Source organism: Haliotis rubra, unplaced genomic scaffold (genome assembly GCF_003918875.1).
Source record: "Haliotis rubra isolate DU_JTF1 unplaced genomic scaffold, ASM391887v1 Scf54, whole genome shotgun sequence".
NCBI classification, from domain to species: Eukaryota; Metazoa; Mollusca; class Gastropoda; order Lepetellida; family Haliotidae; genus Haliotis; species Haliotis rubra.
This window is the reverse complement of record NW_025767235.1, coordinates 1,386,875-1,531,053: the sequence shown is the minus strand read 5'-3', so window position 1 is coordinate 1,531,053 and position 144,179 is coordinate 1,386,875. Positions and strand designations below refer to the sequence as shown.

General features: G+C 39.6%; 7 protein-coding genes and 2 long non-coding RNA genes across 15 annotated transcripts; 4 read left to right on the top strand and 5 right to left on the bottom strand.

Annotated features, from left to right (window-relative positions):
• Positions 1-10,605: 10,605 nt before the first annotated feature.
• Positions 10,606-13,621, top strand: LOC124253372. The gene is made up of 3 exons (XM_046687121.1): positions 10,606-10,954; positions 11,958-12,145; positions 13,235-13,621. Exons 1-3 carry the CDS (start codon positions 10,744-10,746, stop codon positions 13,571-13,573), a joined length of 738 nt encoding a protein of 245 aa, XP_046543077.1. The 5' UTR covers positions 10,606-10,743; the 3' UTR covers positions 13,574-13,621.
• Positions 13,622-26,434: 12,813 nt separating this feature from the next.
• LOC124253364 lies at positions 26,435-35,422 on the top strand. Its single transcript, XR_006892189.1, has 3 exons — positions 26,435-26,547; positions 30,071-30,075; positions 35,412-35,422. It is a non-coding gene; the product is annotated as an uncharacterized LOC124253364 (long non-coding RNA).
• LOC124253362 (methyl-CpG-binding domain protein 2-like) lies at positions 28,412-40,716 on the bottom strand. Its single transcript, XM_046687112.1, has 6 exons — positions 40,556-40,716; positions 37,165-37,322; positions 35,191-35,333; positions 31,580-31,673; positions 29,367-29,613; positions 28,412-28,950 (listed from the first exon to the last, which is right to left on the bottom strand). The coding sequence occupies exons 1-6, from the start codon at positions 40,669-40,671 to the stop codon at positions 28,947-28,949; spliced, it is 762 nt and encodes a 253-aa protein (XP_046543068.1). The 5' UTR covers positions 40,672-40,716; the 3' UTR covers positions 28,412-28,946.
• A 171-nt stretch (positions 40,717-40,887) lies between these two features.
• Positions 40,888-48,884, top strand: LOC124253363 (telomere repeats-binding bouquet formation protein 2-like). 3 transcript variants are annotated; one of them, XM_046687115.1, is made up of 11 exons: positions 40,888-40,981; positions 41,147-41,260; positions 41,977-42,058; positions 42,615-42,754; positions 42,944-42,999; positions 43,189-43,240; positions 43,351-43,403; positions 46,514-46,574; positions 46,824-46,861; positions 47,703-47,793; positions 48,509-48,884. In XM_046687115.1, the coding sequence occupies exons 2-11, from the start codon at positions 41,197-41,199 to the stop codon at positions 48,601-48,603; spliced, it is 732 nt and encodes a 243-aa protein (XP_046543071.1). In that variant the 5' UTR covers positions 40,888-40,981; positions 41,147-41,196; the 3' UTR covers positions 48,604-48,884. The 3 variants fall into 3 exon arrangements, with proteins under 3 accessions (XP_046543071.1, XP_046543069.1, XP_046543070.1); XM_046687113.1 differs by having other exon boundaries at positions 40,911-41,022; XM_046687114.1 differs by having other exon boundaries at positions 40,921-40,935.
• An 11,540-nt stretch (positions 48,885-60,424) lies between these two features.
• LOC124253417 lies at positions 60,425-84,791 on the bottom strand. The gene is made up of 3 exons (XM_046687180.1): positions 84,428-84,791; positions 66,285-66,448; positions 60,425-65,242 (listed from the first exon to the last, which is right to left on the bottom strand). The coding sequence occupies exons 1-3, from the start codon at positions 84,474-84,476 to the stop codon at positions 61,964-61,966; spliced, it is 3,492 nt and encodes a 1,163-aa protein (XP_046543136.1). The 5' UTR covers positions 84,477-84,791; the 3' UTR covers positions 60,425-61,963.
• Positions 84,792-87,736: 2,945 nt separating this feature from the next.
• LOC124253415 lies at positions 87,737-96,189 on the top strand. 5 transcript variants are annotated; one of them, XM_046687176.1, is made up of 4 exons: positions 87,737-87,832; positions 93,051-93,147; positions 94,229-94,520; positions 95,800-96,189. In XM_046687176.1, exons 2-4 carry the CDS (start codon positions 93,075-93,077, stop codon positions 96,038-96,040), a joined length of 606 nt encoding a protein of 201 aa, XP_046543132.1. In that variant the 5' UTR covers positions 87,737-87,832; positions 93,051-93,074; the 3' UTR covers positions 96,041-96,189. The 5 variants fall into 5 exon arrangements, with proteins under 5 accessions (XP_046543132.1, XP_046543128.1, XP_046543133.1 ...); XM_046687172.1 differs by lacking the exon at positions 87,737-87,832 and adding an exon at positions 88,714-88,856; XM_046687177.1 differs by lacking the exon at positions 87,737-87,832 and adding an exon at positions 89,872-89,986.
• A 1,277-nt stretch (positions 96,190-97,466) lies between these two features.
• LOC124253360 lies at positions 97,467-99,321 on the bottom strand. The gene is made up of 2 exons (XR_006892188.1): positions 97,882-99,321; positions 97,467-97,771 (listed from the first exon to the last, which is right to left on the bottom strand). It is a non-coding gene; the product is annotated as an uncharacterized LOC124253360 (long non-coding RNA).
• Positions 99,322-100,037: 716 nt separating this feature from the next.
• Positions 100,038-127,520, bottom strand: LOC124253350 (tyrosine-protein kinase JAK2-like). The gene is made up of 15 exons (XM_046687101.1): positions 127,253-127,520; positions 124,512-124,652; positions 121,648-121,800; positions 120,043-120,293; positions 116,986-117,150; positions 116,813-116,856; positions 116,600-116,629; positions 113,958-114,108; positions 113,249-113,432; positions 109,567-109,683; positions 108,266-108,342; positions 105,963-106,170; positions 104,317-104,438; positions 102,365-102,534; positions 100,038-101,107 (listed from the first exon to the last, which is right to left on the bottom strand). Exons 1-15 carry the CDS (start codon positions 127,518-127,520, stop codon positions 100,777-100,779), a joined length of 2,412 nt encoding a protein of 803 aa, XP_046543057.1. The 3' UTR covers positions 100,038-100,776.
• LOC124253359 lies at positions 127,393-133,578 on the bottom strand. Its single transcript, XM_046687108.1, has 5 exons — positions 133,303-133,578; positions 129,440-130,332; positions 129,053-129,160; positions 128,120-128,284; positions 127,393-127,542 (listed from the first exon to the last, which is right to left on the bottom strand). Exons 2-5 carry the CDS (start codon positions 130,328-130,330, stop codon positions 127,528-127,530), a joined length of 1,179 nt encoding a protein of 392 aa, XP_046543064.1. The 5' UTR covers positions 130,331-130,332; positions 133,303-133,578; the 3' UTR covers positions 127,393-127,527.
• Positions 133,579-144,179: the final 10,601 nt, after the last annotated feature.

Below are 144,179 nucleotides of genomic sequence, written 5' to 3'. Positions count from 1 at the left end.
CATGAGTGTTTAAGTCTATATTTACGCATACGTTTATGTAGCTGTGTAAGTCAAAGCAGCTATACAGTTAAGTAGCCGTGCAAGCAGAATTAGTTATGTAAGTTTAAGAAGCCGTGGGTTTAAGTAGCAACAGCCATTGAACTGTTTCGCTAGTTACAGTAGCCATGTAAGTTTAAGAAGCCATATACTTTCAAATAGCCGTCAAAGTCTATTAGCTATGAAGGTCTCAGTAGCCATATTAGTTTGAGCAGCCTTAGTTCATGGAGCCGTAAGCGTAAGTATCAACGTAGCCGTGTAACGTTAAATAGCCATGTAATTTCAAGTAGCCTTAGTGTGTGCAGATTTCGCTGGCCAATTTGTAGTGGAGACTTTCGTGGGTTTTGTGTCTCGGAGCACGCGGCTGTGGTATTAATTCGTGCTATAGTCACATAATGAAACCCAGAGGCCTACTGTATAAAGTAACAAAACAAACCCATGCAACGTAAGATAATTATGTGCAGACAGGATTTACAAAACACATCTGATTCAGGATTTGTGTGATTAACTTTTCCTTTTAACCAAATAATATCTCTTGAGTGGATAGAATCACAGAGTAATTGTTTGGTATACACATTGTCCGCACATTTCTGACACGGGCCTTTAGAAGTCAGTAAATCATGGCGACAGAAATGAGTTTACAGCTGTTTTAAGGGGGCATCTGAGAGCGTTGAGCGTTGTTGCTAGGCTACGGTAAGGCATATTTGACCCGACACCAGGTCTGTGTGGGCTATATGTCAACACGGGGGATACACGTTACAACTGTAACAGAGGTACTTGAGGCTCATTAAAGATAACCAAGAGCGTGGTGTAAATAAAGTATTTATTTGAGGAAGCGTTCAGGGTAGGATATGGCGATGCCTGCAGTGGAGTTCTGCCTTGAAACAAAACGAAATAATGTCATTGTAATGCAAGAACACAAAAAACCGATACTCGCATCAACAGGGTTTATTGTATGTTGACTTAGATTTTACAGTTCATAGAACATGGCTGTGACTGGGGACTTGACAGATGAATATTGGTTGCGTTGAGTTGAGGAGTAGAGTTGTTACGTTGATGGGGTTCAGAAAACTACAATAAACAATAGCTGTCTATGAAATTCAGAAAATGTACAAGTTTCATAGTACATAACATATTCATTATTTCATTCAAATGATATATGAATACACTTCAAATGCTCACTCTGGTGTCATGGCAACCTGGTATCAGGAGTGCGGCTCCGAGACACAATAGAGTTATACAGCCATGTTGCCTGTGTGGATGCAATGTATGGGGAAAGCTATCTCATAAAGAATATCGTTTTTTTATAGTTTTTTTATTTTGTTGCATTTTTCAACATTTTATACAAACAAATAACAGTGATATTCCAGTATACATGATGAACAATCAAATAGTTTTAGCAGAATAAATCATGGCATGACGACCAGAACGTGTAGAAAGCATTGATATTACAACTAATTATTGACGAACACTTTGTTAACATATAATATTCAAACAGTTTATGTTGAAAAACTTGAAAAGATGGCATAATGTTGTTAAACTTATTTCGAAAAATTAGTTCCTTGAAGAGAATTAAGATGATATTTATTGGATCATTGTTTTTATTTGGGTAACCAAGCATTACATATTTCTTTTCAATTTTGAGTTTTATTTGTGCTTTAGCATGTAGCCAGTTCTCAAGTTTTTTCCATATATGGTTTACCTTGCTGCAAGACCAGAATAAGTGGATAGTTGTTTCTATATCTTCGGAGCAAAAACTACAATTACTAGTGTCTTTATATCCTATCTTTTCTAAAAAAATGTTTGTTGGCAAGATATGGTGTAAAAGTCTGTATTGGAACCATTGTAATCTAGTATCTTTCGTACATCTAAAGGGAATAGTATTGTAAAGTGGCCAGTCATTAGATATAATGTCGTCGAATAAAATGTTTAGTTCCCATTTCGATGCATGTTGGTTTTTTAAACCTAGACCTGAAATTAGAGTTTTGTACAAGTATTGCGTCCCTTTTACATTCTTACAGAGATGTTGCATATATCGGGGTAGAACAGGGTTTGGTTTGCGTGTTATTGTTTTTAAATCTGTATTGATCTTTTGAAGATATTGTTTAACGGAGCAAATAAGACCATGATATTTCAGAAAATTTGTTTTTATGTCAAATTGTTTTAGAAACGTTTCAAATTGAAAGAAATTACCATTATTATCAAGTCATTAATCCAGCGAACCCCGAGCTCATACCATTCTTTCTAGTAAACCGTTTTACATTCTACCATAATATTTTTATTATACCATATACTTTCAGTAAGGATTTCATTATCACTATCCTTTTCAGAGTTTAATTCAAGTTGAGATGTAAAGTCCCACCAAGCTGAAACGACATCTTTGTAGTAATTATTTCTTATAAAAGGAAGTATTTTATCTCTCAAATGTTGACAACTATACTCAAATATATTACCATAACCTATCTTTGGGAGATTCGAAATAAAAAGATTTCACCATTTAGCACAGTGTGAAAGAAAACGTCTTAGCATGGACAATTTTTGCGATTGTATTATACCTTTTAGGTTGGGCATATTAAATCCTCCATCTTTTTTACCACTAATTATCTGTTTTCTTTTTATCTTATCAGGTTTACTGTTCCAAATAAATCTGTAACATTTTCGTTGAAATGCGTTTATAACATCATCTCTTGGATTAGGAAAAGAGCCAAAGAGGTGATTTAGTTTTGGAATGATTAGTGATTTTAGAACTACATTTCTACCGAGCGGAGTAAGGTTACGGGCGGACCAGATATACATTAGTGTTTCACATGCTCTAAATTTTTCTTTGTAATTCTCTTCGAATATATCGTCAGTATCTAGCGTAAATGTTATACCAAGTAGGTTAAAGGACGTTTGGTCCCAGTTTAGATTCTTTTGAGGACAAAGTTTCATTCTCGAGCGCATTTTTGATCCTATCCATATAAGCCTTGTTTTTTTCGATATTAATTTTTAGTCCTGAGAATCTTGCAAAGATATCCAATACATTTAAAACTGCAAAAAGGCAATGTTCAGAACCATCTAAGGTACAGGTTGTGTCATCAGCAAACTGATGAAGTAAATATTCTATATTGCCAATATTTATACCTTTAATATTTTTATTATTTCTTATCAATATGGCAAGTATTTCCGCACATAGAATAAATATATATGGCGAGAGAGGGTCGCCTTGGCAACATCCTCTAGATATAGTAAACATAGCAGAACCATATCCATTGACTAAAACATTTGATTCGATTCCTCCATACAAAGTTTTAAACCATTTTCTAATAGAAGTTCCAAAATTGAAAAATGACAACGTTTTATCTATAAATGCCCAATCCACAGTGTCAAATGCTTTTTCGAAATCTATAAGTAAAAGTATACCAGGTATTTGATGCGTTTCTGTATATTCCATAAGGTCATATATCATTCTAGTAATTTCCCCAATATACCTACCAGACATAAAACCTTTCTGGTCTTCATTGATCAGTATATTAAGAACTGTTTTTATCCGTCTGGAAATTGTGAGAGACGCAACTTTATAGAAAATTGATAACAAAGAAATTGGTCGCCAATGCTTTAAATATATTTTTGAATTATTGCTTTTGGGAATGCATTTGATGAGTCCCCTTTAACAAGATATAGAAAGTTCTCCCTTTTTATAAGATAAGTTCAACGATTTGATTGAATATTTGCCCAAATCAATCCAAAAGAATTTCAAGAACTCTGCGGTAAAACCATCTGGTCCTGGACTTTTATCATTTTTCAAACATTTTAAAGCCGAAGGTACTTCTTCGTACTCCAATTCACCTTCTAGTGCTGATGATGTAGTTGCACTTAATTTGGGGATATCAAAGTGTCTGAGTAGATTGTCGAGATTAACATCGCTAATATCCTGTTTTCTATATAATTTGCAGTAGAAGTTTTTTACTTCATCTTCTATTTCATGTCGGCTGGATAAAACATCTCCTTTATCATTTTCTAAACGAGTAATTGACTTATTGAGGAAGTTTCGTGATTCCAATCCAAGAAAATATTTAGAAGTTTTTCCCCTGTTCAGACCATATCGCTTTAGATCTTATCATAATACCAGACGTTTTTATCGTATTTATTTCTTCCAACCTATGACTTAAAGTATCAAGTTCTTTCATTAATTCAGTTTTAATTTCATGATCGCTTGTTTGGTCCATTTTACTTGTAATTTCTTCTAATTGTTTCGTCACACTATTTTCCTCTTTCTGTCTTTCTCTTTTCTTATATGGTGAGTATTTAATTGTTTCTCCTCGTATCAATAGCAATAATGTTTCAAAGAACAACTGATCGTCAATAGTATATTCATTTTCATTCGTATCTGTGTTTTCATATTGTGAACACGTTTCTGAGATTATACGTTTAACCATTGTGACATATTTTTGATCTCTCAAAAGGGAGTTATTAAATTTCCAAAATCCTTTTCCACGGTCTATTTCATTTAGAGTAAAGGTAATTGATACAGGAGAGTGATCCGATTTAAAACTAGCCTCTATTGACGTATCTGTTATGGAGGGAATCATGTTGTGAGAAACCAAGAAATAGTCAAGCCTAGCCTGTTTCAGTGGAGTTGGTTGCCGCCATGTATATCATTTTTCATGAGGAAATCTTTCTCTCCATGGATCTACAAGATCAATTTCGTCTTTTAATTTTAGTATTCTCTCTCTCGACTTTGGATTATTATTATGTTTGTAGTTATATGTATCAATGGAATAATCTTGAACTACATTCCAGTCTCCACATACAATTACATGATCACTTTTCAGTGAATGTATCATTGTGTCAAGTTTATCGAAGAAGTTTGGACTGTCAACATTTGGACCATATATATTGATTATAGTTAGTTCGTATTTATCTATTGTAATCTCTATGGCAACAATGTTGCCTTCATTATCTTTCTTCACATTATCAATTTTATAGTCTAGTCGTTTTGAAAATTAAATAGCTACGCCTCTAGAATTACCTTTATGAGAACTAAAATAACAATTCTGACACCCCCAATCTTCTGTGACCTGTTTCTCCATGTCTTCAGTGAAATGTACATCCTGCAAACAGTAGATTGAAGAACGTTTCTTTTTTAAAAATCTGAACATTTCCTTACGTTTAACGATGTAACTGACAGATGAAGTTGAGTTGAGGAGTAGAGTTGTTACGTTGATGAGGTTCAGAAAACTACAATAAACAATAGCTGTCTATGAAATTCAGAAAATGTACAAGTTTCATAGTACATAACATATTCATTATTTCATTCAAATGATATATGAATACACTTCAAATGCTCACTCAGGTGTCATGGCAACCTGGTATCAGGAGTGCGGCTCCGAGACACAATAGAGTTATACAGCCATGTTGCCTGTGTGGATGCAATGTATTGGGAAAGCTATCTCATAAAGAATATGATATGTTAGAAACCACACAACGTCATTTTTGTAAAGTAATACAGGGTTTTGATAGGCGTATGCCTGATGAAGTTGTTGTGGATAGCCTTGGTATTTTATCATTACAAGCTTATATAGATCAACGTTCTATGTTGCTACTTGGTAGATTATGCAACAGCAGTATTAGTTTTTTTACATAGAATTTGGCAATATGACAATGAACTTATGATTGGCAGAAAGCATAAACCAGATATGAAATCTCCTATATTTCATATGATGGAATTATTAGCTAAATATGATATCCAGGAAGAAATCAGACAATATGTTGTGTTCTAAATGTTTATGTAAAAGGAAATGGGCAAGAATGGTACAGGAAAAGGTGTTAGAATATGATAGAAAAGCAGCAGAGTATGCCATTCATTCAAGGCTATCATTGATCCGGTATCACTCAATAAGATCGGACGATGTAAATCGACTATGGAAACTGGCGCTTGACAGACCACGATACTATAAAAGTATTGGTTTTCTTATTTAACTGAGTTCTGTCCCCATTCAGTCGAAGGAATGTGAGTGTGGCACTATACCGCATGATATTTTAAAACATAAAAATATCATTAACTGTTGTATCTCACCCCACCCTGTATAAATTACTTCATGTACATTTCTGTTGTATCGTGTACCATTAATATGTGTATAAAATACACATTTGTAATCTTCAAACTTTGGAGGAAATAGAGAATATCTATCTATCTATCTATCTATCTATCTATCTTTTCTATTTCTACATATAATACCTCAGCATGGATGTTATATATGACAATAAATGTGAATTTATAATGCACCTTTTCCATGTACAAGGTACATGCTCAAAGCGCTAACACAGTGGATGGATAATAAAGATATAAACATATCAATAGATACATAAAAACAGAATGCCCTTATAAATGCTGACAAAACTGAAGTGATGGTTTTATATATATATATAATATAATGAGGAAGTCAGTAGATATATATAATGAGGAAATTGTGGCTAGTCATAATGCAATGAAACAGATGAGTCTTGAGCAAGCGTATGAAGAAATTAAAGTCAACTGCTGATTTAATGGTGATAGGGAGAGAGTTCCAGAGTAGAGGAACAGAACAATCAAAGGATTTCCTCCAAAAGTTTTCTGTTTGAAACAAGGCACAGAGTGTCTGTTCAGATTCTAAGAATCTTTCTGGAGTGTAAGGGGTAAGGAGTTCTTGTAATTATTCCGGACTTGTGCACAAAACACAATGATTTAAGGTCGATTCTTGATTTAACAGGAAGCCAGTGCAGGCTTTTCATGATAGGTGTTATGAGGAGGCTTAGAGTTCTGTTTATGATTCGGGCTGCTGTCTTTGGGACATTTTGTAATTTTGAAAGCAGCTTCTGAGAAATACCAAAAGAAGGTTATTGCAATAATCAAGTCTTGATGTAACAAGTCTCTGAAGAAGACTGTGTGCTGCATCACGACTGATAGGATGACGTATTCTGCCAATAGCTCTCAGATGAAAGAAGCATATTCTGAAAAGCTGATTAACATGGATGTCCATCGCCATCGCCGAGGTCTTTAACAGAGTCCACTGTTTGTATCTCTGCGTCTGCTACTAAAACTGTACTGTTTTTGCATTTGCCTGGATCACATAACCATCACTTCAGTTTTGTCAGCATTTAACTTTAGCATGTTGTTTGTCATCCATGACTTCATATCCTTAGTGCAGTATGTGATGTTATGAAGATCAGTGTGGAAGTCCTTGGGAGTTGTGTTGTTCTGAAGTTGGGTGTCATCTGCAAACGAATGATGGAAAATGCCATCTTTGTCAATTACATCCACGAGATCGGTCGTGTATGCTATGAAAAGAGGCGGACCAAGTACAGATCCCACAGTGGACCAAGGAGATTCGTGATTGTCATGGTTGTCAAGAGGATCGCAATTTGCTGTGCAGAGTTGATGAATGCGAGTAGTGAGTGTAGGAAGTTTCCCTATAAGGACAATTCCCCATTAGTAGGACCATTCCCAACAGGACATTTCCCCATCTTGACATGTCCCTACACCTGTTTTGTAACCAGTAGGACAATTCTCCACTCATCATAAAATTGTATTACAGTTGCGATGGAATTAACTAATCATTATGTGTATTCACTTGCAACACGAGATCATCAAGCTCAGTTGATAAACCTGTGTCTAGTCTACAATGACAATCGAAGGACATCAGAGCAGCTCCTGTTGTCACTGGCGAAAAGGATTCGCCATTCCATTCAAGTTAATCAATCTGACAATGAACTCATTAAACTGAGTTAATTGATTATATAATTTGATATACATAACTTCTTAGCTATATTAATACAATATATATATATATACAATCTCAGCTTGTGTTTGTTCATTATTTGTGATGGGTGTGGGGAACTGCCCTACTAGTTACAAAACAGGTGTGGGGAAATGTCATGTGGGGAATTGTCCTGATGGGGAATTGTCCGTACACCGATGAATGCGGCGTAAAACCTAACTCACTCAGTTATGTATTATATTATGTTCAAATGTGTACACATCGGTGCTATCAAAGAAGTATGCGACGCAATGATAAATGTGTTTTCCTCCGTATAGGAAATATTCAGGTAATATTCATCAAATACCAGATGGAAGATATACGTATTTTAGAAGTTCAGAACTACTAGTAGTGGCTCTTCGTGCGATAATAACCATTTCCTCTCTAAATGGTCTTTACATATTTAGTATGATGAACACGAGAGAGACATTGATGAGTGTAAATTCATAGAATGTCGCCCTATACAACAGCGCCATTAAGGAGCACTGAGTGCCAGCCTCCGTGTGAGAGTCACTTAAACAAGTGATTGTAGTTTCAAATTGCATTTTTATGCACTTTAATATCTACGTTTGATTCTAGAGGACTTCTGCCTATCTCAAACACACAAGTTTCCTGAAGTTTGTGATGCATTTATTGCAGATTCTGCGTGTGTGTGTGTGTGTGTGTAGCAAAATAAAACATAAATACAGCTGCATTTGTATAATTTTCTAGGTGAGGCCGACAACTTTTGTGACGCACCTCGTAAGTCGATGTTGACGGGTTAATTAACGACATGCTCTGACATGAACATTAATTAATAGCAGAGCATCAGGTGTTTACTTTCTTTTGTCATTATTCATGTAATTGATTAAAGCCCCATATACCTTTGACAGTACGATATAGATACTGCCACGGATGGGACACCACACGCACCTGTGGACGTCAGATGTATCAGCTGTAATATGGAGTCTGGCCACGACCCAGATGTACATGGTATCACTCAAGGCGTTACCATGGACACACAGTCGGTAAAAGGCCATGGTTCCATTACGTATTGGAAAATACATGGCATTTGTTTTCAGATTATCCTTTGGGTAATTTTACGGTTGTCCGAATTAAAAAAAAGTATTTCTTTAAATATGCTGGTAGAATACCCATGATTCTGGTGATTAAACCATCACCTTTGTTTGTATAAAAAAATAGTTGCCTGCTTAGTACACAGATAGTCTGTGAATAAAACGACAGGACTATGCTTACATTGGAGTTTCCTCTTGTTGCCTCCAAGTAAATAAACCTGTACATGTTAGGCGTCTGTATCAAAAAGCGGATGGCGTATAGAAGAATTGACAAATGTGATGCTCTTTATCGACGTTTTAGCGCTAGTTTTAGTCCCTGAACCAAAAGCCAAGAAGAAATTCTTTTAAGATCTGACAGTTAGCAATATATATTATCCTTGAAGTTAAATTGGCGTGGTCACTTGAACTGTGGAATCTGTAATCAGGAGGACTGGATTGAAAGTACCCTGGTAACCTGCCATTCTGTGACGCAAGATGCCAAGTTTCTATCACTACAACAGCGAGACGGGGGAAACAAAGACACTGCAGTAACGTGTCATGGAACAGAACGTTTAGAACTATACTACCCACGATCACTCCATTTATCTTTCTTTTAGGGGCAGTGGGGTAGCCTAGTGGTTAAAGCGTTCGCTCGTCACGCCGAAAGCCCGGGTTCGATTCCCCACATGGGTACAATGTGTGAAGCCCATTTCTGGTGTCCCTCGTCGTGATATTGCTGGAATATTGCGGCGTAAAATCCAACTCACTCACTCACCATTTATCTTTCAGTATCGAATGGTCCTAAAAGCATTTCTAGTAGTACATGTAAACAGTTCGAAATTCATGCTTCCAATGGACCGTTCCCGGGTGTACTTGCGACTTTACCTATACAGTTTTAGAGTGTCCCACATGCTTGTCAGAATACAGTTTGTGGAACCATCACTTGCAGTGTATCCCGATGTCGACAATATCGACAGAGATGAGAATGTTGGTCGTTGTACTTTGATATTGTGGATTACTTCAGCAGGGTATATCTCATGGAGTTTTCAGCGATTAAGAAAACGCTTTTTGGTTTTATTGGAATAAGACTTTTCCAAACGGGCAAAGTTTCGTAAGTTAAACATTTTCCGTAATTGTACAACACAACATCTTTTTACAGTTAAGAAGAGTAGAAACAGGTTGATAAAACTAGGGAAGTTTAAGCATCAGTCAGTCCAGTTTATAGAGCTACAGATGCATTCGGGTGTTGATGTAGAGATTTACAAATACGCTGAACAGTTAATGCACACAGCATTTTCACCAAAGGTGAGGTTAGGAAAAAACTTGTGGAACTACCAGTTTTCTCAAGACGTGAAGGCGGAAATCATGACCCAACATGTGTGGGGCTTTTTTTCCACTTAAATCGGTAGTCATAGAACTCCAGAATGAACCAAAGCCAGGTATATCCCAGGAGACGATGGTATTCCCGCAGTCTTTTTAAGCCAGTATCTCCAGTTCCACATCTAATCATTAAAAGTTCCCAGTATACGATCTGGGTGCCGTTCCACTAACCGATCTTAGCCCTACGCCAATCGTAAACCCCTGAAATCCCAATCTTAGCGTGACGTTACGATCGGCATACCGTTCCACTAACCAATCTTACCTAAGTCAATCGTAAAGTTAAGATTCAAAGTCTAAAGGTGCGTTCACACGTTGCAACTAGTTGTATAAAACTTGTGGCATGCAACAAATTTCACAGTGTGAACAGGGGTGTTGGACAGATTTTTGTTGCATGCAACAAGTTGCAAGCGAGTTGCAAGGAATAGAACTTGCTCTATTTCCATGCGACAAGTTGTACGGTTCTGGCCAATCAGATCGCGTTTCGTAGTCACGTGATATTTACGCAGACATCAAACATGGCGATACCACAACAACGGACGACACAACAACGCCGGAAAAATGTTAAAGAAAGAATTGACCTCAGCAACCATGACATTGAAAGGTTTATTTCGTACTACCATTCCCACGAGTGTCTTTGGAATGTGTCTAGTTCGTTTTATTCAAAACGGGAACACAGACAGGCCGCCTACGTTTCCATTTCCGAACTGATGAACGGTGTTATGACAGGTGAGTGACAGAAATATATTCGACGTGCTTCTATTTGATAAAGTAATCTTACTCCTTTGCTTAACAAATTTAGTATGACTTTACCTAAATTTGGTCATGAAGTATCGCCCACATTATCATCGATGGCGAACCAGAGTCACGATCCATAATCTCGATCATTCATCGGAAGTTCGGATAGACGAGGTCTGACTGTACAACCAAAACACAAACATTGAACCACAGCCTGCTATCAGTACAAATTTAGGCAATTTAGAAGCATTGTTGATGGTTTTTTTGGTAAATAAAACATATGTACAATATGAAAAGATCCATTTATAAAGGTTTCATTTTATTATAATAACGCAACATTTTACCGAAAACATTGACCGAGTATCTGTCAGTTTACGTGGTTCTCGCAGAATGACCTATATTTGGTGAGGCTTTCAACCGGGGATAATTAGTTGGTCTTGAATATTTACATTAAATGTTTATTCTAAATTTATTTCTTGTTCATGTTTAATCATGTTAAGTAAATTGGTTTTAAATATGAACATAAGATAACTGGACATTCTTCTGACTGTTTTTCAACCAATGATGACGTTTAGGCCTATAAATTTTCTATAAAAGACGTTTTCCTATTAAACTTAACTATTTTTGAGTATTAACATGATGTATAGCTCCAAACCCCCACACCCCCCACCCCCAAAAAAAGTGAGACAAATCTGAATTTTAATCAACGATAAAAGTGCCTCACTCTTTTGGGCAAAAACTATACATGTATTATTTTAAAGTTTAACATTTTAGTGATATTTTTTATCAGTAGTAGTTGAGCATTACAGCAATATTCATTGGAACATCTACAGTATTTTATATTATCATGATTATTGGAGATCTGTCAGCATGGTCAGGGTAAAAAGTGAAAATAGGCATATTTTTTAGGTTACACAAATGTTTGCATTAAAGTATACATTTATCATGATTATATGTCAAATGAAAATATTTTAATTTCATTTTTTCATTATAGCGGATCAGGTCCCAGTTAAGATTTCTGCTCTGCGGACCTACTATTGCAAGGAACTAAGGAAGGAAACCCTCTCCCGGAAAAGTGGGGCTGGTCGAGATGATATCTATGAGTCTACCTGGGAATGGTTTAAGCTGTTGGATCCTTTTCTTAGAAGCCAGGTTCATCAAAAAACAACTATAAGTAACTTGGTTAGTATTGTGAGAATGTAAACTTTTAATAAACCTTGTACATCCATTGGTATGGATAGATATATATTGCAAAATTTTATTAATTACATAAAACAACTTACGGTCGGCATTGACATAAGCTGAACATGAATAATTCAATAATAAGTGCCATTTTACTGTATTGGAATTGGAAAATAGCTGCAGGTATGGCTGAAAATAGCGTGTTCCATATGAACACTTCATTTGACTTCATACATAGAATCAGACAATGTGATCCCACTGCCAATCAACTTGGCCATTAGAACAGAAATAATCTGCAAATTCTTCCCTAATCTGCCTTGCATTATCGGCACTCCTGTTGCCACCCTGTTGAAGTAGTGATAGGGGCCTGCTTCCATTACCCAGTAGAAAAACTTCTGTTTCTGTGTATTTTTTGTCTTTTGTTGTACACAGAAAGTTGTGTAGAGCAATACATGCAAGAACAACCTTTGTACATGTCTCAGGTGTTAATGATAAGCTCCTTTGAAATACTCCAAAGCGGTTGGTCAGTATACCAAAAGCATTTTCTGATACACGTCTGGCTCTGGAAAGTCTGTAATTGAATACTTTCCTTTCCATAACTAAGTCCCGGTGGGGATATGGCTTCATGATGTTATCTTTAGTGGAAAGGCATCGTCCCCAACAATCACATAGGGAGTATCAAGACATCTTCCAGGCAATGGCTTTGGACCTGAATTTTCAAGGAGTTACTGTTCAGTGCCTGATACAGTGATGAATTGGCAAATATACCTGCATCACATGACCTACCATTTGCACCAACATCTACATACACAAATCTGTAGTTAGAATCAACAAGAGCTAGGAGTACAATGCTAAAAAAGTTTTTATAGTTGTAGTAGAGTGATCCTGATTTGGCAGGTGATTTTATAGATATATGCTTTCCATCCAAAGCACCAATACAGTGTGGAAACTGCCACTTCTCCTCAAATCCCTCTGCGACTTGCAGCCATACTTCTTCTGACTGTGGCACCTGAAATCAATTTGAGATATTTTAAAAATATATTTTTCGAAATAATACCATATACTTACAATACCAACTTTATCTGACAGGAAACCAACACACTGTCAACTGAGCAGGATGGACCCAGTCAAGTGGAACAAGTGGTTCAAGAGGAGGAAAATGTGGAACCAGACAATGTGCAGGCTGAAACCATGGATTGTACTCCACCACCTCCATCTAAAAGAAAGCGACAGGACAGTGTTCCCCTCCAAGTTTTGGCTACTCTTAAGTCAATTGAAAACAGAAGATCACAAAGTGAAAATAATGGAGAACTATGTTTTGCCAAATATTTGGCATCAGAGATTGCCCGAATTTCCAATCTAAGTAAAAGGAATGAATTGAAAATTAAAGTTCAACAACTTATTTTTGAATATCAAAATGAAGAATAAGATTTTATATGTATTATGCACATGCCATCTGTCCTTAATGATGACTCATTAAGACAATTATATGAAGCTCTTGACTTGAAATCGTAATATATGCAAAGAATATGTATTTCAGGTCAGCTGCAAAGCTTTTTCCCAAGACATTTGTCAGCCAGTTTAAATAATAAATTATAATTCATGTTATTAAGGCTTTTCTGTTGTACTTCAGTGTGAGTGGTGTTCAAATATAATAGACCGATCCAGTCTGTCAATCAAAACTGGCGCATGCGTCAATTTTGGCCAATCAGCAGGCCGGGCGCGCTGTGTGGATTTGTCAGACTTATTTCCGGGGTCAAACGATGCCTCCGAAGCGATGTGCTTCGAATTATGCCATTTACACTCGCTATATTTATTACATTTTGCTGCGATTTGATGTGTACCTTTAACAAAACCATTACGGTCAAGACAACAAAAATGGAGGCGGATCAAGAAACGCGATAGGCCTAACGATCAGTTAAATGTCTGCACCATCGTTCAGGAAACCTACGTCTGCCTGCTGATGAGAATTTGCACGAATTTCCACACTTTTGCACATGTGCAAAATCATTACCAATTGATGACAACAAATAGCAGTTTAAGACTTTGCAAGTGTTATAAACACGGACAATTCTTGTAACTACAAAATTGTTTTTGCTTAACGTTTTTAGTCACTACTAGGCATTGAGTTGGTACGCCATAAAGCTCAAATGAGACAGGCGAGAAAGCCGTGACACAATGTAAACAAATCTCCATTTCGGTTAGGGTCAACCGAAATAGCAAAACTTGTTACATGAAAGAACAATGTGGCGGATATTGTCCCCTTCGCTCTTAGATATTCTTCAATTTGTCACACATTTTAGGATGTTTTAAGTTTTATAAGCACAATCTGAAGGCCTACAGTATCTTGTTAACAGAGCAAAATATTCGAGGAGTAATATTTTTTATTCAAACGGAAATATTGTCAGTGTCAGCAGTTGCCTATCATGCAATATCCAAGTATCAAAATTAGTTCATATGAGTGCCTATAAAACCATGCTTTAAATATTTCAGATTTTTTATAAAGAGTTGCATGGGACTTTGAATTGAATTACCTTCCTCCATGTTGATCGAATACGAAAACTATGTGAGAAGAATAGTGACTTTCTGGAGTATTGGACGGAGTGAAATAAAGTGTATATCTTAATTATGAGAACATTATTTGAAGTTTTGTTACCACATAAATTATTCACATATATTGGTACATTTTAGGAGTAATATTACAACTGTAATTTTGATTAATTCACTGGAAATGATAGCAAGGTATGTTTTAAGAATCTTGCTTTTTTAGTAAACGTGGAAGGGTAATAAAATTAATAATAATCTAATCAATAATAAATAATTATTTAATTGATTGACATATCAGATTCTTATGATTTTAAGGCAGAACTAGGCAAACAAACACCATACATATCATGGCAGGACAATCACTTGGTATTAACTTAGTTTCTTGGCTCCTGCTTTTAGATGTTTTTTTAAATACTACATTTACTAATAAGATAATTCTGAAAGTGATTGCTAGTATCATAACTCATTAAAGTTATTTCAACATCCAGAGAATTTGAAAAAGCAAAGGCTACGTTTTGGTCAAACCCTGGTCAGGCATTATCCAGTCCTGGAACAGAATAACTTACAAAAATCTCAGTTGACTTTTCATGTAACGGAATAAATATTGAAACATATATTTAACCCATATTTGATGTAATTCTTCTGATAAATCATCAGTTTTTTAGGAGGTTACTAATATTTGAAGACTGAGCCAAAGCTAGTGTTTATTAAGATGATGGATTTGGACAAATTGTTCAAGGTTTGTTGATGGTTATTTGGAAAATGAGCTTCATATTAAATTGCACACTGGTTTGTAGGAGGTGAACGCTTCAGGACATTTTCATGTCTGTTTTCCTAAACCTTTGTTATGACTTTTACCAAATTTTGAATCAACTTTACTATAATTTTTATGACACCAGTAAGTATCTCAGAAAAGGAAATAGATCAAAATCAGTGTTATGTCCTCTAGGGATATGGTCTCAGATCTAATAAAACAAAGATTATCATTGTTTAATTAAGAAGCAATAATGTCAATATGTAATTGTATTGACAAAAAGCTTTGAACATAGGATATATTCTTTGCACCTTATTTACACTAGTAGTTAGCAGTTAAACATCTCTGATGAAAAAACAATAGATCTACATTTGTATTTTGTGTAACATTCTATTTCAATGCTAGTTAATTGTTCGGATAACTGTGGATCCTCTGTTCCAAGATTTTGCATCACATGTTTCCTATTTCTGGAAGATGGGTCAGCTAGTGTACAGGTGCAGACTGTATCTTGGATCTTCTTTGTGTTCTGGTGCTGTGACATACCTGTACATAAACGCTGGCAGTTCATGAAGTCCAGTATTGTGGAAGTTTGTATGTAAATTAGGATTCCACAACAAAGTACATATAGAAAAATAAAATGGAAATGATGATTAAAAAATGATTTCCTTATATTCAGTGTCATTTTATCATGGTGTACAGATTTTGAAGAGAGAAACTTTACTGAGAATTGCTGCAGATCAGCTGTTGAATATTTGCTTCTGGGTATGTCCAGATACGTCCATGGAAACATACTGTTTACAAGCCCAATTACCTTTTCCAGATTTCCAAATAAGATCAAATAGGTTATGCTGTGATTGATTTGTTTACATTAATTATATACAGACAAATAAGGTGCATGAAGTAGTAGACGGGAAATATTTTCTGCTTTTTATTTACCATTCTCTTAATTCATTAAAAGATAGAAACCCATGTTTTCAGATTATTGAACTAAATTTGAACAACGCCAACGGATAAGTAAAGGCGCCACGCGCAGTGTTGATAATCTATTTATAGATACCGAAACGATCTGCAACATGAACATGTGGTTGTGTTCACGAGTTTTATAAAATTATAAACCCAAACAACAAAATTCAGTTATCCTTCCCCTGCTAATATCTGTGACGGAGGTGAATTGCCAGATAGATTAATTGATTCGAAAGAAATTACGCTTCCTACAGTCTCAGCAGCTAGTCGAGACGATTTTTCATCGGGCATGTAACTCATTTTCACTCGCCAGTTGCAATCTGCCAGCTAAAATATATTAAAAATCACATACGTATAACTTGCCTCTTTAAATAACATTCACAAACGACGGATACCAAAGTATCACAAGCAGAATTCATCAACAACGTTCGCAATCACGTAACGTTTCGCCGGCGGTGACGCCATTGTGATTTGTCAGTGGTTGTCCCCCCTAACGTCAAAAACGAAGTGGGCGGGGCTTATCGGCCGGGACTGGATCGGTCTAGACCGATCCAGTCTGTCAATCAAAACTGGCGCATGCGTCAAATTTGGATCCAATCAGCAGGCCGGGCGCGCTGTGTGGATTTGTCGGACTTATTTCCGGGGTCAAACGATGCCTCCGAAGCGATGTGCTTCGAATTATGCCATTTACACTCGCTATATTTATTACATATTGCTGCGATTTGATGTGTACCTTTAACAAACCATTACGGTCAAGACAACAAAAATGGAGGCGGATCAAGAAACGCGATAGGCCTAACGATCAGTTAAATGTCTGCACCATCGTTCAGGAAACCTACGTCTGCCTGCTGATGAGAATTTGCACGAATTTCCACACTTTTGCACATGTGCAAAATCATTACCAATTGATGACAACAAATAGCAGTTTAAGACTTTGCAAGTGTTATAAACACGGACAATTCTCGTAACTACAAAATTGTTTTTGCTTAACGTGTTTAGTCACTACTAGGCATTGAGTTGGTACGCCATAAAGCTCAAATGAGACATGCGAGAAAGCCGTGACACAATGTAAACAAATCTCCATTTCGGTTACGGTCAACCGAAATAGCAAAACTTGTTACATGAAAGAACACTGTGGCGGATATTGTCCCCTTCGCTCTTAGATATTCTTCAATTTGTCACACATTTTAGGATGTTTTAAGTTTCATAAGCACAATCTGAAGGCCTACAGTATCTTGTTAACAGAGCAAAATATTCGAGGAGTAATATTTTTTATTCAAACGGAAATATTGTCAGTGTCAGCAGTTGCCTATCATGCAATATCCAAGTATCAAACTTAATTCATATGAGTGCCTATAAAACCTTGCTTTAAATATTTCAGCTTTTTTTATAAAGAGTTGCATGGGACTTTGAATTGAATTACCTTCCTCCATGTTGATCGAATACGAAAACTATGTGAGAAGAATAGTGATCGACTTTCTGGAGTATTGGACGGAGTGAAATAAAGTGTATATCTTAATTAGGAGAACATTATTTGAAGTTTTGTTACCACATAAATTATTCACATATATTGGTACATTCTAGGAGTAATATTACAACTGTAATTTTGATTAATTCACTGGAAATGATAGCAAGGTATGTTTTAAGAATCTTGCTTTTTTTAGTAAACGTGGAAGGGTAATAAAATTAATAATAATCTAATCAATAATAAATAATTATTTGATTGATTGACATATCAGATTCTTATGATTTTAAGGCAGAACTAGGCAAACAAACACCATACATATCATGGCAGGACAATCACTTGGTATTAACTTAGTTTCTTGGCTCCTGCTTTTAGATGTTTTTTTTAAATACTACATTTACTAATAAGATAATTCTGAAAGTGATTGCTAGTATCATAACTCATTTAAGTTATTTCAACATCCAGAGAATTTGAAAAAGCAAAGGCTACGTTTTGGTCAACCCTGGTCAGGCATTATCCAGTCCTGGAACAGAATAACTTACAAAAATCTCAGTTGACTTTTCATGTAACGGAATAAATATTGAAACATATATTTAACCCATATTTGATGTAATTCTTCTGATAAATCATCAGTTTTTTTAGGAGGTTACTAATATTTGAAGACTGAGCCAAAGCTAGTGTTTATTAAGATGATGGATTTGGACAAATTGTTCAAGGTTTGTTGATGGTTATTTGGAAAATGAGTTTCATATTTAATTGCACACTGGTTTGTAGGAGGTGAACGCTTCAGGACATTTTCATGTCTGTTTTCCTAAACCTTTGTTATGACTTTGACCAAATTTTGAATCAACTTTACTATAATTCTTATGACACCAGTAAGTATCTCAGAAAAGGAAATAGATCAAAATCAGTGTTATGTCCTCTAGGGATATGGTCTCAGATCTAATAAAACAAAGATTATCATTGTTTAATTAAGAAGCAATAATGTCAATATGTAATTGTATTGACAAAAAGCTTTGAACTTAGGATATATTCTTTGCACCTTATTTACACTAGTAGTTAGCAGTTAAACATCTCTGATAAAAAAAAACAATAGATCTACATTTGTATTTTGTGTAACATTCTACTTCAATGCAAGTTAATTGTTCGGATAACTGTGGATCCTCTGTTCCAAGATTTTGCATCACATGTTTCCTATTTCTGGAAGATGGGTCAGCTAGTGTACAGGTGCAGACTGTATCTTGGATCTTCTTTGTGTTCTGGTGCTGTGACATACCTGTACATAAACGCTGGCAGTTCATGAAGTCCAGTATTGTGGAAGTTTGTATGTAAATTAGGATTCAATAACAAAGTACATATAGAAAAATAAAATGGAAATGATGATTAAAAAAATTATTTTCTTATATTCAGTGTCATTTTATCATGGTGTACAGATTTTGAAGAGAGAAACTTTACTGAGAATTGCTGCAGATCAGCTGTTGAATATTTGCTTCTGGGTATATCCAGATACGTCCATGGAAACATACTGTTTACAAGCCCAATTACCTTTTCCAGATTTCCAAATAAGATCAAATAGGTTATGCTGTGATTGATTTGTTTACATTAATTATATACAGACAAATAAGGTGCATGAAGTAGTAGACAGGAAATATTTTCTGCTTTTTATTTACCATTCTCTTAATTCATTAAAAGATAGAAACCCATGTTTTCAGATTATTGAACTAAATTTGAACAACGCCAAAAAATAAGTAAAGGCGCCACGCGCAGTATACGTGTTGATAATCTATTTATAGATACCGAAACGATCTGCAACATGAACATGTGGTTGTGTTCACGAGTTTTATAAAATTATAAATACAAACAACAAAATTCAGTTACCCTTCCCCTGCTAATAGCTGTGACGGAGGTGAATTGCCAGATAGATTAATTGATTCGAAAGAAATTACGCTTCCAACAGTCTCAGCAGCTAGTCGAGACGATTTTTCATCGGGCATGTAACTCATTTTCACTCGCCAGTTGCAATCTGCCAGCTAGAATATATTTAAAATCACATACGTATAACTTGCCTCTTTAAATAACATTCCCAAACGACGGATACCAAAGTATCACAAGCAGAATTCATCAACAACGTTCGCAATCACGTAACGTTTCGCCGGCGCTGACGCCATTGTGATTTGCCAGTGGTTGTCCCCCTAACGTCAAAACGAAGTGGGCGGGGCTTATCGGCCGGGACTGGATCGGTCTATTCACTTGGTTGGAAAATACCCATGAAGGTCCGGGTTAGAATATTGAACTTCAATAACCCATGCCTGTCGTAAGAGGCCACTAACGGAATCGGGTGGTCAGGCTCGCTGACTTGGTTGACACATGTCATCGGTTCCCAACTGCGCAGATCGATGCGCATGCTGTTGATCACTGGATTGTCTGGTCCAGACTCGATTATTTATAGCTAAGATACATAGCGTTCACTAACATGAACGCTATGCATCTTAGCTAGATTATTTACAGACCGCCGCCATATAGCTGGACTATTGCTGAGTGCGGCGTGAATCTAAACTCACTCACTCACTCAGTTGGTTCGTAAACTACTTTCTATCATTTGCTAGACTATGCAAAGGGAGATAACTCGTGCCTCGCATTCCTCTATCTCTCGCACGAAAGAGTCTCGATCTAAGCTTGGGATCGGATCATAAGATCGGGACCGGCTACGATCGGCCTAAGATCGGTTAGTGGAACGGGTGTAACTTTTAGCTAAGACGATTGTAAAATTGGCGTAACTTTCTAAGATTGATCTTAGAAAAGATCGGTTAGTGGAACGGCACCCTGGTAAATAAGAACAAGTTGTCATATGTCTTATGACAAAGGTGTTCATGGAATTCGTTTTTCTGAATAACTGACTGACTGACTGAGTTTGGTTTTACGCCGCTTTTAGCAATATTCCAGCAACATCACGGCGGGGGTCTGAATAACTGAGGGGGATAGATGGAAGTGTGCAGTTGTAAATACAAAATAGTAAGAATTTTACGGGTTAATGATTCTGATCTGTTATTCCCGGTAGGGATCTACCCTAAGTCCGTGGCTGTATTCTATTTTGATTAATGAACAAGTCGAGTATATGTCTTCTTCCCTCCAGGTTGGAATTCTTTTATCACATAAGAGTTGCTTGACATAATATCGTTATTGCAAATGGTCTGCTTTCAGCAGCGAACACTCTTTTGATGCAAAGGTACTAGAATCACGGAATGTACAAATCAGTAAGTTCAGGAATGCAGATTAATATGAATACATCTCATGTAATGATATTCAAAATGGTGCTCGTCTCTTTTCGCAATGCCTGTAAATATCCCAATGTTAACTTCACCACGAACGTTGTGTGGACTACAGTCTCAAAGCAGAAGGGGCGGTGGGGTAGCCTAGTGATTAAAGCGTTCGCTTGTCATGCCAAAAGACCTGGGTTCCATTTCCCACATGGTTACAGTCTTAGAAGCCCATTTCTAGATATTGCTGGAATTTTGCTAAAAGCGGCGTAAAATTAAAACTCACTCACTCAAAGCAGACTAGTAAAGTGTATATCCATCCAAAGTCACTTATTAGAAGTGCAACATACCCTCTACGATTGCTAGTGAGATGTTTGATGACACCATTGTCCCTATGTATGTTAGCGTATCAATGTGAAATATGGTGTGTGTGCGCGTGTGTGTGCGTGCGTGCGTGTGTGTGTGCGTGTTGGTCGGTAAATCTGTCCTTAATATATATAGTATGATCAGAAATTATTGAGAATTTTAGGAATATGTTTAATTGGATTTCTAGTATAAACAACCTCGACCAGCTATCAAGTGCTTGGTTTCATTCAAGAGAGACAACTCCGTTAATCCTTTTTCATTAGTTTGTGAAGAGTTATCCCCCTTTGTTTACTTGCTAGCAGACGACATTTTCAGTGATCCTCAGTATGGATGATTTAGAGAAGAGGAAGTTGATTTGAGAGTATTATAACAAGTACATCAGATCAGCTAAAGTGATTTCAAGTTGAACAGGCATCCCTTTGTCCACTGTTTATCGTGTTTTGAAACATATTGCAAATGGATAATATGGCATTGAGCACCAGGGAGGCGCAGGTAGGCCCAGAAAATTGATTGTCGGAGACTACAGGAGGCGGCTTGGTATTCTTATTTCTAAAAACAAACGAAGGACTTTAGAAAACTTAAGGCTGGATATGATTGATAGAGGAACTGTGGCTGTCTGTAAGGAGACAATTAGAACTGAGCTGCATGCAATGGGTTGGTAGAAAAGTCGAGGAATTCCATCACCGATCATGAAACCTGAACAAAAGGAGCAAAGGTTGAACCGGTGCTTACAGCATAGAATTTTAACTGGGACAATGTGATTTTCTCAGATAAAAGGTCTGTGAGGCTGTTTCCTAATACACTGAAATTCTGGACCAAACATACTGCAAAACCTTTGTATCAACGCCCAAAGTACAGTCCGAAATTGAACATGCGGGTTGGCATATCTGTGTTAGGGGCAACGCCCTTCCGTGTATTTGAAGGGAATATGAACAGTGAGCGGTACACATATATTCTCGAGGGACATTTACTTCCATCTGCTCACGTGTTCTATGGAAATATTTGGATTTTCAAGCAGGACAACGACCCAAAACATCGTTCAAAACATTCACAGGCCTGGTTTCGGACCCAAAATATGACATTATCAGATTGGCCAAGCTATAGCCCTGACCTAAATCCAATAGATGGATCTTTGTAAAATTTGACACTCAGACAGGCAAATGTGAAATCAGCTTGGCTCTGCGCACATAATTTCAGTTGATTTTTCCGACCACTATTTAAATAATTGTTGCCATTAGATAAATAAGCAACAGAAAACTAAACAGAAATTATGTGATCTTAGGTAAGAAGATTCCTTGCGAATGTGCAAAATTGACTTGCATCTTACAAAAATTAAATCAATGTAAATTATTTATGCTAAACTGAATTAACACGTATGTCTATGGAAACAAAGTCGTTTCAGTATGCAAACATATATAGTTGTTACGACTGCATTGTGTTTTCGACATTTTCTGATATCAATAAACTATGCTATTTTACAAATTTCCCACAAATCTGAATAATTACAAAACATTTTTTTTATTTTGCATTTATTCTATATTTGAATTACCAGTTTTAATAGAATTTCAGATACAATAGAAAGGTAAATTTACTGCTTTACAGTAATCACCATATCTTCTTAAGCTGACACAAGTTACATCATTCTTTTAAGAAACGGGGTTAATCTACATTGGTTAAAGTAAGAACGTGATAACTTGTGGTTTCTCTGCAGGTGATATTTACAGTTTGTGGCAGCATATTCACTTGAAGTACAGAACATGGAGTGGTGATTCCAACTGCTGTACCCATACAAAAGGTATGCACAATGCAAAAAAAATGGAAACATCTTCCAGAATGAAAATATCTAAATATAAACTGAATTTTAAAACTTGATATATCCAAATCATTTAAGTATTTTTCTGCTGTGATTCAGTGACACCAGATATCCATTGATGTTTTAAAAAGTAGCCAATGTTTGTTTACATCAATAATAGATGTCTTGACTCTTGTGAAGTCATTAGATGTTTATGTCATTAATTTTTTTTCAGAGGCCAAGGCACAAGCACACACCTTGTATACAGATGAAGATCTCCTGTGATTATTTCTTTCTCCTCCTCACATGATAACTGAAAATATAAGGATGCCCTGCCACTCAGTCCAAATCCTGACTTGTAATTTAAGAAATAAATTAAGATCATCTACACCAGAATTATCTTTTGTTCATTTGTTGCTGTCACAATCAAACTTTTAACTGATCAAGAAAATGAATTGTGGGGCATCAGATGGAGAGACTATTTTGCTGCTCTCACTCTTCCCCTTGGTGTTAAATGTCTGGGGTAAGGCCAAGAAAAGTTTTAATGTTTCAAATCATTGTGTTGGGATTTCTTCCAGGGTCTGTTGCCTAATGGTTATCTATTTATAAATCGACTATTCTATAATATCGTTTGTGATATATTTAGACTTGAAAATCGTTTTGAAATATGCATAATAATTCATTATTGTATTCAGAAACACTTTAACATTTTCTTTAGCCTACATAAGTGGTGAAGTTGGGCATTCCTTTCGGCCAACGTCAGAATGCTATCTGGGTAATCAAATAGTTGAATGGGGTAGACACCCTGTCATTGCTATTGCAAGATGTATGACTTGTTAGAATGTGCCACGTGCAACACTCATGTCACATATATGCAACACTCATATGGCCTTTAAACCAGGACGTACTTTGTGTAATTAGACTGAATTATATTCTAGCGCTTCATTATCCGGAGTAGTAATAATTAGATTCTGATTGTGATTTTACGATACAAATATGCTATTATTATCACTATTATTTATAAGTATGTTTTATAAGAACACCAGCAAGATACCTGCACCCTTGATAAACACGCCAAACGGAATAATGTAAACTTCCTTAGAGAAACATCCTGAAATACAAAATACAAAATAAGAAACTAAAACAATTATATACATGTACCAAAGCCGATGCGTTTTTTGGTCGCTAAGGTACTTTCACTCAATGCAGATGGTTAAGTTAGGTGCACTTTTTAGCCGTGACTGACGTTCAAACTGCTTGACTGACAGGTTTTATTCATAAGATCTAGGACAAGTGTGTGAGTGTCTATTGCGGATCACGTTATGGCACACCCTGTCTGTTCAGTCGTTCATCGGAAGATCACACATCGATCTTCAAACCTAAGTCATTAAAACTGGCTTGGTTGCTGCAGAGAAACCTTATTCCAATCGAAGCAACTCCTAAGTCACAAACCAGATTCCAGACTATGTCACTTTGTATATACTGTAGGTCAGGAACTGCGGAGATGCAGTGAAAAACATCCCAATGCCTTTGTACCATGAACGAAGCATTCACCAACGCACTCAATACCATGTTGTCCCTGCATGCAAGCATGAACCCGTCTTCAATGTACTGCACTGCACTTAACACCCCCATACATGGCCGATATGTTCAACAGAGTATAAAGAACATCCTCTAAACAAACGCACTTATTCTCTCAAGTGCTGTCTCTTATGAATGTCATACACCTTAAACGCCCACTTGGTAACCAGAGGGGTGTGTTAGATTAAACTCAAATCGAGATCGCAAACCACCGGGTGCAGATAACAGGTTATGAGAAACTCAGCTGAGATAAGTAATATCAAACATGTTTGACATCGAAATCTGGGTCCGTGATAGACTGCTCTGGTTGGGGGCAGCAATTTTGTAAATACAAATATTAAAAAAGTATGCTTAAAATTTATGTGAGGGCGGGGCGGGGTGGGGTGTGTGTTCCCCATTGATTTTGTACATGACATGCAGGGGGGTCACACACGCACGCACACACACACACCTTAGCCATAAATTATGAACAGTCCCTAAAGGTCACATGCAACCAAAAAATCAAACATAATTAAAACACAATTATCACTTATTCATGACATATAATATACATTGCTGGTTATGAAAAAACATATGAACAAAATTATAAGCGTACAATCGCAAATCAAAAGTGCAACATTGTGTACTTGGGTTTACTTCCCAAAAACGAAGCAGCCGGGATACCGAACCCAGTCAGAGCGGGTGTGCACTCAAGTGTAACGGCTGGTTCATTTGCAGATGCCCTTCACGGCTCATTGTGTGTGTATATATATAGAGATGTTGGGTTTTGTAAATACATGCTCATTTTTTGTGTATAATATTTTGCAATCAACAGACATCATAACATGTCATGTGTTCAAGTATCACATCTGCCTGTCTGTGTAATTACATAATGTGACAGAGACCGAACTCGGGCCATAAATGAATGCATTTTGTTTATGGTGTATAGCCTGATTGTTGTTAAGTTCAAATTGCATGTGGTCAGTGAGAGCAGCTGTGTATTGAATATTGTCATTAGCAGACAGGCAGGCAGACACACAGGTGTCAATAAAACAAGACATTGAGTTTTGTCTGTGACAACGACATATCTATATCACAGTTAGAAATTCTGTCAACACTAAATAATGACATTGCTTTTAAGTATCGAACTGAGAAAGTGACTCGGTAAGAAGAGCGTGTGGTGAAATAGACAAATGAAATTATATATACATGTACAGTTATTTTAGTGTCATAACATATAAAAAGCTCGCGCCTGTGAGATATCAACAAAACATTAGAAAAATAGCTCACACTAAAGCCTTCACGGAGTATTCACCGGACAACCCGCTTCCAAGCTGCGCGAACCTATTTCACTGCGCACGTGCTATGAGCGCAGCCCAGCTGTTGAAACCACTTGAATTCCCCTAAACGCTGTGGGAAAATTAGTGAATCGTTTGAACTACGATTTCGCGCATTTTTTTTCATCGCGTTATTTTTCAACTTTATAAGTTGAATTTGCATTTTTGAAGATTTGTTTCGGTAAGTCCATACCGAAAGGTATCAGAATCTGCAAAGTTGTGTTTTACGTTGCATGTGACCTCTAAGGGAAACCTTCCGTGGAGTGTCAGCTAGGTAACATCCGCAAGCCCAACGAAGTCATTCATGACACATATGCGTTTATGCACAATGGCGATCATGAAACCACCACCCCACCCCCAGGTAGATTCAGTTCGAATGGTTCGATTTCGGGCTGAACTAGAAACAGATTACAGCAGTCGATCCTATTACAAAACATTTATTATTTCTCTCCAAAATGTACCACTCTGAATCCTCAAATTAAGGTTATGTCGTTTAACTTTGGAGGGGACCAATGACAGTTGCGTCCTTCACATGAAGGCCCTAAGTCATGGATCATATAGGTTCAGACCTAGAAAGTTTAAAACGCCAGGAAAGTGCGAACCCACAAGCAACAGGTTTTAGGTGGAATGACTGTCAATAGAGTAGTTAGCTGTTTTGACTTAAACACGTTTTATTATACTGTAGTCTTGTTAAACAGTTTGTTTTGATATTCAGAAAGGTCCCTGCAAAGCACCAGTGTCAACCTTTCAGGCTGCTATGGTCAAGAGGCATGATCTACATCGGGAGTTTGTGTGCCACCCAGCTAGTGACTGGTTTCAATGCTTCATGAATAGTTATCCTGTATGAATGGTTGGAAATAATACAGAAGAGATCAATCTACAAGCCAACAATGTAGCCATATTCTACAGAGTCACAGGATTTTATAATCAATGTATTGATCCTTGAACAATTGAATAAAGTGTCATGTTGTTGCTTGTAACATATGTTGCTTTCCTAATCTTTGGCCATGTCTAATTCTGCATGTGTGTGTTTGTTGTCTAATGCCACACTCAGCAGTATTCCAGCTGTGTAATCATGGCATGAAAATAACTCTCAGCTACAGCCATAAACAGATAGGTTTGCATGGTCTTACTTACAATCACCAAGGATGCTAACATTGCATATATGCTAACAAAGAACAACATATTTTGAAGTGTTTATTCATATTTTCGCTACAGTTGCAGGTAGACCATCTACACACAAAACTACAAACATCTACATAATATAGTTAATGTCAACATTGAAACACCCCATAACTCCATGATATGGTACAGTTGACTGACAATGAACTTGTCTCACCAAATACAGACACTCCATATCGTCATATACTACTCAACACAATTATAGAACACCCACATGTTAATGGCTGTGTGTTGCAATACCCATATAACAAATCAGGTATTCTCTAACTCAGGTATTCTTAACTTCTGAGTAGTATGTCTTACCAGTAACTATGGTTACATTGCATTTACTCCTAATTGTATTTCTACCATCCTGGTATCATCGCTGTACATATTCATGTTCTCAACCTATTGTGGTCACAATTAAATATTAGAGTCCCATCACCTAATAATGGGCACTCAATCTGTACATAAGAATAATATTATTGAACTGTCAAGGTAAGCATATTTGAAGCATATCAGGGCTCCAGATAAGGGTCGTATCGGCGTGTGTACGGATATAAAATAAGCATGATACGGTAGGAAATAATTCAGAAAACGTAGCAGATACGCACCACAGCAATGGTGTATCATTTACAGACATATTTATCTGAAAAAGTATTGTTTTATTGTTTATTGAGCTGTTTACACATTAACGAAACACAAGATTACTGATACTCCAGTAAATTCCAGTCAGGATTCTAAATGTACTCTTATTGTTTTTCAGTACTCCTGTATTGAAAAAATAAGGAGTACGTACTCCTGATCATGAAAAATTATCTGGAGCCCTGCATATTATTCATCATCAGTGACTCCACAAACAGGATGGTGAAATAGGCAATCATCTCCCCAGCCTCTGTATCACTCAGATGACATTATAACATTTATACTGCAGTACCCCAGAGCGCTAATGTACATTTATACAGCATCCTAGTCCCACAGACAATGAGCCACACACTGAACTGATCCCAGGGTTATGCATTGTAAACACAGCGGATTGCTAATGGTGAGCTTGACATCATGAATCATGTTGATGAAATTTTAACAGGTACCCTTTTCTGATGCTCTTATACAACATTGCAGACCAACTGGAAGCTCAATGCCCAGACATGTATTGATTCAGGTAACAAGGAAATGATGAAGGACCGGAGAAAATGAAGGTCATATTCCTTGCAAAAACAATTATTCAAACCATTTGAAAGTCACACAGAGTAATTAGCACTTGCTCAATAGCCAAAGTGTGCATGATGTTCAATGTATCCTCTGGGCTAGTTGAATATTTCTTTTTTCATTGTTATCACCCTCTCAGCTGGAACTTTCTATGGTATTTGCCATGGCTGAACATGCTGAAAGCAGCTGAGGTACTGTATACCAGATGAAGGACTTCAGCATCTCAACTCACGACAAAGACATGCTTGTGCTGCAGAGATAGATCACTGGAAAGATTACCGACATGAAGATAACATCTGTCTGTCATTCACTCCATATATGCAATGGTCCTGAGCATGGTGAAATCAGTGTTGAGTGAAATAATGATTCAGTCCATGGTTAATCCACAGATTACCTGAAAAAATAAACAACAGTGACAGTTACAAAGCTGAAATCAGAGACAGATTCTACTGAGAACAGAATCTTTACCCACTTATAGTGACCCTTTTGCACCACATGCATCACTCTGACAGTGAGGGTGCAAACCCCAGATAGAACTCAACCCCAAACAGTACTAGAATCAGTACTTTACTGAGAAAGAGTAACCCCAAACATAACTTGTGTTAAGGAGACAAGCATTACCTGTCTAGCATCACTTTCAGAAATTAAGCATTATGTAAGTAGTATCACTTATAGTGTTCAAGCTTTACTCGTCATACAAGGAGACAAGCATTACCTGTCCAGCATCACTTTCAGAAATAAAGCATTATCTAAGTAGTATCCTCTCCAAGGCATCAAGCATTACCTGTCATACAGGGAGACAAGCATTACCTGTCTAGCATCATGACGTCCTGTAGCTTCCTGCGAGCATCATTGACACGAGCCTCTTGGCGACGTATATCCTCCTCATGGATCACCATTTGCTGGATGTGTGGCTGTGAGGTGTCGATGTTCACACCAGGGTTCTTCTGCATGGCTGACTTGCTGGCATTCTGTCCTGTGATAGGGACACTGCTCAGGTGGAGAGCTGCAGAGATACTCTGGAACACATTCTCTGTCGTCATCTCCGGCCCACAGCCTGAAAATAGAGAGGACTCCAGCATGACGCAGGAAGGGGTTGAGGATTTACTGACAAGTAGACAACACGCAAACCACCCATCCTTCTTGGACTCATTCCTGATAGAGGGTCAAATGTCTGCACTATAACTCATCTCATACAAAAATCTCTAGCTGTGCTCAGCTTTGTGTGACAGTACTCAGTGCAGGTCTTGACAATTATCACTCAATGTGACATGGATAAGAGTATGTTAACATGTCTCATGAACCAGTTATCTGTAGAATACTTGAAGATACACTCAATCCATTCAATAACAATCAGACATCCCCTGTCCCACTTTAAGCCGCCTCCATGGTGTAGTGGTTAGAGCGGGTTCGATCCCTGGCCGCTTCATACCACAAGACGTTAAAATGTGGTATTTGTTGGTCCCTGCCTGGCGCTCGGTATAAATGGGTACAACAGGGACTGGTTGGCTCAGAGTCAGTATACTGTGTCTGAGTGGGGTATTCATGCTTAACTGCGGCATGGTATCTCAGTGGGCTAGCACTTTAAAACCAGCTTAAGTCTGGGCTAGTACAAGCAGCCCACATACACATACACACACATGCACGTCATCATATGAGCAAAATATTATCAAGTAAGACGTTAAGCCCCATTTCACCTCACCTCACCTGTCCCACTTTCACAGTGTCTGCTATGGGATGTGATCATACTTAGCAACCAGCAATATTCTGGTTATATCAGTGTGGACTAACCACAGTTACCTTTGTTACCAAAAATAATCAATGTTGTGTGGAGAAGAGCATGGACCTAATCTGACCCAGAATCCCCACTGGTTATGAAGTAACCTGACATGGAATATACACAATGTCTACCAGACATGGAATCCACTCAATGTCTACCTGACATGGAATCTACACAATGTCTACCTGACATGGAATCCATACAATGTCTACCTGACATGGAATCCACCAAAAGTCTACCTGACATGGAATCCACACAATATCTACCAGACATGGAATCCACACAATGTCTACCTGACATGGAATCTACTCAATGTCTACCTGACATGGAATCCACACAATATCTACCTGACATGGAATCCACACAATGTCTACCTAACATGGAATCTACACACAATATCTACCTAACATGGAATCCACACAATGTCTACCTGACATGGAATCTACACAATATCTACCAGACATGGAATCCACACAATATCTACCAGACATGGAATCCACACAATATATACCTAACATGGAATCCACATAATATCTACCTGACCAGACATGGAATCCATACAATATCTACCTGACATGGAATCCACACAATATCTACCTGACATGGAATCCACACAATATCTACCAGACATGGAATCCACACAATGTCTACCTGACATGGAATCCACACAATATCTACCAGACATGGAATCCACACAATATCTACCAGACATGGAATCCAATATCACCTGAATCCATATATATACCTAACATGGAATCCACAATGTCTACCAGACATGGAATCCACACAATGTCTACCTGACATGGAATCCACACAATGTCTACCTGACATGGAATCCACACAATATCTACCTGACATGGAATCCACACAATATCTACCTGACATGGAATCCACACAATGTCTACCTGACATGGAATCCACACAATATCTACCTGACATGGAATCCACACAATATCTACCAGACATGGAATCCATACAATATCTACCTGACATGGAATCCACACAATATCTACCTGATATGGAATCCACACAATATTCACCTGACATGGAATCCACACAATATCTACCTGACATGGAATCCACACAATATCTTCCTGACATGGAATCCACACAATGTCTACCTAACATGGATCCACACAATGTCTACCTGACATGGAATCCACACAATGTCTACCTGACATGGAATCCACACAATATCTTCCTGACATGGAATCCACACAGGGTCCATCTGACTAGTACTGACCTTGCATGTTCTTGGGCAGGTCCATGCTGAGGTTTTCATTCTGTTCCACAAGATCACAGGAAGGCTGGCTCTGGAGGCGTTTTTCCCAGAACAGCTGAAAATAGGAGTCAGTTTTTCATGTATACATATAGAATTTCTGCAAAGAGATTGCACACACTTGTATGTTCTGAAAATAACAGTTTTCAAGCTCTGTACCTAAGCATCTTGTGATGTTTGTGCCACTGATGTGCCGATGTTTGGGATTTACCTTGACTTACAAAGTCAATACATTTTACAGGTCCTTGGCAATATGAGGGTCCTGCAAAATATTGACATGGTGTAGTGGAGTGCACTTTCAGATAATTACCAGAGCCTGGAATAAATCAGTGATGGGTGAAATAGCTTACACACTTATATCCTCTTGATGCGCTGTAGGTACGTTTTCGGTATTTTTATGTGTCTCTCTAGACATGGCATATTGGATTCCCTGTGTCCATTCTCTACATGTGTGTGTACTGGACGCACATTTGTGTTGCATTAAACCCTGGTCGATGTATCACCAGGGTTACACTGGTCGGTTCCAGTTGTCTCAGTGATATGTTGCTGATGTGTCTGGGGTGAGAGGTCGTTGATGTGTCGCTATTGTGCCGACAGGGTGTGGCTGATATGTCAACGGCTTGATGGGTCTGCGATGTGTTAACAATGTGTTACTTTTTTGGTCCTTAAAAAGACATCCAACTACAGTCCGTTTGGCTCAAAAGCGGATCGATGAATTGCAATCTAACTCGAAAACTAATAAACATAAAATACTCAATGAAACGCTGATCATAATCAAAACATCATACCCACTCTGTGAGGTTTTTGCAGAATTTTTGTCCTAAAAATAAAAAAGTTGTTTAACAAACTCTCATTAAAATAGACACAGTTCACTATTTGTTACGAGGGAGGAGTGCAGAGAAAGGGACAGCCAGGTGTTCGAGACGCACATTCACAGACAAAGTTATTTATTCATTAACCTGTGCTGTGCCGTCTCCATCCGTTCTCGAACACCTGGCTGTCCCGTTCTCTGCACTCCTCCCTCGTAACAAATGGTGAACTGTGTCAATATTTTAATGATAGATTGTTAAACAACTTTTTTATTTTAGGACAAAAATTCTGCAAAATCCTCACAGAGTGGGTATGATGTTTTGATTATGATCAGTGTTTCATTGAGTATTTTATGTTTATTAGTTTTCGAGTTAGATTGCAATTCATCGGTCCGCTTTTGAGCCAAACGGACTATAAGGTTTTGTCTTCATTAAGGGTATCTCATGCTAGGATTTCACAAAATCCACCTTTAATGGCCTTGGATACCTTATTTCATTTGTAATACTTGCCAAGCGGTCATGATATTCATTATCTCATTCAAATGAATCCACACTGGGTTTTTTCCATGCCAGAATATGTTAGCAAGTGAAGTTATCTCCCTTGGTTTGACACTGGTAGTGTGGTGACACTGGGTTTAATGTAGCTTCTTAAGGCAAAGGGAGATAACTGACATTAATTCAGCCTAACTGCAATTTTGCAGCCTGATATTAGCATCATCAGTGGCTGATACAAGTTATGTTTGTCAGTATTTGCTTCAAACAAAATGGTGGCACCTAGTCTGATTATCCAGATCTCTTTTGCAATAAACAAGTTTTTTAATGCAGAGTACATCAAATCATTTGAGCACCCTGATCAAAACATGACAATATCTGTCTGTGATCAGTTGACAGTTCGTAAGCTCTGCAAATCCTGCCATACACATAAAGTCTGCACATCAGTTGCCATGTTGTTTATGAACGATTCCTGCCAAGGGTGGAAACAGGATATTTATCGCCTGTTCACTCCCTTGCCCGAGAGGATGGGTTGTCAAGCTCAATATGGTTGCACTTATGTCAGTGCGTGGCTATTAGTGCTGTAACGATGCATCAAACTATTGATGGATTGCAATTGTTGAGTTTCCGATAGCAATTAATCGATGGTAGAAAATAAGGCTGTAACGATTCACTTGCATATTCGGTGAATCGAACCGTAGCCCTTCATGAATTCAATTCGTTATTCGTGGTCACTAGAACCGAATATTAACGAATATTTAAGATTTTTTCAAGGGAGCATGTTTTACTTGAACCCTTATGTCCTTTCCAAAGTGAGATATGCAAGAATGGAACATCTACTAGCATTGCAGTAGTGCAAGTCATGTTAGTTTGCCAAGACTGCACATGGTACTGTCGATTATAACTATTACATATCAAATCTGAGTGTCATGAGATCACTGGTTATTGCTGTGACAAATTAACACTATCAACATGGCCGTTCCATACTGTACATCAATCACTTAACTACAATATTGTATTTGTGAATAATTATTCGTATTTGTTATCCCATATTCATGATACGTATCATATTCGTCACATAGTGTATTCATTGCACCCCTAGTAGAAAACGAAAAACTATCAATACATCAATAGTATGTGTGACTGTCGATAGTTTAGTAATTGACTTTTGTTGACAAATGAGCAGCACAAAATACAGGAAATACCAAATTCTTTCACATTCATTTAGAGTTATCTGCCCCTGTTGACTGTTTACTTGATCATGGATTTCAAGTTTCTTGTCAGTTATTAAAAGATACTGAAACTACTTCAACTTGTTTTCATTTCATATAAACTATACATTCATTTGGGAAATTAGTATTGCAATAGTTGGTCTCAATAGCCTATCGCTATCACAATAGTGTGTTGCAATAGCCTATCACTATAGCAATAGTGTGTTCCAATAGGCTATCGCTATAGCAATAGTTGGTCCCAACAGGCTATCGCTATCGCAATAGTTGGTCTCAATAGCCTATCGCTATCGCAAAAGTGTGTTGCAATAGGCTATCGCAATAGCAATAGTACTTTCCCACCTAAATAGTCACCCCTAGTGGCTACTGACGGACTAATATTGACATTATAGTGTTATCCCACTGGACTTCACCATACTGACTCCAGCAGTCTTTGTTTCATACCCTTCTTCCCAGCACAGGACAGGGTAACATTACACATCAAACCACTGACTTCCACTCTCTGGGCAGAGAAGATATTTGAAAATCTAAAGTAAGATCATATTGTCTCTGCTGGTTGGAAACAAGGGACTAACATGGAGGATTCCAGTCCCAGAAGGTGAACATTTTAGTTATCTCTTCTGGCAGGAAACTCATTTCATTGGCAGAGATCTTAAATCCATCTAAATCTGACCCATTCACATGTGAGTGAGTGAGGGAGTTTAGTTTTCCGCTGCACTCAGCAATATTACCGCTATATGGCAGCGGTCTGTAAATAATCGAGTCTGGACCAGAAAATACAGTGATCAACAGCATGAGCATCGATCTACGCAATTGGGAACCGATGACATGTGTCATCCAAGCCAGCGAGCCTGACCACCCGATCCCGTTAGTTGCCTCTTACGATAAGCATGGGTTACTGAAGGTTCATTCTAACCCCGATCTTCACGGATCTATTCACGTGTACCCCATTACCCTAGATGTAACAATGTCATGAAGTTTGGGCATACACCTCCACCAAAGACCTTGCACTAGTTGGGTAAAGCTTGTTGTCTGCTGCCAATACCTGCTTGGGTGGGTCCTGTGGCCCATGCTTTAACTCTGTTTTGGTCTGGCTCTCTGGTCGGTTCCTGATCACTGTCACAGGTTGCTTGAAAATTGAAGCTGTCTGTCGGATTGGCAGCACCAAGCTAGCATCATGACGAAGTCCTGCAAGTACAAAATTTCACCCTGGAATCAAAACAGGCTTTTATCTTCAGGTTCCTTGGAAATCATTCGGTATAAAAGTTCATGAAACAGTTCTGGAAATTGGATAAAGGATTTAGTTTTGTATTATTTTTCAAATTTACATTTAAAAGGATTCTTCTTGTTGAACAGAAATGACATATTGACCATAAGTATTTATTGGAAGCTGGTTATTTTAAGCCTTATATCACATATATTGCACATTATTGAAATATAGTTGACACCATACAATAATAGATGAAAAGTAGAACTGTAAAACATGAAATTTAACAGTTATTATAGATATTTCTTAAAGTTTACATGTAGTTGTATTGAGATTAAGTAAGTAAATTGTAGTGAAATCACTCATGAAGAAAAATGGCAAGAAAACAAACCTACTTCAGCAACAGGAAGTATTTTTATGACTTTGTGTATGAAAGAAATGAAAAGTGCTGAGTAAGTGTTGAATAAGAAATATACATATTTTTAAAATGAGTTCTGAAAACATGGACAAGTAGAAGAGTGAAATACTAACACAGTCACATGTATGCATGATGGTTGGTTGGTAGTTGTTTAATGCGACCTGATTCTTGAAATGTGACATGACATTTGAGAAAAAGAGTTACTTCCCATAGAAATTTGCAATCCAGGTGTAATTGATTAACAGGCTTGACCAATAATATCATAACAAATTATGAAAAGAGTGGCCAATATATTTCTTAGTGTCTCAACCTCTCGACTAACCCTACACTGAGTTAAGTGTGTAAGATGATTAAATGGCTTAATTAATATAATAGGGTTAATAAGCATGATAAGAAAGTAGATAATATTCTATGAAAGCATAAACAAGATTGATTAGTAAGATTAATGTAATTAGTACATGATTTCATCAAGTATTGTGTCGATACTCAGGGGTGGAAATAACCCATTGCCCAACGTCCCAGTCCAGTGTTTTTTCTGTCAGGCAAGCAAATCTGTATATCACGCTGTACCAGTGTCCAGTTGACTTTCCAATGTTAATTATGTTGTTAATTTAAAAAATCAACAAGAAAATCGGTTGATATAGTGGAAAAATTATCAGGGCAAGTGATTTCACATGTGTCACTGTAAAGGAGTAAACTAGCAATTTTGAAGTTATTTCCACCCTTGATTACCACCATGAAGAGTTACAGCCCCATTGTGTTGTCTATGCTATTAAAGCATTTGTACAGACAGCAAAGAGTTTTTGTAGGATGATGCATAAAGATATTTTTAATGTTCCTGCAACAAGGACAACCTGGAACTTAGTTTAAAATTCTTCCAAGTTTACCTTTGCTCCAATAGTTGATACATGAATTTTATTTCTCAGACAATTAAACTCTTTGACTGTCAGATTTACAAACACCTGTGTCATGCAAAAGAAACTATCAATCCAATACAATTTTGTTTCTGTTACTTTTCCAATGAATCATCCAATAACAATTTCAGTGATGTACTTGTGAGCAGCTGTTTCTGGATATTTGGATTGATTTTCTTCTCCATCTAAGAAAGTGTCTACCAATGTATGAATTCCATGGTGGATGCCCTCAGTTGAATATAGGAATGAACTAACATGATTTCTGTTGAAGGAAACTTAATTTGAATTATAAATTGAAAACCAAAGTAAATGCTTAGCTTCCATTAATAGGTCAATAAATTTCATATATTATCATACATGCTTTTGAGCATCTGAGCCATTGTGGTAAGTCTGTCAGGTTAAGAACTGGTAGACACTACTTTGGACTACTAAAAGATAAATGAAAACAACCCAAACCATGTATGTATATCTTTAACAAACCTCTGGCAAAGTCATATGATGATCCCTTCATACGCTTACTTTTGCGAACGGCACTATAGATAATCCGCCCTGTGCGGAAATCAAATGCACTCAAGTCAAGCGCATCACCAATTATACGTGCCAACTGAGGTTTGCTTCTAATCTTTTTGCCATCAGGGCTGAAACAGAAAGTATGCATGATATAACAGTGGTTGTGTTTATTTAATTGTGAACTCCATATCTATCATGAACCAACACATGCAGGGTTTTACGGGACGTGTGATTCCTGCGTATTGGATGCAGAAATTTAATGAAGTACCCCCCAAACTAAAACCCTGTGCATCTTCGTGGACACAATGTATTTATTTTTCTGGGAAAAAACTTTCTGAGTTTGTAATGATATCCCAAATTAAAATATAAACATTCTGTTTACAATCATTATTCTAAAGACATTGAAAGTGAGTGAGTGAGTGGGTTTAGTTTTATGCTGCCTTTAGCAATATTCCAGCAATATCATGGCAGGAAACACCAGAATTGGGTTTCACACATTGTCCCACGCTGGGGAATCGAACTAGGCTTCTCTGTGTGATGAACAAACGCCTAACCTCAAGGCTACTCCACTGCCCTGACATTGAAAGTAAAACATATTATAACATAATCATTATCAAATGGGAAGCATCCATGATCATTGATTTCATGCAAATTGATGAACTCCTAATTTTGGAAATGAACTCTCAAAAAATTATGCCCAGGACTCCCAGTTTCGAAGAGCTATGTAAAACCCTGCACATGATATATATTACTATTATTAGCTAGAGATATTGGTTCTTCTCATCTGAATACAAAGCTGACATACAGATTGCTATCCCAGCATCTCCACCACCTGCAACCAGAGGTTTCAGTGCATTATCCCCTTCTTATCCCCTGCTTGCCACCTAGCCTATTCACTCCAGGACTCCAGGGATGATGTAGCTTATTCCAGTTGTAAGTCAGGATTGTAGCTTAAGTCCATTTATTTGAATATTACACACAATAGTGTAGGCGTGGTGGGCGAGCTGTCTAAGGCGCCAGGCTAGTAATCCAGCGAGCTTGGAGGTGCTGGAATCGAATCCCACCTGTGACCGGGTATAAACAATCTTGGAGTCAACTTTGTGTACAGACTCTTTCAGTGTTGTCACAACCCCTAGTGTACAGTACACAACCCTGTGCACTTAAAAGAACCCACGAATCCATTGGTAGATGACCAGATGGTGGCCACATGAATACGTGCAAACACCCAGTTGCGGGTACAGCAAAGTGCAGTGAACTTGGACAAAGTACTGTGACTATGTGTCCCAGTCCACCCAGCTGTGAATGGGTACCTCGTAAGGATGGTAAAGCCACATGAACTTGGTGCGCCAAGTAGGCAGCAAGAGTTGTATGATCCCCAGGGAGTTGAGATTGAAAAATATGATGTGCCATTGTGATGGATATCCAATGATCGAGGAAAAACAAAGTGCCTTTGAGCAGTTGTACTGGATATCGGCACTATACAAATGTTTGTATCTTTGTAGGTAATAGTCCTCAGATCTCCAGACCTGTTAATAGTATTTCATGTTTATCAACTCCTAAATGTGTAACATTTTCTGATCACTTGCTCCAAATACAGAGAGAACTCCTCTGGTCAATGGTTGGTGTCGGAATCACTATTACCTATTTCATGTGTCATTGTCAGATTCAGAAAGTATGTGGGGGCGTTGTCAATACAGGTACTACAGATGAGTACCCCAGGTATGGTTCTGTATACATAGAAGTACCCTAAACAAAGTCAAAATACAGAAATGTACCTGGTACCAAACAGGGGACAAGTCCATACCCGCAACCAAAAACCGAAACCTTATATAGTTATTCCAGGTCAACTGATTACAAGTGGTATTATACATCGCAAAAGATTCAGTATAGTGTATGCTTGTTTTATGTATATCTTAATCAAAAGCATCTAATATTAGCTATACCACAGCCCCCCACTAATTGACTAGATTTGGCTAATTACCCTGGAATATTTTCTTTATTCGTATACTACAGAAAAACTATTGAATCTTTTTCAGTTATATGATCTAATACAACAGTATGACAGTTTTGATCAAGAAAATTATCAGAATGGACTCATCCCTAAGGTATGTTTCTGCATTCTGATTTTGGCTATGGTACATTTCTGGGCTACACATGTGGAGTACCTGTGTGGACACCGACCCTTCAGCCAAAGTACATTCAGGATACTGCTATGTTCTTCACTTACCTCATTTCTGACGAATTTACACATTCCAATAAACATACATCATGAAATGTTTCATTTCATTGAGAAAATACCAAAAAAGTGAAACATACAATTTGCATATTAATATCATCAAAGCCCGATGGAGAGCTAGCATATACAGCATGAAACAGTCACTAATACATGAAAAGTTGTAGTGGAACATCTATACAATTATGCATAACATTAACAATATGAAAGGTGAGGTGAAATTGGGTTTAACGTCGTGCTTGAGAATATTTCGCTCATATGACGACGTGCATGTGTGTGTATGTGTATGTGCTTGTACTAGCTGACTTGTACTGGTTTTATAGTGCTAGCCCACTGAGATACCATGCCACAGTGAAGCATGACTATCCCACTCAGACACATTATACTGACTCTGAGCCGACCAGTCCTTGTTGTACCCATTAATGCCGAGCGCCAGGCAGGGACCAACAAGTACCATATTTTAACGTCTTTTGGTATGATGCGTTCGGGGATCGAACCCGCGACCTTCCGCTCTCCGGGCGGACGCTCTAACCACTACACCACGGAGGCGGTCTAACAATATGAAAAGCATACCAAAAGCATTGCATGTGACCTGCATCATGTGTATGTCTCTATTTCGGAATAAGTACATTTGTTGACAAACAAAACAAAAGTGGAATGATATGATAAGCCAATAGTCTACATCAGCAGTGGTCATACTAAATTGTTGACAGTTATTCAAACAGTGTTATTAGAAATTGAGAGCAGGTAAAGACGGTATCTGTGTTATTGAATAGACTGTTGGTTGAACTATATCACTGAATTTTAACGAGCAGCAAAACATGTAGACATAATTCAATCTTGCAAGATCATGGATGTGTTGTTTGTCATTGGCTCCGTGCAACTACTAGCCTCAACTAGGCTACATGGCAGTGGAATAGTATATACAATGTGATAATATGTGGATAAAATAAAGAGTATATAACTAATGCCTATAGCCCACGTTGTTACTGACTCCATTTAACATAATTTTATCTAAATTTACTGGGCTGACAGGTACAGATGCTCTGAAAAGCGATGAACGAAAACGGGGGGTCTTTACTTTAAAACGTGACTGCTTCAGTAATTTCAGTGGTATCCGATACCTACCTGTAGTAATACACGTCTGTTTTGCCAGCCGAAAGCCCAGATTTACGGACAACTTCCTCTCTTTTCCAACCTGATGGAAGACCACCAGTTTCAGGAACTCTTCTCTTCGGTTCCATTGTTCGTCACAGTAAACCGGAAGTAACCATCGAACACCTGCTTGACCGAACTATTTTAGCATTGTATAGTTCGTAAAATATCGTCTTTAAAACGCATCTAAGTGTTTTAAAATCAAATATAAAAAGTATGTTAGATTATAAAAATCTAATATTCACTTAGAAAAAGGAAAAAGTTGGTGATGCATCACCACTGATTCGTGTTTTACTTTAAATATCTACATTCTTCCGCCATACGGAAGTAAACACTGGAGGCGTCTGCTCGCGGTATTTTTGAATAAGTTATTGATAATATGGTTACCATGTGGTCCAGGTACACATATATCAATAAGACATTTACTTTTTAGTTTGCATGTATGTCTTTATGTGACATTCTGTAATTTTACCGTTTCACAGGAGCGAGACGTTTGATTTTATCTTATTGCCACAGAATCTGTCCAGTTTTCGATCGTTGTGCGTTGTGTCTTACCTCTCCGAGGGTGGCCTGACATACACCACCGGTCGAGGTCTGATGTGCCAGTCGATATCATGTTTCATGGACAGACAGCTTGGTTTTCTTCGAGTGTGCCCTCGAAGAGAGTTCGACTTTGGAGTAAGTGAAAAGTCCCACGAATGTAGCGGTACAGAGGTCCTCAGTAGTCAGTGAAATTTGGGGCAGTGAATCATGGCTTTTGGCAGTGAAATATCGCAATCCAAAATCGAAAATGGCGAATGGAGATTGTAAGTTTATTTGGTAAACATTGGAGCAGTCGGTTCTGCCTTCATTTTATTACTGTAATCTTTGTTTTGCAAATTACAATCCTTGTGGTTTCATGGATTCTAGTAGAAAATAGTTCAGGTACTATTATCAGCAAAGTTTTTATTTGCGCAAGGGTGACAAAAAGGAGTAAACCTCTTTGCATTAATCTCCTACCTTGCATTTACAATAGTTTGCTTTAACTGTTATATGCTGTACAGTATACCTCATCAGAACCCAACTAATCTCCACAGATGTCTCTTTTGGCTGTCAATGTTTTGTGTGTAAATGAGTAAACTTTTTACTTACAATGACAGTAGTTATCAAATGACATATTGATATTAGCTCCTTTAAAAAAACAACTTGCTTGGAAGTTGTTTGTTGTTTATAATTGAGTCTGGACCAGACAATCCACTGATCAACACCATGAGCATCAATCTATGCAGTTGGGATACAATGACATGTAAGGACTATCTAAATCCCCCAATTTGTAACATTTTTTCCTCCAGACATTACTCTTTGATGAAAGTTTAAACTTAGAAAGTATCTGAGAATAATGTGTATTATTTCAGAGCAGCATGACGGAAAAGAAGTTTCTTTTGAAAAGGCACAATTTGTGTTCAGTGATGAATGTCAGGTTGCTGATACAAGAAAGTAAGTGATTCAAACATGAGTTAAGTTTTATACAATTCTTTTGTTTTATCATCATGATGAAACTTCACATGCTTGCTCCTACCAGTCATGACTCCTCAATTTGTTCAAGAATCTGATTCCCAATATGGTTGCCATGGCAGTTGAAATCAAAAACACATTGATGGCTACTGCCCATTCCTTACTCCTGTACAGTTGTATAAACATTCTGAACTTATTTCACAAATCATATTTATTCTTTCATGAAAGTGACAGCATAACATGAATTGTAGCATGTATGTGATTCCTTTTGATACATTGTCTTCAAATCAATAGATTTAGTAAAGTTTCAAATATCAATGACAGAGCAACACTGACAGGTGTCATTTTTGATTGACACGTTAAACTGTTGACTATATATCAACATGAAGGTGAGCAGCCATGACATGGCACTCCTTTTCTGATGTTAAAGGTTTTGTTCTGCCTGTTTGACAACTGATATATAGTCATGTTTTTCCATCTCTACTGAAGAGAGCATTAATGTTTCTGATATTCCCTCTTTATGGTCTTGTTTGAAAAGGTTGTACGACAGCAGTGCCTACATAAACGAGCACCTGGCCATTTTTCACTCTTCCTACATCTCAGAGTGTGTCAGGAAGGAAGACATGAAGAAGGTGGTTCTTGGAGACTACTTTCTGCCACCTCTTGAAGTTATGGAAGGTAACTATTAAATATCATAGTGTTTGGACATGTCCAGATTCTAACATATCTAGTGTTCTAACTAGATAGAAATTGTACTTGAATCATCCAATTTGTGAAACACTTCTTCATGATGAACATTGTCCCTATAACTATTATATTTCAAACATTGTCAGCATGTCAAGAATTGTTTGTTTTCTTTGTTTTCAGTAATCCGAGGCCAAACCAAATTAGCATGGGAAAACCATTCAGCAGAGTACCTTGAGGTGAGGTGCATCATATTGCTTCATTTTTAAGTAGGAAGCTACAATATAATACATTTAGTATCAAGAAACAAATATTTTTGGTGCAGTGATTGATTTCATATCTAAAGTTTCAACATTTGTTGATGTGCAGAATATCATTAATGTATAATTGATTTCTTAAATCTATCTCTACATGTCTGTTTCTTCCAGGACTCTGATGAAGAATCAGTCTCTGAGGCAAGAGAGGGAGATCAAGTGACAGGTACACATAGGTCTTGGCTCATCATTGCATGTGTTTGTGAAGCTAGGAATGCATGCTTTATCATGTTTATTGAGATATCACTGACTGAACTGAATGTGTTATTGTTTCAGGTCCAACACACTCCAGTTCCTCAAAAACAAGCAAATCAATAGCTGATGTACAGGTGAGTGGACAAAGCCTTCTCCCAGTGTATGAAATAAGCCAAAAAACCAGCCAGACATCAGGGCTGTTAACTTAAAAATGTTACCAGCCCGAAATGGATTTAACCAGACCAGACACCAAGATATTGTGAATTTACTCAGATGTATGGAACATCTAAATTTTTTACCAGGCCATCGGACTGGCTAGCTGTAAATTTAGACTGTCTGTCAGAAATCTAGCCTGTCTCGGACGGGCGGACGGACGAGCCTTATTTCATACACTGCTTCTCCGTCTGGCAATCTCTGAATATTTTCATTCTGAATCTGTTTTTATTATGTGAGCTCATATTTCTTTTCATTGGCAAAAGGTGCTGAAAGTTGAAATGTGCTCCAATATTGTCTACAAAACACAGTTTGGTCAATTTCTTGTCGTACAGTACTGAAACAAAATGACACAGATGTAAGTGGACTTAAGAGGGTATGAATGAGTGTGTAATGTTACTTACATTAAACAGACAATTTCCATGGTCTAGTGGATAGAGTGTCTTGAGGGTGGAAGGTCTGTCCCAAAGACGTTGACAGATTTGATACCTTGCTTAACACTTTGGGATAAAACAAATACTGGTTGACTCAGAGTTAGTGTATTGTGAGTGAGTGAGTATGGTTTAACGTCACATTTAGCAATATCCCAGCAATATCACAACAGGGGACACCAGAAATGGGCTTCACACATTGTACACATTGGGGAATCAAACCCGTGTCTTCGTTGTGACGAGCCAACGCTTTAGCCACTAGGCTAACCCCACTGCCCCTTGTACTGTGTCCCTTTTGGGGGTTATGCCTTTTATACTGTGGCATGGTATCGCACCATAACTTTGAGGGCTACGTTAAACCCCATTTCAGCTTGCCTAATTTTCACAAGAAACATTGTGTCAAGAAAAATCATCAAGGTCTGAAAACAGTTTCCTTGAAAAATATACAAAACAACCCATGTGTCCTGCACAGCAAACGACACAAATATAATGCTTTTTCTTGGTTCACAGTGTTTTGTGTCATCATATACTTTCTTATTCTCTTCTAAATATAGCAATACCCTCCTCGGGGGAAATCAACAGAGGTAATACTTCCTCGTCGAGATGAGAAGTCATTGGCTGAGAACTTCAACAAGTTCTTCAATGAGAAAAATCACCACCATTCGACAGGGCATAGACTCCACCTGTGAACCGGATTCTGATGTTTTATTTGAGACGTCAGCTGGCCTCAAAATGTGTTCATTCAACCCTGTAATGGAAGCTGAAGTAGAAAAGATCATACGCTCCTCAAAACCAACTTCCTGCAGACTCGATCCTTTTCAGTTTGTCATCTGGATGTGTCCTATCCTGCTTCAAGCGTGCTCTGTTTAAACCTCTAATCAAAAAACCTTCACTTGACTCTGAAAATTTGAAAAATTATCGCCCTGTCTCCAACTTGATGTTCATTTCCAAAATCTTGGAAAAAGTGGTTAAAAAACAACTCTCTGTCTATCTCCTCAAACACGACTTAATCGACAGTCACCAATCGGCCTACAGACCAGCTCATAGTACAGAAACCGCCCTCAATTGTGTACTCAGTTCTATCAGATCGTCTGTTGACAATGGACATTCTGCTGTACTTGTACTCCTTGATTTGTCCGCAGCCTTCGACACAATTGAACACACGATCCTACACCAGCGCTGATGAAGGAATATGGCTTGAAAGATACGATTCTCGATTGGATAACATCATATCTCTCAGATAGGACTCAGGCAGCTCTTATAGGGTCATCGGTGTCATCAAGTCATACTCTTACATGTGGAGTCCCCAGGGATCAGTATTGGGGCCCATCCTCTTCTCCCTGTATACACAGCCCCTCGGAAAACTCATCTCGATATATGATGTAGCTCACCATTTCTACGCTGATGACTCGCAACTCTCTGACAGTTTTCAATCATCTTCAGAAAGTCAACTCCAGTGCAAGAGCAATCTAGAATCTAGAGGCATGTCTGTCCAGTACACTATCTTGGATGTCGGCAAACAAGTTGAAATTAAATGATGGGAAAACTGAAGCCATGGTCATCTCCACCCCTGTCAGACAGCATAAAGTCATCATCTCAGATATAACCAGAGGACACGCATCTATTCCCTTCTCGCCTTTTGTGAAGAAACTTGGTGTCCTCTTGGATCCTCAACTCAACATGGAATATAGGCAGTATTTGCAAACTCCTTACCATAGAAGCAACAGCTATCCTTGTTCAAACTCTCATTCTATCGCGTCTGGACTACAGTAACAACTTACTTTTCGGCATCAGTTCATCTCAACTTCACAGGCCTCAGAAAATCCAGAATAAAGCTGCAAGAATCATCACGCTTACCAGTCCCTGTTCCCATATCACTCCAATTCTGGACTCTTTACACTGGCTCCGCATACGGGAAAGGATCGATTTCAAGATACTGAGCCTGACCTATCAATCATTTTACAACACAGGACCTTCATATCTTCAGGATCTTTTATCTCATTATGCTCCAGTACAAACTCTACGCTCTTCTCAACAATTTCTGCTGACTGTTCCAAGTTACAATTTGAAATCATTTGGTGCACGATCTTTCTCGTTTGCTGCTGCATCTCTATGGAATTCCCTTACTATTGACTTGAAGTCATCACCAACACTCACTTCTTTCAAAGCATGCCTTTTCGAAGATATCAATAACATTTCTGCCAGCATCTCCATCCCTGTATATAGATTTATAGTGCTCAGGAAGCGCTTTGTGCATGGCCATGAGTTGTGGAATTAGCGCTATATAAATATCCTACTACTACTAAACAAGTATATTGGTCTCGGTTTGTTTGTATTACGATTTATTCATATTATGTAGGTAAATTACGGCATAAAGGAAGCCAAACCTATGAACGTTGGTTCAAATCCCAGATGTACCCTGGTTGAAGTGTAGGTTTGTGAGCACCATGCCCATGTCTCTGACCATCATTATTTCACACTAATCTGCAACATGAGGACTGAAATAATTCAATATTCACTCGCTCAATTTTACTTTTGCATTTGGTGAATATCTGCTGTTTCATTATGTAACCCTATACATCAAGGAATATGTGTTTCAGAGGAACGCAGTTGATGAAAGCTGCCCTAAGGCAAACAGTACACAATATTCAAAGCCTGAAGGTAAGATGTGCTCTATCTGTTTGAAACATTCACAAATTTCAGTCATTGTAGAAACTCTTACATGTTAACATGAAAGAGACTTGTTTGTTTTATTGTAGTTCTTCCAAACTTTCAGAAATCTGAAATAGAATTTAAAATGTAATATTGATGATCATGCAGACTACTTTATGAAACACATTTGTACACTGTGTACACTCATGTAATGAAATGTATACTTTCACCTCATAGTCTAATCCCTCTGTGTTTCAGGTAGTCAGAGAGGAAATGCAAGTCAGACAACTGATAAGGTACTTCATATACCCAGTGTTTCTACTTCGTGTTCACTAATCTTGCTTGGTATGCAAACAGATCACTTGAGTTCTTTGATGGGCATTTTAGAATTTATGGATATTATATATATTATGGATATACAACTTCTTGATGACATTAGAACCTATGTCGAAACGTCGCCGCCACAGAATAAAAGAAGTTGTATATCCATAATAATTGTCATTATTATTCTAGATCACTTGAGGTCTAAAATGTCGGATATTGGAATTTCTTGAATGACAGTAAAAACACCATTCTCTCAAGGTGTGACCAAGTAATAATAATTGATGAGTAAATGTGAAATAGGTTAGGTAATATACATTATTGAAATGAATTTGTAAAATTAATATATTAGAGTTACCTCCCTTGGAGTGAAGACATTACCCTGCTTGTATATACAGTTCATAGTGCCTTGTGCTAACGATCCTAGTGTAATTGTTCATGCCTGAATGTTGTACACTATATGTAAGAAAATATCACTTGACTGTGATAATGGATGCATAGTAATTATGTACAGTTCCAGTGATGTGTTGTGAAATTTGACCATATCTTTGGTGTTAATTTGTGAAACTACTTCTTATATTTACTTCAAGTCACTTTGATTTCAATATATTGTGGTGGCTTGTAAATATGTCCAAATGAAGGTAAGTGTCAGAAAAATAGATGAACAAGAAGGATAATTTATGTCGACTATGACATATTTATGTCTTTGAAACACTGTCCTGATTATGGTAAGCGTTTTGAACTGAGACCACAAACTTAGACACTTTGTAGATATGGTTTACTGTATTCAGGTGTTCTTTTAAAATTTTGTTGCAGTCACTAAATGACAGCTCAACTCAAAGGAGGAGTCCGAGACAAAGTTCTAGAAAGTCAAGTTCAACAGTCATTGGAAATAGCAATGACACAAGTGAGTGTTCCAAAATAAATGAACAAAACATCACACTTTAATGTAATGGTCAAAAAATACATCTCTAACTGGTTTAAGTGACTTTGACACTTATAATGAATGCACCTTTTATATCTCCACGGTTTTACATTTCGTTAAACCTACATTAAACCCAGGATCCATGCCTGTGGTTCTAACAATCACAAATAACCTGACCTTATTATCATTAACACTTTCTGGCCAAATAAAAGACAGCATAAGGAGAAGGGACAAGGGGAGGGAGGAAACTTGTATTTGCTGGAGACTAAATGCACCAACACTTTTCATGGACATAAAGACATATTGTGTCCATCATAATGATTTTGAGGGTTTTCTTTTGAGATTCAGTTTTTTCATGTTTGAATATCTCACAAACTCAGTCACAATTTATATTGCCATCTGTACATTGACTGGTTTGTAACTCGCTTTATGATTGGTACATTACACCTAGCAGAACCTTGGTAATCATGGTAATGGATTCAAGATTAGTGTAGGTTTATGGAAATGCTAGCCCTTGAGAGGACTCTGTGAATGGGATGTGTAGAGTAATTATTGCAGTTTAAGTAAGCTTCATGCTATTAGTGTTTCTAGTGCATGTAGTTGCTATTTGGTCCACTGAACATATTTATTTCAAAGTCATTTACCAGAATAAGGCCTCAACTGCTCCATTCCCTAAGTGCGATATTTTCCTTTTCAGATGTAGTGCATATTGACAATCTGCCAAAGGTGACAGGTGCTCTGGAGCCATTTTATCCGGGTCAGAATGGATGTGTTGTTTTCATGAAACCATGAAACTGGGATGCATCTTATCCAAGGATGAGGAATCGGAATAATCATGGCAATCTGGATTACTGAAACATTTATATTGTAAGCAAACAACTTTTAAAGAGGTAAATGGGTTTGAGAAGTAAACGTTTACTTAGATACTTTCATGCATGTTTCCTTCCAGGAAAGTTGACTTTCTGTAAGGTTATGTAATGTAATGTATCTCTATTTTTTTATCCCCCGGGGGATATAGTATTAGGCTCGTACGTTATGAATTGGAATATCTTAAGAACCGTTGACTGGATTCTTTTCATATTTGGTACTTAGGTTCATCACAGTAAAAGAAAGGTCCCAGTCAGGTTTGGTGACTTTGACCTAAATTTCAAGGTCATATGGGGACTTTAACGGTTTACCCTTGTCAGCGAGATATCTCAAGAACCGTTCACTGGATTTTCTTCATATTCAACACCAAGCTTTATCTATGGAAGGCGCAGGGTCCAGTCAATTTTGGTGACCTTCACTGAATTTTCAAGGTCACAGCAACACTTTGAAGACTTCAGCATGTTAACCTGCATGTAAAGATTGTCAGCGAGATATCTCAAGAACCATTCACTGGACTTTCTTCATATTTGACAGTTCCAGTCGATTTTGGTGACCTTCACTTAATTTTCAAGGTCACAGCGACACTTTGAAGATTTTAGCATCTTAAACTGCATGTTAACATTGTCAGTGAGATATCTCAAGAACAGTTCACCAGACTTTCTTCATAGACTTTCACGACTTCCCTTGAATGTTTTTCAAAAAGCAATTTCTTTATTACTATTTTTGCATATTTCATACACTAAGACATTCATGTCAAGGTCAAAGTGAGTCTTGAAAATATTTGTGCGTTTGAACAACTACAGAGCAAGATATCAAGAGACGTTGACTGGTCATGTTTTTGTTTACATTTAACTTCATCTTAAATTACGACCTTCACTTTCATTACTTTTTAAGTTTGATTTGATAATTTGCGGCAGGGGATTATGTCACCTTAGTGACAATGCTTGTTATGTATGTTCTGGTTACTTCAACACAGCATCTCAAGGAGTATCCTAAGCAAACCCCAAAACTGCAAAAATGGCTCCAGGGCTCCAGATAATGTTTCATGATTAGGAGTACGTACTCCTTATTTTTTCAATATAGGGGTACTGGAAAACAATAAGAGTACATTTAGAGTACTGAATGGAATTTAATGGAGTATCAGTAATCTTGTGTATCGTTTCATATATGCACCACAACATTGCTACTCTAGTGTAAACAGGCCAATAAACAATAAAACAATACTTTTTCAGATAGATACGCCTGTAAATGATTCTAAGACCGTACACCATTGCTGTAGTGCGTACCTGCTACGTTTTCTAAATTATTTCCTACCGTATCATGCTTATTTTATATCCGTACATACGCCGATACAGCCCTTATCTGGACCCCTTGGTTCAAGTGACTTTGCTTTCATCAAGATTGTTACCAATTGTGACCATTTCATTTGAACATACAATACTTTTGGATGAAATCGATTACTGAGGATTCATTTGCATGATAGATAACCTCCATGAGTTATGTCTGGAGAATTGAATTTTATGTCCTTAACATTGCCATTTTCTTAAACAAAACAAATGTGAGTTGAGCTTGGTCTCACTTTGAAAAGGTAGAGTGTACAGACTTAGGACACAACCCTCATCTGACTTGCATATATCACAATGTAGCACCGCAGTGAAATACTATTACTCAGTCATGTTTTAGTCAAAACAATACAAAACATTTTTGCAATGTTGAGTCTCATGGCAGTATTCATGTGGACTGAAGGATTGCATTTGTTGTTTAACGCAACATTTAGGTCACCGTAATGTGGATTGATCTTCATTTTGGGTAGATTCATTATTCCTCACTGTTGCTTCATATCTCGTGTAAGTTTGGATGTTGAAGCTGAGAAACCGATCAGCAGATTTTTCATTGAAGGAAAATGACACGACAAGAATGAACTGTGTCAATTTATATATTTTGTTACTTTCATATTTGCCACAATGTCAAAACTGAAAGAGATTATGTGTTTGCTATGAAATATCAGATCGATTCTATTAATTAGACTTCTTCCCTTACCTTACACTTTTACTTTATGTGAGAAACATGTCTATTTTCAAAGAGTTGAACCTGCTTTGTTGCATCGCTCATGATTCATATTAGTATTTGTATACGTGTTTGTCATTAAATGTTTTGCTTTTTTCAGTGGCATATTTTTATGAGTGTAATCATTTGTTCCATAAAGCTTAGCTCAGTGTTTCTAACAAGGCAAGACAAACAAGAGGCATTTCCAACTGAGACAGTCAATGTTTAACTAAACTTTAACCATTTTGATGGCCCAGACTGACTGTCAGCAGCTTATCTTTAACAGAGAAGCAGACAAGCCAATTCAAACAAGGTGGCAAGTGTAGATAATTTATCTCACTCACTATGTTTGTGTTGATGCAGTATGGCCTTACACCTAACCTATAGAATTATAATGTCAGGGTCAGATGAAGCTTACAGATAATGCTCTCAAAAGGTAAACAGTGTTTCTACCATACACATGGATCATCAGACTTTAAATCAATGTGTTCAGAACACATTTCATGGTAAATCTGTCACTTACCAGAGGGCAGAAATGCTGAGGCCAACATTCCAATATGTGAGGTGTGATGGTGAAAGAATGTTGCTGAAGGAGGCATAAAATCTCATTCAATATGAAATGTCATAACCAGATCATCAACAGCTTATTCAGGACTATAGTCTGTTTGCAGTGAAAACGTACCGATGAATTTCACTTTAAACAAAAATGTAAATCAAATAAAGTGAAATTAAGATTGCAAATCCTAATACTTTAACCTTGCCAATTGAACATTAAAATCTGAGAATTTTATTCAACTTAGGATAAAAGTTGTTTAACAAAGATCATAGTTTCAAATCGCTATTATTGGTTTGTATTACAAGGGGGTAAGCACAGTAGTTGGAACAGTGAAACAAATGCACGTGCAATGTGCATACCACCCTGTAATTCAAACCAATAATAGTGATTTGAAACTATGATCGTTTGTTAAACCACTTTTATCCTAAGTTGAATAAAATTCTGAGATTTTAATGTTAAATTGGCAAGGTAAAGTTATGAGGATTCGCAATCTTAATTTCACTTTATTTGATTAACTTTTTTGTTTAAAGTGAAATTCATCGGTATTTTTTCACTGCAAACAGACTATAGAAGGTTATATGTAAAATAACTAATTTGGGGAAAAGATTACTGGCCCTTTTACATTTTCACTTCATTTTCAGACACATGGACCTGTTACCATGTCTAATTGTCAGCTACACCTAGCTAAAATTACTAGTTGCTGTAAATCCAAGAGGGAAACACGAGCATGCATGATTGCATTGTCTCATTTCACTTGCACATAGCAAGTGTTAGGTTAGACATATGGTATGGGTGTTTATGTAGTGACTAAGAAAAGATTAAGTTATGAAGTGATTAAGTTATGAAAGAAATTATGTTGGCTGCAGCAAACATTGTAACCAAGCTTAGTACAAAATGTATGTGCATAAAGTAATATGTTACTTACAAACATGGAAACTTTATTTGTATCAAGGAATTGATAAATTGTAACTTTTCATACTTTTTGGTTCTGCAAGATATCAGTTGTAAACACCAATGCACAAGTAAATGGACACTCATTACAAATGCAAACCAGCAAAGCTGGCAAATATTAATATAACCATTGTCCAGTTACGCATAAGGTATCGGATATGATTGTTGCTTAACACTGCACTCAGCAATATTCCAGCTATATGGCAGTAAGGTATCTGAAAGATATCACACACAGACATCTAACCTATAGCAAACTGTAGACTGAGATGTAAAATACTGGCCAAAAGTTTGAATAAATAACTGAAAATATATACATGAAAATGAATACGCTGCATGAATACACATAAGCTGTTTGGAAATGTCATGCAGTACATTCATAATACAGTAGAATCTTTAACTTAGTGCCTCCATATTTGTGCTGCATTTGACTTAGCCCATATATAGTATGACCAGAAATTATTGTGAATTTTAGGAATATGTTTAATTGGATTTCTAGTATAAACAACCTTGACCAGCTATCAAGTGCTTGGTTTCATTCAAGAGAGACAACTCTGTTAATCCTTTTTCATTAGTTTGTGAAGAGTTATCTCCCTTTGTTTACTTGCTAGCAGACGACATTTCAGTGATCCTCAGTATGGATGATTTAGAGAAGAGGAAGTTGATGAGTATTATAACAAGGACATCAGAACAGGCATCCCTTTGTCCACTGTTTATCGTGTTTTGAAAACTATTGCAAATGGATATGGCATTGAGCACCAGGGAGGCGCAGGTAGGCCCAGAAAATTGACTGTCGATGACAGGAGGCGGCTTGGTATTCTTATTTCTAAAACAAACGAAGGAGTTTAGAAAACTTAAGGCTGGATATGAGTGATAGAGGTACTGTGGCTGTCTGTAAGGAGACAATTAGAACTGAGCTGCATGCAAGGGGTTGGCAGAAAAAGTCGAGGAATTCCATCACCGATCATGAAACCTGAACAAAAGGAGCGAAGGTTGAACTGGTGCTTACAGCATAGTAATTTTAACTGGGACAATGTGATTTTCTCAGATAAAAGGTCTGTGAGGCTGTTTCCTAATACACTGAAATTCTGGACCAAACAAACTGAAAAACCTTTGTATCAGTGCCCAAAGTACAGTCTGAAATTTAACGTGTGGGGTGGCATATCTGTGTTAGGGGCAACGCCCCTCTGTGTATTTGAAGGGAATATGAACAGTGAGCGGTACACAAATATTCTCGAGAGACATTTACTTCCATCTGCTCACGTGTTCTATGGAAATTTTGGGATTTTCCAGCAGGACAACGACCCAAAACATCGTTCAAAGCATTCACAGGCCTGGTTTTGGACCCAAAATATGACATTATTAGATTGGCAAAGCTATAGCCCTGACCTAAATCCAATAGAAAATGTTTGGGGACTTATGAAGTAAAGTGTCAATAAGAAAAATCTGACAAATATTGCTTAAATGAAAGAAGAGGTGGTCCGATTTTGGGACAGCATGGACCACGACTTTCTAACTTCTTTAATCAGTAGTATGCCCCGCCGTGTGACTTGACAAAATACTAACTGTTCACCTGTCTTTGAATCTGGAGTTATGTTCTGCTAATTTTCACATTTAATACATGAGTAATGAGTGAAAAAAATATATAAAAATTACAATCTTAAATTCTCAATAATTTCTGGTTGTGTATTCATACCTCACATGCATTTTCTGTGATTTTATTTTTGTAGCCAGTATGTTCATAATTCATATGCATGAGCTCATAATTAGCAGAAAATATTGTTAGTAATGTATCAATTAGTTACACATCTGAAAAACAGCATGCAAAACAGAATCTGACACATTTATGATATATACCCTTATGACAGCCTTGATAGAGTGACCTTTGACACCAAATAATAGTCAGTAATAGAAGGTGATTGGCAACATTGCTAGGGGCAATGTCTATAGCAGTGTAAGTGAAAACAAAACATGATTTGGGGATTATTGTTTATTACAATGTATGTCGAGAGATATAACAGTTTTTATATAACAAGGTATGTGTAGCAGCTGTTTTAAGAATTTGATATATCCAAATAAAAAGCTTCAGTCAGAATATAACAAACCGGCTGATATATCTAACTAAAATGGCTCTAATAAAAGTAACCTGTACCAAAGAGATCTACATGGACTCACTGTGCTCATACTGCAGGAGCATGCAGATGGTTTTTATTTAGGAATGGACAATTCTGTTGTCTAAATTGATCCTTCATCAGGTTTCCAGAGTGTCTAGTCAAGATGGTTACTGATAATAAGACCAACATGTACCTGTGCCCAACTTAAAAGTCTGCATGATCATTGGTCATAGTCATAATACCTCGCTCCAGCCCAGTATAGTTTCTTCCACACAAAATTTCAGATAACATCATGTTGAGACTGAAAAGGAAATAATTTGATTGTGTTTTGGGAAATAAGCCTCAAATCAACTTTAAATCTTTACTTCTTTTTGAGATCATGAGTATCCAGAGAACAAGACAAAATATTTATCTTCATTTAGTCTTGAGGTGGTCTTTGATGGCAATTTGATTCCTGCAGTACAAATTCAGGTTGAGATTCATTATTTAGGGACCTTGTTCTTAACTATCCAAAATCATGATGGCAAAATATTGAAATGACATATTTGCTTGTTAATGTGAGATCATATGATCATAGCTGAGACTCAGAGCAAAATTATAAATATGTCTGAAACAATACGTTGTGAAAATGATTGGGCAAGATCCCTGCAAGTATGGTGATGTCTCCAGTGTAGCCAGCACCATAAGATCATATTAAAGCATGTATACTACTTCTATCACAGATAACAGATAAATGTTTACACAAGTATCAGCTAAACATATAAAACAAATGTTCATAATGACTATTTTACAAGTATAAAATATATTACAAAATGAAACTAAAATCCATGAAAATGTACAAACATATTAAAAAACCTTGCTTGCTTTTATATGCCAGGTTAAACAAATATGCTGTTTTACATCTAATTATTGCATATACAAGCCATGATAAATTGTGACCAACTGATGTAAATCAGGGCAGAAAGGTAAAATGACATATAATCCTGGATATCATTGGTTCAGCGCATACAAATGTTATTGTCAAACGTGCTGCTAAATTCTATGTAAATTACAGTGCATCAGAATGAACTCAAGGCAGGCTGTGAAACAGCTATGACCGATTCAAATAATCTTGTTCAGAGTGAGAAGTATGTAGATAGATAAGGTAAGCTTGTTTGTGTCATGCATTGGAAGAAAGAATGAAAGTTAACAGATTCCAGTTATGTTGTCTATCTGAAATATTCAATATGCCAATGTTACAGCGATATAACAGGTATACTAACATGAGAAAGGTGTATAAAGTTGCATGTCAAATTGGTGAGTACTTCAATTTTGCAAAGTCAAAGCTTGATGTAAGGCAAAAAGTTCATGCCACTTCACAAAACCAACTTCATTCCCAATTCAGGACACATACCATAATTATTTTATAAAAATGTTCAACACAAAAAATAACTGTTTTAGTTTTGGGGAATGTAAGAAATCATGAAATATATTCAACATGTTCATACTTTAAACAATGAAAATTATTCAAACAGTTTTTTTCTTCATTTACATACAACGCACATGTATCAATAGATAATTGTTTTTGGACATCTTAACCATCTGAAAAAGTGTAAAATGGAATGTTTCTGTTTTTGTTCTTTAAGTAATTATGGTATGGTACATCAATGTAGTCAGATGATGTTTCCATGTCAGCTAGGCTAAATACCAGGTATTGGTTTGCAAGGGAAAACGAGATCTGATGATAGGAAGTGTATAGAAACAGAGTGAAAACTATGTGGCCTTTGACATAATTGACCTAAAGGCGACTGTACATAGATGTGATTACTGTGAAGCCTCTTGTCACTGACCTCAAGGCCAGTATGTACATAGATGTGCTTGCTATGTGGGTTCTGATATCACTGACCCCAAGGCCATTATGTATATAGATGTGATTACTGTGTAGCCTTTTAATATGTCACTGACTGTGAAGCCTCTTGTCACTGACCTCAAGGCCACTATGTACATAGATGTGCCTGCTGTGTGGGTTCTGATATCACCGACCTTAAGGCCAATATGTATATAGAAGTGCTTGCTATGTGGGTGCTGATATCACTGATCTCAAGGTCACTATGTACATAGATGTGCTTGCTGTGTAGCCTCTAATGTCACTGACCTCAAGGTCACTATGTACATAGATGTACCTGCTATGTGGAAGCCTGTAAAACTAAGAACTGTTGACATCCATACACATCAGGTTATCTTCCACCGGGAATGCTATTAAATTTTATGATTCCTTAAACTCAGTTCTAAAAACAAATAGAATGAACATATGCCTTCTTCTCTGGAAGCCAACATACATGGATCATCCAAACTGTATACACTTCTACATCTACTGAAGCTTTGATACAACTTGCAACAGGTTAATCACACAAAATGCATAATTCAGGAACTAACATTGTATGATTTGTTCCTCCTTACAGTGCGCTTAGAATGTACATCAACCATAACATAAAGAGTTGGAGGGGAAGAGGAGTGACACAATCATCAGCTCATTATGCCCAGTTTGATTCCTGTATAGGTTCAGTATATGAGGCCTATTCACAGTTTCCACTGTTGTATGGTGGAAATATTGCTAACAGAGGCATTAAACCTCCCTCACAAATCACACTTATTTATTCATATGACTGGAAAGCATAATATCATTACAATATGTAATAACATTGTACAAAGCATATCACAATGATAATGGTGTTCACATATATTCATAACATATCAGTTGTTTCAAAGTGGAGAAATTACATTCTTCCACATCCCGTCTTCCTGTGGCCTCATTATACACCAGCGTACATGTCAACCCGTGACTCTGCATCCAGTGAGAGCCAGTCAGACACCAAGTGATCCACTGACTACTCAGACCGACAAAAAAGAAATCAATTGCAGACTTAACTACTGCACCAAGAGCTCTGTGCCATAACACAACCATAGAATCAAATAATGATTTTCTCCATGTTCTGGTTGGTAGGTTCATTTCAAACAGGTTCTAACACGAGCATATTGCAGTTGGGACATTTATCTTAAGTGATAAATTATGAATTATGTTTCCTATGAATATCAATGAAACCTCCCAAAGAAGTTGTACATTTTGCCCTTTCTTGCTTATAGATAAAGTTATCTCAAAGAAACTGGTTAAAGGATTTAGCTATGATGATTACAATGATACCACTGTTAATGTGAAATTCTTAAAGCCATCATGTCTATCCTCGGGCCATACAGTAAGTACCAGATTTTACAAGCTGACCTTTCACCTCCCAAAATTATGTATACCTGTTCATGACATTATGAAACAAAGATCCCTGAATTTATCTATATATCTTGGTTACATGACACTGCTTGCATGTGGCACACTTCCACACAAGCTCGTACCAAACATTTCTGGTTTTGATCGATAATTCAGTGTCAAGGACAAAATTGTAAACCTCCATTTACATGATCACAACAGATAACAAGTACATAAATCACCCCTGATCTACACTTTCTCAGGCAATTAACATACTCTTTCTTGAAGGTTATGATCCGTTTTGAGTTGCAAAATACCTGATCAGCACATTTTCACAAAGACAGGTTTTGAGATTGCAGAAGCCTTGTCAACTACGAGTCTCTCCATGCCAGCACAACCCTGCCCAGTCATGCATGGCCAAATCTTTCGTCATGTCAACCACTCAGAATAACACCTTCAAAGGGACATGATGAATTATTTATGATTTAAAAAAAAATATCGAGTATTTCATGATTTCATGGACTTTATATTGGCATTGTTAGCAAGGCTGGAAGCAGACAATGATCACAGCTGCGTCAGTGTAAGGCAGGTAGTGTGTTGCATTTACATAAACGCATTCCTAGACTACTTCATAAAAGTATCAATGAGCAAATCTGAACTTGTGCATTGTGAGGTTAAAATATCAAGGTATAGTCTTCATCGGTAGCCTAGGCTTATGTTTTGTTTTTTTGCATAGGTAAAAAATATTCAAATTACTATAACTTCTTTTTGTAAGTATTTTTGATGAAATAAATATTTCAAGAGTCACTTGGTGCCATTTTAAGAGTCTTTCCTCAAATTAACCCTGTTCTAAAATTCGCAGTCTTGGCACATTGATGAGAAAATGCGATAAACAAGACTTTAAATAAGTCTAAACCTTATGATATTAAAATCAAACATTTAAAATGATCACATAGCAGTTAAAATGAATACACCATAATGTAACATTTGATTCACAGTCACCTGTCAATTGTCTATGACAGTGTAAAGGTTAAGTAACATGAATACCTGAGATATCAGTGATCAATCAGAAGATCATGAATAATGCCCTGGACTGGAGACATACAGAATCTCGTCAAATCTGTTCAGCTACTTTAACAAAACAAATGTTACAAGCCTGGACTAATATTAAAGTGGTCAGATATGATAACTGCAAATAGAATCCATACTGAACCATATTTTTGTCATTGAAAGATTGTGTACTTCCTACGGAAATACTCCATACATGCAACTGACCTGAACTTTGTGAGAGGAGATTGCATATGTGAATAATAGACGTATAATGGTCGCAGGAACAGTGACATGACATTTGTACATGGCTGGGGCATATGTAAGTGCTCCCATTCATGTGAAGGCAGCAACACAACTACAGATACAACCTCTCCGAGATGTGTATCATCGTTATATTGCATGTGCATTAGCAATATCCATAACAAAATATCAATAAACATATCATGGCAATATTACAGAGTAATTTTTACATGGATTGGGCCGCTGCAAGTTCATGAATCTCATTGTTGTTCCCAATGAATATTTGTGTGTAGATTTTATGAACAGGTTACAACACTATGGTACTGTAATGCTTGTTGAGTGAGGGAGTGATTATTGCTGAATCTTGCAGCTATTACCTGTAAGGAAAACAGTACATGTAACCAGGACCATTATCAACTGACTAAGCTCATGAGCAATAAAAAGAATCAAATAAAAATACAATAATCACTGCCACTTATCACTTTTATTAAAAACTATTAATCTTTGCTCAGAAAAAAATATCTAAACCAAGACAAAAAAGAAAAACGATTTAAGTAACATCCAGTGTGTTGTGGCTCGTGTTCAGCAATGTTTTATTCAAGCAAATGCATATATTTCCAGCAAATTAGTGCTCCCATCAAGGTCAAATTTTCATGACAAGAGATCCTGATACCAACCCTAGAAATCCAAATAGCTTCTGGGCAAATCTAAACACCCATGGTAATGCCAGACATTTAACTGCCAACAATTGGCAATAAAATACTTAAACACTTGAACAGTTCCCTAAAAATAGATGTAATCAAGCACATGCGGGATTCAGGCACCTGATTACTCACTTGTCTTAACTGGATGTAAGAAAGATTCTTGTCCCTGCATAATTAGACAGTTTGCAAAGGTGAGTGTCAGATAAATGGTGTGCTACCTTTGTGTACTTGAAGCAATGTTTCCTTGAAACTTGTAAACTATAACTTGTGAGGACCTTGTCTAACCTGTTTGTTGCTTTCTTGCGTCCACCTACAGGCGGCTATGACATGCTGGGTCTAGACAAGTAAGTTGAGTGGAATGGGATGCCTTGCAGAGGTTAATTTCATAGTCTGTTGGTCAAGCCAGGAACACAACTGTTGTTTTGTCCACATACTATCAAAGTGTTAACCTGGTATCCTGTGTCACAGAATACCAGCTGAAGCATAGTTCATTCACAACTATAACTCCAACATTATTGGTTCGAAAGACACAATATATATGTAGCTGTATAAATGTGAGACAGTCACGTTAACAAAAGCAAATCTTTTTCACCAAACAGGTTGCACTCAAAGGCTACAGATTTTGCTGTATGTAGTTGCACCCCTTAGCATGGCAGCCTTCCCTGTTCATTTGAAACTCAGTTAAGCACTTGTCATTTTCAACAAAGCTATCATGGTCCTATGACATTTGCAAGTGTATATAAAAGTATGGGAGTTACAATCAATCCAGCATTAATATCACTTTGTAGGCCCTGAATAGGGTCCTTAGTAGCACCCTGTAAGTCATAACCAGAGAGGTAACCTTTTACAGTCTGACACACTGTGATATACCGGTACATACTACCAAAGGTTACAATAAATCATATGATTTCACACTTCTAAACACTGTGCCTCACAACACTCAGCCGCCCTGAACTACCAACAGATGTAGCAACTTACTAAATATGTCCCCTTTTAACTTTACTTGATACATACAAATATTCCTACCATACATTGATGTGAACCAGGTCCTTTAAAAGTAAATGTAGATGGCCTGAAAGGTTGTTATAAGAACAGCACAGCTCAGTGCATGTGATCTTAACATAATGTACAAATATGCCTGTAATAAATGCCTTACAATTTTTATATGCCAACACTGATTTTGAACCCATCACTCTGTTTCCTGTGACACTATCAAAGAAAGATTCCCCTTCCAGTTTAAATGTGAACGTCTAACTGATGTGACATCCTGCGTGTATGGCAGGGCAGTCAGTCTGGTCCCCTCCTGTTTGAAGTGTCCTACCCTGCTGATTAGCTCTATTACATCCCATATGTCAGTGTCAGACTCCACCACCTAAACCCACATCATCTACATCCAAGCCCAGTTACAGAGAGGTCTACATAATACATTGTATATTAAGTGATAGTTTCAGTAGACTGGTCTTCAGTACGTATGAATGGTTCCATGAGTGTTTATAAATTAGTTCATTTAATCAAATATTCCGTACCATTTATATGTTCTTATGATATTTTCATGATTACATGAGCATGAGTCTTGATTTGAAGATTCGCATGCAGCTATATGAGATAATGTTATACAGCAATGTTCTAGCAATATAACAGCAGCCTCTACATAACTGAGCTAGGGTCAGACATACCCATGGTTCATACTTTCAACAACTGCCACACAACCAAGTTCAAGAGAGTCACCAATAAGACCCCTCTTACGACAAGCAGTCAAGTGCATGGGATATATTCTAACCACTTTGCTCACCAAGTCATAGCAGAGCTGTTGTGAGAAAGAACTTTAAACATGAAAACATTTTCTTCAGAAAAGTCAAATTATCTTGATGAAACAGAAAGTTGCCATCACAAAAGTGATACACTGTTTGTGAATTAGTTGCAAATTCAGATCAAAGAACAACAAAAACTTAATTAACATTCCTTGGCTGTAGGTGAACACATATCACTGTTGAAACTGTTTTTACCGGAATATACTTATGGAGTAAGGTTTTACATAGGATGCCATTTTTGTAGAGTTTCACATCTGCACACCTGGCTTTCTCGAGTTAGTTTGATTTTTATAATGAGATATCTCTGTAGCAGTAACTAGATCCACAGCACCATCGAGGGAAAACGTTGTCTACAATGTTGGCCAGAACGATAGTGGAGACAGTCTTCACACTACATTTCTTATATTCTGAGATCTGTGGGCTTTCTAGCACTGAATTATCCAAGAATATCAGAGGTTGGAACTAGTCCTGTAATAGTCTACATTGTACACACACAACCAATAGCCCTGTGGGTACCGATGTTGATACAAGTGACATCAGCTGTTAGAGTTAACATTATGTCTTCACACCCAATGCTTCTAGTACCCTGTTCCTTCTGACAACTCAGGGAGGCACTGATCCTCATACCAAATCTTCTTATGGATGAAGATAGTGGATAAGACTCTCTCAATAGCCACCAAGGTCATGATGCACAGACAAAGACAGTGGTTGTCTATGGCTAGGTTATACTCTGGGTCAAGCGTGGCCGCTGTGCCGGAGCTGATAGCTGCCTCCTCGAACAGTCCCAGTTCCATCAAAGCATAGCCTAACACTGACCACATGAATGGAATGTCTGAATCATACACATCCTTCATGAGCTGGATGATCCATTTCTCGGCCAACTTTGGTTGCCGCAGCATCACATGTGACAGGACAAGGATGTATTTGCCAAGACATCTGGAGGGCATCACAACCTCCTCCTGTGCATCAACCTCATCCTGAAGAGGTTCAGGCAAGGTAACCTTCTCCAAACCTCCAAAGACAATATCATCAGACTCTCTCTGAGCCTTCAGAGCATCCTCCAAGTACATGATGGCATCATCATAGTTACCCTGACTGTAAAGGAAGTTGGCATACTTGACACAAACACTCTGGTTCATGTTGATAGCAATAGCATCTTGGAAGTACTGTTCTGCCTTGAGAATAAGCTCCAGCTCCTGCTCTATGGATTCACAGATGCAGGCCTTCACATAGCACATGGTGGCCAGGTTGCCCAACATTGAACACAGCTCAGGACCAACTTCTCCATCATGCAGTTCTTTGCTTATCTCTATACTTTCTTTATAGGAGTCAATTGCTTTGTCCACATCCCCAGCAAAGGAGTGCATCTGCCCCAGCTGGTACAGAGTTGAGACAAGGTCACCCTTGATGTCCTCCCCCAGGACATCCTGGATGTCCCGAGCTTGTTCCAGATAGTGCACAGCATTCTGATACTGGTTCATGCTGATGTGGGCATCAGCAGATCGACTGAGGAGCTGGTTGTGGAGAGCCATGTCATCTGAAGATGTGGTCATCTCATCTGTAGTCTCAGGCTCTGATACATACATGTTCTCATGGTTTCCAAAGTCAAGGGCTTCATTGTAGTATGTAAGAGCAGTCTTGTAGTCATACTGTGCAAAGTAGCAGTCACCCAGAATCTGGAGGATTCTCATACATTGTCTCTTTTCGCCATTCTTGCTCTCAAGCATTAATGCTCGCCCAATGTTCAGATATTTAATTGCTTTGTGTTGTAAATTTAGAACATTATAAGAGTTACCCAGTATGTAGAGATTTTGACAAATCAACCAAAATTTTTCCTTTTTCAATTCAGGAATTTTCTCACCATACATATTCCAAAACACCTCAAAAGCCTGGTAGCACATTGACACACACTTGTGATATGACTTCATCTTGTAGTAACAAATGCCCAAGAGGGAGTGAAGAAGTCCTTGGAAGAAAGTTTCAGATTCTACTCTGTAAGAGTATTGTGCCTGTCGGATCATCCTGTAGGCCAGTTCGAACACAGAGGCAGCCCTAGGATACACATGGAGCATGAAGGTAGATACACCTAACATACACAGCACATGAGCGTTCTGTAACACAGAGTCCTTACCATGAGCACTGGATGATCTCAAGAACCCCATGGATCTCTCATATGAATCTAAAGAATCATTATAGTTTTTTACCACAAAGTGGCAGTCCCCTAGCTTCCTGAGAGCCTTTGCCAGGTACTCTATGTTAGACTCATCATTGTTCTCCAGAACCATTAGAGCTTCTGTGTAACAGGTGATGGCCTCATTGATACTGTTCATGTCCTCAGCTGTTACTGTTTCATCCGACTTTTTGCTTTCAGGACTTGAATCAGCACTATCAGATTCATCTGATGCTTCTTTCTCGAAGAACTCACTCATGGCAGCAATGATATGCTTATGCAGGGCATCCTCATGAAGAACTTTGGCAACATGGGCATTGCCCAGATCAATGAGAACAAGGGCCACTTCTCGGTGAGCATCACGTTCTTGGAGATCTCGAAATATCTGCAGAGCCCTCTCCAGGTGAACCATGCCCTTTGAAGCATCTCCTTGACGAAGACAGAGAATGCCTATGTTCTGTAGTAATTGGGCACTGAACCTAAGAAGTCGGACTGTTCCATCCTGAATGTCATCAACAATCTGGAGAATCTCCTCACACAACATTTCAGCTTTCTGGTACTCCTCTTCATGGAGCAGCTTTGCAACGACTTTATGAAACACTTTGGCAATGACCAGCTTGATTGGTTGCTCTTGAAGTGGGGACACAAAATCTTTTTTAACTATTGGTTCTGGTAATGTTGCTTCCTGAGATGTGGCTCCTGGGACATCATTGTCCTCTGTAGGCTCAGTAGCTAGTTGCAAGATTCCACCAATTTCACAGTTTTTCCTTTCTTCAAGAAAAAAGTCCCAACCATTTTTGTCAACATCACTGGCTGCTAATTCATAACTTAGTGAGTGTTCCTTCACAGCAGTGTCAACTTTAGCTTCAGTGTCTACATCAACATGGTCACTGTACTCTGCATCACTGCCATCTGTTAAAGTATCAAGGCTTAGCCTCTGAGAAGAACTTCTGTCAAAGTCCAACGATCCTCGGAAGTGCAACACTTCATCTAAAATCTCTTGAACATTCTTATTATACAATCGTCTCTTGCAATACAATTGTAGTCTTTTAAACCAATTTGCATTCCCAACAGACATGGCTTCATTGAGAGGAGCCTCATGCAGACTCTCCAAGCTGAAAGACTGTGTCAGGAAGCCAGACTGGTATGGCTTGATGCCCAAACCAAGTAGACTGGAAAGTGGAAACTTTGTAGATGTAGTAGGTGTGAGAGATCCCATAACATTCTGGGTATGATAAGGATCCACAACCCTCCAGTTTTCCCTGAGCCAGTTGTGGATGGTTCTGGCTAGCACATCTTCAAGCCCCCGCACTCTGTTTATTGCCCAGTCCCGCTTTGACTGGTACCAGTCCATCCACTGGTTGTCCTGCTCCAAGTCTATCTCAGTAATACACATCTCTATTGTCTCTTGCAACAAGGTCGTAGCATGAACACACAGCCACTGCCACTCTAACGGACTCTGTCGGCTTGTCCGACTTCTCCTGGTACAAGTTTCAGCAAGACCCATGAAGATTTCAATCTTGGATCGGTAGTTCTCCTCCGGTGTGTCCTCCAGTCTCTGGTATGCCTTGAGGAACAGCCTCTCGGCCTCCACAAGGTTCAGAGCCTCCAGCTGTGCCAGAGCCTTGTCCAGAACTTCCCTTGTACTCAGGCCCTGTTCCTTGTCCTCCATTTCGGCCTCTACAACCTGCAGAGAGAGGCACATCTATGAATGCACTGTACCACATATCACGTTCAACATTTTGACACACATTATACGCATGTTACTTTTACAATGTTCGACACTATCTGCATTTCCGTCTGACAGAAATATCAACAGACTTCTTTATCTTACTATTCAAAATGGCCACTTTTTTTTATAGGCATTCACTGTTGTTAAAACAGGAATATTGTTACCCTAGTGTCATATTACCCCTAATACCAACCATACAAATCATATCCTTGCCTATGTTTTTGGTCATCCCTACAGTTTGAGAAGGCTAATCAGAAATACACATGACTTTGTTTTAACATATGTAAACCTTATTATAGATATATTACAAATCTAAAATCATTAGTTAATATGTTTCACTCAAATGACTGAGTATAATGTGTGCAGTTTACTGCCAATTTCTTTGATACAAGTGAAAAATAGTTATATTGATTATTTCCGTAGTATATAAATGCATTGTAAACACCCCCTTTTCTGAATCATGCCCTTTATCAGCAAATGGCAACTTCTCTCCTCAAGTATAGGTATGAGTCAGATATGAACTTATAGATCTTACACCAGCACAAGGTGTAGTGTCCAACACTGACTAGTCTGATATGACACACAGAACTGCTCCAGCAATTGGGAAATAGGTATGTGGTGGTGGTGGTGGTGGAATTGGGTTTAACGTGGTGCTTGAGAATATTTCGCTCATATGACGATGTGCATGCGTGTGTATGTGTATGTGCGGCTGCTTGTACTAGCCCAGACTGAAGCTGGTTTTATAGTGCTAGCCCACTGAGATACCATGCCACAGTGAAGCATGAATACCCCACTCAGACACATTATACTGACTCCGAGCCGACCAGTCCTTGTTGTACCCATTAATGCCGAGCGCCAGGCAGGGACCAACAAGTACCATATTTTAACGTCTTTTGGTATGACGCGGCCGGGGATCGAACCCGCGACCTTCCGCTCCCTGGGCGGACGCTCTAACCACTACACCACGGAGGCGGTCAAATAGAAATGTGAACCTCACCTTCTCCAGATCATCATCCTTGGCTGTGTTTTCCCGAGTATCATCCTGTTGTATCTTCTCCTCTCCACCACCGCCACTACTGCCAGACTTGATGTCATCCAAAACAGACTCCAGTGACCGACCACCAGTCAGGATAAAACCTGATAAATCATTCTCCTTCCAACCTGAAACACAAGAAGAAACCATGAAGGACACAACCAGCTAAAGATAGGATTCACAACCATCTCTGGCCATGAAGGACACATGCACCTGAGTACATGAGGCACAAAACCAGCTGACTGACTGACTGATTTTGGTTTCATGAGGGACACTTTTAGCAATATTCACAACAACATCACGGTACACCAGAAATGGGCACACACATTGTACCCATGGGGGTGAGGGACACAACCGGCTGAAGGCATGACGACACAACCACCTGAGGGCGTGAGGCTACAACCAGCTGAAGGCATGATTCACAACCACCTGAGGACACAAGAGACACGACCACCTGAGGACATGAGGGGCACAACCACCTGAGGACATGAGGGACACAACCAGCTGAAGGCATGATTCACAACCACCTCAGTACATGAGGGACACAACCACCTAAGGACGTGAGGGACACAAACCAGCTGAAGGCATGAACCAGCTGAAGGCATGATTCACAACCACCTCAGTACATGAGGGACACAACCACCTAAGGACGTGAGGGACACAACCAGCTGAAGGCATGATTCACAACCACCTGAGGACGTGAGGGACACAACCAGCTGAAGGCATGATTCACAACCACCTGAGGACATGAGGGACACAACCAGCTGAAGGCATGATTCACAACCACCTCAGTACATGAGGGACACAACCACCTAAGGACGTGAGGGACACAACCAGCTGAAGGCATGATTCACAACCACCTGAGGACATGAGGGACACAACCAGCTGAAGGCATGATTCACAACCACCTCAGTACATGAGGGACACAACCACCTAAGGACATGAGGGGCACAACCACCTGAGGACATGAGGGGCACAACCACCTGAGGACATGAGGGACACAACCACCCAAGGACATGAGGGACACAACCACCCAAGGACATGAGGGACACAAGCACCTGAGGACATGAGGGACACAACCAGCTGAAGACATGATTCACAACCACCTCAGTACATGAGGGACACAACCACCTGAGGACATGAGGGGCACAACCACCTGAGGACATGAGGACACAACCACCTGAGGACATGAGGGACACAACCACCTGAGGACATGAGGGACACAACCACCTGAGGGGACATGAGGACATGGACACAACCACCTGAGGACATGAGGGACACAACCAGCTGACATGAGGGACGTGAGGGACACACAACCACCTGAGGACATGAGGGACACAACCACCTGAGGACATGAGGGACACAACCACCTGAGGGGACACAACCACCTGAGGACATGAGGGACACAACCACCTGAGGACATGAGGGACACAACCACCTGAGGACATGAGGTACACAAGCACCTGAGGACATGAGACACAACCACCCGAGGACATGAGGGACACAACCACCCAAGGACATGAGGGACACAACCACCTGAGGACATCAGAGACACAACCAGCTCTGTACATGTGGGACATGTATCTCAGAACATGACGAACACAACCATTTTAGGACATGGGGGTCACAATGACCTGAAGACATGTAGAATCAGGAATATAGAATTCATGTAAATAGGGCAGCATGTGGTACCTTAACACAAGAGGAAAGAAAGCCCCTAGTTATGTCAGTCACTGACACTGACAAGACAGTTCATCTATTACATCTGCATGACAAGCTTAAGCTGAGGCATGTTTTCATCAAGCCTGACAAGCACAAGACTTTTAGAATCTAATTTTCACTACAACCTACCTTACCAGATGGAGGGCTATGTATGCCACACACATTCCACAGGCAATACAAGCATTTCTCTCGCCATAGGCAAGACTTCCAAATGCCACTATATTTCTACAACGTCCAGGTCTGCATAAAATTAAACATATTTCCTTATTGAAATAGAAAATTGTCCTTTCATACGATTTGAAAAAATAATGTAGCTCAAGCTTAACATGTAATTTCCATTGATTAGTTAGTACTATCTTTGCAGTGATTCTGAGGTAGCTAGTGCTACAATCCATTACATGTCACTTTAATGTTCAGTGGAATCTGTCAAATCCGGACTCTGTGTAATCCGTTTTTCTCCATAATCCGGACTATTCTATGAGGAGAATTTACAGAGGCAAAAGCAACAAGAAGACAAAGTCATCAATATCTCCCACAATGGCAAAATACTCTTTATGAATATGTCTACTAGTTATGATTATGAAAAATGTTTTGGAGTGTATACAGCAAAGTGGAAGGAGAGTATTAAAAGGTTTTTAAGATCTGCTCCAGAAAGAAGCACTACCACCAAATTCAGTTGAAGCCTAACTTGTTGCCATGGAAATGCAACAAGATGACATCCTCATAGTCACAGCCTAAGTCATATTTCCATGGAAACCCAAAAATATAAAATTCATATCTGGCTGTAACCCCCAAAAGGCACATCTAGGGATCATGCTTGATATGTGTACCAAGTTTGATGAAGCTAGCATGTATAGTTGGGAGATCTGTTCCGGACAAGATGACATCCTCATAGTCACAGCCTAAGTGGCACATCTGGGGATCATGCTTGATATGTGTACCTAGTTTAACTTTTTGTGTTTACCTGAGCACATGTCACTGTAACTGATTGTTTACCCTAGCACATGTCACTGTAATGTATTGTGTTTACCTGAGCACGTCACTGTAACTGAATGCTTACCCGAGCACATGTTGCTGTAACTGATTGTTTACCCTATATGTCATTGTAATGTATTGTGTTTACCCCAGCACATGTCATTGGTATGTATTGTGTTTACCCCAGCACGTCATTGTAATGTATTGTGTTTACCCCAGCACATGTTGCTGCAACGTATTGTTTACCCCAGCACATGTTGCTATAATGTATTGTGTTTACCCCAGCACATGTCATTGTAATGTATTGTGTTTACCCCAGCACATGTCAAAGTAATGTATTGTGTTTATCCCAGCACATGTCATTGTAATGTATTGTGTTTACCCCAGCACATGTTGCTATAATGTATTGTGTTTATCTGAGCACATGTCATTGTAATGCATTGTGTTTACCCCAGCACATGTTGCTATAATGTATTGTGTTTATCCCAGCACCTGTCATTGTAATGTATTGTGTTTACCCCAGCACATGTTGCTGCAACGTATTGTTTACCCCAGCACATGTTGCTATAATGTATTGTGTTTACCCCAGCACATGTCATTGTAATGTATTGTTTACCCCAGCACATGTCATTGTAATGTATTGTGTTTACCCCAGCACATGTCAAGTTGTGCAATGTAACTGTTGTTTACCCCAGCACATGTTGCTGTAATGTATTGTGTTTACCCCAGCACATGTCATTGTAATGTAATGTGTTTACCCCAGCACATGTCAAAGTAATGTATTGTGTTTATCCCAGCACATGTCATTGTAATGTATTGTGTTTACCCCAGCACATGTTGCTATAATGTATTGTGTTTATCCCAGCACATGTCATTGTAATGTATTGTGTTTACCCTAGCACATGTCATGTCATGTCATTGTAATGTATTGTGTTTACCCCAGCACATGTTGCTGCAACGTATTGTGTTTACCCCAGCACATGTTGCTATAATGTATTGTGTTTACCCCAGCACATGTTGCTATAATGTATTGTTTACCCCAGCACATGTTGCTATAATGTATTGTGTTTACCCCAGCACATGTTGCTATAATGTATTGTGTTTACCCCAGCACATGTTGCTATAATGTATTGTGTTTACCCCAGCACATGTTGCTATAATGTATTGTGTTTACCCCAGCACATGTTGCTGTAATGTATTGTGTTTACCCCAGCACATGTCACTGTAATGTATTGTGTTTACCCCAGCACATGTCATTGTAATGTATTGTGTTTACCCCAGCACATGTCACTGTAATGTATTGTTTACCCCAGCACATGTCACTGTAATGTATTGTGTTTACCCCAGCACATGTCACTGTAACTGAATGTATACCCCAGCACATGTCATTGTAATGTAATGGTTACCCCAGCACATGTCACTGTAATGTATTGTGTTTACCCCAGCACATGTTGCTGTAACTTATTGTTTAACCCAGCATGTCACTGTAACTCACCCCAGATGTCACTGTAACTCACCCCAGATGTCACTGTTAGTACTGTGTTTACCCAAGTGAGTATGTGGGAAGGTGTGATGTGAACTCTGCCCTTGATGCCGAGGTGCGTCTACATAATGTGTATCGTGTTCCCAGCAGTCAGCTCGTGTTCCGACAAGCTGCACCCCATGTCTGCCCCAACCTGTCGGCCTGTCTCCAGGGACCTACGCTGCAGCTCCACTTTTCTCTCCCTTTCAAATCTGTTATCTTAGCTATATCTGAAACCTCCAGTTATGGGAATTGGTTGTTTTTTATCAATCTTGAAAGATATCAATACTCCTGAATTTTTTATATATTTTCCAGAGCTGTGAATAAGATGCATATATACCACATATGTGACAATGCAATGCGATACACCTGCCTGGCTGGAGTCAGGGGGTCACGCTATATCCCTGTGTTATTCCAGTGCATGACAGTTAAGTTTCTACAACAAACACTGAAACCAATTACTCTTGATCCTATTTATATAGTGAGAGAGTGAGTTTTGTTTTACGCCGCTTTAAGCAATATTCCAGCAATATCACGGTGTGCGACACCAGAAATGGCTTCACACATTATACCCATGTGGAGAATCGAACCTGGGTCTCCGGCGTGACGAGCGAACTCTCTAACCACTAGGCTACCCCACCACTCCCTATTTATATAGGCATTCTGATACTCATATCGATGAACTACACCAATCTGATAGACAGGCTGTCACAATCCTATAAACACAACACTGATGTACCCTAATAAGAAACTGTGCCTGCATGAATCAACAACCTCATGACTAACATTCCCAATGTATCTCGACAGGTGCTTCTTGATGTACTTTGTTCACCAGTTTGTCCGTAAAACATTAGGGAAATTAAGATAAAGCGTTTATAGCAAGTTTCTGAAATAATTTCATTGGGAACTTCATTAAATGAGATAACATCTTAAAACATCACTTATTTTAACACTGGTATTATACAATAGAGACATTAAAATCTACATCCTATATTCCATATCAGGAGAAGGAAATATGTATTATGCTCACCAAAGGCTCACATGATAACATTTTTATCCATAATATACTGAGAGAAACAAATCAGGGAACACAGAAAAATTCAAGTGTTCCTTTAATATTTTCTAGTTTTCATCTCTAGCTTTGAATAGCGCTGTTGGAGGAAATCTGGGAATAAATAAAGGAACACTGCCATGAAGTTCTGTTGCCTTATTTGTTTCCCTCAGTATATTTAATATAAACGATAAATTAACATGCACTGCAAATAGTGTCTATTTCTGGGGCAAAGCTATAAGAAAATAGTAGGCCAATGTCTGCCTGAAGGGACACCGAGCTGTAGAGAACACACCCCACTTGACCTTAGCCGCTCTCACCTTACACAAACCATATAGATCATGCAGATTACACGACAATATAAATGTGATAATCTACTGTGGCTAACAAAGACGTGAAGTGTTCTGGCAACACTTGCACCTGACACAAGCAACAGCAGATTGAGTTACAAGCTGTAAACCCTGGGCAAACACTCACCTACACGAGGCCAAATAATGCAGTCAGCAATCCCAGCATGAGAGCAACTCAATTATACTCCCATAAATGTATGTAAACCAGGGAACAGTTTTCAAAGTTTGGGCTTATGTTTGCCAAACAGGAGACAAACAGGTGCTACAAGAACAAAACTTTCTGTGAGGAAATACAAGACTTCATATTTCAAGACATTCACAGTGATAAAGAATGGTGAAATATAACAGATTGTCTCTCACTTATGTCAGATCATACACAGCAATTTATTGTATATTTTTAATCAGGGTCAAAATGAAGGTATAGGGGTGAAATACTCAAAGGTATTTATGATAATACAATCATTATATTAATACCTTTGATAGCCGAGGATGTATCACCAAGGACACCGATCAAGAGCTTCACGCTACACATGTGTATAGAATTAAATCTACGTTTGAGGGATGACATTGACAAGTTCATGTCTACACGGTCACAAGACAACCCCAAATATAAACATTAGCGATTACTAGCTCAGGCTTATTAAACATTTTTTACAGCAAATGTGACAATGTTACACATGGCCCAAGTCTGAAGCTTTAAAAGCAAATGTTTTTCAAGTTGTACATGAATGGATATATAGTAGACTATCATAGAAGTGCTGCAACTATATACCAGTACTTCAACACCAATCAATTTTAAGGCTCAGCCCAACACAAAGGTGAGGTGAGGTGAGGTGAACTTGGGTTTAACTTAAACTTTAATGTCGTGCTTAAGAATATTTCGCTCATATGACGATGTGCATGCGTGTGTATGTGTGTGTGCGCTGCTTGTACTAGCCCAGACTGAAGCTGGTTTTATAGTGCTAGCCCACTGAGATACCATGCCACAGTGAAGCATGAATACCCCACTCAGACACATTATACTGACTCCGAGCCGCCCGGTCCTTGATGTACCCATTAATGCCGAGCGCCAGGCAGGAACCAACAAGTAATATATTTTAACGTCTTTTGGGCATGACGCGGTCAGGGATCGAACCCGCGACCTTCCGCTTTCCGGGCGGACACTCTAACCACTACACCACGGAGGCAGTCCCCAACACAAAGCATCTGTATGAGAGACCTTATGCCCACCGAGAACTTGGCAGGATAAATGAGCTCCATAAATCTTGGTAAGGAAAACAATTCTCTGTTACTGTGTATACTTCACAACAGATTTAGGAGATGATGCTCATTTAAGTGCAGACCCATTATGTCTACAGAGTATTTCGTCTAGTATCTACAAGAGAGCTTAATATAATAAGAAGTTGAAGTGTTGCAATTTCTATCACTATGGGGGAACTCAGCATTCAGCATTATTGCATCTGTATCACTTATGGCCCATAAACAATAGTCAAACCCAGTGACTGGTATCATGAGCAATACCCTACACCACTAATCACTGACATCAAACAAGTGGCCAATGCTTGAATCTGTGCAAGTAAATAATTCAACAAAGACATACTAGTCTTTGATGTGTAGCCTTTACAGTTCTTTAGGATCAGATGTGGGATTATCATGATAAAAGCTGCCAGGGACTGTAGCTGTTTAAGGGATCATTGCTGGGAGGGATTATAGCTGCCAGGGACTACAGCTGTGTGAGGGATCATTGCTGGGAGGGATAATAGCTGCCAGGAAATACAGCTGTTTGAGGGATCATTGCTGGGAGGGATTATAGCTGCCAGGAAATACAGCTGTTTGAGGGATCATTGCTGGGAGGGATTATAGCTGCCAGGGACTACAGCTGTTTGAGGGATCATTGCTGGGAGGGATTATAGCTGCCAGGGACTACAGCTGTGTGAGGGATCATTGCTGGGAGGGATTATAGCTGCCAGGGACTACAGCTGTTTGAGGGATCATTGCTGGGAGGGATATTAGCTGCCAGGAAATACAGCTGTTTGAGGGATCATTGCTGGGAGGGATTATAGCTGCCAGGGACTACAGCTGTTTGAGGGATCATTGCTGGGAGGGATAATAGCTGCCAGGAAATACAGCTGTTTGAGGGATCATTGCTGGGAGGGATTATAGCTGCCAGGGACTACAGCTGTTTGAGGGATCATTGCTGGGAGGGATTATAGCTGCCAGGGACTACAGCTGTTTGAGGGATCATTGCTGGGAGGGATTATAGCTGCCAGGGACTACAGCTGTTTGAGGGATCATTGCTGGGAGGGATTATAGCTGCCAGGGACTACAGCTGTTTGAGGGATCATTGCTGGGAGGGATTATAGCTGCCAGGAAATACAGCTGTTTGAGGGATCATTGCTGGGAGGGATTATAGCTGCCAGGAAATACAGCTGTTTGAGGGATCATTGCTGGGAGGGATTATAGCTGCCAGGACTACAGCTGTTTGAGGATCATTGCTGGGAGGGATTATAGCTGCCAGGGACTACAGCTGTTTGAGGATCATTGCTGGGAGGGATTATAGCTGCCAGGACTACAGCTGTTTGAGGGATCATTGCTGGGAGGGATTATAGCTGCCAGGGACTACAGCTGTTTGAGGGATCATTGCTGGGAGGGATTATAGCTGCCAGGAAATACAGCTGTTTGAGGGATCATTGCTGGGAGGGATTATAGCTGCCAGGGACTACAGCTGTTTGAGGGATCATTGCTGGGAGGGATTATAGCTGCCAGGAAATACAGCTGTTTGAGGGATCATTGCTGGGGGGATTATAGCTGCCAGGACTACAGCTGTTTGAGGATCATTGCTGGGAGGGATTATAGCTGCCTGGAAATACAGCTGTTTGAGGGATCATTGCTGGGGGGGATTATAGCTGCCAGGGACTACAGCTGTTTGAGGGATCATTGCTGGGGGGTTATAGCTGCCAGGGACTACAGCTGTGTGAGGGATCATTGCTGGGAGGGATTATAGCTGCCAGGGACTACAGCTGTGTGAGGGCCCAAGTCGGAAGCTACAAAGCAAATGTTTTTCAAGTTGCACATGAAGAGATACATAGTAGACTATCATGGAAGTGCTGCAACTAAATACCAACACCAATCAATTTAAAGGCTCAGCCCAACACAAAGGTGAGGTGAGGTGAGGTGAAATTGGGTTTAACATCATGCTTGAGAATATTTCGCTCATATTTAGGGATTATAGCTTCCAGGTACTACAGCTGTGTGAGGGATTATAGCTGCCAGGGACTACAGCTGTGTGAGGGATTATAGCTGCCAGGGACTACAGCTGTGTGAGGGATTATAGCCGTTAGAGATCACAGCTATTGGGGATTACAGCTGTGTGAGAGATTTTATCTGTTGGGGATTACAGCTATTGGGGATTACAACTGAGTGAGGGGTTATAGCTGTATGAGGGATTCTAGGTGTTATAGATTATAGCTGTATGAGGGATTCTAGGTGTTATAGATTATAGCTGTATGAGGGATTCTAGAGGGATTCTAGGTGTTATAGATTATAGCTGTATGAGGGATTTTAGGTGTTATAGATTACAGCTGTATGAGGGATTTTAGGTGTTATAATTTATATCTGTATGAGGGATTCTAGGTGATATAGATTATAGCTGTATGAGGGATTATAGGTGTTATAGATTATATCTGTATGAGGGATTCTAGGTGATATAGATTATAGCTGTATGAGGGATTCTAGGTGTTATAGATTATAGCTGTATGAGGGAGGGATTCTAGGTGTTATAGATTATAGCTGTATGGAGGGTTCTAGGTGTTATAGATTATAGCTGTATGAGGGATTCTAGGTGTTATAGATTACAGCTGTATGAGGGATTCTAGGTGTTATAGATTATAGCTGTATGAGGGATTCTAGGTGATATAGATTATAGCTGTATGAGGGATTCTAGGTGTTATAGATTATAGCTGTATGAGGGATTCTAGGTGTTATAGATTATAGCTGTATGAGGGATTCTAGGTGTTATAGATTATAGCTGTATGAGGGATTCTAGGTGTTATAGATTATAGCTGTATGAGGGATTCTAGGTGTTATGGATTATAGCTATATAAGGGATTCTAGGTGTTATAGATTATAGCTGTATGAGGGATTCTAGGTGATATAGATTATAGCTGTATGAGGGATTCTAGGTGTTATAGATTACAGCTGTATGAGGGATTCTAGGTGTTATAGATTATAGCTGTATGAGGGATTCTAGGTGTTATAGATTATAGCTGTATGAGGGATTTTAGGTGATATAGATTATAGCTGTATGAGGGATTATAGGTGTTATAGATTATATCTGTATGAGGGATTCTAGGTGATATAGATTATAGCTGTATGAGGGATTCTAGGTGTTATAGATTATAGCTGTATGAGGGATTCTAGGTCACAGGGCACATGTTGTCATTGAGTTATGTACTGTCTTCATCTGTCTACCATTCCTTAACAGGGCACATGTTGTCACACTGTCTCATCACTCTGTCTACCATTGTTTGTTGTTCATATTTGATCTGTAATACACCATGTTCACGTGTTGAAATAAAACATCTGTTGTCACACTGTCTCATCTTATCTGTCTGGTGATCTTACAGGGCACCTGTTGTCACACTAACAGCTTTACATGACACATGTTGTCACACTGTCTCATCTGTCTGCTGATGCTTTACAGGACACCTGTTGTCACACTGTCTCATCTGTCTGCTGATGCTTTACAGGACACCTGTTGTCACACTGTCATCATGCTTTACAGGACACTGTTGTCACACTGTCTCATCTGTCTAATGATTACAGGGCACCTGTTGTCACACATCTTATCTGCCTGCTGATGCTTTACAGGACACCTGTTGTCACACTGTCTCATCTGTCTGGTGATGCTTTACAGGACACCTGTAGTCAAACTGTCTCATCTGTCTAATGATGCTTTACAGGACACCTGTTGTCACACTGTCTCATCTGTCTGCTGATGCTTTACAGGACACCTGTTGTCACACTGTCTCATCTGTCTGCTGATGCTTTACAGGACACCTGTTGTCACACTGTCTCATCTGTCTGATGATGCTTTACAGGACACCTGTTGTCACACTGTCTCATCTGTCTGCTGATGCTTTACAGGACACCTGTTGTCACACTGTCTCATCTGTCTGATGATGCTATACAGGACACCTGTTGTCACACTGTCTTATCTGTCTGCTGATGTTTTACAGGGGCCTTATTGTGACTGATGCCATACAAGTACCAGATAAACCACAGCCTCTATCAGGGAACTTGTCACAGTGTTGTGTACTTGTATTTTACACCAACCCACAGCCTTTATAAGGCCGCCTGAAGTCAAAGTTTCTTGATTTTGTACTGAATCCATACAGACATACGAGGCAATCCCACAGCCTTTGTAAACACACCAGAAGTCACAGTTTCTTATTTCTGTGCTGATGTCACACAGACATGTAAGAGGCAATCCACAGCCACTAGGACTTGCTACATTGTGAGCCACACTGCCACATTGTCTTGCAACATGTTGGTTATTTCTGCCCAATGTCTGGGAAGTCTGTACACATGAATTATTCACAACCTCCTCTCAGTGAAGTGTTTTCATTATGGAAGACAAATGCAGTCCTCTGGCAGAAAACATCTCGGATGTTAGAGAGGCAGTGTATCACCAGTCAATTGCTCCCGCAACACAGAGCACTGAGCGCTCATCTAATAATGCCACTGTTATTATATTTCAAAATAGAGTAAAAAGGCATGCTATCACTTCGCACTTCAGTTCATCTTTAGCTAAGGCTATATTTGTTGAGGGTCTTATTACACAACTATACAGGTGGACAAATAATAGAACGTTCATCCTTGAAGTAACAGAAACTTCATACATCTTCAGCTTAGCTTTTATGTTTTCAGGTCTTATTACAAATCTACAAAAAGTGGAAAAAATGTATTATTCATCCTTGGTTACAGAAACTTAATTAAAATGGTTACCAAGCTGCAAGTTGTGTGTAAACTTTATTAAGGAGGTAGACTGGTGTAATTATTTTTGTGACCTACAGCTCCCCAGATGCCAGCTGTGTTGCTGTAGAGCTGGGCTGGAAATATGGCTGCCTGGCAACCAGAGCATGACGCCATCCAGGGGACATAACAGCAGGCTGCAGACAATATGCGAGTCAATATGACACCTTCGTACACAGATGAAACATACTGGTTCCAAGGTCAAAACTCTTGGTACCCAAGTCCTAAAAAAATCATCATCTGCAAAATGTCTGTCCTGATCTGTACACAAACTACCCCAATGGTTGTGTGGATGTTCATGTAGGTTTAACTCGTCCCAATAAAGGGGGAGTACTCTATGTCCATACAGACATATTAGTGACACCATAGTCACATGTGAAAGGTTTATGGGCCGCATATGAATGGTGTCAACAAGTCGGCGGAGCTGAATGGATTAGTTGTATCAGTGACCATTGACAAAGTCGGGACTCAAAGGGGATATTCACGGGCCCACATAACCCTTTCATACAATGCTATACTTCTGCCAACAATACTGGAAACAAATTTGTTAAAGGGGTTTTGTTCCACAACAAGTTCTTGGCCTCATTCTACAAAATGATCTTAGCGCTAAGATGATCGTAACTCCGATACTAAAATCACCATGTGGAATGGGGCCCTTCTTTGTGGGGGTGCGTCATTCACCGAAATCTCAAAATATGGTGCCACAATGTCATGTTATGAGGTCAGGTTTTATACATCAACACCTGAAGTTAAAAGATGCAGAATAGGGTTTTCTGGCGAGGGTCTGTGTGCATGCATGGGTTTGTGGTTGTGAGCATCAGAAGGTGTGTGACAATGTTTACCAATCCAGACAACTGCCAGTGTGACTGTGCACATGGGTATCCCACTCAGACAAGAGTAGAACGACTTCCTGCTGAACACTCCTTGCATTATGCCCTAAATACAGACAGGCAGAGAGGGTAACAAATATGCCTCAAGCTGAATATATCATATCTGTTTCTTGTTTTACAGCGAGTTTAAGACCAAGAAAACGATATGAAAAAACAAAATTGTGTGTAAATGTAGAGAGCTAGCGTTCCAAGAATGATTCCCTTTCTTACAAACAGAGCAACTTGTAACCTTGAGGATCCTGACACTTTAATCTGATAGTTCGATATTTCCGGTAACTTCAAATATTACCTTCGGGACACTGTTAGTTATAAATTTCACCTCACAATAAGACTGGTCACTATCAAAGTTGCCCTTTTTGAAATAACCCCCACTGATGACATGTCAACATTCATGAAAATACATCTTAGCATGTAACTTTATGGCAACTAAGTTAATTACTACAAAGAAGGGCAGGACTAATATTACGTTCAGTCATCTGTCAATGAACTGAACACAATGTGGGTTACCTACAGAACCAGTCTAGTGAATCTGTACATCATCCCATAAATATCTGACATTACATGAGCTATCTGAGTTTCCAGCCTTTAGGCCAAATGTAATGGTTGACTACATCCTGTGTGAAATCAATACTAAACTGATGTCTGGGAAGTTTGATCACATTACAAAACATACGCTCATCATTTCATGAAATTCCAGGGTTTCGGATCAATTTGTGTGTATGTCCGGTTGTCATCCGATACAGGCTGCAACAAATATAGTTCAGCACTAGAACACCGCGGTGTGAGATGGTACAATGGGTTGGTAGAAAATGATGGCAACTATGAAAGGATCAATGTCCAGCCACATTTTTGTAAATTACCAGTGACTAAATCATCAGTTGTAGCCAATGACTGATGCATAGCTAGCTGAAACAATTCCATTTATTAAACACTGGCTGTACATCTTTTCATATTTTACAAATGAAACTGAAATGTACAGGTGCTGGCTGAGCTACAGATGACAGCAGGGAAACACTGGACTAGAAACAATGACCCATGGTTCCTGTATATATATGAGTGTGTGTGTGTATATATATATATATACACAATATCTGACACAATGAAATATGCATATTTAACAATTGTACTTAAGACAAACTGTCTGATTAAAGGGTGGTGAGTGGGTTGATGGTCACAGTGACATTAGTGAGTGAGTGAGTGAGTTTAGTTTTATGCCGCACTCAGCAATATGCCAGCTATATGGCAGCGGTCTGTAAATAATCGAGTCTGGACCAGACAATCCAGGGATTAACAACATGAACATCGATTTACGCAATTGGGATACAATGACGTGTCAATCCAGTCAGCGAGCCTGACCACCCAATCCCGTTAGTTGCATCTTACGAGAAGCATGGGTTGCTGAAGATCAATTCTAACCTGGACCTTTGTGGGTCCACAGTGACATGACAGTTGGCAGGTCTCCTTGTTCCTGTTCATACAGCGGACCTCACAGGAATCTAAACTAAGATTCCCAGTCTGATGGGATCAATTCTCAATGTGGACTTCCTAGGAAATAAATAATGACCTATAGGAACACACTGGGACTAAATGAATCACTATCTCCATGGCAACATCATTCCCTGGGAGACATGATTTCCAGAGGACTACAATTTTAGAATTAAGACACTGGAGGACCAGCAGTTCTGTTGAAGCAGTTACATAACATGGCAAGGTGCAGTTACTCACACCAACACGATGTCTGCACAACAGATTCTGACATGGACAGATTGATTTGTTCAAATGCTGCGGCAGATAGGAGCCATTGGTAAATCTTGACCAACACTCAGTTGCAGGGGGAATATAGGGGCAGGACATGTGGGGCACCTTCACTGACATGAAAGTTGAGGTGAATAAAGAACAGTACTTGCTACGGATATTACTAACATTTTGAAAACAAACCAGATGCAAGGCACAGGAATAAGCTTGCCCTGACCACAACCAACTGTCCCCATAAGATATGGAAGGAAAATCCAGCTGACAGCCTTGTTCAATCCTATTTCCTCTGTTACCACAATGTGAAACATTAAAAGCCACCTCCAGCAACACAGTACAACAACTATACACATGTACATACACAGTTCTCATTGCTGTGTGATATCCTATTTACACTGGATAATGGATTACATAAGCTATTGTGTATTGTATCATATTTCCCGCTAAAATACTAAACACACCACAAAGTAGTAGTATTAAGCCAGACACCCACTGGGCAAACAACACTGAGGTTTAAGCATAATTGTCATAATTTGAAAGAAAACCAGCAGAGAGCAACATAACCATGAAATGTGTACACACTTTACACAGAATTAGCTACACAAGTTACAAGACACAATCCCAATAAAGTGTCCATCCAAATAATTCAACCCCACCACCATTTTTGTGGAAGCCACGGTGGCTGAGTGGTCTAGGCGTCTGACTTTGTGTGCTGGCGATTAGGTGCCTGACTCTGAGGGTGTGGGTTCGAATCCTGAATGGGACTCAACCCAAAAAAGTACTAGAATCTGTACTTTACTAAGAAAGTGTAATCCCAAATATAACATATGTTACATTTGACCACTTTCTAAAATGGCATTGTGTATTTCATAACGAGAGTTGTTACAGCCCCAAACCATTTGAACAGTCAGTCTGGGTGACAGCATCTATTAAACATGCTAAAAGCCCCAGGCATGAATATCAGTGTGACTAGTGACATGTACTCTCACAGCAATATTACACTTACCCTTGTGGTGCTGTAGGAATGTAGGAACAGTGTCTGTTAGTGCTGAGGAGCAAGTGCCTGAGGTGAGGTGAGGTGAGGTAAAATGGAGTTTAACGTCGTACTTAAGAATATTTCGCTCATATGACGATGTGCATGCATGTGTATGTGTGGCTGCCTGTACTAGCCCAGACTTAAGCTAGTTTTATAGTGCTAGCTCACATAAATTATTATACACACATTATACTGACTCCGAGCCGACCAGTCCTTGTTGTACCCATTAATGCCGAGCGCCAGGCAGGGACCAACAAGTACCATATTTTAACGTCTTTTGGTATGACGCAGCAAGTGCCTGAAGGATACGCTTAGAAATACATCCTTCTTGTTATACCTTGTCACCATGATCACTCTTAATGAAGGGACTAACATTTCTGAATTACACCTGCTTATTACACTGGCCATAGTGGAATGTCATCAACATCATTTTGACTGCCTTATGGCAGTGTATGAAATAAGGCCCGCCCGACCGCCTGAGAAGGTCTAGATTTCTGACGGACGGTCTAAATTTACAGCTTGCCAGCCTGGTGGTGTGGTAATTTTTAGATGTTCCATACATCTGAGTAAATTCACCATATTTGGTCTGGTTAAATCCATTTTGGGCTGGTAACATTTTGAAGTTACCAGCCCTGATGTCTGGTTTGGGTTCTGGCTTATTTCATACACTGCTTATGGTACATTTGAGAGGAATAACTTCCCTGAGGTGTGAAATACCATCTCCAACTTCAACTTGAACACAAGCAGAATTTCTGCCATTGTGCAGGACTGGAGGTGTTTTATAATAACCTACAAGAACAGAAGCAGCCACATCACAACCATTTCCTCAAAGCTTCAAGTCTTAAAGTACCATCATGTACTTCAACACATCACACTGATGCAGAAGAAAGTCTTCAAACCGATCAATTACCCAAGTCTCAGGATTGTACAAGAGCAAATTTAACTGGCAATAAATGATAAAACCATTATTCACATTAACCTCACGGATGACATTGACCTTTCATGGACACCTTCAACTTTATATGCATTAGAATTTGTGGAGATACATGCAAACATACAGCTCCATGCCTGTAGAGCCAACTATGACTCTGTAACTGACAAAGACATAACCACAATGAGTTTACAGAAGCTGGCCTTTGCAACACCAAATTCTGTCGACATCCCATTACAGGCAAAATCCATTCACAAACTTTGACCTATAAAATTAACTAATAAGAAGACAAAGTTAGACAACCAGAATGCACTTGTCTAGAACTTTGTTTACTGCTCTAGTTTACTTTCATTTCAGACTATGCTTTATAAAATATTCTCTCTTCAAAATCTGAACTATAGAACATTCTGAACTAGCCATGGCCGTGATTGTGTGGCAGTATTTCCCACTGGTTACTGAAAGTCACTCGTCAGTTTGAAATACTAACAAGTCGTGTCCCTGTCTGGGAGACAGATCCAGTCGTAAAGCTCGTAACTATACTTTGGAATGTCCTGGATTACCATGATCTTTGAGGTTTCACAAGTTTGGTTTCTGTTAACAATTTGATTGGTCCGATGAAAGCCTGTCATGATGTGATTTGTGAGGGCAGTAGTGAGCAATTAGATCTGATTTAAGTGAGATTATTGATAATTCAACAGATGTTTCAGAGCATGTAGAATTTATTTTATGAATATTCTTATCTTGTGTATGTAAATAGCATCAGCAGACACTGTATGTACACAAAGCAAAAAGCAATTTTTTACCATTTATAAAAATGGTATAAAAATTTATAAAACCATACCAAAATCAATATATCTGCAACATAAAATGTTTCTACGAAAGCCACAAAGTTGTGTGATTATTGAGACAGTAATGATCAGGTCTGTGTCACAGGGAGTGTGGAGACAAATATCATTGATCTGTAGCAGCTAATTGGTTGTGTCAGTCTTACGTGAAATGGTTTAAGCAGTGTATAGACAACTCATCATTGTTTTATGAACCATTAAAATAACAACATCATACTGTCATGTCTTTGTTGTGAGAGAAGTATTTTTCAGGATAGATAACAGACTGATAGCTAGTTCAAGGTATGAATGGCCACTGGATATCTAGCACACAGCTATTTCAAAAGCTGACATCACTCACATCTATAACAAGCCAGAAAGGGCTTTGAATTATCGAAGAATATTTGTAGAACATGATGTAAGCAAGATCTTGAAATGCTTACACACATATGTTCATTTGTAACTCTTATGTCCACAGTCTAAGGAGAGGGCACTTTCTGGCTTTCGGTTAAGTCATGAAGTCTCGCCTTGGTTATGCATGGGAGACTTCATTCATAGTTCACACCATCAGAACCATTGACCTGGAAACCTAGTGATTACATTGATTTGAAATATCTTCATCTCGTACCATCTGATTGATAAAGATTGCCTTTGTCAACAAAAATATGCATTAAAAGTTACACCTGTTGTTCTGTCGCTTTTATGTGTTTGTGAAAATAACCTTTCTTTCTGGCTGATTAAGCATGGCCAGGAACGGTCATTGGCGATCAGAAAGCAATTAAAGATTTGTTGCGTATTCTTCCATAATAAACCGGGTCAACCTGTCGTATCTGTATACAATACATCTCAGTTAGGATGTTACAGTTTGTATCCAATCTATCAATACGGGATTATGATATAACAAGATCGATACATGGCAAAGTTCTCTGCTCTCGATGTATGCGGGCATGCGCCTAACACAGGGGGTTCATCGGCTCATTTAGCCGCAGGAAAAGATCAAAGTCGCCGCTAATATACATACCTGTGTCAGGTGTAGTACGAAACAACTCCCCAGGCCGACGTGTTGTCATTTCGGACACATTTGCACTTAAAAATCACTAGATTTGGAGCTCAGATGTCCTCTGTTCAATGTCTCTCACAGGTTAGATTTACACAACCAACACACTAATGTCTGCCTGTCATTTCGCTGGATATGGGCCACAGAAATCCAACCGCTCCCTGATACCATCCCACAGCACAATGTAAGCTCTTCACATATACTCCCACATACAGCGATTTCCACTCTTCGTAATGTCAACATTTGAATCGGCCTGTTCTACTTGTCAGACCAACCTTAGCGAGGTCGGAGGTACCTGCACCTTCGGTAACCCTCGGCACTTTACGTCGCCGGGATGGAATCAGTGGGGCTGCGTTTTGGAGCCATGAACATATTAGTGTTTATTTGAACTAACGCATTTCCAGTTCACCCTTAGAGTCTTAAATATGAAAGACAAAAATCACTTAATCTTTGAGCTAGATTTTGTACATGCAGCGTTTGGAAATCAGAGTGTGTTACGAACGGTCCCCTAAGAATGTAAGATTTTGTGTGTGTGTGTGTGTTGTGTGTGTGTGTGTGTGTGTGTGTGTGTGTGTGTGTGTGTGTGATGTGTGGAGAGATATTAATAGTATTTCCGGTTAACATACGAGGCATTACGACTCAGTTCGCTTAAATTATGTTTACTTCCTCTGAGAAACCCGAACACGTGCACTGTCTAAGCAGACCGAATGACCGCGATTCTGGGATTCCAACACACGATCAGCAAATTTAAGCAGTGTTATCGAACATCGGTTCTTTACACCCGGGGAATATATTCCACATGGTTACCGGGTACAAACTTCAATACCGGTTTACAGTCCGGTGGTTCATGTCGCCCAAACGCAACATGGTTGAGCTCGTTTTGACCTGTCTGTCGCCATACCTGCAATGCGGAATGTAAAGATACAAGGGAGAGCACTCGAACCTGTTATGTTGGATTGAGAATGATGGATGCTAATTCAAAATAAAACTTTGAAAAGTCAAATCTGTGTTGAATAAAAAACTGTTGATTAGCTTACTGTTAGTAAACCGTTTAGCACCTAAAACGATATGTAGATAATTCTTCCGTCTCATAAAGTATAATTTATTTTTCAGTATGAATAGTGGATATGGACCTGACAGGTCTCGCGTCAATGTCTACTTGCTGAATTTGTGTATTTCTGTGTTACAGTACATAGAGAAACGTATACGTCAACGCCACTGCGTTTTGTACACCGAATTTGTTTTTCAGTTTTGATTGACTGAGTACTTGTATGTTGAGTTCGTTTTATAATGTGATTAAAAAGAGTATTAACATTTGTTTAAGTCAGTTTTTCTTTCAGGTGTAGGTGATCAGAATATACGATCGTTGTGGCAATCAGCATAAGGTGTTTTACGGACCTACATTCGCTTCATCTGGAAACGTGTAAACAGTAAACGTTACATTCGTTATAGGGATAATGTAACTATTCATTGTTTCTACCCTTCTCAGCGGTATATAATCTTGCGACCTTTCAGAAGTGTCCATGTTTAACGTGTCTTCCAATAAAGAGATGGTTGGTGATACAGCTCTGGAAACGGATGGGGACAGTTTAGGATGACATGTCACCACGCTAGCTGCACGCACAGAATGATATAAATAATTGTGAAAAACATTTTCTTTAGGTAGTCTTGATATTCATTTTAATGAAATGTCTAGTGCATGAGTTTTAATATATATGGAGACATTATACGCTGTACTCGGAGTACACGAAGCTTGAGGTCCCACCTGGGACCGGGTGTAACAAACCTTGGAGTCAACATTGTGTGAAGACTCTTTCCGTGTTGTCACAACCCCTAGTGTACAGTACACAACCCTGTCCACTTAAAAGACTCGGTTGGTAAATGACAAGAGGGTGGCCACATGAATACGTGCAAACACCTATAGTTGCGGGTACAGCAAGGTGCAGTAAACTTGGACAAAGTACTATGACTATGTGTCCCAGGCACCTATGTGAATGGGTACCTTGTAAGGATGGAAAAGTCATATTAACTTGGTGCGCCTAGTAGCTACAAGAGTGTATGTTCCCGGGCAGTTGAGATTGAAAATACGATGTGCCGTTGAGATTGACATGCAATTATCGAGGGAAAACAAAGTGCTTTTGAATACAAATATTAGTATGAATGTATATATGTATGTATGTGCGTGTGTGCGTGCGTATGTATGCATGTATGTATGCATGTATGTATGTATGTAGTCGATGAGTATTGGAAAACATTGATTGAACATCAGGTTAATTAGCAGGAACGTATTCACATGGGTATCTCTTACAATAAGCCAGTAATATAACGTCATACATAGACAATCGATACACACACATTTATTTTCTCTCTCTCTCTCTCTCTCTCTCTCTCTCTCTCTCTCTCTCTCTCTCTCTCTCTCTCTCTCTCTCTCTCTCTCTCTCTCTCTCTCTCTCTCTCTCTCTCTCTCTCTCTCTCTCTCTCTCTCTCTCTCTCTCTCTCAGCAACTAGCCCAGGCAATACTGCTGCGTGGGTAACGGGTGTAAACCTCGTGTAGAATATATAGCCGTGCAGGTGCGTCTCCTGTTGATCAAACCTCGTGTACCGCCTCCGTGGTGTAGTGGTTAGAGCGTCCGCCCGGAGTGCGGAAGGTCGCGGGTTCGATCCCCGACCGCGTCATACCAAAAGACGCTAAAATATGGTACTTGTTGGTCCCTGCCTGGCGCTCGGCATTAATGGGTACAACAAGGACTGGTCGGCTCGGAGTCAGTATAATGTGTCTGAGTGGGGTATTCATGCTTCACTACGGCATGGTATCTCAGTGAGCTAGCACTATAAAACCAGCTTCAGTCTGGGCTAGTACAAGCAGCCGCACATACACACACACGCATGCACGTCGTCATATGAGCGAAATATTCTCAAGCACGACGTAAAACCCAATACCACCACATCAAACCTCGTGTAGTATACAACGCCGTGCAGGTGCGGCTCCTGTTGATCAAGCCTCGTGTAGTATATAACGCCGTGCAGGTGCGGCTCCTGTTGATCAAGCCTCGTGTAGTATACAACGCCGTGCAGGTGCGTCTCCTGTTGATCAAACCTCGTGTAGTATATAACGCCGTGCAGGTGCGTCTCCTGTTGATCAAACCTCGGGTAGTATATACAACGCCGTGCAGGTGCGTCTCCTGTTGATCAAACCTCGGGTAGTATATACAACGCCGTGCAGGTGCGTCTCCTGTTGATCAAACCCGGGGTAGTATATACAACGCCGTGCAGGTGCGTCTCCTGTTGATCAAACCTCGGGTAGTATATAACGCCGTGCATGTGCGTCTCCTGTTGATCAAACCTCGTGTTGTATAGAACGTCGTGCAGGTATGTCTCCTGTTGATCAAACCTCGTGCAGTATATAGAGCCGGGTTTTAAAACCGCTTTATGCAGGACAATGAATCTCCTTGTTTTTACATGGTTACCTTTCATTTCATCTTTGCTATTTGCTTCTCTACGAGCGGTTGCAACGCTACACGGCGCCTATTCGTCTGTCAACTTACTGTCACGGAAGTAGATGTGAGGAGTGAGACAATAGTCACACTTGTGAGGAAACATATCATGGGGCACACATTGTTTGCGACGCTGAACTGAACTGAAATAACTTGAACACTTCAGAAGTAGTGGCAGTAGTAGCAGCAGTAGTAGCAGTAGCAGCAGTAGTTGTAGCAGCAGCAGCAACAGTAGTTGTAGTAGTAGCAACAGCAGTAGTAGTAGCAGCAGCAGTAGTAGTAGTAGTAGCAGCAGCAGCAGTAGTAGTAGCAGCAGCAGCAGCAGCAGCAGTAGTAGTAGTAGGAATAGTAGTACTTAGTAGTGGTATTTTACAATAGTTCTATTTCCAATGTATGTTATAACAATACCCTTAACTACACTATAGGTCGCCCAGTGCGTCACACACACAAGTATATATTAACACCACTCGTTATTTACGGGAAGTAAGATTGTGATTGCACGAGGGTTATTACACACGGACAGTGGTGAGAGTTCCCCAGTGGTGCCGGTATCCAGGAATTACCGGCCTGACAATGCCCACTGAATAAACCATGGCCCTAATCTCCCGCCTGTTAGCCGCTCCGACGAATCGCTTGTCTTGCTGCTCTGCCGTGCATGTCACTTAGACCCATGTTAGGTCAGAACTATACAATCAGAGGATATCGGGTAACAATATACGATTTGCCCTTTAATTCCTTAGTGTATGTTACGGTATATAACCGGACACAAGTGTAAGAACTACCACTTTACTGATGTATCCAAGGAAGGACCTGCTTCCCTCAGTACATACTCTCGTACCTGTAGTTCGGGTCCGCGGAGAGTCAGGACAAGTAGTTGCCGTTGTACAAGAATGTTTGAGGTATTTTTAATTCTTTTGGGGTGAATATTATCCTACTTTTAATGACAGGCTTAGCGAGTTGATTCAGCACCAGCTAGCCACCAAGACCTGTTTGACGAGTGACGACACTCGCGTCCTTGTCTGTTGGCGGCGGATCTGAGCTCACACAGAAACTCGTAGTCGTTGGCTATTTTTATATTCCTATTTTAAATTTGTACCTAATAGTTGACAACGGTTATTTTTCATGACGTCATGTTTGTTCCCAAGCAACCGTCTATTTGAAAAGTTGACTACGTAAACAGCTGATACTATGTTCACCTTTTCTATGGGATTCAAACTTTTTTCAAGTTGTGACTGCTCGCCGAGTAGGCTTGAATATGTGTATTTGCCTGAATAAGGATGTTCAACCGACCACACTCAAATATGTGTTGAAACATTGGTTTGTCCAATTGTTTTACGCCGCAGTGACAATATTCCAGCAATATGGCGATATGTTGGTACATTGGTTTGTTGTTTAACGCCGCACTCAGAAATTTTCCAGCAATGTGGCGGTATGTTGGAACAATTCATGTATCTGGCAGTATTGCTCTGACCTTATTTCGATAAATATAAACACCCATCACACTGACAGTAGGATAATATTTTTCAACATAAAATCTGTGTCACGATGTCAGCTGACAATACTGCCGGACGGCTGTCCTCTTTAGCCGTACCAGGATCCGCAGACTCTGCGTTCGAATATCACATTCGTCCTTATCCGTTTACAGAATATCACTGCGATCAGTTTGGTAACCATTGTAGCGGATGATAGCAGTGAAGCTGTTGACACGACTTCTCATTTTAGTCTGCTCTGTTGGTAGTTTAGGGGCGGTGGGGTAGCCTAATGGTTAAAGCGTTGGCTCGTCACGCCGAAGACCCGGGTTCGAATCCCCACATGGGCACAATGTGTGAAGCCCATTTCTGGTGTCCCCCGCCGTGATGTTGCTGGAATATTGCTAAAAGCGGCGTAAAACCAAATTCAGTCAGTCAGTAGTCTGCTCCTAAACGACAGGCATGACTACTTGGATAAACTCTGATCCGAAATGCTGACTCCACCATAGACCGTGGTTTGGTCGCACCATACCTTCACAGAATTGGTAAACCGTTGGCAGGTGTGTGGGATTCATATATAAAGGCTCCATTAAAATACTCCTTCCCTATTGAATTTAAATGACGTTGCGTGGGGAAACATTATTTCCATCAAATTAATGCATGCTGTTTTATGACCTGGTGAATAGAAGCTGGTGGATATTTGTTGTGTGAACTGTGACACAGCCGGTGTGTTCAACAATAGCGTGGCCCGACATCTGGGATAGTAGTGTGCACAGGCGGCACATGAAATGCACGTGTCGGCGTCACAGGTGTGTGCTTTGTACAACACGACACAACACAGAAGGTCGATGTAGATCTACAACGACCACAACATACCCGGATGTAAATTAGCAGAGATGTCTCCTATAATTGCATGAATACAGCTCTTACTTAAATGTTAACAAAAACAGGATAGGACATTTGACTAGGTATTTCGGATACGAAGAAAAAGAAGAAAATGAAAATATGTTTGATTTTGGTAAAGCTGCTTTGTCACTATAACATCATGTTATTTTGAGGGGTATGCTATGCTGGTGGTCAGAGGCGACTGACTGATGGAAGGGTCCGACTCGGCGTCTAGTTTGTCTCCGTATCCTGACGGCGTGGAATGTTGTTCGTGATATCAATCATTTGACTGTCTGGTTCAGATTGTTTACACACCGCCGTCGTATAGCTGGAATATGGCTGACTGTGTTGTAGACCAATACACAAACATTAGCCTTCAAGCTCTCCATACGCCATATGATGTGGAGGTCATATTTAATACACACTAACTTTGATGCATAAACGCTCAAGTACTCGACTGAACCGACTTCTCTAAAGAACTTTGTGTTCGTTTGATGTCTCTATCTTATGGCCCACTTGTTTTTAAAAACATACTTCAGTGCTCTAAGGCATCAAAAGGGTCAAGGATTTTTGTCATCAACATTCAAGTTTACAAACAAGTACGTTGTAATACATTCGTCTTTATTATCTATGCTGAAATATTTCTGAACGCGCAGTACTTAATGCCCCATTACCTTCAATATAAAACTATCATTATTCCGCTGTGCTTGCTTTCTCTGTTCCGTGAAACTATGCAAACGTATCTATCAACTGTAACCTGTGTCAATAATCTACTTATTCATCAACTGTATAACTAGTGTCAACAATTTAATTACATGTATTTATCAACTGTAACTTGTGTCAATAATCTACTTATTTATAAACTGTAACTTGTGTCAATAATCTACTTATTCATCAGCTGTAACTTGTGTCAATAATCTACTTATTTATCAACTGTAACTTGTGTCAATAATCTACTTATTCATCAGCTGTAACTTGTGTCAATAATCTACTTATTCATCAGCTGTAAGTTGTGTCAAGAATCTACTTATTTATCAACTGTAACTTGTGTCAATAATCTACTTATTCATCAACTGTAACTTGCGTCAATAATCTACTTATTCATCAACTGTAAGTTGTGTCAAGAATCTACTTATTTATCAACTGTAACTTGTGTCAATAATCTACTTATTCATCAGCTGTAACTAGTGTCTAGAATCTACTTATTTATCAACTGTAACTTGTGTCAATAATCTACTTATTTATCAACTGTAACTTGTGTCAATAATCTACTTATTTATCAGCTGTAACTTGTGTCAATAATCTACTTATTCATCAACTGTATAACTAGTGTCTAGAATCTACTTATTCATCAACTGTATAACTAGTGTCTAGAATCTACTTACATGTATTTATCAGCTGTAACTTGTGTCAAGAATCTACTTACATATATATATCAACTGTAACTTGTGTCAATAATCTTTAAATATTTATCAGCTGTAACTTGTCTCAAGAATCTACTTATCTATCAACTGTAACTTGTGTCAATAATCTATTAATATTATCAGCTGTAACTTGTGTCAAGAATCTACTTATCTATCAACTGTAACTTGTGTCAATAATCTATTAATATTTATCAGCTGTAACTTGTGTCAAGAATCTCCTAATTTTCAACTGTAATTTTTGTCGATAATCTACTTATTTATCAACTGTATTTTGTATCAATAATGTACTTATTTATCAACTGTAACTTGTGCCAAGAATGTACTTTTTAAATTTTACTTTCACAGACTGATCATATTTACGGTATCGGCAAGGTCACAATCAGAAATCATCCCGCTGTGTGTATCTGTGCTCATGGACTTCCCTGGCTCTATCTATCCCCGAGTCCAGGTGACCCAAGACACGAACCGAGGGTCCCCAGGCTTACCATATGTTGCACTGCACACGCCCAGAAGCCTTAAGCCTGTTATCGATTTGAATTTCAATGTTAGATTGAAGAAAATCATTGATTTTTTGCGTTCATTAATTGTAGATTTGTCCAGAATTACGGATGATCTGTCTCCAGTGAATTTAATGTAATGCCCTTACCTTGTGGATTTAATAATAATAATAATATGCCCATTTATATAGCGCCAAACTCCACACTAGGTATGCTCATAGCATAGATTTACACCGTATACGTGGAGGCATTGAGTTTAAACCCCCATAAACGCTTTAAAAAAAACCAATCCGTACAAAAAGCGTCATAAACAATAAGTGACGTCAAGTATTTGCAACAGTGCGTTGAAATGGTTGGGTTTGGTTTGGATGTTGTTTAACGCCGCACTTAGCAATATTCCAGCTATATGGCGGCGGTCTGTAAATATTCAAGTCTGGACCAAACAATCCAGCGATCAACAGCATTAGCATCGTTCTACGCAATTGGGATACGATAACATGTGTCAACCAAGTCAGGGAGCCTGACCAACCAATTCCGTCTGTCGCCTCTTACGACAAACATGGGTTGCCGAAGACTAATTCCAACCCGGATCTTCACTGGTCACCTTGATATGAAACTCATCGCAAACATGAACAATGGAACAATGATCACAATGCTGAGTGAGATTTACTGAAAATACACCATCCGGGCTAACCTACATCCGTATCCTGACGTTTAAAGCCAGAATAGAGGCATGTGTTATACATAAGAGGTACTTGTTTCATATATAAGTTTCCGTTCCCTAAACCCAGCTGTGTTGAACTGCGACTTTGTTTCAGCCCAAGACAGCTGCCGATGCCTCCATGTACCCAAATGTTGGGTCGGACCAGGACGTCAGTGCCCAGACCGTCACACAGGCATTGGTAGACCGGGCAGGTGAGTCTCACTCTGGGAGTGAGTGAATGAGTTGGGTAAACGCCACTTTCGGCAGTATTTCCAATATCACGCAGTGTCATTTTACAGTATGACGAACGGTGTAATGCCCCGTAGACCGTAGCAAAGGTTTAGCTCTTTCGCGAAACGACCACCTCCGTGGTGTACTGGTTAGAGCGTCCGCCCGGAGAGCGGAAGGTCGCGGGTTCGATCCCCGACCGCGTCATACCAAAAGACGTTAAAATATGGTATTTGTTGATCCCTGCCTGGCGCTCGGCATTAATGGGTACAACAAGGACTGGTCGGCTCGGAGTCAGTATAATGTGTCTGAGTGGGGTATTCATGCTTCACTGTGGCATGGTATCTCAGTGGGCTAGCACTTTAAAACCAGCTTCAGTCTGGGCTAGTACAAGCAGCCGCACATACACATACACACGCATGCACGTCGCCATATGAGCGAAATATGCTCAAGCACGACGTTCAACCCGATTTCACCTCACCTCACCTCACCTTTCGCGAAACCCACCGACGACGGCATTACGCTGACATAGAAAGGACACAAAATATATATTACTACTCCTAGGTCAAATGTAGAGAGAGCGTCAAAATAAGGCAACAAGATACACCCGGCCTTATCACCCATACTGCAAATCTTGACCATGTTTAACACCAGCGCTTGACACCGTCCAATAGACCATGTGGTTCATATCATGTAATTGGCCTATGTGCATGTGTACACTGTTTCAACAGTGAGGTAAACCTTGTTTTTTTAGTAACCTGATACATTCTGTGGCTAGTTCCATATCAACAAGAATTTCTGGAGGGTGGGAGGTGTCATACTAAATACTGGATAACACTTCTACTGCTGCCAGAGATGCTAAAGATAGGGACTTTTCTAGCATTTGGCCTTGGACTATTACCAACATCGATACTTTTCAAGCCAACGGAGTCAAACACATGTGATGACAGGCTCTTACCATCTCTGATCTACTTGAAATGCTTAGTTTATCTCATGTAAAGCTCCTTGAGGAACTTCTGAACCAGATTTTATCTGTATATATATGTCATCTTTTGCTTCTAATAGAATCCAGACTATCCAATGGACGTCTGACGCGAGTGTCATCATGTTACCCACCCAACAGGATAATAGACGTGGACCTGGGCTCTCCATCACGTAACCCTAGAGACATGGTCAGGTCTGCCCAGCCTGTCCGGACAGCCATCATTGACCACGTGCCCACCAGCTCCAGAAGGCGGGGAGGGTTTGACGCCTTGACTCGGACGTCGGTGCCCATACCGCACCTGTTTGATGAAATGACCGACGACAGGAAGTTTACAAGAGTTGACATTAGCCATTGGGAAAACCAGGTCAAAAAGTACGTCACTTAGGTATATAACTGGAGTGAATGAAGGAGGGAACGAGTGAGGGAGGTAAAGAGAGAGTGGCACTTAACGCCACTGGGAAGTACTATGCCCTGGGTCGCGTCAAGTAACTGTGGAAGGAAAGAGATAAGTGGTAGAGGTTGTTTTCTTTGTTTGGCCACACTAAGCAGTATTTTGCTATATGTCGGCGAACTGGAAATGATTGTCTCTGGACTCTACTAATTAATATTGTATGCAATGATTCACGCCATCGTTGTAAGATGACAACCAATCAACCGTGTCGCAGAGTCTGACCTCCTGATCTATTTGGTCGCCTCTCACGACCTAAACTCCCACAGGTTGACAACGAGGAGAGTTCTGTAACAATTGCCTTCTTGTGTAAACATCCTCCAATCTTGTACATCAACCTCATTAATTGTGCAAATATAAAAAAAAACATCATTTGCTTGATAACTGTGTTAGAAGCTACACCGAAATGTCGCTCATATTACATTAAAGAAGTTGTACAGTACAATCAGTAATTATGGAGAATTTAAAGATTGTAATTTATTTATTTTTTCACTCATTACTCACGTATTAAATGTGAATATTAGCAGAACATAACTCCAGATTCAAAGACAGGTGAACAGTTAGTATTTTGTCAAGTCACTATGGGCAGCAATGCAGGCTTCAATGCGGCGGGGCATACTACTAATCAAAGAAATTAGAAAATGTCTTGGTCAATGCTGTCCCAATATCGGACCACTCTTCTTTCATTATTCAAGCAATATTTGTCTAGATTTTTCTTGAATGAAACCACTTTCCTTCAAAGTCCCCAAACATTGTTTATTTAGGTAGAAATCAAATTAAATCTTCCTATAATGTCATTAATTTCTGGTCATATTATAACTTACCTGATGGTGCAAAATCAAAACAGTAATCGGCGCTAATGTGAGATTCAACCGAAGATCAGCGCATCGGGCAGGACTAAAGGACACAACTCCAAATGCCATTTTTGACCAGGTTGATACAGTAAACTGAAAGGCAGTGGTTAGTGCCGATACGAAGTGTTCTGTATACAGCTGCACTATATCTCTCATTCCTGTACAACAGAGTCCTCATCACTCGACTGTTCGATTTGGTACAGTCGTTAATCAGAACATGCAGTGGAACTTGACATCAATATTAGCTATTCACCTTCTTCCTGTTTCAAGCAGATATGTATTGAACATACTGGCCCCAACTCTTATCGTTTTTATTGTCTTCCTGATTTTGTATTTTCATTGTGTTTAGGGTGGTTCCGAGACGTCCAGTATTTGTCGTGACATCTGACTCCGGACCTGCCAACCTATACGACTGGGACATCAACGACGACTTCGTCACCGACACCAAGTGTCACTTCTATCACAGTAAGAAGTATCAACGTGATCGCGACTTCGTTATCAACCCGGAATGGGTGTCAGAGAGTGTGTCTCTGAAAAGTGGGCCGAAAGCCTACAGGACATGTCCAATCAGATACGGCTGGTGCTCCTGACCACGAGATCATGTTGTATGTTGACCCAAACCTCCATCCGAACAGTAATACAATGTATAGGAGTTCATCCAACCCATCATTCCTTTTAGAAGACCGAGTAAATGAAAGCTCTCGTGGTTGATCACAACATGGCCGACCCTCACTCCAACCACCAGTTCTTGTGTTGATTAAGTGTTCCATTATCGACTCGAATTTGTCAAACACAAGAGGTGTGGTGGAGGTGGTGGTTACCTTTGTGGGGAACTCTCTGTACCCCAATACCAGCCATAGAGCACCTGTTTGAAAATCGTCTTCTTGTCCCTGACACAGCAAAGGGGCAAGTCAGCATGCGTTGATCGTTATTTACAAATAAAGAAGAGTTGCAGTATCTTATGGAAGTTTTCATTATGGTCTTCTCTTTCGTTTGGTGTTGCGTTATGCCGCACCAGAGAATCAGGCGGTTGTTGATATAGCAAGGCTGTTGGGGCTCATGACAAAACGATTAAGTCACCGAGCCTGACCACCCGATTCATTACGTGTCCTCTTGCGACAAGCATGGGCTGCTTGGGGGTACTGTCACCCGGAACCACACCCACATCTCCCATGGAAAATGTATGCTTCGTCCTTGGCCCATGGCACTATAAGTCATGACAAAGTCTTGCTCAGTTACTTTCCCAATTCTCTTTTGAAAAAGCAAATAGTAAACATTTCGAAAATGGAATATCAGACAATGCGTTTCCCCCTGAGACGACTACTATGTTGCTATAAACGTGAAAACTAACCGTTGCCAATATACAACTCTAGATCAACAAATCTGGATCAGAATGGAAGGGGTTGTCTGTCGGGGTAATGGTTCAAATGGTCCACGTTAACATGATTCTTGATTCGCCTGGTGCACGAGGTCTTTGAGTTACCACTTTGCTGAAACCTACAGCATATGTGCTGATGTGGACAGAGAAACACAATCAGAACTACTTTATCTGGGGTTAAAACCACTGATCTGGATAAAGGATACAACTAAGCAAGGACAAATTCCAGTGCTTGAGAGGACTGCTTGTGACTCCTTCCTCTCCCTGTGTCTGGGCACATGAGGGGGTGAGCGAGTGAGTGAGTGAGTGAGTTTACTTTTATGCTGCACTCAGCAACATTCCAGCTGTATGGCTGTGGTCAGTAAATAATCGAGTCTGGATCAGACAATCCAGTGATCAACAGCATGAGCATTGATCTGCGCAATTGGGAACCGATGACATGTGTTAACCAAGCCAGCGAGCCTGACCAACCAATCCCCTTAGTCGCCTCTTACGACAAGCACGGGTTACTGAAGGTTCATTCTAACCTGGACCTTCATGAGTCCCAGAATTCAATTTTCTATTTGGACTATTATCCGACACTAGGCACTATTCTGTACCTGCGTAGGTTGTGACATAAAAGAAACAATCGAAGACAGTTTTGTCAAGAGTAGTATGTTTATTAGCTCAAATATATCTAGCACCAGCAATGTCAAGCCTAAGTTCTCTCCATGCACTTGAACCTTAATCCCTTGGTGTGACAAAAGGTCATAAGCTTACATTTCAGTATTAAACCACATGTAATTACAATCAACTATTTCATACTGGAAGAAAGTGATAAACAAATGCATCTTAAATTTCTCATCATTTGATTCCTGAATCGTAAAGGTAGAATAACTGGATATATAATAACTGGATATATAATAACTGCCTGCTGAATATTTTGACATGTTTTACAGGCAACCTGTCAGTTTAACAGTACAGGGCCTTGTTGCAGCAGGGTTGGAGACTGTTGCTCACTAGGTCACCATCAACATCCCATCAACATGCCCTCATCCCCATTTTACAGGCAACCCGTCAGTTTAACAGTACAGGGCCTTGTTGCAGCAGGGTTGGAGACTGTTGCTCACTAGGTAACCAGGAACATCATATCAACATGCCCTCATCCCCACTGACAAAACTGTAACAAGTGCTTTGAATCCATGATTAAATTGAAGTATTTCTTTCATATCATGTAGATGCTTTGTCCTTTGAAGAGAAAAAACAACCCCAATCCCACAGAAAAATAATAGACAAGACAAAGTATAAATAATATTGACAAACTACTGTGTTTGACATTTGATGTAGTCCCACTGTATATAACTGTCATTATAATGCTGTAATCGAGGGCATTAGTGCAAGGTTTCACATGTACAAATAAAGGTTAGAGGCTGGTATTTGCATCAACTCCTTGGTTATATGCTGATACATAAGATGAAAGTAGTCTTTGCAATAAAGTACATATTCTCTTTTGGCGAAGTAAGGCAAATTATTTCTCAGTTTAGTTGGCAAATATACATAGGCAAGGAAAAAACAAACAACTTTCCTCTTGTGAGTGCTTGAGTGAGTGAGTTACACTGGCATTATTTCAGCCATATAGCGACTCTCATCTTGAGTCATCTCATGACCTGATGGTCTCCCTATATAATCAAGTTGCATCATCTCTTGACCTGATGGTCTCCCTATATAATCGAGTTCAGTCATCTCATGACCTGACGGTCTCCCTACATAATCGAGTTGAGTCATCTCATGACCTGATGGTCTCGCCAAATAACATGGAGGACATGCTATGGTTCAGCCCCTGATGGGGACATGTGATATGTATAGATTCACAGCAAGCAGATGCATGAAGCAGTAACCCAGCTGCAGAGTATTGATCTTAGAGAAACATTAAACAATTCCATTATATCACATTCAATAAGGTGCAGCAACATGCAATCATTATATTTGGATGGACCAGTGCTGAAAACATAACATTGTAAATTTCTAACAAACAACAACTATACAAACATATCCAACAATAAATATTTATACAATACATATCTAACTTGAAAAAGGTTTAAAATACATATCTAACTTGAAATAGCTTTTCAAAACATATATGGCATGGACACTATCATATCTTAACATAAGATGTCTCAGCTAACGAGATGTGACCTTGGATCTTAAATGAAAACAAATTGAGAGCGGGACATTAGACACTTGTCTACACATGAGAACAATCTGAAAGGGTGAGTTAGCTTAACGACAGTACAACAGTTCTCAACAATCTGACATTCAGACAGGCTGAGTCAGTCTGACAGCAGTACATTGTTTCTCATTGATCAGAAGCTCTCAACAATAAAACATTCAGACAGTATGAGTTTGACGATAAAACAAAAGTACACTGCCCCCTTTCTCACAAAAACGGTTTAGATAATGATAAACTGATAACATATTTTGTCATCACTGATAAAGCTGGAACCATACCTTCCTTCAAACACAATACACACCTCATAGTGGAGTGATATTGGTGGACTGTTGCAGAAAACAGCATTCACTCACATCACGTTGTGAACATAATGCCCAACGTGACGCAGATAACTGATGTCAGACCACTTACATTATGTGATGCCTGAAGATCCAGGTCAGAATTGGTCTTCTGCAACCCACGCTTGTATGGAATACCAATTAGATTGGCTGGTCAGATTTGTTTAATATGTGGTATTATATCCCAATCCCATTGATGCTCATGGCATCAACCACTGGTCCAGGCTCAGTTTCCTACTTTTTCTACAGACCACCGGCATATAACTATAATATTGCTTAGTGTGGCATCTAATAACAAATATACAAAATCAAATTAAAAAAGGCACCGATTTCTGGAAACAAACTTAAGTCAATGGTTTTGACTTAAGTTCGAGGTTTTACTCAACAGGAGAAAATGCATTTAGCAGAATGAACTGAAATTGATTTTAAACTAAAACATACTAGACAATTTGAGTTTGGTGGATGGATTACTTAAGTTGTTTGGGCTTTCTTATTTCAAAAATGCAGTTGAGTTAAAAATTCACCTGTTTCAAATTGTCAAACTCAGTTTGAAATTTGAGTAAAAACTTTGGAAATCGGGGCCTGGTCTTCAATGCAAGACCAACAGACACATTGTATTACTAACCAATAAACAAATAACTGCAAATTGCAGAAGCACTATACATGTTAAAAATAGTTATCACAAACTGATGATAATACAACTGATTGAATAACAGCTCTACTGGTTGACTGGGGTGAGACACCTTGAATCACAAAACAACTTTAGCATGCGCCACAAGTACAATCAATTTGTGAGCAAGTGAGGAAGGATGGAAAGATTCAAGGACATGTGGCAAAACAGAAGTTACTCAACATAAAATAACAAAACAATATCACAAATCAAGTTCCTTTTGTTTCAGACTAGGCCCTGGTGCCACAATCTGAATCATATCCTGCTTTCCTATCTTCAAACTCTTAAATACATACCGGTACCACCAGGAGACAAGGAAAAAACTAAATCAAACTGTGTAATAATTTTTCTTCCATATTCACACTAATTATGCAGCCTATCTAGAATTTGGATGAATCAGTGTGGATTCCTGTTTCTCTAAGGCTAGTTCTCCAGATACCATGTGACCGCCTGTCACGTGACCGCCTGTCGTGTGACTACATCACCTGCTGTAAGATGGAAGACATGGCTACAGGAACGAAGTTGATCTCAACACAATCGTTACTGTGCCTCTTGGTGCCAGTAACTTAAGCATCATGGAAACTATCCAGTGCTTCACACAATCTTTTGAATGCAAGAAAGGGCACACACAGCTTATGACAGATATTTGCATAAATCCAATTTTAACATCTCAATAATTTTGAAGCTTGAACACTCGTTCATGGAAGAGCTGTCTATAACAGGCATGTCTCTTATGCCAGCCTTCTGCTAGATTCTTCACAATTTCTTCGGAGTTCATACACCATTTTTACAATTTCATCAAAATCTGGCCTTAAGTCTGCTTCAAACTGCCAGCACTTGTCCTTCATCAACTGGTAGAAGCCATCAACACAATGAGCAGGTTCTTCCAATCTCTTATGTTTCTGCATGCTCAAGAACAGGTTTTGCATGATAATCTTTTCATCACTTTCCACCAGATGAGGCTTCTTTCCCAGGCTGAAGATCTCCCACAGGAGGATGCCGTAGCTCCACACATCGCCCTTTGTGCTGAACCGACGATGACTTAGAGCCTCGGGGGAACACCTGACATACACAGTGAGTGAGTGAGTGAGTGACTGAGTGAGATCAATACCAATGTACAAGCAATGTGTGTAACAGATCCCTACCAATGCACAGGCACTTACCAATGTACAGGCAATGTGTGTAACAGATACCTACCAATGTACAGGCAATGTGTGTAACAGATCCCTACCAATGTACAGGCAATGTGTGTAACAGATACCTACCAATGTACAGACAGTGTGTGTAACAGATACCTACCAATGTACAGGCAATGTGTGTAACAGATACCTACCAATGTACAGGCAATGTGTGTAACAGATACCTACCAATGTACAGGCAATGTGTGTAACAGATCCCTACCAATGTACAGGCAATGTGTGTAACAGATACCTACCAATGTACAGGCAATGTGTGTAACAGACACTTACCAATGTACAGGCAATGTGTGTAACAGATACCTACCAATGTACAGGCAATGTGTGTAACAGATCCCTACCAATGTACAGGCAATGTGTGTAACAGATACCTACCAATGTACAGACAGTGTGTGTAACAGATACCTACCAATGTACTGACAGTGTGTGTAACAGACACTTACCAATGTACAGGCAATGTGTGTAACAGATACCTACCAATGTACAGGCAATGTGTGTAACAGATACCTACCAATGTACAGACAGTGTGTGTAACAGATACTTACCAATGTACAGGCAATGTGTGTAACACACACCTACCAATGTACAGGCAATGTGTGTAACAGATCCCTACCAATGTACAGGCAATGTGTGTAACAGATACCTACCAATGTACAGACAGTGTGTGTAACAGACACTTACAAATGTACAGGCAATGTGTGTAACAGATCCCTACCAATGTACAGGCAATGTGTGTAACAGATCCCTACCTATGTACATGCAATGTGTGTAACAGATCCCTACCACTGTACAGACAGTGTGTGTAACAGATACCTACCAATGTACAGGCAATGTGTGTAACAGATCCCTACCACTGTACTGACAGTGTGTGTAAAATATCCCTACCAATGTACAGGCAATGTGTGTAACAGATACCTACCAATGTACAAGCAATGAGTGTAACAGATCCCTACCAATGTACAGGCAATGTGTGTAACAGATCCCTACCAATGTACAGGCAGTGTGTGTAACAGATACCTACCAATGTACAGGCAATGTGTGTAACAGATACCTACCAATGTACAGGCAATGTGTGTAAAAGACACCTACCAATGTACAGACAGTGTGTGTAACAGATACCTACCAATGTACAGGCAGTGGTTTTTCCATGGATCCCTTGTAGTAATCCTTCTCTTTGAGAAGCCGAGACAAACCGAAGTCAGTAATTTTAGCTGTCTTGTCTTGGGTCAGGAGAATGTTGCGGGCAGCAAGGTCTCGGTGAACAATCTTCTTAGAGTGGAGATATTTCATGCCCTGCAATCCATTAACGTTTCATCAAGGTATGTATAAGAAAAGTCAACCTGGCTTTAATCAAGTGAACATTTGCATCATTTACTTTCCAAATGCTACATACAAGACTGTATCAGTAAGTACATTTCACCTATATCGGGCTAAATATTATGGAGACCGCCTCCGTGGTGTACTGGTTAGAGCGTCCGCCCGGAGAGCGGAAGGTTGCGGGTTCGATCCCCGACCTGTCATACCAAAAAGACGTTAAAATATGGTACTTGTTGGTCCCTGCCTGGCGCTCGGCATTAATGGGTACAACAAGGACTGGTCGGCTCGGAGTCAGTATAATGTGTCTGAGTGGGGTATTCATGCTTCACTGCGGCATGGTATCTCAGTGGGTTAGCACTATAAAACCAGCTTCAGTCTGGGCTAGTACAAGCAGCCGCACATACACATACACACGCATGCACGTCGTCATATGAGTGAAATATTCTCAAGCACCACGTTAAACCCAATTTCACCTCACTTCACCTAAATATTATGGACAAAATTACAGCAATGATAACAACAAATATTGCCAAGTATTTTTATTCACCAGGTGCATCAGCTTGCGAAAAGATTAACTAGAGTGAGCTTTTAGTTGTCAGGGAGACTACAATTGTTCATGTTTAAGGTCATGAACATTCATACCAACTCTGATCACATTTTGTGAAGCAATTTCTGAGACCTTACGTATCTCCCAGTAAAATGTTGTTACAATGAAACGCTTAGTGTGTTACTGAGTTATGTTAAAAACACTGCCATTATACTGTTGCTTGGATATAGTGAACTGTTAAAAAGTGAAAAATGAACAAAGCCACTCAAAAGAAGTTTCTGTCAGTGCTAAAATAAACAAGAAGACATGGCCATCAATATCCCCCGTCACAGTGTTCTCGGTAAAGAATAGTAACACGGTTTCCGTTTTCGAACACGGTCAAGGCATTTGTGTCCTAAAACTACATACCATATTTGGTTTCCCTATCTTGAACAGATTTTGAGAAAAGCTGTCCCCATGGGGAATACCATGCACTAAGTCAAGAAACGCATAACAAGGCCATAACTCTGCAACAAATTGTAACACGATTTCCATTTTCGAACTCCGTCAAGACATTCATGTCCTGAAAACACAAACCAAATTTGTTTTCCCTATGTATAACAGTTTTTGAGAAAATCTGTCCCCATCATCTCGGAAGGCGGGATCGGTGGACGGACCTCAAGCCTATATCCTCCTCACACTTTGTGTTGGGGGATAAAGAAACATCCTGCATAAATGATATTAAACAATTAACTAAATATCGGATCTATTTTAAGGAACAAAAATCCATTGTTTTCGAAACAATTTTAAAAGAAAGAACAAGACTAAATTGTTACATATTAACACAAACGAATTATGTGAAGATTGAAAACCCCAAGGGGTGGTGGGGTAGCCTAGTGGTTAAAGCATTGGCTCGTCACGCCGAAGACCCGGGTTCGAATCCCCACAAGGGTACAATGAGTGAAGCCCATTTCTGGTGTTCCCCGCCATGATGTTGCTGGAATATTGCTAAAAGCGGCGTAAAACCAAACTCAGTCAGTCAGTCAAAACCCCAAAATAGCAAAGGAACCAGTTCACTTAAACACCTGCAACACTATTTGGGGAGGGGAAAATAAAACTGATTCTTAGAGCTAATAGATCAGTGAAGCAGTATGCTAGAGATGCAATTTTTACATGAGTACAAATTCCAGTAACAACTCCCAAATCAAGTTCCATCTCCTACAAAATCTTACCTCGGCAACATCTACAGTAAAGTTGCAGAGTGTTATTGGGTTGGGATGACCGTTCCTCAACGAGTGGAGATAGGTGCTGAGAGCTCCGCGTTCCACAAACTCCATGACCAGCAGCTGTTTGGCTACACACACACAACAGGCATATATCAGGCATGTGTTGTTCTGGAGAAAACACGACTACACAGTACTGTAGAACTAGATCTGTCCCCGGACTTAAAAACATTCAGACATCAAACTGGAACAGCTGTTTTATTTAACAATGTAATGTTACTCTCTGATTGAAAACCGTTTACACAAACTTACCAGCAAACCGAGACTAGATAAATCTGATCAAGTTTATCAAGGAATACGTTCGTACTGTGGCCCTTCCCACTATACTATTGTTTCAAAAGTCTGCGCCTGAAATCCAATTTCTTTAACTTTTTTAAGCCAGGGCATGCCTCAAACTGGTAAAACTCAGTGAAAGGAAGCCTCCAGTTTCAACATATGTATCTCTGCAGACACAAAGCAATTAGCCTTGTACAGCACACCTCATTTCAACAACAGGATCAACAAATCCAACACTAGCCCAAACAATCAAGATGGTGTACACTTGCTCCAAGTCACAGCCTAAAGTTACTGACCAGGGGCTCCTTTCATGAAGCAACCTTTACTAAGGTTAACCTTAACACCCATTCTTTAACACTGCACTAAGGTTACCTTAGTGACTTACGATCACCTTAGGGCTTGTGAAAGGAGGCCCTGATAAGTGGACATCATCTGCATGCAGCTACTTGAGATGCTTGTACCATTGTACATTCCGTAAATTTGATACCTTTTTTCATTACCCACATGGTCAACATATGGGTAGTTGCATACTAATCTCGTACGTCACACGAGTGTCGTATCACGTTGACCTGTGTCGTAACGACTTGACCTGAGATTCTAACAATTTGATTGGATAACCAATGACCTCTCAATTAGGTCACATTCTGACGTAACTATTCTTTCATTCATAACTAACAAGTGAATTCAGTCATTCTACAACTTAAATGCATTGTGGGAATGTAAACATTGCAAATGTTGCCGTGTCGCTGTTTAATTGTGAGTCGAAACTGAGACATTATATCCGTCGAAAAACATAAACGCAATGTTTCCACCAGTGATGTTAGCCGAATGAAGCAACTGGAAACCAAGAAACGGGGTGCTACGGAGTAGTTTACTGTGGGAGGCGGTACGAGGCGATGACAACTGACATGCATCGGGACGTCGGTTACCAAGGCAGTGACGTCATTACAGTGTGACGTCATGCAAATATTGTACTACAGTACAAAACTCTTCTGCAACCTCTTTATGAAACCGGTTTCGGTTTGAAACCATAAAAATATAATATACGCTATTCTGTCAATTTAATGCATGTAAGACGTGGGTAATAAATAAAATACTACACTCGGTCTCATTACATACGAATGATACGAAACTCGTGACCTTCCTATGGTATCTGACCTCGGTTTTGCTCGGTCAGATACCATAGGAAGGACACTCGTTTCGTATAATTCGTATGTAATGAGACCTCGTGTAGTATTCTCTATGCACCTCCACCTTGTTTGTTTCAGAGTGAGTAGATACCAAAGAATGTGTTACAGTTGACTGTGGGAGATACATACGTGAGCTACAAACTCCTTCTATGAGCACAATATTTTTGTGAGACAGCTTAGATGCAATCTGAATTTCTTGCATGAAGTCCAATTTGTGGGTTGCAGAAGAAAATTTCTTCATTTCTTTGACAGCAACAAATTTAAAGTTGAGTGGCTTCTGACTCTTATTGCAGGTTTTCTCATACAGCTTGGCCTTCCTCACCATCCCATAGAAGCCCTGTTGATATAGAGATCAGTCAGTCACACGCATTAACTAGGAGTGGGCGATAATACCGATTAACCAGTATATTGCAATTCGGACTGAACAATACAATATATTGTGGTACACTTTTCGCCAACTGGTTCACCTGATTCGATCGGCAATTTCCGTGACCATAATCGGTAATTTTCATGATGTAGTTAAAAATGCTAATAAGATTTTAATTTCCTTAATATTATTATATATTAATAGTTTTGAGAATGTTTATTGGTCAATCACATCTGAATCCTGACAGTGGCTATTGGCCTTGTTTCAATAGAAAGGAAAACATTCATTACCTTAGTAAACCCATTCAACACCAAAGGCCGGAAAACCGGCCAAGACGTCACAAGTCCCCAGACACCAAAAGGCCGGTAAACCGGCCTGTCAGTAGGCACATCAAAATGGTATATAATTTAAGGACTGACTGAGTATGGTTTTACGCCACTCTCAGCAATATTCCAGCAATATCATGGCGGGGGAGACCAGAAATGGGCTTCATATAATTTTAGGAACCTACCTAACATATGATTCATTTATTAAATCTATCACTTTTCACAATGTCTGAAAACACTGATTACATTTCAACTGAACTTATATTATCGACAGAATTAGACTTATAAACTATTTTTAGCAATGTTATTGAAAAAATAAATAAGATTCTCGGACACATGCTTAGGCAACAGGTCCACATCAAAGTTGTCAAAGAGCAAAGTAATGATGTTTCGAGGAAATAATTAAACAAATTGAATAAACCAAAGAATAATATCAACAACAGTACTCATAAAAGTTGTCAAACATACATTATAAGTCACTATTTTCCATCTTTTAGTGTGCGATCATGAAGTTATATCTCGGCTTTCGTTGCCTCGAACTTCAAGCTCTTACTCGATGTTTAATGCTAAAATATATACTGCGAGAAAACTCCTATTATGCTGTGTTATTCATAAAACCTTAAAAACAGAGGTATTTCCCGCTGTTGTGTCATGTTACTGGGAAATAGCAGACCATACATATTATTTCAGAAATCTTTTTATAATAATTTTCAGATTTCGTAAAAGTGAAAACATAAAAGAAAAAGGTAAGGGGATATTATGACATGTTACAAATGGAAAAAAATCGCCATATTTTTTGCTTGCTCAGTGGTTTATCTGGACATTATAATGTGTAAGATTACATTATCATAAAAAATTAACTTACTTAAACTGTAGTTGTATTATTTGAATAATATGATAAAAAATAACTTTCATATTTATAAATATGTTAGGATTAGGCCGTTCAAATGGTGCATGACATGTAGTAGCAATAATGTTTTACAAGCTGACATTTTCCTTGATAAACATAGGCCTCATCGATGACCTCAGAGTCTCTGGGAACTCGGTTTCATGGCAGTAAAAGCCTCTGGTTGACTGGTGTTGAAAGAGCTAAACCATGTGTTAGACTTTAACAATATATTGCAATACATATTGCAATATGTCAACACATATCACAATATATCGCAATATACAAATTTTGGCAATACCCAACCCTAGTATTAACAATATTCCTGCTTAACACAACACACAGCAATATCCCACATTTGTGAAAAGCATGTCAGTTACAATTATGGTTCGATGTCAAGCGAAAGAAGTTCAATCACTTGGAGGGTTTTAAAGATGGACTGACTGACTGACTGAGTTTAGTTTTACGCCGCTTTTAGCAATATTCCAGCAATATCACGGCGGGGGACACCAGAAATGGGCTTAACACATTGTGCCCATGTGGGGAATCAAACCCGGGTCATCGGCGTGACGAGCCAACGCTTTAACCACTAGGCTACCCCACGGCCCCTGAAGAAAGATGGAAAGAAAGGGAAACCCTTCTTTAAGGAACAGAAGCTCAACTGTTTTACAAGGTTCAATACGCAATAGATTTTATTCATCATTTGAAGCGGAATATACATTAATGAAAGTAAAACAGCTACACTTGTGCTAGTTATCACATAACTGTGAGAGACAAAGGGGCGTGGTCCTTGTCTACAGAAGGTGGACAGAATGACAAGCAGATAAGACAATTACACACAAAAATCACTTACGGCACCCAGATGCCCTTTCTCAGTTTCATCAACCTCCAGGCTCTCGGAGTGGATGACAGTGTCGCCAGTGTCTGCGACTGAAGCATGGAGGACACATACATTAACACCTCTTTAAAACTGGCTCCAAAACAAACCTATCGGAAAGAGATTGTTTTTGTTTTCATCTTAGTTGAGCTGCAAAGACCGAAATGATGCAGGCATTGGACATCCACCACTTAATATCTTAAACACCGAGAACAGGACACCGACTGACCGGCTGACAAACCATCACATGTGATCAGGGACGATCTGGGAATCAAACCCATACCCATAGGATTTACGTGTGCCAGTGGGATGAAACTCAACAAAATGCAGCATCATAGATACATGTGCCAGTCATGCCTTCTACAGCTGGATGATCACTGTGGCCTGTGGTGATCAATATAGGATGTTTGGGTCTAATACCAGACTTGCCTACCCCATGTTAAAGAAAATAGTAAGATCAGCTAAAAAAATAGTAAGGCAGGTGTATTGATAGTAAGGGATGTTAATGTCAAGAAATAAAGGAAAAACAAAGCTGATTAATATAGTATTTAATAGTCAAATGTGGTGCTGATCTAATTCACGTTATAAAAGTCTTTCACTTTGAAATAAAGTTTACCAGCACTGTAAGATACAAAGATTATTCATTTATAATGTTTATGATGTGATTTCTGTTTTTCAGCACTTTCCGTACTGTAAATGATTCTGTAAATAGCATGGGCATGCCTATATCTAGTATTCTACAATTTATTTGTAAAAGTCGTAAGGAATTTCAGTATGATCGTAAGGTCGTAATTTAGCACCAAGTATAGTAAGGCTTACTCCAAAATCGTAAGGACAGGCAAGTCTGTAATACGAGTCTTGGCAATATATCGAATTAAATTACATTCACACATTCACTCAAAAGTCTTTAAAGCTCTTATTCAGTAAAAAGCACTTATCATGATTACAGTTTAGAAAATCACAACTGTTAACAATCTTCTGCTTAACTGGCATTTTAGGAGTTGATTAAAAAGAAAGGTACAATACTTTATGGATGACAACTTAATATAATAACGAAGATATGACATTGAAACCATTCCACATTACATCAAAAGCTCTTTACACAAGTGTTCTTGCAGCTGCCATGACCTCTGTATTTCAAACTCTACAGGAAATAAGGTACATTATTGTCTTAACAAGCTGGTCCTGAACTAGGACTAAACACGACACACGTAGAACCAGCAATGATCTCAGTGATGGGCCTGGCAATCCGACACAGTGGAGACGATGAAGCTTACCTAGAACACTCTCCTCTGGTCCCTGTTCTGGATGACTGCGCTCCTTCCAATCCTTCACCAGCTTTTCCCATGTGGGGATGTCTGGGTACTGCTCCTGTTCCCGGACTTGGTCACACACTAGACACAACAACATGTCATTACAATGTCACACACTAGACACAACCACATGTCATTACAATGTCACACACTAGACACAACCACATGTCATTAAAATGCAACACACTAGACACAACCACATGTCATTAAAATGCAACACACTAGACACAACCACATGTCATTAAAATGCAACACACTAGACACAACCACATGTCATTAAAATGCAACACACTAGACACAACCACATGTCATTTAAATGTCACACACTAGACACAACCACATGTCATTAAAATGCAACACACTAGACACAACCACGTCATTTAAATGTCACACACTGGACACAACCACATGTCATTACAATGTCACACAATAGACACAACCACATGTCATTACAATGTCACACACTAGACACAACCACATGTCATTTAAATGTCACACACTGGACACAACCACGTCATTACAATGTCACACACTGGACACAACCACATCATTACAATGTCACACACTAGACACAACCACATGTCATTAAAATGTAACACATTAGACACAACCACATGTCATTACAATGTCACACACTGGACACAACCACATGTCATTACAATGTCACACACTGGACACAACCACGTCATTACAATGTCACACACTAGACACAACCACATGTCATTACAATGTCACATACTGGACACAACCACATGTCATTAAAATGTCACACACTAGACACAACACCTTGTCATTACAATGTCACATACTAGACACAACAACTTGTCATTACAATGTCACACATTAGACACAACCACTTGTCATTACAATGTCACACACTGGACACAACCACACATCATTACAATGTCACACACTAGACACAACCACACATCATTACAATGTCACACACTTGACACAACCAAATGTCATTACAATGTCACACACTGGACACAACCACATGTCATTACAATTTCACACACTGGACACAAGATATCATTACAATGTCACACACTGGACACAACCACATCATCATTACAATGTCATTACAATGTCACACTGGACACAATGTCATTACAATGTCACACACTAGACACAACCACATATCATGTCACACACTGGTCACAACCACATACGTCATTATATCATTACAATGTCACACACTGTCATTACAATGTCACACACTGGACACAACCACATATCATTACAATGTCACACACTAGACACAACCACATATCATTACAATGTCACACACTAGACACAACCACATATCATTACAATGTCACACACTGGTCACAACCACATATCATTACAATGTCACACACTGGACACAACCACATGTCATTACAATGTCACACACTGGACACAACCACATGTCATTACAATGTCACACACTGGTCACAACCACATATCATTACAATGTCACACACTGGACACAACCACATGTCATTACAATGTCACACACTGGTCACAACCACATATCATTACAATTTCACACACTGGACAAAACCATGTTATAACAATGTCACACACTGGACACAACCACATGTCAATACAATGTTACACAGGACACAATGACAATTCATTTCAATTTTCCAGAAAGTAAACATCCCTGTCTTGAACATACATATGGTCCTCCTGGCAAACAAGGATAAGATGGACTGGCGCAGAGAACGCGTTTACGAGTAGTAGGCGGTGCACAGCAATGAGCAAACCCATTTGGTTTGTGAAAGGTAGAGCAGAAGTAGGCTAGTTCACGTGCAGTGCATGAAGATGAAATTGATTCTGCGGGTGCCTTGCTCATAAGACTCTCGCATGGTTGGTGCAGCACTACACTTGATCGCGAACAACCTGGGGCCCTTTGCTCACAATACAGTCATACATGCTAAAACGGGTCAATTGGCAGCTCGGTGCTCAACTATCCTTGTTTGCCAGTACTTGCAATATCCTTGCCTCAACATACTTATTGCTCCCACTTGCAACATGCCTGCCCTGAAGTCCTACTTGCAACATGCCTGCCCTGAAGTCCTACTTGCAACATGTCTGCCCTGAAGTCCTACTTGCAACATGTCTGCCCTGAACATACTGCCCATAAGTGCTACTTGCAACATGCCTGCCCTGAAGTCCTACTTGCAACATGTCTGCCCTGAAGTCCTACTTGCAACATGTCTGCCCTGAACATACTGCCCATAAGTGCTACTTGCAACATGCATGCCCCAAAGTCCTACTTGCAACATGCCTGCCCCAAAGTCCTACTTGCAACATGCCTGCCCTGAATATACTGCCCTGAAGTCCTACTTGCAACATGTCTGCCCTGAAGTCCTACTTGCAACATGTCTGCCCTGAAGCCCTACTTGCAACATGTCTGCCCTGAACATACTGCCCATAAGTGCTACTTGCAACATGCCTGCCCTGAATATACTGCCCTGAAGTCCTACTTGCAACATGCCAGCCCTGAACATACTGCCCTGAGGTACTGCTTGCAAGATTCAGCCCTGAACATACTGCCCTGAGGTACTGCTTGCAACATGCAGCCCTGAACATACTGCCCTGAGGTACTGCTTGCAACATGCAGCCCTGAACATACTGCCCTGAGGTACTGCTTGCAACATGTCTGCCCTGAACATACTGCCCTGAGGTACTGCTTGCAACATGCAGCCCTGAACATACTGTCCTGAGGTACTGCTTGCAACATGTCTGCCCAGAACATACTGCCCTGAAGTCCTACTTGCAACATGCCTGCCCTGAACATACTGCCCTGAGGTACTGCTTGCAACAAGCAGCCCTGAACATACTGCCCTGAAGTACTGCTTGCAACATGCCTGCCCTGAACATACTGCCCTGAGGTACTGCTTGCAACATGCAGCCCTGAACATACTGCCCTGAGGTACTGCTTGCAACATGCAGCCCTGAACATACTGCCCTGAGGTACTGCTTGCAAGATGCAGCCCTGAACATACTGCCCTGAAGTCCTACTTGCAACATGTCTGCCCTGAACATACTGCCCTGAGGTACTGCTTGCAACATGTCTGCCCTGAACATACTGCCCTGAAGTCCTACTTGCAACATGTCTGCCCTGAACATACTGCCCATAAGTGCTACTTGCAACATGCCTGCCCTGAATATACTGCCCTGAAGTCTTACTTGCAACATGCCAGCCCTGAACATACTGCCCTGAGGTACTGCTTGCAAGATTCAGCCCTGAACATACTGCCCTGAGGTACTGCTTGCAACATGCAGCCCTGAACATACTGCCCTGAGGTACTGCTTGCAACATGCAGCCCTGAACATACTGCCCTGAGGTACTGCTTGCAACATGTCTGCCCTGAACATACTGCCCTGAGGTACTGCTTGCAACATGCAGCCCTGAACATACTGCCCTGAGGTACTGCTTGCAACATGCAGCCCTGAACATACTGCCCTGAGGTACTGCTTGCAACATGCAGCCCTGAACATACTGCCCTGAAGTCCTACTTGCAACATGTCTGCCCTGAACATACTGCCCTGAGGTACTGCTTGCAACATGTCTGCCCTGAACATACTGCCCTGAAGTCCTACTTACAAGATGCAGCCCTGAACATGCTGATGACAAGAAGTGTAATATACATACATTCGTAAACTTTCCTGGAGATATCCTTCGAGGAGGGTCTGTTTTCAGGGTCTGTGTCCCAACACAGCTCAATGTACTTCCAGATCCCATCCTTGCACTCACTTGCAGGGTCATCTTCAGAGGCAGTCACAGACTCAGGGCGAGGGGGGCGGTTGCCCTCCTTGAAAAAGTCAACATAGGTTTTCTGAAAGTAGGAAAATATTTTGATATTAAAGATGAAGAGAATCATACAAACACTTATTGCCTAGATCACACTCAACATACTGACAAAATGCTGGTTTATAATCTGAATATTTCATTATATTTGAGATAAATATTGGTGACCTCTAATTAGGGCTGGGACGATACACTATGTCACGATACAATACGTATCACAATATTTTACCTGCGATAATACTGTTTTGAAAAAAAGTCGTGTGTCGTTTTATAACGATACACCAGTCGACGATACGATAGCTGTATCAAACTTACATTTATCGCGATGTATCGGTGCTTCGTTGAATCATCCCAGCCCTAACTCTAATGCACTTTCCCTCAGTTAGTTAGGAACATGGGATAGAGGGGACATACTCTGCCTGGATTCCCTCAGCACTGAATTTCAACAGGAGGCAAAGCATGGTGTAGTGGGGACGTACTCTGTGTAGTATCCATACAGAGACACATGGAGTCCATACTGGGGATATACTTTGCCCATGGAAAGGTAGCTTACCCATGTTGCATCAGGTGGTAGGTTAATGGCCTCATTGGGATGGGTTCCCTTCGCCAGCATCTCCCACCATGTCATTGCGAAGGAGTAAATCTCAGATGCCAAATCAAGTTTCTTGAGATTGTCAAATCTCTCCACTGCAACCCACGGAAGTCTGAAAGAAAGGAACAGGTTACAGCAATCAAAGTTTATAAAACATCTTATATATGAAGGATGAAAAAAATGTTGTGAAGAGTTTTCTAAGTTTGTTAAAGAGCTATACACATTAAATTCGTCACAAAAGTAATTTTTGTGATAAAATTGATACTTTATACTAATTCTGACTCACATTCTAAGGGCCCTTCCAACCGTCCCCTCTCACCACTATCTGGCCTCCCTGTAAGCTTAGTGGGGGCTGATTATGGAGAGAGTGACATAACGGCTGCTGGTCACATGGAACTATGGCGGGAAAGGAGGCAAAGGGTCCAGTTTGGGTGAGTAAATGTTTGACTGTTCTTGGGAACATAGGGACAACTAAACCTTCGACGGAAGGAAGATAAAGCAATAAGTATGAGTCAGGATAAGGAAAAATATGTAGCTTCCAGAACAAAATATAATTTGGGGCAAACGATTCTACAGTAAGTATGATTTTGAACCAATTTTGGAATCATACAAGGTGTGTTCGTTATGCTAGCTTGGTGAACTAGCACATAAACAGTACACATGACACATCATTGTTTACCCCAGTGAATTATACTCAACTGCAGCACTGTCAGTCAAATGAAAACCTTCTAATTCTGAATGTTTCTCATCACAGCAACTATTGCAATGTCCCTATGTAACGACTCACGAGCTATGATGTGTGAAACGGTTTATAGACCCGACTTGTGAAGTTGTCAGAATGCATGTGCTGATAATTTGAAATGGACTGTAATCACAAGAGATGTGCGTGACAGACCAAGGTGCTGATTGGTCGGTGTGGTCTGTGTGATCCATGCATGGGGAAGTGGGTAAGGAAAGCGGCAGTGTTCGGTGGGAGAGGGATGGTGACGGACCTTCTGCTGTGAAGCTTCACCATGGCCATGTGGGTTTTGCCTCAGGGTGTGTGTGGACTTTTTAATTTGGCGAAGAATTAGTAACAAGGCTCTGGTAAGGTTATTTAGATATTTGTTTGTGCTCCCATGGTACTTTAGGTTTATGCATAGTATGTATTGTATTTCTGAAAGTGTGGTGAAAGTTTCTATTGGTCTTTGTTTTACTAACACACTGACATATTTATCTTGTACATGTGCTTGTGGTTTTGCGTACCCATTAAACATTGTAGCTATTCTTCTTGTGCTTTTTTGTCACTTTAGTTGGTGTTTGAAAATAACTTCGGACAGTGTCATTACACTCTTTGTAGAAGCTGGGTTTATTGTAATGCTAGCAGGGAGCCAGGTGTTTACACACCTCCATCTCAGGCTGCAGCATTACACCTACTTATATATAATATTTTCTTGAGGAGGACATGTCACCTGATATGCAGAAAGCTCACAACCCCTGAAGAGTGAAATTATACCAAATGGGAGACAATATGCATGTAATTCTTACACATCATGCATATATTTAGCGTGATCATACTAAGATAACATGTTTGGTGGAAAATACAATTTTTTACAAATATCGCATTCAGTCTTTTTTTTGAAACATTGTTTACATGTTATCGCGACTTTGAACAGTCTTTGCAAATGCTTACAGATTCTTTCTACATGACAATGTTTTCTGTTAGAAGTTACTCCATACTCACATCACTGACAAATTTTCCGCCATGGTTAACAAGAGCAAAAAGTTCAAATATTTGCACTAAGTTTGCAGGTTGGCATGAAAAGTCTGATGTTTGCTTTTATCATATTTTCATGCACTGAGAACTTTAGAGGGATAGCTGTTCAGGAATATTCAGCTGTATGTCAAGCTAAAGAAGTTCAATCACTTGGAGAGTTTTGAAGAAAGATGGAAAGAAAGGGAAACCCTTCTTTAAGGAACAGAAGCTCAACTGTTTTACAAGGTTCAATACACAATAGATTGTATTCATCATTTGAAGCGGAATATACATTAATGAAAGTAAAATAGCTACACTTGTGCTATAGTCCGTTTGGCTCAAAAGCGGATCGATGAATTGCAATCTAGCTCGAAAACTAATAAACATAAAATACTCAATGAAACGCTGATCATAATCAAAACATCATACCCACTCTGTGAGGTTTTTGCAGAATTAGTAACAAGGCTCTGGTAAGGTTATTTAGATATTTGTTTGTGGTCACATGGAACTTTAGGTTTGTGTGTAGTATGTATTGTATTTCTGAGCGTGTGGTGAAAGTTTCTATTGCTTTTTTTTTACGACTAATACACTGACGTATTTATCTTGACGTATTTATCTTGTACATGTGCATGAAAAGTCTGATGTTTGCTTTTATTATATTTTCATGCACTGAGAACTTTAGAGGGATAGCTGTTCAGGAATATTCAGCTGTATGTATTCACTGTTGACTGACCGTTCTCTGTTCTGTTCCTCACTGATAGCATTGCTAACACAAACTCTATATGTTCACTGTTGACTGACCATTCTCTGTTCTGTTCCTCACTGATAGCATTGCTAACATAACTCTATATGTTCACTGTTGACTGACCGTTCTCTGTTCTGTTCCTCACTGATATCACTGATAGCATTGCTAACATAAACTCTACATGTTCACTGTTGACTGACCGTTCTCTTTTCTGTTCCTCACTGATAGCATTGCTGACATAAACTCTACATGTTCACTGTTGACTGACCGTTCTCTTTTCTGTTCCTCACTGATAGCATTGTTGACATAAACTCTACATGTTCACTGTTGACTGACCGTTCTCTTTTCTGTTCCTCACTGATAGCATTGCTAACATAACTCTACATGAGAGCATTGCTAACATAATTCTATATGTTCACTGTTGACTGACCGCTCTCTTTTTGCTGTTCCTCACTGATAGCATTGTTAACATAAGCTCTACATAACTCTATCGTTCACTGTTGACTGACCGTTCTCTTTCTGTTCTCACTGTTATGTTCGTCACTGATGGCATTGCTGACATAATAAGCTTCCATCCCCGGGTCACTGATCCTCACAAGCAGGTCAAGGGCTGTCACGTTCATCACCAAAATGTTCCGACACCGAAGGTTGCCGTGAAAGATATGTTTCTCTTCCTGAAAACACACCAAGTGAATGTACTGTGAGTACATCTCCGTGTACAAAGAGACCCATGTATAAGGTGACCCCCCTTGAACAAACTTTCGAAATCCAAGCTAACATCTGACTATTACAGGATCCCTACATTTGTAATAAAAACATGTTAGCGTCCCAAAGTTTCTTTAATTGATGCTTGGTCGAATGAACTGATTTCAGGTTCACACATTATCACATGTTAAGTCATAAGGGCAACTAATTGGGGATGTTATGAAAATGTAATTTCATTATTCATTACAGTTTTTGCTTATTAAATGTTTATTGCAATCCAAAAATATAAACAAATAAGTAGAAATATACATGTAAAATGAACTGTTATGTGTCTGTAAATCTGAGAAATCCTTACTTCTAGCTCTCCAGTGGCAGAGACTGGTTTCACCTCCCTGGGCAATCATTACCAAGGTGAGGTTCATTTAAACTTATTTATAGCCTAAACGAGAATTCACACAGAGTGGAAGCTTATACATCAAAATAGTTCTCAAATAGTCTAGTTTTACTGTTAAAACAAAATCAGTGGCTATTAGATGCCATCTGACATCACCTGTAATATGAGATGTTCTACCCCGTGCATATGGTGATCCCCATTCTCCTGGTAATTATACAAAAATTTCACCTCATAGGCAGTGATAATAATAATAACAAGAAGACAAAGTCATCAATATCCCCGCCATGGCTAAGTACTCTTCATGATTATGTCTACGAGTTATGATTATGTCAAATGTTTAGGTGTGTATATAGAAAAGTGGAAGGAGAGTATTGAAAGGTTTTTAAAGTTCTGCTCCAGAAAGGAGCACTATCACCAATTTCAGGCTAAGTCAAACTTGTTGCCATGGAAATGCCAAAAATATGTTATTCAGAATTCCAAAAATACCAAAAGGCACCAGTACACCACGAGATCTATCTACATGCCAAGTTTGGTGAAGAAATATTGAACGGTTTTAGAGTTCTGCTCCGGAAAAGACCAATGTGCACGGACCGACGGACGCACGGACGGAGTCCATTTTAATACCCCCCGCAAAAAACTTTGCGGGGGATAAAAATAATGTGTCCATTTATATAGCGCCAAACTTCACACCAGGTATGCTCATAGCACTAACAATCAATAAGGCATTATTGAAGTCCATAGAACTTTTTGTAGAGAAAGGTTTTGAGGTGACGCTTAAAGTTTTCAAGGGTTGGAGACAGCTTAAGGTCATCAATGAGGGAATTCCATTTGATAGATGCCATGTTCTGGTAAGACCTGTAGCCAAATGATTTGAGGTTCCACTTTGGTACATAGAGCAGATTAGACGAGGTTGATAGGGTAACGACAGCTAACTTTGGTACTTCGCTAGTGTTGGTTTTAAGTAGGACTCAAGGGGTTATTACTGGGGAGCAGAATGGGTAGTTTCAGTATAATCTATTTGATGTGGTGATAATGTGATTTTAAGGGATGAAAAAAGTCTGGGATGTGAAGCGAAATGGGATTTGATTGGTGTGAGCTGAGTTTGAGTGAGTGAGTGAGTGAGTTGGGTTTTACGCTGCATTTAGCAATATTCCAGGAATATCATCGCGGGGGACACCAGACATGGGCTTCACACACTGTACCCATGTGGGGATTCAAAATTCGGGTCTTCAGCGTAACGAGCAGACGCTTTAACCCCAAGGCCATCGCACCGCCCAGCTGAGTTTGAGTTATGAGTAACTGAGTTATATTCACTGCAATATGGAAATAACATATTTTCATATTATTATAATCATATTTCACATTATTATTCATTATCAACAGTGATCATTGTTTAATTTGCTCATTGGTTCGATCCCCGTCCTTAAAATATGGTACTTGTTGGTCCCTGCCTGGCACTAGGCATTAATGGGTACAACAAGGACTGGTCGGCTCGGAGTCAGTATACTGTGTCTGAGTGGGGTATTCATGCTTCACTGTGGCATGGTATCTCAGTGAGCTAGCACTATAAAACCAGCTTAAGTCTGGGCTAGTACAAGCAGCACACATACACATGCACATCATCATATGAACGAAATATTCGAAGTACAGCGTAAACCCCATTTCACCTCACCTAACTTGCTCATTAAATTTGTAATTGACTGAGTTTGAATTTACTGGGTTATGTTCACTAGAACTGTCTGAGTTCGCTTTTGATGACTGAATGTGAGTGATGGCTGATTAATTTGCTCACTCATGTTAATTGACTGATATCACCAAAACATCATAAATGTATCTTCAAATGGCAACAAGTTCTTTCATTTCCACAATGGCTCATGCCCAGTTACAACAATTCAACTAAAAAGTTCATTCCCACTTCTCATGGAGATATTTATTCGTGTGTTGATGTCTACAACACAATATCACTTGTTTTTCATTTTTTCACTCTTTCATATCACACAACTTGTTTGTAATCACATTGACCGCCTATTGTCAGCAACCACTGATTCTTGGCGATAATCCCTCCAATCTGACCTCTGTGTTTAAACTATTCTGCTTCCCAGGAACTAACCGACTCAAGTACCAAAAGGACTACCCATAACAATGGCTAGTCATGTGATATATTGTTTAATGACAGTATCAAGAAAACATCCATGGTTTCAATTCAGTCTGGCAACCCACAAGATTATTAAGGTCGGTCAACAAGTGGCTGTGTATCTGACCAGAGCCTTAATCCCAAGTCCACCACCAACCAAGATTATTAAGGTCGGTCACCAAGTGGCTGCGTATCTGACCAGAGCATAGAACACCAGTCCATCACCCACCAAGATTATTAAGGTAGGTCACCAACCGTCTGACCGGAACCTTATATCAAAACCCTGTGATCCCCAAGAATATTACAGTGTAGTCAGGAAGTGGATCATCCTACCATGGCCTTGAGTCCTTGCGTCAGCTGCTCAACAACAGAGATGATCTGGACGAGACTGAACGGCATGGATGAGCGCCTCAGCAGTGTCAGCAGGTCACCCATGGGAGCATGCTCCAGGATGACTCTGAATGGCGGCGCCATCAACACACCGTGCAGCTTTACAAACGTCTTGTGGTGCTCCAACTGCATGAGTTTCCACACACCCTGCTGGAAGTCCTGGATGTGCAGAAGATAACAAGCATCAGACAAATCTGAGAGAAAAAGTGTTATTACAGGTATATACAAATGACTCCTAGGTTCACAGGGACATACAACTGACTATTCTCCTAGGTTCACAGGTACATACACCTGACCATTCTCCTGTGTTCACAGGTACTAACAACTGACTATTCTCCTGTGTTCACAGGTACATACAACTGACTATTCTCCTGTGTTCACAGGTACATACAACTGACTATTCTCCTGTGTTCACAGGTACATACAACTGACTATTCTCCTGTGTTCACAGGTACATACAACTGACCATTCTCCTGTGTTCACAGGTACATACAACTGACTATTCTCCTGTGTTCACAGGTACATACAACTGACTATTCTCCTAGGTTCACAGGTACATACAACTGACTATTCTCCTAGGTTCACAGGTACATACAACTGACTATTCTCCTGTGTTCACAGGGACATACAACTGACTATTCTCCTAGGTTCACAGGTACATACACCTGACTATTCTCCTAGGTTCACAGGGACATACAACTGACTATTCTCCTGTGTTCACAGGTACATACAACTGACTATTCTCCTAGGTTCACAGGGACATACACCTGACTATTCTCCTGTGTTCACAGGTACTAACAACTGACTATTCTCCTGTGTTCACAGGTACATACAACTAACTATTCTCCTAGGTTCACAGGGACATACAACTGACTATTCTCCTGTGTTCACAGGTACATACAACTGACCATTCTCCTGTGTTCACAGGTACTAACAACTGACTATTCTCCTGTGTTCACAGGTACTAACAACTGACTATTCTCCTGTGTTCACAGGTACATACAACTGACTATTCTCCTGTGTTCACAGGTACATACAACTGACTATTCTCCTAGGTTCACAGGTACTAACAACTGACTATTCTCCTGTGTTCACAGGTACATACAACTAACTATTCTCCTAGGTTCACAGGGACATACAACTAACTATTCTCCTGTGTTCACAGGTACATACAACTGACTATTCTCCTGTGTTCACAGGTACATACAACTGACTATTCTCCTGTGTTCACAGGTACATACACCTGACTATTCTCCTAGGTTCACAGGTACATACAACTGACTATTCTCCTGTGTTCACAGGTACATACAACTAACTATTCTCCTAGGTTCACAGGTACATACACCTGACTATTCTCCTGTGTTCACAGGTACATACAACTAACTATTCTCCTAGGTTCACAGGTACATACAACTGACTATTCTCCTGTGTTCACAGGTACATACAACTGACTATTCTCCTGTGTTCACAGGTACATACAACTGACCATTCTCCTAGGTTCACAGGAAGATAATACATGACTATTCTCCTGTGTTCACAGGGACATACAACTGACTATTCTCCACGACTCAGATGGAACAGATGCTATACCAACCTCACTCTTGTGCCGTTCAACAAGTATGAGTTCTTTAATGGTGACTTTCTCATCCTTGTCATCGTCGTACAGCATCCCCTCTGACACCTGGGTGAACTTGCCCCGCCCTGTAACATCAGGTCAGTCAGCCAGTGAATGGAGGTCAAGTCGGACTGGTAATATTAAACTGGTGTAGTAAGAAAAATTGGGCGGGAGAGAAACATAATGGGCAATGTATTTGCATGAATAGTGAAGGCCTGCATTTGATTCGAATTTATGGCCTGCCACCCTGTAAATGGAATATGGCTACAAGGATGCTCTCTCACCTATACACAATCCATTGTTGACTAGATGGATGGAGGAACCAGTGGAGGATAGTATGAGTACCTGTCATGTTGTCTGGTATAATGGCACACACAGGTCACTCAGTGCAACAAGGCCATCGGTTCAGCAGGCTCCAGTGATGAACAAGTTCAAAGAACCAGGGCCCCGTTTCACAAAGCTCTCGTAGCGCTTTGACTATCGTAAGTAAAAGTTACAGTATAGGAAGTATGAATACTACGAGAAAGGTTATGAGGTATAAGGCTTACGAGAGCTTTGTGAAACAGGGCCCAGGATCTGATCTCATCTATGCCTCTATACGGGGCCAATGACAAATGTGTGTTGGCAGGCTCCAGTGATAGACAAGTTTATAGTATCAGGATCTGATCTCATCTATGCCTCTATACGGGGCCAATGACAAATGTGTGTTGGCAGGCTCCAGTGATAGACAAGTTTATAGTATCAGGATCTGATCTCATCTATGCATCTATACGGGGCCAATGACAAATGTGTGTTGGCAGGCTCCAGTGATAGACAAGTTTATAGTATCAGGATCTGATCTCATCTATGCCTCTATACGGGGCCAATGACAAATGTGTGTTGGCAGGCTCCAGTGATAGACAAGTTTAAAGTACCAGGATCTGATCTCATCTATGCCTCTATCTCGGGCCAATGACAAATGTGTGTTGGCAGGCTCCAGTGATAGACAAGTTTAAAGTACCAGGATCTGATCTCATCTATGCATCTATGGGCCAATGACAAATGTGTGTTGGCAGGCTCCAGTGATAGACAAGTTTATAGTATCAGGATCTGATCTCATCTATGCCTCTATCTGATCTCATCTATGGGGCCAATGACAAATGTGTGTTGGCAGGCTCCAGTGATAGACAAGTTTATAGTATCAGGATCTGATCTCATCTATGCATCTATACGGGGCCAATGACAAATGTGTGTTGGCAGGCTCCAGTGATAGACAAGTTTAAAGTACCAGGATCTGATCTCATCTATGCCTCTATACGGGGCCAATGACAAATGTGTGTTGGCAGGCTCCAGTGATAGACAAGTTTAAAGTACCAGGATCTGATCTCATCTATGCCTCTATACGGGGCCAATGACAAATGTGTGTTGGCAGGCTCCAGTGATAGACAAGTTTATAGTACCAGGATCTGATCTCATCTATGCATCTATACGGGGCCAATGACAAATGTGTGTTGGCAGGCTCCAGTGATAGACTAGTTTAAAGTACCAGGATCTGATCTCATCTATGCCTCTATACGGGGCCAATGACAAATGTGTGTTGGCAGGCTCCTGTGATAGACAAGTTTAAAGTACCAGGATCTGATCTCATCTATGCCTCTATACAGGGCCAATGACAAATGTTCCAGTTCGTGTTTGGTTCTTCTCATGTCTGGTGTAATTATTCAATCTAAGAATAAGGTTTGATGTGGTGAAAGTATTACATGTTATGTAATGGCCAGCTGAGTTGCAAAAAACAACTTCAATCAAATCTTGATGGAATAATCAGTATTAACTTACACAGTGAATTTGTCAAAAGTGTTTATATATGTAGGTTTAGTAAAGCAGATGGAAATACACCCACATCTAGGCATCTGTGTAAAAACAAACTACTTGTTTCAAAGGATTAGAAGATAACATGTTGATTGACTGACTATATTGAATTCTTTAAAGGACCATGGATATCATTAACATAGAAATCCAATGTGCTATCACTGCTGACCAACGAGGCACTGATATGAAACAGTTGAAACAATCATAGGTAATCAGTTGAGAGTTGACACAGGTTATGATATCCCGATACGCTATAGAAATTTAAAAATATTATATTGTAAGAAACAACCAATCAATTTTTCAACATTTTCAAAGTTGGAGTTTTTTCTCTTTAATGAAAACAAGCTGAAATGCAAACTAGGGGTGACTATTGAGGGGGAAACAACTATTGCGACATACTATTGCGATAGCGATAGTCTATTGCACACAACTATTGCAATACTATTGTAACTGGTTTTTTCCCCCTTGAATTTTCTCATTTGAAGTCATTTCCCAAATGAATGTATAGTTTATATGAAATAAAAACAAGTTGATGTAGTTTCAGTCTCTTTTAATAACTGACAAGAAACTTGATCAAGTAAACAGTTAAAACAAACTCAATGAGGCTGCAAGTCTGCACCCAAACATCCTGTATTTTGTGTTGCGCATTTATCAACGGACGTCTGTTACTAAACTATCGATAGTCACACATACTATCGATGCATCAATAGTTTTTTGTTTCTACCATCAATTAACTGCTATCGGAGACTCAACAACTGCAATCCATCGATAGTTTGATGCATCGTTACAGCCCTTGAAGAAAAGGAGCTATTGTGGAGAACTGAAAGTGTACGCAAATCTGTTACCATGGTGACATGAAGCTGAAGGGTACACAGAAATGAATGAGTGTGATTCTGTGTAACACTGTGTAACATCCTCAATATCTTTTCTTGTGATGAAGTGGACCTACCAACAATCTTGAAATCCTCTTGAAATATTTCAACTCCAAACAGTGACGGCTCCTTCCTCGAGGTGGACGCGGTAGGGGCCGTGTTGGTGGAGCAGTAGTAGTCAATGTCATCACTGTGGTACAGCTCGGAGATGCTGCATTCTATAATAAAAACAAGTGAGTGGGTGAGTGATTTCAGTTTTACGCCACACTCAGCAATATTCCAGTTATATGGTGGCGGTCTGTAAATAATCAAGTCTGGACCAGACAATCCAGTGATCAACAGCATGAGCATCGATCTGCGCAACTTGGAACCAATGACATATGTCAACCAAGTCAGCGAGTCTGACCACTCGATCCTGTAAGTTGCCTCTTACGACAGGCATAGTTGCCTTTTGTGGCAAGCATGGGTTGCTGAAGACCTATTCTACCCCGGATCTTCACTGGTCTAATTAATACAAGTAGTTGTGCATATCAAAATTTGTGTGTATTATTGTATGATACATCTTAGATGCTCACATTACGTACACATGATCACAATTAAGTAAGATGCAAGTGACCTTGAATTACTAGTACCCTAATAATCTTAAAGTAGACACTTATTCCCTGGTACGCACTATGTTTTCTTTGCCTTTTTGGACGCATACTGAATGATCCCTACCGATCCTCCAAATAAATACCATAAATATTGGTTGAAGATTGTAAATATAGTTCTGTATCTTTTTTGGGTTGTATCATTGTACAGAATTACTTTAATTCTATGCCGATAACATGGTTTCTGGATTAGTCCTCCATCAAATATCCATCATATCTATACTATTATTGGAGATACAATAGCCATTGCTTAAGGAGGTTGGATACAAAATATCAAAATGTCAAGAAATTGCTAAATTTGTTATCATTTTGCAGAAAAAAGTGTCCCGAAACTAATTATGTAATGAAAATAGCAAGTCACCACAGCATTTGTTTGACAAGTGGCGCCCCTTGTTGCATCGTCTGTAAAAAGTAATATGTCAATAAAAGTTCTTTCAAAATTAAATTGTTTACTTTTATTATTAAATATGTGTTTTTTTCATAAATATATTTCAGTACTGATATGAAATAAAGCAGGACAATCAATTTTCAAGGCAGTATAATTTGACACATTAATTAACTTCTAAAAAAATAGGAATTTATAAAAAATATTGATTCATCAATGAAAAAAAGATGTTTATAATAACAACATTTATTTTTTTAAATGATTTTTTATATAGTAAATTCACACTAGATTAATATTAAAAAATATAAAAAATATGTTACCAGAGGGTATCAACATTATCTTCAATTAAAACAGCATACCCAAACTAAATTTGATAACGGGAGATAACTCTTGCCCAGGTTTACTTCAGGATAGGCTCTTAAAGAAACTGTGCTTAACAAAACCAAAAATACTTTTACAATGAACGCAATACTTGGCGATAATTAATGTATGGTTGCATACAAAGAGCTGTATTACACTTCCTCATTAAAACGACGTAATAAGTACGACGTAATTTAACTGAACAAAAATATAACAATTTCTTAAGTGTTGGGCGCATATAGGCCTTTTAAGGCCCAAGGTCGCCCTAAAACCTTATCTACCTACCTACCTACCTCAGGATAATGCTTGCGTGGCAGAAGGATGATTAGAAGCAAGATAAAGGGAAATAACTGATACACGCTCCTACTGTCACATAACATCGCATATGGTATACAGCACAAACAAAGGTATCCAACCTCTTTAAGTTTGATGAATAAATTCACTTCAGGTCTATGTCTCATAGCCATAAATGAATCCAGTTGACCACTGCTGAACGACCCAATAGAACGCTATCCACATTAAACACACGATTCTAAGTACATTAAACCATGTATATATCCAAAACACTAATAATTAACTGACAGATATAACAAACTGGGGGGTTGGGCGGTCCCAAGCACTTGCTTTCTATTTTAGCCCAAATTTGCATAACGAAGAAGTTATTACAGTCTAGATAGTGTTCCTTTGGAGTTCATTACAACTGCACTCTACTGTATTTGTAACTTGCATTATACAGGAAACTAATGCAGCACAGTATTAGTGTGAATGAATAAGGTTTTACGCAGCTTTGAGCAATATTCCAGCAATATCATGGTGGTGGACACCAGAAATACTGACTTAAATGGGGAACTGAACCCAGGTTTGGCTTCTGTAAGCAAACACTTTAACCACTAGGCTACCCAACTGCCTTGCACAGTATCGAATCAGCCTTTGACAGCATAGCATGTAGTAGTGTAATGCAACTGGAACAGCAATCAGTGCTTCAGCCAGGATTTTTTTGAGTGTTGCCAACTGGCACCTTAACTACTAAAATGTGTGCCAATGCAGTTGAGACTTTTGCCATTCATGGTAACCATGTTATAGAAGACCTGTGGATTATATTAAATGTTGTGCCAATGGGCGCTCTAGCATTGAATAAAAGTGCTATTGCATATTTTTTAGTGTGAATGGCGCAATGGTGCTTGTCTGGCTGAAGCACTGAGCAAGGCAACATTAGTGTTTGAGTTTGGACAATCAATACAAATTAATCTTGCTTGTTTGAGAGGCATTTTAGAAGTTGAGAATATTGAACAAACTTTATGGATAGCAACTTCTTTATATTGTGAGTACGACGTTTCGATACAGATTGTTGAACCAGTATCAAGTTGCTATCAATAAAGTTTGTTCAATACTGTAGAACCTTGCTGTTTTACAACAACCGTACCAGTTTTGGGGCGGATCATATTGGCTTGTTTCCTGAAATGCATCAGAAGATCTGCAGGTGTCTGAAAAATCATGTCTCCTGTATCTTTGTACAGTGTGAATTTCTGGGTTTGCCGATTGTAAGACAATCGCAGGTGCACCGCCGATTCCTCCTTGCGAGCCTGCTTCATTACCCAGAACTCCGTGAGACTATGAACACTCTGGTATATGAGGAAACACATCTCTCGCTGGTTGAGATCATCGTCAAAGGCAGATAACTCCTTCTGCATCTTACTCTCAGCATCTACTGTCCTATCAACATAATGAAGGAGCAAAATTGAGACTTAAAAGAGAGACATGTACAAGATGGATAGGAGAAATGATTCATTAGGTGAGTGAGTTGGGTTTAACTCCACAGTATAAAACATAGCATATAATGTAAACATTCTATAACGTGATATTAGTGCTAAGGTTAGTGTACTTTATTTTAACATTAGACATACGCCAGTCATAGAACTAATGTTGCTTTGTACACTGACAGCCTCATCAAACTGACCTGAATGAAAACCATTTTGCTATTATTATATGTAGTTGTACTATTGCTGACCGCTGACCTGATGATAAATCAACTTTCACTTATTTCAATTAATGTCGAGTTATGCAGTCTTTGAAATGTGTTCAGGACCAGCACAAACCCAGAGATGATCATCAAGGACCAGCAGCACTAAAGGGCTAGAATTCTGACCCAGTTCTCAATGCTTCAATTTTGCTACAAATCTGAGGATTAGTGAAGTGAGGGTGAAGTAAGGGTTTGACTTATCTTCTGGACTAGTCTGAAAGAAACTGAACTGCTATGATTTGGTTTTAGTGTAGGCTGTAGTATACTCACAGCATTGGTCCAAAAGCCTTGAGTTCCCTGAGCAGGGTGAGTGAGGGGGGGTTCCACAAGCACCTGTGTAGCAATGCTGTCATAGAAGTTGTGCAGGAGACGACAGTATCCATCCACACAGGACACAAATGATTCTGCCATCTTGCTCTCTTTGAACCTCAGAATCTAAACAATCAAACAAAACATATTATTGATCAAATGTCCGCATATTGTTTTGATAATTAGACTCACATATTATATTTTTACAATTTAAAAGGGCTATTGTTAAAAATGTCATTTACAGACTTGTAAGTTATGTAACCTGTTAAACAAGTTTAGGCTACCGGGGCTTGTAAAACACTAGTTACAAGTTTAACTGTCCATTGTCTTAATAGATGTACAAACTACATATTACATGTGGAACATGGTTAACTGATATCTTAAAAGTATTAATTCTAGAAACAATTTCAGCCTTTGATTTTACTTGAGTGAGTGAGTGAGTTTAGTTTCACGCTGCACTCAGCAATATTCCAGCTATGTGGCGGTGGTCTGTAAATAATCGAGTCTGGACCAGACAATCCAGGGATCAACAACATGAGCATCAATCCGCGCAATTGGGAACCAATGACATGTCAACCAAATCAGCGAGCCTGACCACCCGATCCCGTTAGTCGCCTCTTACGACAAGCATGGGTCACTGAAGGTTCATTCTAACTCGGACCTTCATGGGTCTGATTTTACTTGAAGTTTACTATAACAGTTATTTCTAATTTCACATTTACATAGACAACCCGCTTTCCCCCATTTATCCAAGAAAACTGTCACCAGTATTTGTAATCATTATCACTGTCTCTATTACCGTTTTGTTGTATGAATCTTTGTTATCTCACGGTGTATGGAGACAACACAGTTGAGCAACAAAGGTGCCTCTGACAGTGGAACTGAAATATATACCTTTGGGGCACCATTCCTCCGTATCAGTCTAACCTCCACACCAAAAGCTGGATCCGAGGATGTGGCAAGTACCAGATTCTCAACATCTTCAAATCTGCACACAAATTCCTGCCAAACATCAAACAGAAATAATAATCATTAATTCTTTACATTAATTGTCAAATATTTGCTGCATAGAGACAAACTGCCTAAAAGTGAAAGTTCCAAATAATAATTTGCAAGAAAATATTTCGAACATTATATTTAGCCTAGATCATTCTGATCACTTTAAAACATGATACAACATGTAGAATATACTAAAATTAAGAAATTGTAATAAAAAACTGAACAATATCCAAGAGCCTCTGTTTATGTATATTTGTCCAGATCATGAATGAAAGTACATACTAAATAAAAGTAGATCCCCGGTGGCCGGGAACAGAATGGATCCACGACAATGTCTACAGCCTGTGTTCTGTCTGGATTTGTCTGTAGAAGCTCTATTGCCAGGTAACACTCTGATCCGTATTTAGCCACTTCCTCCAGAACACCATTCATATATGTCTGCATGTATCTCTCCACGCCTATATTGCCATGGGAACCTGCAAATATCCCAACTTCCTCCTTCACACTCCGATATAAACGATAATATGGCCAGGGCCAGCGGAAACTGAGACGCTCTCTCTGTGGTAAATGTTTCTTGAGACCACAAACTGTAACTCTAGGATGAACCTTGTTTGATGACTGAAGCTGGCGATATGTGCTGCCATGAACTGGACTGTTTTGTGCCATGGTAGTAAGTTTAGGGATGAAATACCCCATCACAACAAAACCCAAAACTTTAGGGCGTTCAAGGTCCTTGTTGTACATGCTGTGAAATCTATCGTTAACAAAGTCATCTCGGAACTGCCAGAACAAGTACTCCCATGTTTGTCGGTCTAACTTCTCAAGATCCCTTAAATTTGAAGTGAAAAATCGAAACCGTATTCTGAAGAAGTACTCGTACAGGAAATCATGCCTATTTAGTTTCTCCCTCATTGTCATCCACTGAGTGTGATGGGGGTTGATGAGGGAGAACATCGGCAGTGTTAATGAAGCCATTCTGTAACCAACAGCACCGTCTTCTGTGTCAGGAGAAGACGGCAGTAGGGAAGCGACATAGTTGGCAGCCTTCTCACATATTTCCTCCACGGACAATGGGAGTTCTTTATCTGGGATCAACAAGTATGGAATCCCACCATAGAAGTTAATCTTCACACCACTGTTTGGCAGAGGCTGAGAATAGGCTGTGGAACTCATAGCTGAAAATAAAGAGGAGTTAATTATTTTCAGCATATACACCAGAACATTAGCAGCCACAATGCCAACCCTGACTGCCACGTTTAACATTAACTTGATGGATAAACAAAACAAATGAGGCCATACTTGAAAAAATCCTCTATTTCAGTCCTAATAGTGAGTGAGTGAGTTTAGTTTTACGCCACACTCAGCAATATTCCAGCTATATGGCCGTCTGTAAATAATCGAGTCTGGACCAGACAATCCAGTGATCAACAGCATGAACATCGATCTACGCAATTGGGATACGACATGTGTCAACCAGGTCAGCGAGTCTGACCACCCGATCCCATTAGTCGCCTTTTACGACAAGCATGGGTTACTGAAGATCAATTCTGAACCAGATCTTCAAGGGTCTTCAGTCCTAATAACTCAGTAGTTTGAAGTGAGGTGAGGTGAGGTGGGGTTTAACATCGTTCTTAAGAACATTTCGCTCATATGACAACGTGCATGCATGTGTGTGTGGATGCTTGTACTAGCCCAGACTGGTTTTATAGTGTTAGCTCACTGTGATACCATGCTGCAGTTAAGCATGAATACTCTACTCAATGCATTATACAGACTCCGAGCAGACCAGTCCTTGCCGTACCCATTAACATGATTAATGCCGAGTGCCAGGCAGGGACCAACAAGTAACATAATTTAACGTCTTTTGGTATGACGTGACCGGGGATTGACCCGCGACCTTCCGCTCTCCGTGTGCGTTGGTGTACGTTGGTGTGCAGGTGCAGGTGCATGCGTGGGTGTGCATGTGTGAGTGTGCTCACGGGTATGTTGGTGTGGGTTGGTGTTCAGGTGCATGTGTGGGTATGCAGCATTGTGGGTGTGTGAGTGTGTGCTTGTGTGGGTGAATCTGAGCGTGGACGTATGTGTGAGGAAGTGTGACGGTGTACGTTGGTGTGCAGGTGCATGTGTGGGTATGCAGCATTGTGGGTGTGTGAGTGTGTGCTTGTGTGGGTGAATCTGAGCGTGGACGTATGTGTGAGGGTGTGCATGGGTGGGTGCTTGATGTGTGCATTGATGTGTGGGTGCATGTGTGGGTGCTTGATGTGTGGGTGCATGTTTGGGTGTGTGCATGTGCGAGTGTGTTTGTATGTGTGTCAATGTGCAGATACATGTGTGGGTGTGTATATGCATGCTTGTGTGGGTGCATTGGAGCGTGGGTGGGTGTGCTTCACCAGGGATGTCTCCATCACATTTTCCCAATTACTAACACTCGACAAAATGTCTTTCGCTCAGAGTAATTTCATTGGACAGCTATTTCCCTCTTGTGCCAATTGGAACAGGATCAATGTGAAGGTATGGCAAAGCCTACGTCCTGTGTATTCTTAACAGGACATCATACCAGAGCTACAGATAACTTTTTGGGTCATTGAGTTATGTACTCGCTTGTGTTCATCTCAATTGGGTATCCTGATTTTCCTTTGAGTAACCAAATAAGTTGTACTCACGTCACTCAAACTCAATTGGGTATTTTGCCATTTTTCATTATTTGTGAAAATATAATAAAGTGTACATGTTGGTTTACGTGTGTGTTATTTATATTTGATCTGTAATATAAGAAAATATAAGAAAGACTGCAAGTTGCCAAGTTCATGTGCTGAAATAGAACCTCACAATATACCTCAGTTATTCTATCTATCCTCAGTAACCTCCATCTGTAGCGCATGGGTCTGCTTACTTCAAATTCTAGTAGGTTTGCTGAATACTACACTACGCCAGCTAAGATTTGACATTTTTGTGTGTACGCATGTTAGATCAAATTTATTGAGTATTTACAAATATATCAAGCATACTTGTACGCAATAGACTTAATAGGAATTGAGTTTTCACATAAATATTTGATTCATTTATGCAGAAACGCAGCTTATCTGTACCTCTGTCATACATTTGACAATCAAGTACAAGACATGACTTCTTTACAAAATATGTGAATGTGCATCAACTGGGATAACAAAGTGTCAAGGGCATACAAACAACCAATTACTTAATGTCAGTGATTCATACTCCATACCTGTATTGTTGCATAACATAACTTCCTTGACACTGGTTTCACGACAAACATAAATAATGAATGACATCAGTTTCCTGAAATGGAGGCCATGTAATCTCACTTCACCATGCAGCCTTCCATGCAATCAGACATGAGAAAACGTTGACAGTTTTATCTTCACTAGGACTGCAAAGATGTAACATCAATCCAGTTTAAGTTTAACATTAACTAAGCATTTTGCATGTTTTGTGTCGTGTACTTGATGCTGGGACAGACAACCATACAGTCTTTGAATGAAGCAAGATTGAAATGTAACGGGTATTTACTTCATGATTCATTCTGTTCGGCAGTGAGTCAGTGACCCCCCCAGAATGAGACATGAATGCAAGATAATGACTGTGTAATAATACCCTAGCACTTCTCACGTAATCAGCTGGTTAACCGTGCTTTGTTACACCAGACAAGATTACAGTACCACATTTACAAAGACGGACACAGAGAGAAACACACTTCAAAACATATATGGCATTAGGGCAGAGAGTTTTATCACTGTCAGTTTCTTTATTATAAGGAACACAATGTTTTGGAGCGCGAGGACAGATCGAAACAAAATACGTTCTCATCTTAGAAAAGAAGATTCACCTGATGCAGGAAAACGCATACACTCCGATCATTGTGTTCCTCATTATAAAGAAGGTGACATCCATATAACCCTCCAAACAGCAAAACAAACAATGCCATTCTACATGCATATTTTCTGATATTGTATGGGCTATGGTATTACTAGGATGCTATGAGAAGACCAGGGAGTGGGTGTGAGTGTATCCTGTGCTTCTTGACATAGTTTTCAAAGGCGTTTAATGGATTAGACAGTTTTAGCTTTGGAAATTTGGTAATGGAATAAATAAATATTCCAGAATCATAAGACTAAGAGACGTACCTGGATGTAGCAGGCGGAGACGTCACACCCTCAACCAGACATATATGTCAACAGCCGGATACTGAGCTAACTGGAAATGCTATGTTTATCAATCCGGGAACAGTGTCATCGAGACTGTTGTCGGTGACATTTCAAGACAATAAAAGATCTGTACAAGGAGTCCGCAAACCCCAGATATGACGTCACTGTAGGCCTAGGCTTATCATCCCCAAACTTTTCCAGGAAATGTGGCTTTCTTGGAATCCTACTTTCAATTTCCTGCTTTGGAGCGGTGTGTCAAAGGGAGGTTACTCTAAACCTTTCACTGACAATTCATTGGCTGCTTTCAAACCGGTCGCATGGATGTCTGTGAGAGTTCGAATCCAGAACAACGGTATACACTATGTACTTTTTTGTATTATGTATGTTTTTTATTTCTGTTATACTTATTGAGTGAAATTTAAAGGCGAACACAGAACGAAATCCAGAATTTTAGTGTTGTTTCATGACAGGATAATTTTCAGCCAAAGGAGGCCAAAATTGTGATAATTTCAATTTTGTTTTAGATCGGTGTTCTTGAAAAGGACTTTCGCAGTGATGATGATACAAAATTTAAATATTTCGGAAACAACGTGTTTCAAAGGCTATTTGCACCCAATAGAATCTATTTTTCATGGTGATAAAATCACAGGATACGATATGTTATTTGTGAATGAATAATACATTCATTAGTTACATGAGCAAATCAAAAGTTAAGCGAGTGTTTGAGGCTGGGTATAACGTTATATAGTGTCCCTGCTAATACTTAATGTAATTATATTCCAGCAGCATTACTGCGAGGAAACCAGCATCTTTTAAAGTACAACTATTTCATTACTGTGCATTCCCCGCTACTGTGCACAGCTATGTCGCGCCTGTCCAAGTACTCACAGAAAAAGATCGGAAATTTATTGATTATGCAAAATGGAGCCTGCGGAAGCCCACAATGAATATATGGCTGCAGACAGAGATTTTACGTGTGCTTCAAATGACGATTGTCTCGACAATGTGATATGGGTGAATGTGTTGTTACATGTTACATTAATCAGCAACCACAAAACTAACTCATGGAATTAAAAACAAAAAAGCTTCCACAAAAATGGAAGTCGGACAGCTGGTAGTCTATATCACGTGGTTTGTGTACACCTCTGACAAGTGTAAATTGGTACGGCTCATACGACCGAAAGCTGTGAGTACACACTGCTATTTAGCAAGTGGTCCAAAGTATGGTTCAAATCCATAAAACATACTATAATCTGTACTCTACTGAAAAAATGTAATCACACAAATAACATATGTTTCATCTGACCCCTTTCTAAATGGCATTGATTGTGTCTTCAACATGTGGCGTGGTGGGCGAGCTGTCTAAGGTGCCAGCCAAGCTAGGGTTCCAGCGAGCATGAGGTGTCAGGATCGATCCCATCTGTGGAAACCTTGCAGTCAACTTTGTGTGCGGACTCTTTCAGTCTTGTCACAACCTCTTGTGTACAGTACACAACACTGTGCACTTAAAAGAACCCACGAACCCGTTGGTAAATGACCAGATCGTGGCCACATGAATAGGTGCAAACTTAAATATAATAGTCGCGGGTACAGTAACGTGCAGTAAACCTGGACAAAGTACTGTGGCTATGTGTCTCAGTCCACCCAGCTGTGAATGGGTACCTCGTAAGGATGGGAAGCTTGTTGCGCCTAGCGGCTGCAAGAGTTGTATAATCCCACGGAGTTGAGATTGATAATACGATGTGCCGTTGAGATTTGCATCCAATGGTCGAGGGAAAAACAAAGCGCCTGAGCAGCCTAACTGAAACTCGTCGCTATGTAAATAGATTATCATTATTATTATTATGTCTGACTGTGATGGATCTGAGACTACTACTCTCTTACTAATCAGGCATACTCATGAATCAAAACATTTCATAATAATCTTCCAATTTTATTTTTTCTAAATTCGAACGGTCTTGAGCCAACTACAATGTATCCACGGTGTATATATACTCTGTTTATCGCTCCTTGACGCAAAATGTGAACCAACTGTAGCCCGTGTCATTTTGTCGGTAATGGGAGAACGCATAAACTTGTAGATTATAGATAACAGCGTGGGAAACACGATTGCTTAAAACATATACTGAATTTCACCAACAAGCCAAGATGCACCCAGAGCCTGAATAATCCAGCAAGCCAGGGTGATCTGCTGATCTACCTATCTACTCATTGTGGCGTGTACATGGACATGCCCGATCTTCACAGTAGTTAGACATGTTTTAACTTCACAGAAGTAAGACATATTTGATCTTCGCGCATGTGCCGTGTTTCCTGTTGTGAGACTTTTTAAAATCTTCAACTTATGCTCTGTAACGAGACCTGTTTGACGTTATGCCCTGTTTAAATGAGCCCATGTACCTATTTACCTTCAGCAGACTTTGACTCAGAATATTCATCTCAACCTTCAATATGCAAGAATCGTAACTGATTGTTGATCACGGTGCTGTATAGTTGGGTCAATGTGTAACTTGAGATTCATATTGATCCTAAACAACTTCATCATATGATTTCGATAATAAGGTCAGCAATCGATATCTGCTCCCAAACCTTTGCCAAGGATAAACAAAAAATGGAGGCGACGACTGTTTTCTACTTTCGCCAAAGATTAATGAATATTCCTACAATTGCTGCGTGCTAAATATTCTTTTCATCTCTTCATGTTAGAGACCATTCCTAAGTGCATTAGGCCCCTTGTGAATATCAGTTAGAACAGCACCCCAGTTTTGTGACATAAGAGCAGACTAACATTGGGATTTGGTGCTGAGATTCGGCGTTAGAAATTATTCACTCTCCATAACCTCAGGTTCGACCATTTCTCCAACCCGCTGTAAAGTGATTCTTAACCTTTGATTAACAAAACATCTCGTCAGTTTGAACTGAGGCTGTAGAGGGTTAGATTTTCCACTCTTACGGATGTGCCCTGAAAGATGACATCTTGTGCTCTGACAGATGAACTTTGTGGTCTTACGGGTGATCGATTATATGTCCTCTGACAGATGACGTCATGAGATGGGCATGTGTACTCTTACAGACGACCTCTTGTGGTCTTACACATGACCTCTTATGCTCATGCAGATGGCCACTTGTGGTCTTACAGATGCCTACTCGTTGTCTTACAGACGACCTCTTGTGGTCTTACACATGACCTCTTATGCTCATGCAGATGGCCACTTGTGGTCTTACAGATGCCTACTCGTTGTCTTACAGACGACCACTTGTGGTCTTACAGGTGATCGATAAGATGTCCTCTTACAGATGTCATGTTATGCTTATGCAGATGTCCTCTTGGGCTCATACAGACATACGGTACGTTACGTTTTGACATATGCCGTCAGCTGGGGGTACGTGGTCACACAGAGGGTAATTCAAAACATTATTCTGTGGGCTGGGGGCACACAGAGAAACACAGAGAGTACATCAAACCTTATCGCTCTGTCAGCTCGGGGTACACATTCACACAGAAGGAACACCACAAGTCAAAACATTATTACACAACAGTCTGTTGACTGGGTTCCGCCCTATTGCGCAACTTATACATAAACATTAATCAGTATTATTTGATACATCTAAGCACTTGTATATTGCAACACTACGCTCCTTATAATTCTTGCAAACATGTCGTGCAGAGTGCTCTGTCGTACAGCGAGCACTGACAAACAGAAACCTGGAAATCGTGGAAATCTCAAAACGAGGCTCTGCCGCTAGAATAGTTTGCTGGTCTGGTACGGACTTGATATTATATCAATCACATTGTGCGTTACAGAACTACACTGAATAAGCACCAAAAATACATAACAGGTGTAACCATTGAGCCAGATGAATTGTAAATCATTTTACGACCTCACCAAACTGGGTCAGTCTGTGACGTCTTAGTTAAGGTCATGCTGCCTACACCTCGCCATAACATATAGAAATACGATGTTATTAAAGTTTAAAATTAAAATTCAAGGAAAAAAAATTGGAATTCAGTGTAGCCATAGTTGTTTGTGGTGTCTATTTTCACTTTCACACGAGACAATTCGGATCCGCTGAAAAGTAGGTCATTGTCTGAATAGGTTAATGAGACTCATGTTCCGGTTTGACCATATTCCTGGGGTCACACTGTCTCTATAAGCCTACAGAATACATAGGAGGATATCAGTGATCTTCTACTTTTTCTGCTGGGTTTTAGCGTAATTTCCTAACGATTTGATCTGCGTTACTTACTTACGTTCTCAATAACTTCAAGACAAGTTATAGTAAAACACTTTTTCAGCAAATAGTTACACATACCTCCATGGATACAGGAGAGAGAAACGATGCAAAACACGTGTCAGTTTAATGGATTCAATGGTTTTAAGATATGTTTGAACGTCATATTAATGTTGGGTGTATCCGTGAAGAAGGGGAACAACCGAAGCGGGGATGTACGTGTCCACCCTAGGTCAAAGATTATCTGTATCACCAGGGTGGGGTCACGGAGTCGCTCACTTTCTATCTCTGTTCCCCCATCCCTGGTCGCCAAACACTCTCCCTCAGTACCCGGGGTCACACGTTCAGCGATCAGATTCAGACCAAGGGTTGCGAAGGATCTGTTACTGGAACAACCTCGCGAAGCGGAACCCCATGAACTACTACATTCATGCTTTTATTTGAAGGACTTGAAACCTAGTCATTCCTTAAGTGATTTTCTTCGCTTCTGTGTGATCCTTGGTGACTGATCTGGTTGAGAATGGACAACTGGATTTATATCATTGTGTGTTGGATGTCAACGGTGAGTTGCACGTTAGGACTATGGAAGGCTTACATAACATCACAACTTAATCTTCACCACAATCCACCGATCATATATTGTGCCAGAGCGACTTTTTTTTCTGTAGATATCGATAAAACGCAGATTCTCTCTTGTTTGGATTCTGTTTTAAGAACTGTTCTACTCTCGCTCGAAGTCTTAATGGTTATGTCCATGGTTGCCATGGTTGCAAGTTCATCATTGGCAAATAACTGTCAATATAAGACACGTTTTTTGCCACAAACTGCTTGAGGCTGAATTGGTAAACAAATAAATACTTCTATTAATACCGCTGTAAATAAAACAATATGGTAATTATTTCGCATTATAACACACTTGTTTGACCGCTATGTAGTAAAACATTGTAACCTAGCTGTATAAATTTTAGACTGTTATGTATTAGAAACGGATTTCAACATTTATAATTTTCTCTTTTCTATGATATTTCCATTTCCACAAGGTTAAGATATTAGGTCAAGTTCGCACAGTGGCCACTTTGGACACATTTGGACATTCGACCATGTGAATTATGCATTCAGTTTTCTTAGATTCAAACACACAGATGTAAATAGGATATTTATATAAAGCCATTTCCAAATGGGACGGGTTGTTATAAAACATCAACTATTGTATTAATATCTAGTCTTCATTTTCACAATAGCGATAGATATAGATTCTTATACCGTTTCCAAGTATAACGTTTCGGTATAGATTATTATACCGTTTTTAGGCATAACATGCTTGAAAACGGTATAAGAATCTAAACCGAAACGTCGCCATTGTGAAAATAAAGAAGTTGATCATCCATAAAGTGTTATCATCTCCATACCACCAACTTCTAGAATATCCCACAAATATATATTCCCATGGTATAAGATGCATCTACACAAATATATCTTTCACCAATATTCACTTTCACCTCCTTCACGAAGAGACATTATTTCAGGATTAGCCATAACCATCAGCCATACGTATATCTCCCCGGCAGAATGTATACACACAGCAGAAAAACCCAAAACAACCCCACAATATTAACTTGGAGTAGATGCAAACCATTTATATGCAAACGCTCCAGCGAGTTAAGTGATGTTGTTTGGTAATTTGCTTTCTTGTTTAAAAAAAATGCGTACGCATATGTTTGTACCATGAATGTGTCTTAATCTAAATTACATTGTTTTAGTATCTAAGGTTTTCCCCTTTGATCATAGAGAGCTGAGACTTCGGGGTGACAATATATCCCATGCCTGTGTGTGTTGAATGTCTCCACGTATCAATGTACACTGTTAAGGGGGTCGGCAGTGACACATACCCCGACTGCCTCTGTTGCCCCGGTAACAGGAACAGCTGGAGTATAAGGACTGTAATGATAACAGGCAAGGCATCAGAATACCTTATTTACATTCCCCAGAGATTAGCTTGTATTTAGAAAGCCCAAATGAGATAATTTGTAGAATAAAGGATCTTTTACGAGATATTATTAATTACGGCCCATCCCACTGAATATCATCAGATGCTTACGATGCTGGGCCCCGTTTCACAAAGCTCTCGTAAGCCTAAGATCTCGTAACTTTTCTCGTAGCATTCGTACCTCCTATGTTACAGGGGGCGGTGGGGTAGCCTAATGGTTAAAGCGTTGGCTCGTCACGCCGAAGACCCGGGTTCGAATCCCCACATGGGTACAATGTGTGAAGCCCATTTCTGGTGTCCCCCGCCGTGATGTTGCTGGAATATTGCTAAAAGCGGCGTAAAACCAAACTCAGTCAGTCAGTCAGTCCTATGATACAGTAAAGGAGGTACGAATGTTACGAGAAAAGTTACGAGATCTTAGGCTTACGAGAGCTGTGTGAAACGGGCTCCAGACCCCCGTTCCTCAAAGCGATCGTAGCGGTACGAGAGTCGTGAGTCTATGCAGGGATACTCTACAACATATATAGTCTCCCTGGTCTTTGTTAAAGTATGGGACAGTCGTAGCGGTACGAGAGTCGTGAGTCTATGTTAAAGTATGGGACAGTCGTAGCGGTACGAGAGTCGTGAGTCTATGTTAAAGTATGGGACAGTCGTAGCGGTACGAGAGTCGTGAGTCTATGTTAAAGTATAGGAGATACGACTGTCGTATCGCTACGATCACTTTGAGGAACGGGGCCCTTGATTTGTATGCAGGATTTTGCCATTTTTTGAAAATTCAAGTTGTTCACAGTGAACATATGCCATTCGTGCTGCGACTTAGGTTCTCATATGATCAAGAAAGGATCGTTTATGCTGGTTTTAAATTATACACGTGTATACATTTGTTAGAAACATGTTTTTGAAAACTACACCAGTATATTTTGACTTGATGTGTTGCTGATACATTTAACCAGATATTGTGATATGTAGCGGATGCTGTTTTTTGAATCACATACTATTGCACATGGACGGATGGTCACACCATCGCGAATAAATATTGATTCAACTGCATGACAAAGAGCGATTCTTTAATACTATGACCTACTAATTCTTCCTGAATATCCATCATGCATTTATTCAACATGTAGAAAACCCTTTGTCTTAGGTACCACTGATATCCTCCAACGGCAAGTTCTATGTTGGTTTCCTGGGTTACAAGAACACCGGAAATCTGGAGTATGACGGTCAGTGTTGTGACGGAGAGATGGACGCTGCTGGACACTGCATGGACACATGCGATCTAATCTTCCAAGTGTCCGTCTATGGACTGGACAGGTACGTTTCTATGTTTGGCGTCCAGTTGAACGTTCAGGTAAACATCCAAGATAAATATCCAGGTAAACATTACCGTTGGGAGTCAAGGTAAACGTTCAGGTCAACATTCTAGGTAAATGTCCAGGTAAACATTACCGTTCGGCGTCCAGTTAAACGTTCAGGTAAACATCCAAGATAAATGTCCAGGTCAACGTTCAGGTAAACATTCTAGTTAAATGTCCAGGTAAACTACCGTTCGGCGTCAAGGTAAACGTTCAGGTCAACATCCAAGATTAATGTCCAGGTAAACATTACCGTTGGGAGTCAAGGTAAACGTTCAGGTAAACATTCTAGTTAAATGTCCAGGTAAACATTACCGTTCGGCGTCAAGGTAAACGTTCAGGTCAACATTCAAGATTAATGTCCAGGTAAACATTACCATTGGGAGTCAAGGTAAACGTTCAGGTAAACATTCTAGTTAAATGTCCAGGTAAACATTACCGTTGGGCGTCAAGGTAAACGTTCAGGTAAACATTCTAGTTAAATGTCCAGGTAAACATTACCGTTGGGCGTCGAGGTAAACATTCAGGTGAACATTCTAGTTAAATGTCCAGGTAAACATTACCGTTGGGCGTCGAGGTAAACATTCAGGTCAACATTCTAGTTAAATGTCCAGGTAAACATTACCGTTGGGCGTCAAGGTAAACGTTCAGGTAAACATTCTAGTCAAATGTCCAGGTAAACATTACCGTTGGTCGTCAAGGTAAACGTTCAGGTAAACATTCTAGTCAAATGTCCAGGTAAACATTACCGTTGGGCGTCAAGGTAAACGTTCAGGTAAACATTCTTGTCAAATGTCCAGGTAAACATTACCGTTGGGCGTCGAGGTAAACGTTCAGGTAAACATTCTAGTCAAATGTCCAGGTAAACATTACCGTTGGGCGTCAAGGTAAACGTTCAGGTAAACATTCTAGTCAAATGTCCAGGTAAACATTACCGTTGGGCGTCAAGGTAAACGTTCAGGTAAACATTCTAGTCAAATGTCCAGGTAAACATTACCGTTGGTCGTCAAGGTAAACGTTCAGGTAAACATTCTAGTCAAATGTCCAGGTAAACATTACCGTTGGGCGTCAAGGTAAACGTTCAGGTAAACATTCTAGTCAAATGTCCAGGTAAACATTACCGTTGGGCGTCAAGGTAAACATTCAGGTGAACATTCTAGTTAAATGTCCAGGTAAACATTACCGTTGGGCGTCAAGGTAAACGTTCAGGTAAACATTCTAGTCAAATGTCCAGGTAAACATTACCGTTGGGCGTCAAGGTAAACATTCAGGTGAACATTCTAGTCAAATGTCCAGGTAAACATTACCGTTGGGCGTCGAGGTAAACGTTCAGGTGAACATTCTAGTTAAATGTCCAGGTAAACATTACCGTTGAAGTTCAAGGTAAACGTTCAGGTAAACATTCTAGTCAAATGTCCAGGTAAACATTACCGTTGGGCGTCAAGGTAAACGTTCAGGTAAACATTCTAGTCAAATGTCCAGGTAAACATTACCGTTGAGCCTCAAGGTAAACGTTCAGGTAAACATTCTAGTCAAATGTCCAGGTAAACATTACCGTTGGGCCTCAAGGTAAACGTTCAGGTAAACATTCTAGTTAAATGTCCAGGTAAACATTACCGTTGGGCGTCAAGGTAAACGTTCAGGTAAACATTCTAGTCAAATGTCCAGGTAAACATTACCGTTGAGCCTCAAGGTAAACGTTCAGGTAAACATTCTAGTTAATGCCACAGTCTAAACAATCCCTCTTTCCGACTAACCGAAGGCTTTACACCCAACAACCTGACTGGGACCTAGGATCAGTATGACGTTGTGTCAGAAGCTGGGTACCAGTCAGTAATCTGTTTCTACTGTGTCTCTGCAGAGGAAACATAACCAACAAGCGGCCATCCAGGCGCCCCATCAACGACACCAACTCCTTCATGTTCTCCGACGAATATAAACACGCCATCAACCCTATCTCGTTTGACTTCAAGAAGTGGCCAGTACGTGTTTTCAATCGTCCTTTAGTTTATTTCCATTCTGTTCTGATACATGCTCTGAAGCCATTCGTTTGGTGATGTTAGTCTGGAGTGGGAAATAAGTGAGGTGAGGTGAGGTGAGGTGAGGTGAGGTGAGGTGAGGTGAAATTGGGTTTTACGTCGTGCTTGAGAATATTTCGCTCATATGACGACGTGCATGCGTGTGTATGTGTATGTGCGGCTGCTTGTACTAGCCCAGACTGAAGCTGGTTTTATAGTGCTAGCCCACTGAGATACCATGCCGCAGTGAAGCATGAATACCCCACTCAGACACAGTATACTGACTCCGAGCCGACCAGTCCTTGTTGTACCCATTAATGCCGAGCGCCAGGCAGGGACCAACAAGTACCATATTTTAACGTCTTTGGTATGACGCGGCCGGGGATCGAGCCCGCGACCTTCCGCTCTAACCACTACACCACGGAGGCGGTCCGGGAAATTAGTGATATCCAAGTTTCGAAGACGCATTTGCCATGCAACAAGAATATTGTCATCTTTCTCATATTATGATTTTTGTATAGCTTTAGATTTTGATGGCAATGTGCGAAGCCTATTTCTTGTCTCTCTGGTTGTGATATTACTGGAATATTGCTAAAAACTTCGTAAAACCATACTCACTCATTCACTCACTCATTTGGATGGTTTGTGCCCATATCTACTTTGTGACCTTTGTGCAACAATTCGAATTAGTCTTTGCGTTATTGTTGGATTCATGTATAGAAATGTGAGTATTAGCAACAAATGAATCATGAATACACGTCACCGCTATGTCTTTTAAAGCCTATGTTAGGGAAAGTGGAACTTAAGCTTGGAATACCGGGTGTTTTGGGGTGTTTTGATCTGTTTAATCTGGGTGACATATGCTGTTTCCAGGGAGTGGTTCAGATCGTGGTGCAGGTGTTTGACCAAGACACAGACGTTGTCAGCAGCAACAGGACGCTGGAGGCCGTGGATGAGATGCACTACAACGTCACCCTACACGAGTCTTCCGACCACTTCCTGTACCAGAACGTCTCAGGGTTGAGGGCAGTGTCGCCATCCATGTAAGTAATTCACACCAAGTAGCACAGGTACTCACTGATAAAGTACGGTTGTCAAGGGATAAATCGTAAGTGTATGTTGTGCAGAGTTGTGCTCCTTCATCACAGTTCACGTGGTGATCATGATTGGTTTATCCCACATATTCGTGGGATATAAACATTCATAATATGTAAGCCTGCAGGATCTCTTCTGTGACTAATCCTAGCCGCCATGACGTACCTG

Excerpts from the sequence above, each read along its gene's own strand:
- LOC124253372 (XM_046687121.1), top strand. The coding sequence starts at position 10,744 with ATGGCGATACCACAACAACGGACGACACAACAACGCCGGAAAAATGTT. Across the intron at positions 10,955-11,957 it reads GATGAACGGTGTTATGACAG|CGGATCAGGTCCCAGTTAAG; the intron begins GTGAGTGACAGA and ends TTTTCATTATAG. Across the intron at positions 12,146-13,234 it reads AAACAACTATAAGTAACTTG|GAAACCAACACACTGTCAAC; the intron begins GTTAGTATTGTG and ends TTTATCTGACAG.
- LOC124253362 (XM_046687112.1), bottom strand. The coding sequence starts at position 40,671 with ATGGAACCGAAGAGAAGAGTTCCTGAAACTGGTGGTCTTCCATCAGGT. Across the intron at positions 31,674-35,190 it reads CACAGGACCCACCCAAGCAG|CTGTTCTGGGAAAAACGCCT; the intron begins GTATTGGCAGCA and ends TCCTATTTTCAG. Across the intron at positions 29,614-31,579 it reads CCTGCCCAAGAACATGCAAG|GCTGTGGGCCGGAGATGACG; the intron begins GTCAGTACTAGT and ends CTCTATTTTCAG.
- LOC124253363 (XM_046687115.1), top strand. The coding sequence starts at position 41,197 with ATGTTTCATGGACAGACAGCTTGGTTTTCTTCGAGTGTGCCCTCGAAG. Across the intron at positions 41,261-41,976 it reads GAAGAGAGTTCGACTTTGGA|AGCAGCATGACGGAAAAGAA; the intron begins GTAAGTGAAAAG and ends GTATTATTTCAG. Across the intron at positions 42,059-42,614 it reads CAGGTTGCTGATACAAGAAA|GTTGTACGACAGCAGTGCCT; the intron begins GTAAGTGATTCA and ends TTGTTTGAAAAG.
- LOC124253417 (XM_046687180.1), bottom strand. The coding sequence starts at position 84,476 with ATGACAACACGTCGGCCTGGGGAGTTGTTTCGTACTACACCTGACACA. Across the intron at positions 66,449-84,427 it reads TCGTACTACACCTGACACAG|GTTGGAAGGAGAATGATTTA; the intron begins GTATGTATATTA and ends CTTGTGTTTCAG. Across the intron at positions 65,243-66,284 it reads AGGATGATGATCTGGAGAAG|GTTGTAGAGGCCGAAATGGA; the intron begins GTGAGGTTCACA and ends CTCTCTCTGCAG.
- LOC124253415 (XM_046687173.1), top strand. The coding sequence starts at position 90,806 with ATGTCTCTATCTTATGGCCCACTTGTTTTTAAAAACATACTTCAGTGC. Across the intron at positions 90,911-93,050 it reads ACATTCAAGTTTACAAACAA|CCCAAGACAGCTGCCGATGC; the intron begins GTACGTTGTAAT and ends ACTTTGTTTCAG. Across the intron at positions 94,521-95,799 it reads TGGGAAAACCAGGTCAAAAA|GGTGGTTCCGAGACGTCCAG; the intron begins GTACGTCACTTA and ends CATTGTGTTTAG.
- LOC124253350 (XM_046687101.1), bottom strand. The coding sequence starts at position 127,520 with ATGCAGAAGGAGTTATCTGCCTTTGACGATGATCTCAACCAGCGAGAG. Across the intron at positions 117,151-120,042 it reads CGCAAGGACTCAAGGCCATG|GAAGAGAAACATATCTTTCA; the intron begins GTAGGATGATCC and ends GTGTGTTTTCAG. Across the intron at positions 108,343-109,566 it reads ACCAGAGGAGAGTGTTCTAG|TCGCAGACACTGGCGACACT; the intron begins GTAAGCTTCATC and ends TCCATGCTTCAG.
- LOC124253359 (XM_046687108.1), bottom strand. The coding sequence starts at position 130,330 with ATGAGTTCCACAGCCTATTCTCAGCCTCTGCCAAACAGTGGTGTGAAG. Across the intron at positions 129,161-129,439 it reads CGGGGATCTACTTTTATTTA|GAATTTGTGTGCAGATTTGA; the intron begins GTATGTACTTTC and ends GATGTTTGGCAG. Across the intron at positions 128,285-129,052 it reads GGAGGAATGGTGCCCCAAAG|ATTCTGAGGTTCAAAGAGAG; the intron begins GTATATATTTCA and ends TTGATTGTTTAG.